The sequence below is a fragment of the Hyperoodon ampullatus genome, assembly GCF_949752795.1.
Source record: "Hyperoodon ampullatus genome assembly, chromosome: 7".
NCBI classification, from domain to species: domain Eukaryota; kingdom Metazoa; phylum Chordata; class Mammalia; order Artiodactyla; family Ziphiidae; genus Hyperoodon; species Hyperoodon ampullatus.
In genome coordinates this window covers 28,557,511-28,659,328 of record NC_136920.1, presented here as the reverse complement: position 1 = coordinate 28,659,328, position 101,818 = coordinate 28,557,511, and the positions used below count along the sequence as shown (strand labels likewise).

Here is a 101,818-nt window from a genome sequence, read left to right as displayed (position 1 = left end):
AATAGGCACATAACGTGCACATACTGGCTGACAATTCTGAATGGATTATTTAGCAGTTCTGTTTTTGTGGCTTATTTTACTTTCTCCAAAGTCTTAAGATAACCTGGGAATAGAGCAGCCTACTCCTGGTGAATTTCAAAGGGAGGGAATAGGTGTTTGCTGTTTGATTTCCAGTGACATCTTGGCATGCCCTGATTTCTATGTATAACATTTGTATTTCTTTTAATTTTGAGGCAGGGTGGTAGAGTGGAAAGACTGGGAGCTGTCAAGAAACGAGAGTTTTGATCCCATTTCTGTTATGTGATTAGCTCGAGCAAATCAGGACCCATTTCCAATACCTATAAAATGAAAGGACTGGACTTGACCTTACAAGCGCCTTTCCAAGTCTGACATTCTGTAGTAAATCTGACTGGATTTAATAACTTAAGTAGACTGCAGTAGGATTGTGCAGAAAGTTCCTGATGTAGAGGAAGATCTGGGTTGAGATCTTCCCTCTGTTGCCTTCTTGCAAGGTTACGTGATGTTGGGCGAATCATCCTTCCTTGGGCTCCGTATTTTCACCCGTAAAATGAGCATACTCCTAACTCACACTTCCTGTGAGGATTAAATTTGATAATGGATATTAGAATGCTTTGTACATGCAGAAGGACTATGAATGACTTTATTAGCAACAAAGGAGAGCATATAACCCTGCCTGTAGGTGCATATCTGTTATCATGACAGATTCGACTGTTGGTGCCCAACCTCCCTTCAGTCAAGCACATTTTACAGGCCTGTAGGGAAGTTTTTCCTCCTGTCCTGTCCCAAGACTGTTATTTTCTTTTCTCATCTCTTCTGTGCTAGAGCTGCAATCTTACTTTTCGTATCTGCTGCCGTTCACTCCACCCCAGTGGTTTCTCCCCATTTCCACCTCTATATCATTTGAAGTAAATGAATGCATGAGTGAACAAATGAGTGGATGACTGAATGGTAGTGGACGATGGGCTATGAAACTCATGTTAAAAGGCACTATCTCATTGAAAACATAATCTAAATAAAGAATTACAATGATGTTTGCAATTGTGTATTTATATTGGGTTTTATATTGTATACCTATTTTAATGGATTGCCTTTTTATTCACAGTATTCAAAGCAACTTCATGGGATGGGGGAGGGGAAAACCTTTAGGCCTAAAAGCCTCTATTAACCTATCAAATGTTCACTGACACTTTCAGAAAAAGCTAGAAGTGTCAGAAATCTGAACAGGCAGAATTTTACTTAAAACTGCCCCTAGTGTGCGTTTCTGTCATACTGTGTTGCCTTCTGAACTAATCTATAGGCCTGATTTGATGGTATGTCACTTAATTTAGTAATCAGATGTGTCTGGAGTTGGTAGCAATAGTCAGATTTCACCATTTTTGTGTTTGTTTTATCTGAACTAAACATTGAGAACCTTTAAGTGCAACTTCTGACTTAAAAGCAACCTTAAAATCGAAGTAACACTTTTTTTTTTTCCTTTCTAATTCTTGTTGCCTCCGCTTTTTAAAGTACTATCTGCGGTAAGCTCAAAGCAGAAATTTGGTCAGGGCTCAGACGGGGAAGAAAATTTAGTAAACTGAATTGGTTTTTTGGACTTTTATTCCCAGAGACTGGTAAGCTCACTTCTGTTGAATATTTAAGTTTTTACTTAAATAAGTAATATGGTACCTGAGTTTTGTTACTTGGTATGAATTACCTTTCAAGACTTCTGAAATTTTTATTAAATGAAATATAACTTCACTTGCTGAACGTCACAGCCAAGTAGGAACTACCAACTTTAATGAAGTTTGCTTTGGGAACTGAAATGTAAAAACCAAAATTTATGAGAAGCCCGCTCACCGCAACGAAGAGTAGCCCCCCGCTCGCCACAACTAGAGAAAGCCCACGTGCAGCAACGAAGACCCAGTGCAGCCAAAAGTAAATAAATAAATTTATTTTTTTAAAGAAAGCATATCCAATAGAGGATTATAAAATTATCAAATAAGTTAATAATTATTGCCCAAGGTCAGTATGCTGACAAAAGTGGTATATTTTTTCATTTCCAGTGGTACAATTTGATCAGTTTTATATTTATTAGGTAACTATAACCTTTTACTTTACTATGTGCGGCAACATAGATATACCTCTCATTCGAAATTTAGTGCTAAAAGCCAGAGTTTGACTGATTTTTGTTTAGGAAGCATTTATGGTCCTCAAATTTTATCCAGTTCTAGAATTGTGGGGAGATGCTGTCATTGTTTTTATAAAGAGGAAAGATATGGATATCTTTTGGTAATTTCTCTGGGTCCAGCAATATGGATATATGAGAGTCCTTGGACATGTAGGACTGGCTGTGTATACCAGTCTGCAGATAGATTTCCAAAAATAATTTCAGATTTCTAACATCATGCTACTTGTTCACCATGTTTACAAAAGGAATTATCAAACATTCAGACAAAATCGTACTAAAAACTAAAAGTTCATATATATATCAGGTAGAACATTAGAAAATATTTTCTTAAGAAATAATCCTTTTTAAGTTTAAAGGTCATATAATTTCTAGGGGAAAAAGTCTTAGAAATAAATGTAGTAGGAACAATTGTAATACACATAATGGCCTTAACAGTCCTTAGTAGCACTTTTCCCCAAGGTAGGTAGGGGTGTACGTGTGTGTTTTCTTATTACAATGCTAAAAAAAAAAAAAAAAAAAAAAAAGCATTTTCCATACTCAATCACGTGGCTTTCTTTTGTCACACGGGAACACTGTTACAGACCATTACAGGTATTTGAAACCATTTTGTCTTCTTCAGTACGCTAGTCAAAGATAGCACATCAGGAAAGATTCCATATCTCTATATTTTAAAGTTTCTACTATATGGTACTACTTATGCCTTTCAGATTGTTTTGTTGATAACCATGATATTTAAAAAAACCCACACAGCTTGAAAATGATACTTAGGAAGATAACAAAATCTGAAGTAGAGGCAGCTTTGTTTTGAGGAAATTTTTCTCAGCTTTACTGGGAAAATACTGGAGACATATGCTTGTGATCAACTTAGGTAAATATGACCTTGTTACTTATAAATTTATATAAGAAAGTGATTCAAGATAACCTTTTATTATAGGTTTTATAGAAATATTTGAAGCTGATATTTAATCACACTTGAATTCAAATTCTAAATTGTGTACCCATTGTGCAAGATTAAGATTGTCTCTTTATAGCCTTCCTACTTTTCCTCTTTTTTCCTTCCTTATTTTTAGCTTTTATTCTGAATCACAATCCTTAGGCTCAACTAGTTGTTGGTCTAGTTTTCTAGAAATGAGTCAAGAGGAGGTAACGTTGCTAAAAAAGAGCAAAACTTAATTCTTCTTTTAATTTTTATGGTAAGTTTTTGCTCACTGTAGCTAGTTTTTGGTTACTCAGCTATAGTTTCCTTTAATGCTGTCTTTGTTTAGCTGATGAAAAAAATGTTCTTGAACACTGAGCACTTTTTTTTTTTTTTTTTTTTTTTTTTTTTTTTTTTTTTTTGCGGTACGCGGGCTTCTCACTGCTGTGGCCTCTCCCGTTGCGGAGCACAGGCTCCGGATGCGCAGGCTCAGCGGCCATGGCGCACGGACCCAGCCGCTCCGCGGCATGTGGGATCCTCCCAGACCGGAGAACGAACCCGTGTCCCCTGCATCGGCAGGCGGACTCTCAATCACTGCGCCACCAGGGAAGCCCTCTGAGCACTTTTTGAAATATATTTATGTGAGAGCAAGACAGTGAGTGGTTAAAGGAATTCCCACACTTATGTTGCTTTTAAGAGACATGAAAGATAAAATATCTCTATCTATCGCCCTCAGGTTTAATTTGGGAAAAATGCATTCATATTTGAAGATTTCTAAAATGTTTAATTTGCTTCTTAAAAATGGATCCCTCATGTTTTCAAATAGTAGCAAAAAAGACCAGGAAAGGACAACAGTTAAGTGTATATATAGTAAATACAGGATGACTTTTCCTTACATTGTTGACATTTATTTTTAAACAGTATTGGCTAAATAACATAAGTAGCTATTTCAAATAAAATCTGAATGAAAGCAGCAGCAGGAGACATGACTTTTTGAGATCCTTTTATTTTTTAAAGGATTGTTTTTTAAAATTTTAAACTACAAAACCGATTCCGTACATTCTGCCATAAATAAAACAAACAATAAGGCAGGACTCTACATAAGCAAACCAAGAACAGCTGTTGTTTTCAGAAAATGTGATAAAATGCTTTACAATCATAAGCCATCCAGTTTTTAAAATAAAACTGTTGAAAACCCACAAGTCTTCAAGTGGTACATACAAGACACCCTTGAAGCGGGAACAAAATGTGGTTCTGCCACTTTGTACTGTTCTCACATTTTTGAAAACCTAATTTTGCTTAGAGCATAGGTCTGTTCCAAATCCTAAAATTCACATAGGTTGGTTGGTTTTTCTCAAGAAGCATATGAATAGAGGCACCAATGACAATACAACTTTGTTTCCAAGAACTTTGTAACAAAGCATTGTCTCTTTTAAACATATGACTTAAGAGGCAAAAGGAATCCTGGATAGGAGTTTTCTTTCAGAGGCAGGTTCTGTGCCTGCTTCACCGAATTCGCTTCTGCTGCCTCGCTCTGTAAATGTCATGAACAGGGGGAACGACAGCTCCCTTTTCCTCATCTTCATCTGAATCCTCGTTGGGCCTTTTGACAGCCTTGGTGAGTACTGCATTACTTTCCACTGGGCCATTGCCTTCTACAGCTAGCTCTGGGGCTCCTCCAGTAATGATCCTCACAGCTTCTTCAACTGCTATTGAAGCGAAACAAAAAGGACTGTTGTTGGAGAATGTTTAAAAGTATGCTACTGTGAAGGAATATGTATGTACTACTTTGGATACTTTATAATTTTGTAGCCTCCTATTAGGAAATTCTGAGATAGTACTACTGATACTATTGAATAATTAAAGACAAAAAAGCTGCTGTTAAAATTAATAAAATTATTTTCATAAGCCAAACCTGATAGTGCATGTTCACATGAATAGAAAAGATAAGCTTTTTATGATGTTTTTCTTAGAAGAATAAGAACATGAACAAGCCTCTCTGTACCAAAGAGAGTCTGGATCCCTCCTAGGTGCCACTGTATTTCTGCAAGATGGCTAGCTGGTTTTGGAAACTTCAGTGCCAAAGAACGACAGTCTCTCCTGCCTCGGAAACAACAGTGTGAATTCCACTCTAGAAATGGAGACTCATCACTTACTATTTGGTATCTTGCATCTTCGGAAAATTTCCATCAGTTCATCCACTTGTACAAAAGGACCCTATTTTGACACAAAGAAAATTTAATCCCCAATAATCTGACAAAATAGCCCTACTTTGAATTTCCCATGATACAAGAGAAAAAGCACACAACTACTATAATTACCCATAGACCAAATATCTATCATGAAAATAGTGAACAAACCTGGAAACAAATAGGAGGAGGGAGAAGTTTCATTAAAACAACTGCTGCAGGTGGTACTGGGAACACTCCACCAGGGACAGGGTGTAAGCCTGGAGCTGTGAAAGAAAGAAAAGTAGGAATCAAATGGGATGGAAGAGTTTCTACACATGTAATGAACTAACGTAAGTAATTTGTACATAAATTACTATGTACAAATAGTCTATGTTGCTTTGTTCTGGACATCTTAAAATGTTTTTAGTGCTTTATATGTTTGACCAAACTCAAGTGGGTGAGACAGGGAAAGCAGTCTCAAACCCATGGCCACTGGGAGGCAGAAAAGTAAACAAGTGACTTTGCATAAGACAACCCAGGGGCTGAGCTAGTCAGTTTTTGTCAAAGATCATGCCTAAGCCTCACAAGTCATTTTTTCAGCAATCCCATTTAAAGTCAGTTATACAGTAACATATTTAATCATAAGGGTCTTGTTCAAATAGAATCCAGAGAGGCTATTACCCATTAGTAAGTATAAACGATACCAAATAACGTCACCAAAGTAAGTTTCCAGCTGTGCAGGTAATCTGTATGTAGCAGCATTTCTGAAAACTGTCTTAAGTATCACTGCCAAAATGGGTTACTGCAATCTGGATCAATGAGGTTTTGTTTTTTTCTTTTTTAAGACATTTTAAACTCCTCTTGGTTCAAAGATTACAGCCAAACCACCTGTCATAGTGACCCTGAGTCTAATTATTAACCTACAATGGAAAGGTCACATTACTTTGCCCCCCACACCTCTCCAGTTAAACCAACAAACAAACTGAGGTCTCAGTACTGGATCTAAAGTCATGGCTTACGTGCTAAATGTCGTGGCTGAAATGGAATCATCTGCTGAGTGTCTGGTTTAGGGTATTCTGGTTTTCTATCCACTTCATCTTTCAGAACAGGCACTATAGAAGGAGCTACAACTGGGTCTGGAATTATAGCTGCTAGCTTAGCACGGGAGACATCCTGAAAATGCAGAACAGAAGAATCCTAAACCTGAAAAAGGGACTTATAGAGTATAACTGTGCAATTCTACAATCTTGAGGATACACTGTGAATAACTGGGTTAAAACCATAGAGAGAATGGAGAAAGATAAGCGAGAACTTCCATGACAGTAAAGGTTGTTAACAAGGAAAGCTAAAGGGCTGTAAAGACCAGTGTTAAGAATCATTAGACTCAGTGTCGCCAGGTGGGACACTCGTAGGATAGATACAAGCTTTTGTAGGTAGTACATACCAGGTAGAGGTGGGGTAATTTGGAAGAAAATCTGCGGTCTTAGATATTTTCCTGATATCTCCCTTCCACTAAAATTGAACATCATCTACCAGTTTCTCTAAGTGAAGAAGCTGGATTAAGTAAGGTGCTGTTTCATGAAACCTAACATAAAGCTTATCATCACTTACATTAGTTCATAAGATTTTGCTAATGAAATGAAAAATTACTCCCAAAATACTGTTATAGGGGAGCAGGAATGTTTGTTGAGCAACCACTGTTTGTCAGTTTTTGCCATTTATTCCCTCTCTGAGGAGGCAAATAGTAACACCTCCATTTTACAGAAGGGGCCGACACTCAAAAGAGGTTCTGCTGTCTCCAGTGTTAGATGGCTAAGAAGCAGAGAGAGGATTTGAGAGCACAGGCCTCTCTGACCTCACACCCATCCAGTCTTCTTTTCAGTGTCCCAGCAATGCCTGCCAGGGCTGAGAGCAACCCTCTGAGATATGTCAAAGGGAGCAACATGCTACCTATTAAAGAGGCCCTATCCCAGAGAAGTTCCTCTGCTACAGGTAACCAGTGTCAATCTGTCTAAAACCAAAAGAGCCTCTTTTGCCACCATCAAGGGATATAAGAGAATTTCATATTTTCAAAATTTGCTCATATGCATTTGGTGGCAAATCTAAATGAGTATGCCTACTGGGAATTACTTTTTTTTCTTTCCCTCTCTCACTTAGGTGTGACACACAAAAGCATAATAATCCTTTCCAAATAAAAGAACAGAAACAAATACAAGATGGAAAATTCATATTCAAGAAGTAGTTCTACTTAGTAAGATCTTTTCATTAACTTCCCTAATTTCCATTTTCATCTTGGCAAAGTTGAAATAGCCTAAAAATTCCACATAATAGTCTTAAAATGTCTTTGGCTTTTCATTAAGAAGTAGTTAAACCAGAAGCAGAACCTGCTGATCCCTGAGCAGTAACCCCTTAGTTCAGAATAGGAACACGGGGCTGGCACACAACTGGAGCTTCCATTAATGAAGAGGTCTGAAGTTTATTTTAATCTGGTTTAGCCAGTGAGACCCAGGCTAAAAGAGGGCAGTGAGGAAATACAGAATGATGGTGAGGAACATCCTAATGCTGGTTGGCTTAAGGGGACCAATCTAGGACTCTTGTGGATATAGATTCCCTTTGGATTTCCATCTTGGCCTTTGTTCACATGACACAGAAAAATCAAGAAATGATAGAACAATGGTTTTCTCAGCAAGGGCTATTTCTAGGAGTGTGTAAACATTAATCTTTCCCTTTGGCCTGAATGAGTTCAGTTTCCATATTTGTTTCCTTATGACTCAGTAGTCCAAACAGAAGAGTTCCATTCCTAGATAAGCTAATTTCCTAAAGGGCCCCACTGAAGGAGCCCTGTTTTAAATAAGATACAAATCCTTCAAGGAACTTTATGGATTCAATAAGCTATAATGTTTCTTCATTATATCTACAAAATATATAGCAGGAATTACTATATATGATCTCCTGTCAAAACACACACATCAGTCTTAAGAGCTATTAGAGAAAAACTAACCTAAGTGAAATTCAGATTTTCTTTTGTTTTTCTTCCTTCACCCACCTCCTCCATCTGCCCACAAGACATAAGATATAAGGCATTAACAATTTCCAGGAAAGAAAGTTTGTTAAATCTCATTTTAATTCTCATTTTGTTCAGTACTGTTGATACTCAATATTTCACAAACCCAAGGAAAATCCCTGAACTTTTTTATATTCTGCAAATCTATTCTAAAGCTAGATTAATTTCTATTTCGGAATTTACTTTAGAGTGAAGTTTATCCATGAACTATTCTGAAACAATAGGAAAGTAAAGACACTACACACATCTTGAGCCCAAGTACATACCTTATACCCAAGCGCTTTTAGTTCACTTGCAGAGCAAGGATATAAATCCATGAACTTGTATCTATCTACCAGTAAAGCTGTTTCTTTGCCTTCATACTCTTCTTTGAATGCTGTAAACCGTCTTTTCTCCACTTTGAGTATACTAGCTAGATCACCAATATTACTTTCAAAAGCTAAAAATCGGGCCCAGATTTCTCTGTAAGAAAATAAATATAATCAATACTTTACTATTCTGGGTTTGAGGCTTACAAAAAATCTTTAAGTTCCCTTCCTCCCTTTTTAAAAAAAATTATACAAATCTCTCTTTTTTTTATTATAAAGATTTCCAAACTTCAGAAAAATAGAGTAGTATAATGAGTACCTATATACCATAACCTAGATTTAATCATTATTAATACTTTGCCATATTTGCTTCATCTTGTTTTTGCTTAAGTATTTGAAAGTAAATTACAGTCATCATAACCCTTCACCCTAAATACTTTCATATTTAAGGCTTTTTTTTTTTTTGAGTTTTTACTTATTTAGCATACCTTCCTATCCTTTGTGGCCAATAAGAGAGACATTTACACTAGAGAGAGTAAACTCTAGGTGTAAGAGTTGAAAAAGGAACCTAGACAGGTTTCCAGTTTCTCCTGAATGATGTGGCTTCACCATTTTGTAGTGGCATGAATTAAAATGTAGAATACATTCTTGGAGCAACACATGAATAAAAATATATTTCGAAATCTAACATGCTCTCTATTTTTTCCCATTAATACGGATCATTGGGGACAAATTTGTGCCTCACCACTTTTCTAACAGCCAAAATTAATTCTCTAAGACTCTACTTAAATGTCAGTAAGGCTCATGCAGCTCAATATCAAAAAAACAAACAACCCAGTCCAAAAATGGGCAGAAGACCTAAATAGACATTTCTCCAAAGAAGATATACAGATTGCCAACAAACACATGAAAGGATGCTCAACATCACTAATCATTAGAAAAATGCAAGTCAAAACTACAGTGAGGGCTTCCCTGGTGGCGCAGTGGTTAAGAATCTGCCTGCCAATGCAGGGGACACAGGTTTGAGCCCTGGTCCAGGAAGATCCCACATGCCGTGCAGCAACTAGGCCCATGCGCCACAACTACTGAGCCCGCGTGCTTCAACTACTGAAGCCTGCACGCCTAGAGCCTGTGCTCCGCAACAAGAAAGGCCACCGTAGTGAGAAGCCTGCGCATCGCAACGAAGAGTACGCACAACTAGAGAAAGCCCACACGCAGCAACAAAGACCCAAAACAGCCAAAAATAAATAAATGAAATAAATTAATTTAAAAAAATCTTTTAAGAAAAAAAGAAAGGCTATTCACACTGTGAAATTTTGGTTCATATAACTCTGTTTAAAAAAAAAATCTACAATGAGGTATCACCTCACACCGGTCAGAATGGCCATCATCAAAAAATCTACAAACAATAAATGCTGGAGACGGTGTGGAGAAAAGGGAACCCTCCTGCACTGTTGGTGGGAATATAAATTGATACAGCCACTATGGAGAACAGTATGGAGGTTCCTTAAAAACTAAAAATAGAACTATTATATGACCCAACAATCCCACTACTGGGCATATACCCTGAGAAAACCATAATTCAAAAAGAGTCATGTACTACAATGTTCACTGCCACACTACTTACAATAGCCAGGACATGGAAGCAACCTAAGTGTCCATCGACAGATGAATGGATAAAGAAGTTGTGGCACATATATACAATGGAATATTAGCCATAAAAAGAAATGAAATTGAGTTATTTGTAGTGAGGTGGATGGACCTAGAGTCTGTCATACAGAGTGAAGTAAGTCAGAAAGAGAAAAACAAATACCGTACGCTAACACATATATATGGAATCTAAAAAAAAAAAACAAACAGGTTCTGATGAACCTAGGGGCAGGATAGGAATAAAGACGCAGACATAGAGAATGGACTTGAGGACGTGGGGACGGGGAAGGGTAAGCTGGAACGAAGCGAGAGAGTGGCATGGACATATATACACTACCAAATGTAAAATAGATAACTAGTGGGAAACAGCTGCATAGCACAGGGATATCAGCTCGGTGCTTTGTGACCACCTAGAGGGGTGAGATAGGGAGGGTGGGAGGGAGACGCAAGAGGGAGGAGATATGGGGATATATGTATAGCTGATTCACTTTGCTATAAAGCAGAAACTAACACACCATTGTAAAGTAATTATACTCCAAAAAAGATGTTAAATAAATAAATGTCAGTAAGCACCTTTGTACTAAAGTAATGCACTGAGTTCCTATTATATACTAGGTGGAGGACTATCACAAAATTCCCATACTGGTAGACATTATTGCTACTTGACAAGAACGTAAGGATTGGCAAGGTGAGGAAATCTGCCCAAGGTGTAGTTGCCTGAGCTGGAATTTGAACCCAAGACTCCAAAGCCTTACTACTTTCACTGTACCACTATACCATGTTGTTCCTCCTGTAAAACCGAAAGAGTCAAAACCATAAATCAGGGATATAATTTGTCAAATTTTCATTTTGTCAGAGTCTTTGCTCTCGAGTAAGAAGTAAAAATTTCAGAACTCTTCTCTAGTTTGTTCATATAAATATCTAGGGATATATAGCAAGGTATATTAAAATATTTAATAATAAATTGCTAAGGCATCTCTCAAAATAATCCTAGTCAGTATGCAAAAATTTTTTTTAACAAATCTTAAACAGGTATGAAAATATGGCAAGGCAGGCATTTGTAAATTAAGCTTCAAGAGAGAAGGGAAATTTCTCCTGGAACGTATACTCACAACAAGCAAATGTTCATCCCATAGACCACAATTCAAATATTAGAACCCGACCAGTAAGTTTTCAAAATGGCTTACCCAGACTTCTCAGGTGGAAGACTTCCAGATGTTAAAACTCGTTCAAACAAAACTCGAGTATTATTGTCCTCTAGGATATTAAAGAAGATTTTAAATATTTTTAAAAATTCAGTTTTATAATTCAACAATGCATTATCTCATTTAATCCTCACAAAAATCCTATGCAGAGAGATCTAACTATTATCACACCCAATATTTATAGATGAGGAAGCTTGAGGTTCAAAAAGATGAAGTGAGTTGATGTGGCTCACAGTTACTGAGTAATAGAGCCATAACTAGAAGCCAGGTCTTTTTACCTCTAGTTTAGCCCTCCTTCTATAGTATAGTGTAGTTGTAATGTCAAACAATTTATAACAGTGTGATATCTGAATTGGGTATCTCATTTTTTTTAAGTAATGAAAATTACATACCTGTTGACATTATAAGCATCAAATTATTGATATTTTTAAAGTACACTGAATGTGGAGGATGACAAGCTCAAATTTAGATATTTGATTTTCTTATTTTGCAGCACCGCACCAGGACTACTCTATATTTAACTACTTTAAATCCTTATATAGGTACCATATCTAGATTGGTAGATAAATATGCAAGTGGAAAATGAATAAGAATGGTCACCAGAGGTGGATTAAAATTTAAGAGTCTCGGGAGGTCTGTAGCTGGAAGTGGAAAATGACACTTCTTGCTAAGCTCTAAGGGATCTATTAAAATTTAAGAATCTAGTAGTAAATTTACTAACACTCTTTCAACTGCATATTTTAAATGGGTGCATTTATGGCATATAAATTATGCCTCAATAAAACTGTTAAAAAAAAATCCAACAGAGTAGTTGGTTTTTACTGCCGCAGGGCAGTTATTCAGTTTTATGTCCATGATATGCAAAGTCAAACCAAGAGGTTACATGTATTGAACCGAAGAAGATGGCACCATATTCATGGCTTTCATCTTCAACTTAACATACTGTACTTAAAGAAATAAGTAAATCTTGCATTTTATTCTTTTAGCTTTATTCCAAGCTTTGCTCCAGACACACTTTTTGCCATTCCACTTAACCTTCCACTGCTTGTTACATGCTGTGTTCTCCTGGAAGAATGCATTTTCCTGTATCTTTAGGAAAACGATTGCTTATCCTTCAAGACCCATCTCATGCTGCCTTCTCTCACCCTCTAGAACAGCGCTATCCAATAATTTAAATTTGCTGCTAGCCACATTTAAAAGAATAAAAACAAACAAAAAACAAAAATAAAAATAAAAGAATAAAAACAGGTGAAATTAATTTTAATATATTTTATTTAACCTAATATATCTAAATTATCATTTCAACATGTAATCAATATGAAAAATTATTAAGATATTTTACATTTCTTTTCTACTATCTCTTTGAAGTCAGTATGTATCTTAACTTACACCACATCTCATTTTGGCCTAGCCACAATTCAAGGGCTCAAAACTTAGTAGTCTAGTGGCTACCATAATTGCATAGCACAGCTCTGGAACTTAGATTACACTCTCCTCTCTGTGCTTCCAAAGTACTTCATTCAGGGCTCTAGTATAGAATTTAGCACATGTTTTTCATGATTGCCACCATCACCTTAAATAGTTAACATTTATTGTATGCTTACCACATTCCATATATAAGTCAAATACATGCAAAAGTTCATTTAATTATCTCAACAGTCCAATGAAAGGTACTCTTATTATAACCATTCTGCAGATGAGAAATCTGAAACACCATTATAGACCTAACCCCAGAATTTATGCCACAATTAAGAATCAAATGATGATGCAATTATGTTTACACATCTGATTTCCCCAGGAGAATATTCTGAGGGTAACAATGGAGTCCTATTCTTGTATTTCCAGACCTTACTAACCAAAACTACTGAATAAATGATGGGTTGATGAATAAACAAACTAAGACACTGATTTTAGAAGATAATAATGCTGTCATCAGAGTTCATCCTCAACTTTAGAGTAAAATATTGTACATCCTAGTAACTATTCTAAAAAATCAAGCAAAACAATATAAAACTGGTAAAGAACATTCATTTCATATAAGAAAATTATATGAAAATTTTCTTTAGCCCCAGCTCAAAAATCTTAAATGCTCCACTGTCTCACTTTTTGGAGTTAAGTCCTTTTCCAGAGAGTAGAATCACTAAGCTGAAATATAAAATCATGTTTAAGTTTTATTCTTTTCTACTGTTTAGGTATACAGAATGCTATATTTTTCTAAAATATCATTAAAATCACTAATATTTACCTGTGATGTCTAATTTACATCTAATTATTTACATGGCACATAATTTCATATTTCTTTCTTAAATCAGTTTTTAAACCAGATCATTTTTAGTCAAGAAATTACATATCCTGGACTGTGGTTAACTAGACTAAATAAGATACATACATATATATACAGATCCTCTAGCCTAGTGCCTGGTATAAGGTAGGAACTCAATAAAAGATGGTCATTATTATTACAACAAAATAGGAAAATAAAGATGCTTATAAACATAATGTTTCCTTTGAAATATCTTCCCCAGTAGCCTCAAAGCAGTTTACTACTTGGGCATCTTTGAGTTTTCGTGGCTAGAGATTTGTGGCTTTACCCTATTACTGTTGGGACTTTGATGCTAAATTAAAGACCATTCTGCAGAATCAAAAGGCATCAACCATTATACAATAAGTATAAATTCATAGTTGACAGGCCACAAATATTTGAGTGCCTATCAAGTGCCTGGTTCTGGTGTGATGACAGAATATAATACATTTGAGAAAGAAAAAAAACCCAGCAACATAATTTCAGAGAATGACATTGATGGTTTAATATTAAGTAACCATTACATATCTAGAATCTACTTACCATTGAGGTGAGAAAGATAGTCAATATAGGCCAGGACATATTCTGGAATGTCTCCATATTTCTTTAGCCCCAGCTCAAAAATCTTAAAGGCAACAGATTTGTCCTAGAAGTAGAGAGGAAAGTACTGATTTCCATGCAGTGTCAGACAAGATAAAGAATATTAAAACTATAACATCTAAATATGACAAGGTATATTAAGAATTAAAATGGAGATTAGGGCTTCCTTGGTGGCACAGTGGTTGAGAGTCCGCCTGCTGATGCAGGGGACACGGGTTCGTGCCCCGGTCTGGGAAGATCCCACATGCCGCGGAGCGGCTGGGCCCGTGAGCCATGGTTGTTGACCCTGCGCGTCCAGAACCTGTGCTCCGCAACGGGAGAAGCCACAAAAGTGAGAGGCCCACATACCGCAAAAAAAAAAAAAAAAAAAAAAAGGAGGTTAAAATTATGTTAAGTAAAAATTACAGAGCTAAAAACCATTCAAGGGGATTCAGATTCAGAAATATGGAGTTTAATAAGGTATAAACTAACAGGCAGAGTAGTCCCCACTCGCTGCAGCTGGAGAAAGCCCACGCGTAGCAAAGAAGACCCAGTGCGGCCAAAAAACCAGATAGATATAAATAATATAAATAGATAAATAAATAAATAATAAAACAATGACAGAAATTACGACTGCCTTTCTTTTAATTAATTTATCTCATATGAAGGAAATTATTTTATCTTTATATTTTATTTGAGGACTTACCTTACTACAGTAATACTCCATGAGTGCTGCAGTAACATAGACATGGTGGCGGGTTCTGGTGTCTTCTCTTGCTTTTTTAAATATCATTCTTCCAGATTTAATACCTTCTGCTCTTCTTGCAAATTTCATATATTGGATATATACCTACACAAAAAAAGTATTTGTTTTCTACAGACTAGGCAAAATGTGAACTGTGTAGCATCCAATACAGGTTACCTTACTTCAGTACTAACACATTTTGCTATATAAGGAAGCAATTTTGAATACTTGAGAAATAAAAAAGATTATAGATAGTGTACTATTTAAATCCACAAGTAAATTTTTTCTGGTATTAAAGACATGTGCAAATTAATATTTTAATTGAGATATCATTCACATAGCACAAAATTCACCCTTTAAATGTATAATTTAACGGTTTTTAGTATATTCACAAGGTTTTGCAATCATCACAATTATCTAATTCCAGAACATGCAAATTAAATCTTAAGGAAGGAATAAAAGTGAAAATACTAGAAAACGCTAGTATTTCTTGATTTATTACTTTAAAAGTCCACTACTCTATTTCCTAAAGACCATATAATGTAACTTTATTGATAAACTATTTGAGTCATTTTATACCTAGCACCTACAGAGGGCCCAACACATGATGAGTATGCAATATTTGTTCAATGAAAAAACATCTCTGGACTGTACATAGGGTGACTATGAGTAGGGTCCTGATTTGCTCAGTTTTGATGATGTCAAACTACATTGCCCAGTTTAGACAGATGAACAGATGGATGAATGAACTATGAGTTCCTTGAGGAAAGGAATTTTACTTATGTGTCATTATACTGCTGGAATATAGCACAGTGCATAGCACAGATCAGTTTGCTAAATGAATTTTAAAATGATGACTAAATGCAAGCAATTAGAGCAGTGGAATCCCATGATAAACAAACAAACAAAGGAGTACAGCTGTAGTTGACTTGAGGCAGAGGGTCTAGAGCCCCACGCATTGGCCCCTCCCCTTCCCCTCCCACCGAAAGGGCTCTGCTGCACTTCTGCAGAAATTCAGGGCTTCGAAAACCACAATTACAGAGTAGAATTCAGGATAAAGTGAGTTCTTGTCCAACTGCTTCCCAGAATGCTGGTTTCTCCTGCCTCCGTTTATTTAAAAAGAAATATTTATTAAGCAACAATTATGTGGTATTCAAGCCATGCTCACAAGGAAGGTGTTAGAGAAAGCCCCACTGTGGCTGGTTCATAGCGCTGCATTTACAAACAACAACAGAAGAAACGAGCAGACAGCAGATCTGCAATTGTCGGGCTGGGAGACAGGGAAGGGGTGATGACAACGGGGTCACATGAGGGAATTTCTGTGGGGTGATTGAAGTGTTTTGTATTTTAATTGTGATGGTTGTCCCATAACTCTATGTTATTGGTCAAGATTCACAGAACTGGGCTTCCCTGGTGGCGCAGTGGTTGAGAGTCCACCTGCCGATGCAGGGGACGCGGGTTCGTGCCCCGGTCCGGGAAGATCCCACATGCCGCGGAGCGGCTGGGCCCGTGAGCCATGGCCGCTGAGCCTGCGTGTCCAGAGCCTGTGCTCCGCGGCGGGAGAGGCCACAGCAGTGAGAGGCCCGCGTAACGCAAAAAAAAAAAAAAACCAACAAAAGATTCATAGAACTAACAATTCAACAAAAACAGTGAATTTTACTTTATGTAAATTAAATTTTTTAAAAATTAAAGCAGACTGCAAAAGTGGGAAAGAGACTTGTAAAGTTACTTACCAAGGTGGGGTCAATATCCTCAATTGCCAGAAGTCTGTTATATATACTGTGAACTTTCTCATACTTCATGCGACTCTAAGGTGGTAGAGAAGAAGTGGCTATAAATATATATTCATAAACAAGCAGCATTTGAGCTCTGAGGAATCCAGAGGCTGCACCCCACAAAGGCACCTGCTTTGAGCATAAATATATAATGAGCTAAGGACTAATAACTGTTCATTCTGCATTATCTCTGTCTTCCAAAAGCAATATGCCTGGCAAAGAAGCAGCCAGAAAAAAAATTCAGTGCTGCAGTAAAAAATCCAATTACAAGAAAGTTCTAAATATTTTAACTCACCTCTTCATAATCTGCATATGCAAAATAAAGAAGCATATTCTTCTTTAATAAAGTGCTTATGGCTCTTTCATATATATTAGCAGCTTCATCACTAAATAATTTGGCATTATTCATATCCTAGGAGAGAAAAAAGAAAGCCCACTTACAATAATTTCAATAACGCTGAAAGAGAATAAAACACACACTCATATGTATATACCTATGGACACATGCATTTCTGGATTCTTAAGAAATCCCAGGGACTTCCCTGGTGGTACAGTGGATAAGACTCTGCGCTCCCAATTCAGGGGGCCCAGGTTCAATCCCTGGTCAGGGAACTAGATCCCACATGCATGTTGCAACTAAGAGTTCGCATGCCACAACTAAGGAACCCTCCTGCTGCAATTAAGAAGCCCACGTGCTGTGACTAAGACCCGGTGCAACCAAATAAATAAATAAATATTAAAAAAGAAAACTCCAAAGACTTTTTCCATTATTTTAACATAAAGAAGAATCATAGAAGTACTCTAAATGATTCATCACTTTAATACATTAAAGAAGAGCCACTATATTTAAATTCTGACTAAGGTAGTCTAATCATATAAGAGGGTCACTAAGATTCATAGTGACATAAGATTAAAATTTTCAATACCTACACTTCATTACCAAAATTCAGTGCTATACTTTTAGCAAATTATTGCTATATCAAAACCATGAAAAGAGCAAAAGGGGGAAACAAATAAATACTCACCCCTTTCTCTGCTAACAGTTTACTGGACTGCTCAAGATACTGGGCAGCTTCATACCAAATATCAGGGTGATGGCCCAGCACAAGCAGGCACTGTTCATAAGCAAACATAACTAAGGGAAGACATTTGCAACATTCAATTAGAATAAATATTATTTACAAAACTATAAATACAAGCGTCACAACTCAATTTTTAGGCTAAGACAAGGCCCTCAGTAATGAATGATAATTGGAAATAAAAAAACTTTAGTGATTTCTGGCATTATCATCCACCCAAACCCCATCCATTCATCATTTATTAAATTAATATTTATTGAGTACCAACTATATGCTAGGGAATATGAAAGACACTGTGAATATATCAGTGAATAAGACTTCCTATACTCAAGAAGTCTGCAGTATAGTGGGAAGATCGATATTAAGAATGCAGTTATGGTAAGTAATAAGTATTATGATGAGGAAAGTAGATTGTACTCTTGAAACTTACAGCAGCAGGACTTAACATAGTTTAGAGACTCAAGAAAGGTTTCACTAAGGAACTGACATCTAAGCGAAACCTGAAGAAGGGATAGAATCTGGTCAGATGAGAGAGTAAGTAGAGGCAGGAAGGACAGGAGTAGATACAAAAATGGTGTAGGCAAAGGAAACAGTACTTGCAAAGGCCTCCAGCTGAGAGAGCAAGGCAAGATTGAGGGATTTTTTTTTTTTAAGTTCCAAATTCTAGTTCTGACAGTGCCAGAGTAGTCTGTATCAGACTAACTCTCCTGGAAAAAAAAAAAAATCATAAACTGAAAAATACAAAAAGCAACTGTTTAAAGGCACTAGAGAATGACCAAAAGAGAAAGAAACTGGAGAGGACTGAGCCCTTAAAAAATTGGAATCATACTAGGTGAGATATATATTTAATATGGCTTTTCCCCTCAAGTGCAAATCCCTATGTGTATAGTTCTGGGATAGCTAGAACTCAAGCCAAATGCTGAAGTATTAATGGCTTGAGGTAAGTAACATGGAGTTCTGGGTTACAAGAACAGCTGGAAATTAAGGGGGGAAGATCCCCCAAAAGAGAGCCACAGAAGGTGGAGGCTGAAAATCTGGGCCTAATGCCCTCAAATCTTCAACTGACTCTAAAACAGACATACACAGGAAAGAATACAAACAGCCTGAGCAGAAAGCAAAGCTGAAAGAGCTGGATAGATATCTCATCAGCTGCCCACTGTAATGGAGACCAAGTCTGGAATCTGAATCCCATCAAGTTAAGAGAGTCTGAGTAAACACCTTGAACTTTCCATTATATCTTGGGAGTAAAGACTATATCCCAGGACTAAGAGATTTACTGTGAGATAAAGGCCACTAACAGAGACTCATCATAACAGTGTAAAACCAAGCCTCCACAAGGTCCAGGAGACCTGCCAGTAATTTAACTCCCTGCTAAAAGAAAACCCAACATTCTTCAGAGGAAGATAACAGAATCTAGTCTTTACTATGTATCATTTACACATCTGTACAATGTCCAAAAATTGTTTTTTAAATGTCTAGACTTGTGACAAAACAAAAAATGTGACCCACAGTCAAGAGGAAAAGAAAGTAACACCACAATGGCTCAGATGTTGGAATTAGCAGACAAGGATTTTATAACTATTGTTATAAAAATGTTCAAGGATATAAAGAAAAAGATGGTAATGGCCATGGAATCTTAACAGAAAAAGGAAAACTATAAAAAACATAAAAATTTCTAGAATGGAAATTTATACAACTGAAAAGTAGAATATTTGAAATGAAGAATTCACTAGATGGGCTCACCAGCATATTGGATATGATAAAGCAAAGGTCAGTGAACATGGAGACAGATCTATAGAAATTACTGAATCTGAAGAACATAAGAGAAAAAAATACTGGGAGTAAAAAAACAGCCTCGGTAACCTATGAGATAATATCAAGTGGCCTAACATATACATAAATGGAGTCCCAGAAGGGTTAGTCTTGTTACCTCTTTTAGTTATAAGAGTCTGATCTTCTGTACGAAGAGGGTTGCTTTTTTCCCACTGTATGTATTTCTTCCACATATCTACCTGCTGAGCTTCTTGAGGAGTATTCTGAGGAGGCACTGAGGGAGCATTGCGGTCCAAACCTTTCATTACTGTCTCATATTCCTAGACAACAAGTATTTAGAATTCTGTGGTAAGCTGAGGAACAACTCAGATGTATGAAATGGAGTTGATCTGTTTGGAATACTTTGTTCAAAATGCCTAGTTTTTCCAAATACTACTTTGTTAATATAACCTAAAAACTATTTAAGAGCAGGAATAAAGATAACAGAAGATTACCTACCCAAGAAGAGGTTCCCAGAACTGGGTGAACAGAACAGCCCTGGGCCCTCTCTGCAGGTGATCTAGGAAGTCAATCTTCAGGACAGAGGAGCTGACAGATCAACATGACTGATGATCTGGTGGCACTGTTACTGCCACCTTTGGAGAAATGATCTGTCTTTAAAAATTTCAATAGTTCATAGTCTAGGCTATTTTCCCTAACTTCTAACAGTGTCAACGAATGGAAAGTTATGTACACAAGACAAAACTCGGTCCCTGAGAGCTATGTCATTAGACCACAGATTATTACAGTATTCGGATATGTATGAGCGGACAGGAGGGATGGATAATAACTACTTGATCAATTCTAGGTAGAACTTTGTCTCTATGACCTCTGTTTCTATATTTTAAAAAATAATTTCTTCCAAACTTGATTTATTCTATTTTGTCCTTTAACATGTCTGTAAAGAGGTATTTTGCTTCAAATAATCATCTGCTCAGGCAACATAATTAATTGTCATTAGTTAAGACTGCTAATGATTGAAAATATTAAGAGTAATACCAGATAGGGAAAGCACCTGTGTAAATAACATACTCACAACAATCACTATAGTAAGTGTCCTGATAGAATTCCATACCTTTGCTACCCGCCTAGCATTCATGTAATCCCTACTCCGATCTTCAATCATTTTTTTAGCTAAATGAATATTGATACCCTAAGGAAAAGAAAAAAAGAAAAATGCATATTATTTGAAAATTAAGTATATTTTAATGTTAGCATAATATAGAATATTCATTTGCTAAATTACTTTAAAGTGTTTAAGAGGTTTTTTGGTTAGTAAAATAAAGGTTTGATCACATTATATGCTTAAGGGATGAAGGAGGATCTGCCTATTTGTTATGAGATGGCAGTAAATTTCCATATGTCAGGAATTTCTAAAGATAGGAAATGATTTGGAAAGGACCAATTATTTCACATAAAATTCTACTAATAAAGAACGATAGGGCTTCCCTGGTGGCGCAGTGGTTGAGAGTCCGCCTGCCGATGCAGGGGACACAGGTTCATGCCCCGGTCTGGGAAGATCCCACATGCCGCGGAACGGCTGGGCCCGTGAGCCATGGCCGCTGAGCCTGCGCGTCCGGAGCCTGTGCTCCGCAATGGGAGAGGCCACAACAGTGAGAGGCCCACGTACCGCAAAAAAAAAAAAAAAAAAAGAATGATATACAGGACTTCCCTGGTGGCGCAGTGCTAAGAATCCATCCACCTGCCAATGCAGGGCACATGGGTTCGAGCCCTGGTCTGGGAAGATCTCACGTGCTGCAGAGCAACTAAGCCCGTGCACCACAACTACTGAGCCCGCGTGCCACAACTACTGAGGCCTGTGCGCCTGGTGTCCGTGCTATGCAACAAGAGGAGCCTGCGCATCGCAACGAAGAGTAGCCCCCACTCACTGCAACCAGAGAAAGCCCGTGCGCAGCCATGGAGACCCAGTGCAGCCAAAAATAAATATATAAATAAAATAAATTTTAAAAAATAAAAAATAAATAAATGCAGAGGTAGCAAGGAGACATAAACATTATCATTCATGCCTAGTAGTTCTCAAAGAGTAGTCCAAAGATTCCTGTTCCCCAAGACCCTTTCAGAGGATCCATGAGATCAAAACAATTTTCAAACAATACTAAGACATGATTTGCCTCTCTCACAAACATACAGTGGAGTTTTTCAGAAGCTACGTGACATTCAACAGCATAGCAGATAGAATTTAGAAGCAGATATGAAAATCTAACTGTCTTCTATTAAGCTAAATACCAAAGAGATTTGCAAAAATATGAAATAATGCCACTCTTCTCACCGAATTTTTTCTTATTTTGGAAAATACAGTTTGTTTTAATACTATTTATGTTAAAATATAAGGAGTCTACTACTGCAAACTTTAAATGAATTAATAAATATCTTGAAACTTTCTCAGTTTTAATTCCAATATGCTAAATATTCATAGGTAAAAGCCACATTAAAATTAAAAGTTCTTTGCAGTCTTTAATACTTTTTAAACTCCCAAGACCAAAATGTTTGAGAACCACTGCTCATGCCTATGAGGGAACAGTTTCAATACCCTACATAGTTCTTCCAAGTCACAGTGGATATGTGAGGAACTTCCTTTTAAAGATAGAGCTTACTTGGCATGTATGTTTACATAATGGGCTTATTAGTTCAGTTTGTTAAATCATTTGCTTATGAGACAAAGATCTTGGACCACAGCCCTACATCTCACAATTACAAGGCAATAATCACACCACTGTAACTAGGTGAAAGAGGGGCATTGCAACTCATCATTACTACTAGAAAAGCAGTTCTAAAAAGGAACTGTTTCATAAGAGATCAGTGGCAACGTGTGTGTATATGACTGTGTGGATATGGTTTAGCACTGATTAAAAATGGTTTGGTAAGAATTATAATTCTCCCAGAGTATTCTCAAAAATAACTCAACAGTAAAATGAGACTCTCAAAACATTAGGAATGGTTCTTTCATTACAATCAATATAAAACAAACGTATGCAGCACTGATATCCAGGAACCTGATATTAGAAAGGCTAACCTCCACAAATCCACAGTGCATAAAAATTTAAATGGCTTGGTCATAATAATAAGTTACTGTGGCCTAATTTACCTCTTCATACTTGTTATAGTCTCTCCACAGTTGTTCAATGTTGATCATGGGATTAACACAACCTCGTTGATAAACTCTTCGAACAGCTGTTATTCTCTGATTTTCTGCATAAGATCCAACAGCTTCCCTGGCATTGGATAAGAAATGCCATCAATTATATTATAGCTAAATCAACTGTTCACACAGAAAATAAAACTATAAAAATACTTACACGCCTTTTAAGAAATTGATGTAATCCACCCAAATCTAAGAAATAAAATAAAATGTTAGAATCTTTCTTAGTAGTTTCAAATTTTTGAAATGTATGTATTAAAAAAAATTTAACTCTACCTGATAAGACATAATTTCCATTCCAATTTTATCCAGTGCAAAGTCATATGCTTGAGCCATTTTTTCTCTGAAATAAACATGTTTTTTAGAAAAATTGCATGTTATTAAAATGTATCTACAGCTAAAACATAATCATGATTTCTGATCATATGGTCAGAACAGCATTTAAACTGCTTATACAAACAAAATGTAAAGACATCTTTGCAAGTATATAAACAAAATATAAAAACTAAGCTCTTTTGTGTTTAGCTTGTCAATGTCATTAATTTATGTACTTTGTTTCTTTTACCTACTATTTGTAAGCTTATCAAAGATAGAGGCCATGTTTTATTTATGTTTATATCATTTATTAATTTTTTAACTTTTTTTTTGATGTGGACCATTTTTAAAGTCCTTATTAAATTTGTTACAATATTGCTTCTGTTTTATGTTTTGGTTTTTTGGCCACGCATGTGGGATCTTAGCTCCCCAACCAGGGATCAAACCCACACCCCCGGCATCGGAAGGCAAAGTCTTAACCACTGGACCGCCAGGGAAGTCCCCTCTTTATAGCCTTTAAATTGCCTAATCTTACATGTAGAAGATTCAAATATGGAAATATCTGGTTCTTTGATTAAGAAGGTAAGTTATGTCTGAAGATCTATTAGCTCTGACATAAAATTTAGGGAGAAAGAACTTCTTCAGTGTAAGACAATAAACAATAATGAAGAAAAAAAAAAACAAAGGTAGAATTCTGGTTAAAGAAATAATCTGCCTATTTGTTATATACAAAAACAGCATTTGAGAAGGTCCATTATTTAGATTCAACAAAGATAGATAGGTGGGGGTAAGTCCTAGTGAGGAGGTCAACTATACAACAATACCATTGTCAAAGATGCCTTGGAATACTTAAGTATCATATTACAATGTAACCTGCCAGGAGTGGTGCCATGACAAGTAATAAGATGCTTTTTATTAAGTTTGTCAACAAGCCTGTCAACAAAGTGCTTTGGAGTTGCAAATGTACAGTGTTTCAATATAGAAGAGGGGCTTGGATGATTCAATTCTCCAGAATAAATCTAATGCCAGTGGCTTTCTTTGAAGCATTTTTTTCCATGGTTTACTGACTTCTCAGAGAATCCCGACTTTTCAAATCCTTAAGTTTCTTCACCCTCTGGAGTTAAGAAGTGTGAGTTTCTATGGGATTGACTGTGTGCCTGGGGATGACCTGCATTCTTAAGCTCCTGATTTAACTTACTTGTAACTTGGTAGTTTACCCTTGGTTTCTCGGACATATGAAAGATAACACTTCCATAAGTCAATGTGCAAAACCTTCATAAGGCATCTCTGAAATAGCTGTAAATACAATAAAATATTATCAGAATCCAGTTAAATAAATTTCACATGTACATAGTTAAAATGAAACATTAAAGAAACAAATTCAGCTCCTTTCATGAATTTATCCTCTTACAAATAGATGTCAAATAACAACTCCCTCTATTTTTAGATAATCAAAATCATTCTCATAATTTTGGTCAGCAGAGTCTAATTATTTTCTTTTCCAAAATTTTATTTTATTTTTTAAAATTTATTTATTTTATTTATTTATTTTTGTGTTGGGTCTTCAGGCTTTCTCTAGTTGCAGTGAGCGGGGCTACTCTTCGTTGCCGTGCGCGGGCTTCTCATTGCGGTAGCTTCTCTTGCTGCAGAGCACAGACTCTAGGCACACAGGCTTCAGTAGTTGTGGCTCACGGGCTGTAGAGCGCAGGCTCAGTAGTTGTGGCACACAGGATTAGGTGCTCCGCGGCATGTGGGATCTTCCCGGACCAGAGCTCGAACACGTGTTCCCTTCATTGGCAGGAGGATTCTTAACCACAGCGCCACCAGGGAAGTCCCCCAAGATTTTATTATGAAGATTTTAAAGCATACAAAAGGGCTGAATAAATACAATGAACTCCTATATAATCACTAGCTAGATTCAACAATTGTTAACATTTTACTGTATTTGTCTTATATATGTTAAGTCCTAAATTAAACTTCAGCATACATTCAAAATATTTAAGAGGACTCACCTTTTCGACCTTGTCATAATTTTTAGCTTTAATCTGCAGAGAAACAGAGAAAAATATAGAATTAACACCATTCTTTTTAGAGTACTATCACTATCTCTGAGTGTTTGATTAAGCGTGTAAATTCACTTCTACACTTTCTTATTTAATTCTGCCTTTTGCAAATAACAAATAGAAGTTTGAACCCAATATGGATAATATGCATTGTAAATATGCCTTATATAAATTAATTCTATATGGAAAAATTTTTATAAGCTCATTTATGTTGAACTTTTGTGAATTTAAAATTTTATAGAACAGTTACAAGATGAATAAAGAAATATAAACAAGGCATACTTGAATAGGGCTTTAAGTATCTAATGAAGACAAACTTAAAGCTTTATTTTCCCTGAATAGCTACTACTAGAACAATCTGAGTAGGGTAGCAAAAAAGATTTGTGAATTTTGACTACACATAAATTTTAATCACTCAGTCAATCTACTATACTCCAGGCGCTGTGCTAGGCACTGGGGCTACCACAGTGAACAAAACATGCATAGTCTGCCTATGTCCTCATAGAGCTTACAATATTACAGGGAAAACAAGTGTCAAGATGGGGGAACTACAGGGTGCTATGGGAGCATTTAGGAGGAGCATAAAACTCAGACTTATGGGGTTGCAAAAGATTTCCTGGAAGAAGTGAAGATGTGAAGAATGAGGTGTGAGGTCAGAATGGCTATCATCAAAAAGTCTACAAACAATAAATGCTGGAGACGATGTGGAGAAAAGGGAACCCTCCTACACTGCTGGTGGGAATGTAAATTGGTGCAGCCACTATGGAGAACAGTATGGAGGTTCCCTTAAAAATTAAAAATAAGAGCTACCATATGATCCAGCAATCCCACTCCTGAGCATGTATCTGGAAAAGACGAAAACTCTAATTTGAAAAGGTACATGCACCTTAATGTTCACAGCAGCACTATTTACAATAGTCAAGACATAGAAGCAACCCAAGTGTCTATCAAGAAACAAATGGCTTAAGAAGATGTGGTATATATATATACAATGGTATATTACTCAGTCATAAAAAAGAATGAGATATTGCCATTTGCAGCAACATGGATGAACCTAGAGAATATACTAAGTGAAGTAAGTCAGAGAAAGACAGATATTATATATCACTTATATGTAGAATCTAAAAAATAATACAAATGAATCTATATACAAAACAGAAACAGACTCAGAGACATAGAAAACAGACTTATAATTACCAAAGGGGAAAGGGAAGGGGAGAGGGATAAATCAGGAGTATGGGATTAACAGATACAAATTACTATACATAAAATAGATAAGCAATAAGGATTTACTGTATAGCACAGGGAACTATATTCAATATCTTGTAATAACCTATTATGGAAAATAATGTGAAATGTATATATGTATACACACACACACACACACACACACACACACACACTTTGCTGTATGCTTGAAACTAACACAATATTGTAAATCAATTCTATTTTAATTAAAAACAGAGTTGTTAGACTGGTAAAGAAAGGGAGGAGTTATTCCAGGCAGAAGGAGTGGCATGTGCGAAGACAAGGGCTAAATAAATACTATTAGAATTCCCTTTCTTTGAGTATTTTCATCATATGGTAGGTGGGGTTAGATATTCAGTTGTGATATATCAGCAAATCTTTGTATCAGCTTGATAGGTGAATAATTTGACTGGTTAGAGAAACCTTGGCTTGTGGTCCTTTTCAATCAGTAGTATAGATAAATCTTCCGACTGCTTTCTGGCTTAAGGTGAGGCAGATCAGAACTCTGGTGACAGGCTCTTTTTCTTTTGCTGATTACTTGCTCTTTCTCTCTGGAACTTGTAAGATTTCACCCTTGATCTTCAGAGTTCATAAACTGTAACAGGATTTGCTTAAATATAGGTCTCTGCTCTTTGAGGCAGTTTAGTCAAGGCTCTGGAGTCAAATCTCTTGGGTTCACTTTTTGACTATACACTTAACCATTTTTCCTCTTCTGAATTAGGGGGGATAATAGTACCTATTTTGTAGGGCTGTTGTAAGGACTCAACGAGTTAATAAATGTAAAGCCCTTAGAACACTGCCTAGCAGAGTGAGAACTTAGTAATTGACATTTATTATTATTACCATGAATTCTGCCAAGGACTCAGCATGCCCTTTGAAGCTAGTCATGTCTTTCAGCTCAAGACTTTTCCTCTTTTTTAAATTATTGCCTCTCTTCAATCTGTTCCTTTTTTTCCTTATTGAACTCCTATTATACACATTAGGTCTACTTCTCCTATCCTCAAAATCTGTTATTTTTACCCTTCCTTTGCCTTTTGGCTCTAAGTTTAAAAATACTCCTTCCACTAGATTCTCCAGGCCACAAATTTAAGTCTCCATGTTATCATTTTCCTCCAGTTGACCTATTGCTGTAGTTGGTTCAAAAATAATGGCTTTTGGCACCAGAGGTTTTTTTGTTTTATTTTTTTAAATACTGCACTTTCAATCTCACTGTGCTCCTATTATTTTGTTCAAGTTATTGTCTCTCTCCTCCAGCAGCTCTATTTTGTTGGGGGCCTGTCCCAACAGCTTGTTTATATTCCTTTCTTGTTGCTGGCTCCTTAGATATGCAGTTATTTCTTCCATCTATTCCCTGAGCTCAGAGTTGGCAGTCCCAGTGTTGTAGTTGACCCTTCTCTACCACGAGAGCTGTGTAGCAGGTTTAAACAGCAAGTTGGCTGTTGGTAGTCTTCTGACAAAAAAACAGAGAGAAATCTTTGCTCAAGAGTAGGGAGGACTCAGCCTGCCAGTTCGGCTCCTTTTTGGTTTCCTGGAGGCCAGGCTGATGTCAACATTCCTCTGGGGCAGAAAGACAGTGGAAGGGTGCCAAGTATTTCTGAGTCAGTTTCTTATTCCTTGTCCTAGGTGCTCCACCAGCCCTGTTCTTCGAGACTGCAATAGAATCTGAGGTTTCCTTGCATCCAGGTGCTTGGCTCAGTAAATAGTTGAGTTGAGAGTCGGAGTGAAGTAAGACAAATCCGAGTCACCAGATTCCCAAGTGTAGATGACAGATTATATACAGTTCTTACAATTGGCCAGGAAAACCGAAACTATTCTTTGGGAAAATTGGTAAAGAATATGAATAGGCAATTCCCAGAAAAGAAAATGTAAATGGTTAAAAATAATAAGTGTTAAAAATAACACTGTTGGTGGGAATGTAAACTTGTGTAACCGCTGTAGAAAACAGTATGGAGTTTTCTCAAAACACTAAAAATAGAATCATCATATGACTCAGATATTCCACTCCTGGAAAAAACTAAAAACACTAATTTGAAAATATACATGCACCCCAATGTTCATAGCAGCATTATTTATAATTGCCAAGATATGTATGCAACCTAAGTGTCCATCAACAGAATGGATAAAGAAGATGTGGTAAATATATACAATGGAATACCATTCAGTCATGAAAAGGAACAAAATTTTGCCATTTACAGCAACATGGATGGACTTGGAGGGCATTATACTAAGTGAAATAAGACAGAGAAAGACAAATACTGTATGATATCACTTATATGTGGAATCTAAAAAATACAACAAACCAGTGAATATAACAAAAAAGAAGCAGACTCACAGATATAGAGAACAAACTAGTGGTTACCAGTGAGGAGAGGGAAGAGGGGGAGGGGCAATATAGGGGTAGGGGATTAAGAGGTACAAACTATTAGGTACAAAATAAGCTACAAGGATATAGTTACAACATGGGGAATATAGCCAATATTTTATAATAATTATAAATGGAGTATAATCTTAAAAATTGTGAATCACTATATTGTACACCTGTAACTTATATAACATTGTAAGCAACTATACTTCAATAAAAATAAAAATAAATGCCTCTATTTAAAGCCCATTATATATATATATATATATATACACACACACACAATTTTGCAAAGATTACTAGAACTTGCTCACATCTTATCTATTACATTAAAAGCAATGTCATGTAAGTTTAAATAACAGGGGTCTTAAAAAATTATCTTTAAGGAATTCCCTGGTGGTCCAGTCATTAGGACTCCGCTTCCACTGCAGGGGGCGTGGGTTCCATCCCTGGTCAGGGAACTAAGATCCCTCAGGCCGCATGGTGTGGCCAAAAACAAACAAACAAAAAATTATCTTTAGTCTTTGGTTCTCTAACTTGCAAACAATCATCTCAGGTGATTGTTAAAAATGTAGATTTCTGGTTTTTTTAAACAGGAATCCGAAGTTATCCTAATGCGAAAAAGTTTTTAAGTGGTTGGAAATATACCAAAAAATGAAAAATGTATATGTTAGTGTGATGGAATAATTGTTTTTTCCAAAGCTTCTAATAACACGGTATATTATTTTTGTAATTAAAAAAATCATTCCAAGAAAAAATTTAGGATAATTTTAATATTTATCCTTCGATATATCTATTCATCATCAAAATTTGTCATACAACTGCAATATTACTTTTTTGACTAATCATTTGAATTTTACCAAAATATGAAAAGTTGTGGTGGAGAAAAAGGACTAAACTTTAAAAAATTGTCAGGTGGGAATTCCCTGGCAGTCCAGTGGTTAGGACCCCTTGTTCTCACTGGGTTTGATCCTTGGTCAGGGAACAAGGGTCCCACCAGCCACGTGGCCAGGCCAAAAAAATAGGAAAAAATAAAAAATAAAATTGTCAACTTCTTAAATTTTCATTTTATAAAGGGGGAAGATAGTTGGAATTCTAGCAAGATTAATTTAACTTTAAATTTAATTAAATTCAAATGAGTGGTTATTTGGGGGAGAGTGAAAACAAGTATAACACTGAACAAACACAGATCTGTTCCTAACTTTTGAACACTTCCTATTTCTAGTTGTTTGTTAACTTCCACAATTACTTCCCAGGCATTAACTAAACATTGTCTTTTGAAACTAAAACTATCCTCTGGGCAGTTATTGGAACTAATGATCGTTTACAGTAGATTATTTAATTTTTAAAAGTAAACATTGTCAGAAAAGTCTAAAAAATCCTTCATTTAACTGTGGTAATGTTCATTTATAACACAGTTTAGATTAGCTATACCTTTTACCTGGAACATTTTTATATGAAGATCTAAAGAAGCCACAATATTTCACTGCTCAAAAATAAGATTTTCATAACTGATGTTAAGAACATATTTTAATATTTCATTGAACAATTTATAAAATGTCAGTATAAATGTCTATAAAGCTAGCATTATTCTTATCAGAGAAATAAACCCCTATATGTCAACAGCATTTTGGCTGATTTCCTCAAATTCATTTTTTTTTATGATATAGCTTGGGGAAAAACACCCCACCAAATCCCATAACATCAGAACTTTCTAATGTTATTTTTTAAATTATCAAGTATAAGAATAATTAATAAGCAACTGTATAATTTATTTTGAATGGTTCAAAAACACATTTGACAAGTGAACCCAACTGGCAAGATGACTCTAGAGAGGAAAGTAAATTAGCAAACCAATCTAAAGAAAAAGTAAGTCTCTATATATTTTGTTTAGGTTTTCATATAATAACCATTTGGGGCAAGTCCATACTTGTGTTTTAAGACACTACTGGTCCACACAGCAGAGGCAGAGCTAGGCCCCATCTCAAGTGAGTTAACATGGCAGTTGCTTAGGACAAATGTGATGAATAACTGAATTAATCATAATCCCACATTCTTAATTTGTCCCCTACGTCTTTTCTACTCTAAAGCACAGCACATGCGCTTTCGTGGAATTTAGGACAACCAATTTAAATTAAGTTTGAGCTGCAGAAGCTGCCTGATTCTGCTTCTCTTATTATCCAAAAAGCTCAGCTCCAATCCTGAAACCTGAAAGCAAATGGAATCCTAAATACAAACCCCATCTTCCATTAATTTACTCTTTTTCACTACTCTTTTCTGTTTTCAATCCGCTATGCCTTGGAAACAATGTCTTAGAAAATTACAAAATGTAAGCAGATTTAACGAACTTGGGAAACATTGAGGAATGAACTCTAAGATCAAACAACAGATTTTTAAGTTGCCAGAGAAGCTGCAGACCATTTTCCTTTCCACACAGTCCCAATTTTAAAGTAAGGATATCAGGAAAGGAGTATCTGCCAGTAAATTCATTTTTATTCAACAAATAATTGTGTGCCTATGTGGCAGGCTCTTTTCTATCTCTAGAGATACAGTGGTGGATTAAACTAAGTTTTACAGTTCATGGAGTTATATTTTAGTGAGGGAGTCAGATAAATAAACTAGGTAGTTTAAAATGTTTGCTTACCTGTGCTTCCTAATTTTTCCTATAATATATTGTACTATTTCCATAATTTTCCTATTAAATGTAGTTACAAATGTATGCCTACATACACATACACGGATTTACATTTAACAGATTGGCCAAAACCATGTTGTTCTCCCATAAATTTCCAGTTCCTCAAGGTACTTAAAATGTGCACAGAAATAACATTTGTTAAATATTAAGTGTAAAGTATAGACCACTTATAGTCTCAGTATGATTGACATTAAAATGTGCTAAGCAAAAATATGATTATCTTCAGTTTTGGATTAAATTTATGTTCATTTTGATTCTTTGTACTAACCAAATTAGGTATTAATTAATCTTCCACTTTTCTGAGCCAACTAAAAAGTATTTGTAGCATGTTTAGGATTTACCAAGTAGATATGGGAATATGGACCTGAACTCTATTAAAGAGCTTATAATCTAGTTAGAATCATAAAATTATTGGAAAGAACACAGGACTAAATTTAAATTATTTTCTACTTGTGCCATGTCTTATAAAATCCAGAGGAATAGGCGTTCCATGCAAATTAGAGTTACCAAGGAAAAGTTTTATTGTTCAGATGGAATCCTGGCCATTAATGAGAAAAAGTTTCTGTAAATCCGTGAAATAACACGAGTTTCTGTAGAATAGTGAAAACATTCACACAAGAAAGAATAGGTGTTAGGAAAATAGGTTGGCTAATTGTGGTGGAGGTCCATTACAGGGGGCCTAAAAAGCCAAGCAGAGTTTAAATCTGATACACGAAAATTGGCTATCACAAAATAAGGAAAGTACAGAAACTATGGCTCATCTGTGTGTGGGCAGGGGCGGTTTGAGGGGGTAAAGGTAGGAAAGAAGACAGAGGTGGCTTTCAGTGCCATGGAATGAGGCAAGCAGCCACTAGCTGAGAGAATAGCTAAGAGGCAGTTGCTATCATCCTTAAGTGGGATAACAGTGCCCTGGGCTTGGGAGAGGGAGAACAGGGAGAGCAAAACAGTAATATAGAGTGAAAAACAATAGAGTAATTTTTTCATGGGAACGAAAATGGAAAATGTTATAGTAGTTGCTGTACAATAAAGTTTACTTTTTATTACATTTGCGATGACCATAAATAATTCAGGTAGAAACTGTTTACAGTTAGGAGATAAGGTATTGGTTTTCAAATAAGACAGTGGGATTAAAGATGTATATTTGAGTCACTTGTTTAAAAAAAATTTATATATACCTAGAGCATGTAATACCTAAGGCATTAAGTATATTCTCTGAAGAAGAGAATATACAGACAAGCAAAGATTAATTTCTCAAAAATTATCCATTATTCAGGCAGAGAAAAGGAAAAGAACTCCAAAGAGTACTTGAGAGAAGAGAAAAAGGATAAAAATCACATCAGAGAAGTCAAAGGAGACCATTATAAGAAAAAGACTTGGTGGATGGTGGGATATGCCACAGGTCAAAAGGAATTCTGGGTATAGGAAAGATCCATGGATCTGAAAATAAGAAAATTATTGCTTATCTATTACAAATTTAAATTTAAAAGCTGAAACAATTCAATTTCTTAGAAGTTGAAATCAATGATGAAATACTGCTAATACCAACAGCATTTATTAAATACTTAAAGTATGTAAGCACTACTCTAAGAGTTTATATGTATTAACTCATTCAATCCTTAGAACAACACTCAAGTAAAGTACTATTATTATTTACTACTTAAAGATGACAAAACTGAGGAAGGTTTAGTAAGTTGCCCAATATTGCACAACTGAGCTCTTAGCTATTACACTACATTGCTCTTTAGCAACATATAGGTATGAGGATGTTCACTGAAAGAGTACTTGTGGTAGAGAAAAGTCTGGAAACTTAAAAGACCAAAGGCAGACTGACTAAATAAATTATGCTTTGTCTAAACAATGGAATGGATTATGCATATATATCTAAAACTTTAAACATAATGATGTATATTTATAATACTGAATGGAAATATGTCCACAATATATTTTTAAAAGGAAGTGGAATTTTAAAAATGGGCACACATTTGGTATGTTTATCCAATCTACTTATCCTCCTCATCCCACCCCCTCTGTGTCTCTATCTAGAGTGCAAGAGACATAAACTCAGGAGAAATGCACGCAAAACTGTTAGCCAAAACTGTTATCACTGCGAGAATAGAGAATTTTTCTGTCTCAGTTATTTCTGTGACAGATTTTATTTCTATAACACAATTTCACAGCAGCAAAGAGAACTGGGTTTTTGTTTTTTTAAAAGAAAAGAAAGAAAATCATAGCTGACTTGGGTCAGTAAATTCCTCTTCTGAATAATTCGTTGGTATTTTTCTCTGGTTATAAACATCTCCATTTAAAACTCATTCTTAGGGACTTCCCTGGTGGCGCAGTGGTTGGGAGTCTGCCTGTCAATGCAGGAGACATGGGTTCGAGCCCTGGCCCGGGAGGATCCCACATGCTGTGGAGCGGCTGGGCCCCTGTGCCACAACTGCTGAGCAGCCCCCGCTTGCCACAACTAGAGAAAGCCCGCACACAGCAACGAGGACCCAGTGCAGCCAAAAATAAATAAATTAAAAAAAAAAAAAAAAAAAAAAAACTCATTCTTAAATGCTCTCAAATCCTCAGCCAGGCCTACCAAGCTGAAAAAGTTATTAAGTAATTGCTAGCAAATCAGGCAAAATTAATTTCAACCAAGAATGTCAAAGGTAAAACTTTGACCTAAATTTGATTTTGTCCCAATTTATAGGGCATCTGTCAACAATCCTCACTTGACATTTATAGACTCAGCCTATTTCACTTAATGTCTAAACTCTTTGCTCCCAGTAAACACACTTTGTAAACACCAGGCCAAATCATTACTTTTCAAAAATAATCTGCAAACTCTGAATAAGAAAAACAGAGCAGGATATTTCACTTTTTGAGAAGTGAGTAGTTTGATCTAAAGTATCAAAACATCATTCATCTTCATGGCTCCATTGGTTTTGCTACTCTAGCCCCCCTACACCACCTCCCCCATGCGACCTCAACATTGATGTATGACATAGATTTTCTTTCTAAATGGTAAACTAAAATTGAGAATGAGAAATGTGTACAATCGTTTGAGATCCTTGAGCTACCAGAAATGTCAGAGAACCAAGTTTATTAGCCACTGATCTCGAAAATGGAATCAGTTCTGTACTGCACAACCAGGGAAGTGCTCGAATAGGTGTGCTGATTCACTTCCCTCAAAAGCCTAATATCAGTTTATTTCTTTCACATCCATTTATAGTCTTCTCTAGCCTGCTACCTTAATTTTTAGCTTTTATGAATTGTTCTCTTAACAAAATAAAAATCCTTCCAGGCAAACTTAAAATATTATTCAATAGTATAATTTCTCTAAGATTACTACGTGAACTTTATACATTGCCTTAGAAAGTATCTCACTCTACTCTCATTTTGCGGAGTTAATCTCCCATTAGTATAGTCACACAACTTTTTAACATGTGGTGAAAATTTTTAGAGTAGAAAACCATTTACGATTCTTTCATCTTTCACAATACTTCTCACTGCATACATATTGAGAGTTGCTATTTTAAAAAAGTTAACAATTGAATTATCATTGGGCAAAAGCCTTATTTTAATCACTCCTCTGATCATTCTAGTTTCATAAATCAAGATAATCTCTTTCCCATTTTGATAGATTCCTATCAGAATATCAATTTGCTTGCCTAATTTTCAGTGGCATCAACTGGCATAAGTTTTTCTATGCATTTCTTTGTTACCAATTCTGTGTACACTTTAATACTGCTGAATCAACATGTATACTAGATACATAGTATCATGGGTAATGCTTTATCTCTAGTTTTTCTTAAAATCACTTTTCAAAAACAGGATTAAACTTCTACAATGAAGTGGATATAAATCCAGTGGATTATATTTCTCTACTTTTTGAGCAACTTGCCTACTCTTCCAGTATTTCCCTATCAACATAGACTTATGAATGATGATTTATTTCTTCATTCTATGAAAATTACACTACATTCATTCCTGAGACTAAAATATTATGGTTTTTTCAATGTTGCTTTTCAAATACTCTTAATTTTATTTTATTTATTTATTTATTTATTTTTTATTTTGGCTGTGCCAGGTCTTAGTTGCAGCATGCATGTGGGACCTAGTTCTCTGACCAGGGATCGAACCCCGGTCCCCTGCATTGGGAGCACGGAGTCTTACCCACTGGACCACCAGAGGAGTCCAATACTCTTAATTTGAGTTCAGAAATTATAATTACATTCTGTAACTCTGCCTTTGATGCCCTTTTTATTTTATCCAAGAAATTAAAACCTACACCTGTATTTTATGATCCAATTCCAGTTTTCTCAATCTTCTAAGCATAGTTTATTTCTATTTTGTTAACGAAATAACCTAATTTCAGGTTCCCTTTAAAAAAATATTAAATAATCTCCTAATCATCTTTCTCACCAAAATTGTATATTTATTTAATCTTTTTTCTCTCTACTCTTGTGCAAACTATACATTGGCCATTTTTACTGAAATTCTGAAGGAATTAAAAAATATCATGACCTGAAATTTTTGAAAGATGATGTCAGAAACCTTTGATAGTGAAATATCAAGTCTAAAAGATAAATGTAAAGAAGTTATAAATGTATAAAGATATTTAAGTAAAATTGTGTTTACGTTAGTTTCTCATAAAGCAAAAACTGGAAACTATATGAACGCACAACAATAAAGGACTGGTTAAAAAGCATATATGTAGGGCTTCCCTGGTGGTGCAGTGGTTAAGAATCCGCCTGCCAGTGCAGGCAACATGGGTTAAATCCCTGGTCTGGGAAGATCCCACATGATGCGGAGCAGCTAAGCCCGTGCGCCACAACTACTGAGCCTGCGCTCTAGAGCCGGCGTGCCACAACTACTGAAGCCCACGTGCCTAGAGCCCGTGCTCCGTAACAAGAGAAGCCACCTCAAGGAGAAGCCCACGCACCGCAACAAAGGGTAGCCCCATCTCGCCGCAACTAGAGAAAGCCCACGCACAGCAAAGAAGACAGAGCACAGCCAAAAAAAAAAAAATTAAAAAAAACATATATCTAAAATGAACTACTTTGGCATATTTAAAAGTGATTTTGTATAATAAACAACACAAAAGTATGCTATCATGGAAAAAACTTAAATTACAAAAAAATTTTAAGATTTTATAGATAGCTACATCTAGAAAGGCTAAGTGGTGAAGGTGGGAATACGGATGTTTCTTCTCTTTATGCTTACATTTTTCTAATTTTTCTGCAATAAACATATATTACTCTTTCAAATAATATTTTCCTTTATCAGTGCAAATGTAAAAATGTAAAACTTGTAAGTTTTATAGAAACTCATTATAAGTTCTGTAATTCTTGCTAAAACATAACTATAAAAACCTCACTTCAGTAAAAAGATTTAAAAAGAATGCTAAGAATTATACTGTCATACAATTCACAATGAAATAACAATGGATAGGGACTGATTAAAACTCTAATATGTACTTTGAAAACAGATTTCACATGGTTTAGATAATTCCATGCAAACATCCAAATCAATTTTTTCATTAATTCTTTTGAATGAAAACATGGTTTTCATTTCCCATGTAACACTGCTTTAAATACCTACTTAAAAGATGAGAAGTTGGAATTTTGAAAGTGGAAGTTTAAATAGGTAGACATAGCTAACAAATTATCTTCATGAAAAGCAAAGAAAAAATTCAGGTAAAAAATATTAAACTCCAGAAGAATCAGTAAGACTGAGACATGAATCTTCTTCCTCTATGGTAGACATGCTCCAAAACTGAAACTTTGGCTCTATTTTAATGGGTTAAGTCCTACTTTGAAATGTTAAGTACTACCTCCAGAATGTTTATTAAATAATCTAATAGACACTTAAATTTTAAAACTTTTTTCCTAACTTTGTAAGTTCCTAAGTACATTTATTTAAAGGCTTATCAAGAAAGCATGCACTATGTTCTCTGGAATTTGTTTTATATAGTTTGAAATGTTTGGTTTATATTTCACATTTTATCTCCTCCAGATATACGTTTGTGATGACATTTTCCAAAGTGGTATCACCTAAAGTAAAGGCGCCATGGCTCACGGGCCCAGCCGCTCTGCGGCATGTGGGATCTTCCCGGACCGGGACACGGACCCGTGTCCCCTGCATCAGCAGGCGGACTCTCAACCACTGCACCACCAGGGAAGCCCCATGCTCATTCTTAATAATGGATCCTAATATACAGGTCTGATTTTGTCCAGGCTTTCTGTAACAGGTTAGTGGGGATGTCAGATTATCGAAAGCTGTGACATGTAAAAAATAACAGGAAAATAAAAAATTTCCTAATACTGCTTCTCAAAGAAGTCGAGCTCCTAACAGCCCTTTCCCAATCACTCCCTAAACCTAAGGGAAGACAGGACAGGGATAAGACCATTGCTCTATCCTCCTCCCCACATTCCCTCATCATCTCACAATATGCACACAATACTCTACGGATGGACTTTCAAATTGCTACAGTTGAGATACACTGCTGGATAGGAGGGCATAAATGTTCAAAAACCAGATTTTATGAAGTATTTACCTGACCACTGAGAAAACTAGTTTAAAAATATTTAATGTTAAATAAGTAGTACAAATATAATCCTTACACATAAGACTCACTTCAAAGGGAGCTATCATTCTTGAAAGATGGCTTCATGATTGTGATGCCTACTGTTTTCAGTGACACTGAATAGCTCAAGAAAATCTGTACTGTGAATCAAGATTTTCCTTAAAAATTATAGGCAAATCAACTTAAGGGAAAAAATATATAACTAGTAACAGAAATATACACTTATAAAATCTACTTAAAACTATTATTATTACATATGGGTATTCAAGTCTCCTCATATCTTTCTAATGCTGAGTTGCAAGAATATAAAAAGTTCAAGACATGTATGAGAAAAATAATTTGCAAACGTAATACTTAAGTGGGAAATTATAGAACTATAATTTATATAGTTCTATTTCATATAGAACTATATGAAAATCTAAGCACAAAACATTTGAAAGAAAATTATTTAAAGCAAGTCATGAACACCAAAGTAACAAATGAAAGTATTGGTCTTTCACCTCAGAGAGCATATTTATCATTCCTTCCAGTATGATACTGAGAAAAACAACATAAACAATAAAGATAACATACTATTTAAATGTTATATCAAAATTACCTGAACTTATAAATAGCAAATCATGCTAAAGTTAAGTTTCCCTTAAGTCCCCTAACGTATAATGTTCCTGCAAATAAGAAAAAACAAAACAGAAAAATGGAGTAAGGAGATCAAGTCTCAGAAAAAGAAATCTAAAGGGACTTTAAATGTATAAAAACAGGTTTAATCTCATACATAAGAGAAATGTAAGTCACAGCCATACTGATATTATAATTGTTTACCTATGAACACTGGCAAAAATTTTAAAGTATAATAATATACTGAATTAACAAGTTGTGAGGAAGTGTACTTTCAATATCAAGGATTATTAATGGGATTTCAAATTATTACCTCTGCGGAAGGCAATTTGGTTAAAAAAAAATCCCTCATACTCTTTGATCCAGCAATTCCTCATCTAGGAATAACCTAGATATATTTACAGATGGAAATGACATGTACACATATATTCAATGCAGTAATGTTTGTAATAAAACAAGTTTGGGAGGAACCTAAATGTCCTTCAGCAGAAGACAGATTAAACAAAATAAGGAATAAGTACTTGTAAAAAAAGAATACACACTCTCTAAAATTTACTTTGTTAAGCAAAAAAGAAAAAAAGCAAGGTGTAAAACAAAACCTAAGAGGCAACTGTTCATGTAAAAGGAGAGGAAAAAAATAAGCTGAACATTTTTCACTGGGGAGGGGAATTAGGACAGATAGATGAAAAACTTTTCCCTGTAGGTCCCTTTCATATCTTGGGTTTTTGAACCATATTTTAAAATACACAAATATGTATTTTAAAACTCTTTAGATAATATATAACGTTTTGGGGCTTCTCTCATGTTTAAACATATTTCTGTATTTAACCATCAATTCTTAAAAAAATTCCAAATACTCTAAAAATGTATACAAGTAACAACATGTATTATGCATACAGATATTAAGATGTATAATATTATTAAACTATTTAACTCACAGTATTTTTTAAGGCAAAGGATTTTTGCAACATCTAAATACCTAGTAGAATTTAAGCATTTGTAAAAGGAACAATCAACCATAACACAAACTGATAAAACAAAGTACAGAAGTACTACCATAAAATTTTAACTTAATTTTCAAACCTAAAAATGGATGTTAACTAATGGAACAAGACATTGATGTCACTCAAGATTACTTAAAATGTTTTATAAAGTATTTATAACATTTAATAATAAGATTATTAAAGTAATATAAATGGGTAAAAATCTGAAAGTCAACATTTACTTTAACAAACTGTTGCATTCTGGGAAGACTGGACAGCTACATGTAAAAGAATGAAATTAGAACACTCCCTAACACCATACACAAAAATAAACTCAAAATGGATTAGAGACCTAAATTAAGACCGGACACTATAAAACTCTTAGAGGAGAACATAGGAAGGACACTCTTTGACAGAAATCACAGCAAGATCTTTTTTGATCCACCTCCTACAGTAATGGAAATAAAAACAAAAATAAACAAATGGAACCTAATGAAACTTCAAAGCTTTTGCACAGCAAAGGAAACCATAAACAAGACCAAAAGACAACCCTCAGAATGGGAGAAAATAGTTGCAAACGAATCAATGGACAAAGGATTAATCTCCAAAATATATAAACAGCTCATGCAGCTCAATATTAAAAAAACAAACAACCCAATCCAAAAATGGGCAAAAGACCTAAATAGACATTTCTCCAAAGAAGACATACAGATGGCCAAGAAGCACATGAAAAGCTGCTCAACATCACTAATTATTAGAGAAATGCAAATCAAAACTACAATGAGGTATCACCTCACACCAGTTAGAATGGGCATCATCAGAAACTCTACAAACAACAAATGCTGGAGAGGGTGTGGAGAAAAGGGAACCCTCTTGCACTGTTGGTGGGAATGTAAATTGATACAGCCACTATGGAGAACAGTATGGAGGTTCCTTAAAAAACTAAAAATAGAATTACCATATGACCCAGAAATCCCACTACTGGGTATATACCCTGAGAAAACCATAATTCAAAAAGACATATGCACCCCAGTGTTCACTGCAGCACTATTAACAATAGCCAGGTCATGGAAGCAACCTAAATGCCCACCAACAGACGAATGGATAAAGAAGATGTGGTACATATATACAATGGAATATTACTGAGCCATAAAAAGGAACGAAATTGGGTCATTTGTAGAGACGTGGATGGATCTAGAGACTGTCATATAGAGTGAAGTAAGTCAGAAAGAGAAAAACAAATACCATGTATTAATGCATATATGTGGAACCTAGAAAAATGGTACAGATGAACCGGTTTGCAGGGCAGAAATTGAGACACAGGTGTAGAGAACAAACATATGGACATCAAGGGGGAAAACGGCAGGGGGGTGGGGGTGGTGGTGTGATGAATTGGGCGATTGGGATTGACATGTATACACTGATGTGTATAAAACTGATGACTAATAAGGACCTGCTGTATAAAAAAATAAAATTAAATTAAAAATACAAAAGAACTGTTGCATGCCACAATCTTTATAAACTTCTGGCACTAAACCAATCAAATAAGATTTACCAACTTATAAATAAAAATAAAATTCATAATCATTTTCCTAAAAAAAATGAAGGTAAAAATATAACATGAATTACAATTCTAACAAAAGTCCTTTCATCTATGAGAACTTTCATTAGAAAAGAATGACTTTGGAGGGAGAATCTTATTAAGAAAAATATTGAGTAATCCAGTGGATACTACCGAAACAAGAATATTCTTTATATACATATATATATATCATTTCTTTTAGTTTGAGGAAGTTGTATACTATAATGGGAAATGTCAAAAAATATATATGTGGCTTCTTGCTTTCCAAGATGGCCCACACTCTGTGGAGTGTGTTTCTCTAAATAAACCCACTTCTTACCTATCAAAAAAAATACATATTTAACTTTGACAATGTTATTTTATTGACCTCGCCTATAATGTCTTTCTTCACCCCCATAAAGATTTTTCTCCTGTGTATAGAACTTTTGACAGGTTTGTTTAAGTAAACTGAAGAGGCAATTCCATTGTCTTCTGGCTTCTACTGTTGCTCTTGGGAAGTTGTCAACCTAACTGCCATATGTTTGAAGACCATTTGTCCTTTTGTTTCCAGCTGCTTTTGAGACGGGTTTGGTTCTCATTGTTTTTCTGTAGCTTCATTGTGTCTACATGGGTTTTCTTTTTTTAATCCTGTTTGGGCTTCATTAAGCATCCTGAATCTGCTGAATTCTTTTAATCACCCTAAAAAAATTCTTAGAATTTATCTCTTCAAATTGTGCTTCTGCCCAATCTCTCTCCTCTACTTCTGGAACTTCAGTTAAGACACATTTTCACTCTACCCTTTGTGGCCTTAATCCTTTCATATTTCCTATGTCATTGTTTCTTTAAACTCCAATCTGGATTTCTACAATTCTCCAATTCTCTCTTCACCTGTGTCTAATCTGCTATTAACCTAATTCCATCTTAATTCTAGTCTTTGAAGTCTTTGCAGATCTGTTTCTGCTGTATCAGTTTTTTTTACCTGATTAGTTTTTAACAAGCAAACTCCTTTTCCTTGGAAAATATTCGTGGATATTCTTCTGTGGCTTAGGATCAAGGTGCATTCCTCCAGAAAAAGTCTGAGAAAGATTATCAGGCACCTAGTAGCATAATTCAGGTTGAGGCCACCTTACATGCATGGTTCAAAAATTTTTTGAACCACCCAAGTGATGTTTATTTGGAACACAAATCCATGCAAGTGCCAACTTGTTGAAACATCCCAGGACTTCCCCATTCTGCTCTGCTCAAGACCACACCAACTTTCCTCAGTCTTCTAGGGTTAATAAGGCAGCACAGATTTATTTCTGGTTCACTGTCATCCTGAGTATTACCTACACACAGCTTTAGAGGAAGAGGGTGTCCTGTTGGGCAAGCCTTGGGCTTTGACTTTTGCTACATGAACTCCTATAAGCATTTGAAATTGAAGCTCAAGTTCTCCCAGTTTGACAAAGGCTCTCAGGGTAAAAACAGTTTAGGAACTCAGCTTATCTCCCAGCATTCCTATTTTTGTTTGTGTGTGTGTTTGTTTTCCAGTTAGGTTTTGGCTTGGTAATTCTTTACTACGCTGTCAGTTCTTCAAGATGTTTTAAAATTCTGCCCAGCAGCCCTTGTTTTCAGTGAGACCATTTATCTGAGTAACCAAGCTCACCATATCACCCAAATCTTCTTCAATATATTTTATTAACATCTGGCTTCAAAAAAATTAGGAAAAAATTCTGTATGCAAACTATCTTGAAAAGCAACTAAAAACTTAAAAATCCAATGTTATTTGAAACACTAAATTTCAAAGGTTAAGAAAATTACAGGGGCTTCCCTGGTGGTGCAGTGGTTGAGTCCGCCTGCCGATGTAGGGGACATGGGTTCGTGCCCCGGTCCGGGAGGATCCCACATGCCGCGGAGCGGCTAGGCCCGTGAGCCATGGCCGCTGGGCCTGTGCATCCAGAGCCTGTGCTCCGCAACAGGAGAGGCCACAACAGTGAGAGGCCCGCGTACCGCAAAAAAAAAAAAAGAAAAAAAAAGAAAATTACAGAATTCAATAAACCAAATATATTTCCTCTAATGTATTGGAGAATTCCCAAGTAAGTGTAATTCAGTTCTCTGAAATACTTTATAAACCAGCAATTTGAGTTTACCCATAATGTTTGCCATGCCAAAGTAAGTGAAGTTTGGGTGAAAGTTACAAAAACAAAAAGTAAAATGATAAATAACATTTAACACAGAAGTACTGTTTTTAAGGACAAAAGCTGGAGTAATTCATCTTTTATACTTGCTTTTTAAAAAATAAATCTATATAAAGTTTATGGATTAAGTTAAAACAGGAACTTTCTATATTTTTAAATATCTAGATGTCTTAAAGAATTTCCACTCATCAATTGGATGTTGGCATTGTGCACATATATATTAGTCCAAGTGAAAATGGGTGGTTAGGAATTGAAATGTTTATGCTTTACTAATCTGACAAAAAACCTGTGAAATTTGATAAATCAAGTTGTGAAAACTCCTGTTTTTACCTCATACATACACATACAAATGTCTCAGAAGTTTTACTTCAATATATACACCTAAATCTTTCTTGTAACCAGTCAGGCATTTATTTTCTATACCAGGTTTTAAAGTTTTATCTGAAAGCATTTCAGAATTACAAACAAGCAATTTTTTTAAAGGTACTTCAAAATGCTAGGTAAATTAGTAATGCCCTTTTGTAATTCTTTAAAATTGGATAATTCTTTAGTATATGTGCTGCCGAAGCGAGCACTAAAATTGGATAATTCTTTAAAAACCTTTCTTTTAGGTCATACATCAAGACAGAATAATTCTAAATGTCAATGATGCTTATTCTAAAATACTTAAATGGCTGAGGGTATTAGACAATTCAAAAGGATAGTTTCTTTGTAGTTTTAGAAAAACTGTAGAGACATTTTTAAAACCTATGTTAACAGTAAAGATATTGCCCACGTATAACTTGATGAAAAATAATACACTGTTATAGATGTCACACTCTAATTCTTAGAAATTAAAATTCAAGTTGCAAAATAATGATAAATTCAGTTTTATTTCCCATTGTGCATTTTTCACCCAACAAATAATTAGACTGCCACTATGTGCCAAGCATTGCTGTAGATTCCTGAAACATATCAATGTACAAAATACAAACTATAATAAGTAAACTGTTCAGTATACTAGAAGATAAGCACTATAGGTGAAAAAAATAGAGGAAAGGATGAGTTCTGAGGTGTTGGGAGTAGGGGTGGCAATTTAAAATACGGGCAAGAGCAGATCTCACTGAGAAGATAACACTTTTACAAAAATTTGAAGAAAGCAAGGGATTTTGCCAAGCAGCTATCTGGGTAAGTATCTTTAGAGCAGATAAAATAGCTAATGTAAAGAAAAGCCTTGAGGTGGGAATGTGTCTAGAGTATTTAAGGAGGCCAGAGTGACTGAAGAAGAGACTTTACTATGTGAATTATTTATCATGCAGCTATCAAGCACAAGATTTTATACTTAAGTGGGTATCCTAGTATTCACTCCGTACACTTATTTTCTAATAATTATTCATCCTATCTGAATTTATGACTAAGAAATAACTGATTCTTAAACATATAAAAATGTTACTTTACAGATATAAATTCATTAAAAATGAATCATTAAAAAAAACTATATTCAATTTCTACTTGAAATAGGACCCTGGTTATTGTTTTTGAAGATTCCAATCAAGAGCCAGAACTCGCTAATTCAGCGATCAAAGTTACATTATAATTTCTCAACTACTTACTGCTATAAAAACATTGTTTCATATAATACCAATGTCTTTCTAAAATATACAATATTATCATTATTACACCAATACAATTCTTATTAATACTTCCCTCCTCATATTAATTTAACATACTGCCATAGATAGGCAATCTACCCTCCCTAATAGATTTTTGGACTTCATGAAAATTTGAAAATTTAGAGAATGAAATTTACAAACTTTTTCATCAAAAAGAGAAGTTTGAAACCCAGTTCTTGTGCTTTCACTAAATTTTAGTCAGTTTTTAAGTATTCCGAAAATATTCACAAGACATCAGAACATGAGTTTCAGGTTTTATTCAAAACCAAGTTTCAATCCTCAATACTATAATCAATAAAAGTGTAAGTGGTATTTAAAAAGTTTTGTCCCTTTGGTGTAACTGTCTCTTTTAGTACACACTTGCATATTAACTTATGTATTTAACCAAATAAAAGGATAGTGTCCTATACATTTCTTCATTAATAAAATTCATGTAACAGATGAGCAATCTTCTTTGTGTATGTGCAGAAGTCAATCTGGGAACTATGTTATTGGATAAACTAGACATACTGACAATGTGGTATCCTGGGACTGGCATTTAGTAAAAACAGATTTTATTCATGGCAAAAATTTTTCTAGGAACCAACTTTTTCAAAATAACTACTCAAGTCTAACCTACCAATAAAACATAACTAATTTTCTCCCTTTGAAAAGGCTTTGTTCCTCCTCCAAAATGAATACTCTGGTCAATTAATATCATTTTCCTCAAACTATATGAAGGCTATTATAGAGAATAAAAGGTTTCATAGCTTCTTAACTCTATTACTTTCTTAAGACTCAAATACAAAGTAAAAATTAGTGAAACCAAGAGAATTTCTAACCAACATGCAATTTTCTTTGAAAATTGTAAAGGAAACCTCCCCTCATTTAACTTCTAAATTTCTGTAGGCATTTGAGTTTTAAAAAAGGCCCACAATTATAAATATCACAACTTATGGTTTTCCTAGAGCAAAATTACATTCACATAATTCTAGCCATCATGAAATTTCAGATGTTCATACTTTTTCTCCAGCTCTATTTTCCTAACAGCTTAGCTGCAATTCTAGATTAACTATTGAGCTAGTGTTTTTGTAATTAAGAACATTTTTATGAAATAGTCACAAGTCATCTGTTTACAATACTGCGAAGGGCTAGAAGCAAAACTTAGCTTTAAAACTATCAAGCTGGGGCTCCCCTGGTGGCGCAGCGGTTGAGAGTCGGCCTGCCGATGCAGCGGACACGGGTTCGTGCCCCGGTCCAGGAAGATCCCACATGCCACGGAGCGGCTGGGCCCGTGAGCCATGGCCGCTGAGCCTGTGCGTCCGGAGCCTGTGCTCCGCAACGGGAGAGGCCACAGCAGTGAGAGGCCTGCGTACCACAAAAAAAAAAAAAAAAAAAAAAAAAAAAAAAAACTATCAAGCTGTTTCAACTTCTTAAACAGAGCGTGTTTTTTCTCCCTTTCATTGAGACCTCAGCACTAGTGCTTCTCTTTGCCAGGGATTGTGTGTGTAATTTCATACTTCCATTTAGAAAGTCGTGTTCCTCATAAAAAGTAACGAAATTGTTATTTGTAATGAGGTGGATGGACCTAGAGTCTGTCATACAGAGTGAATGAAGTCAGAAAGAGAAAAACAAATACTGTATGCTAATGCAAATATACGGAATCTAAAAAAATGGTACTGAAGAACCTAGTGGCAGGGCAGGAATAAAGATGCACACATAGAGAGTGGACTTGAGGACACGGGGAGGGGAAAGGGTAAGCTGGGACGAAGGGAGAGAGTGGCATGGACTTACATATACTACCAAATGTAAAATAGATAGCTAGTGGGAAGCAGCCGCGTAGCACAGGGAGATCAGCTCGGTGCTTTGTGACCGCCTGGAGGGGTGGGATAGGGAGTGTGGGAGGGAGACACAAGAGGGAGGAGATATGGGGATATATGTATACGTATAGCTGACTCACTTTGTTGTACAGCAGAAACTAACACACCATTGTAAAGCAATTATGCTCCAGTAAAGATATGTTAAAAAAAAAAAGTCTTCTTCTTCTAGAGGATTTCCCTGACCTAACATACACTCCCCATGTTTTCTCAGAGCACCTACCACCCAGTATTATAATTGTCTCCTACACAAAACTGTAAATTTGTTCACTAATGTGTCCATAGCATCTAAGTGTCTAGCATGCATTTACTCAGTAGATACTTTAAAGTTAATTCCATCTTCCCGATATATAAAATGAAAGAACCTGAAAGAAGGCGTTTTCATGTATGTTTTTACCCGAAGCCACATAAAAATTTATGAAAATATATAGATGGTGTGGGGCCTGAAAATATACCAGATGACTATTTTCAGAATCCATAAATCCAACAGTCAATTGTGATACAGAAAAACAGTGTAACACTTCAGGCAATTTTATCTGAATATAATCCAGGCAAATATATCAATAGGCATCTGTAAGTCTTCATTCTACCTACTGTTTTCGATATGTTTAAGGACTCCACATGTAAAATTACTTGCCAAAAGGACTTGCTAACAGAATTCTGCATATTTTAATCTGCACAGAATCTCCTAAAACTTAAAGTACAGCTTATACTTTTCTTCCTATCCAAAAAGTATCATCCTATCCAAAAAGAATAAGCATTACAGAATACATGAAATTTCTAGTTCTTCAATTGTGGGAAACTTAGAACTGCTAAATTCTCTTATAAGGTAAGTAATTTAAATTTTGATATAACATTGTAATGGTTTATTTAGAATCAATTGAACTGTATCAGGAAGATGCATGAAGATATTTCAGTCTTCAGTGACATAGTCTGGGGAGGTACTCAAAAAGTAGGTCTTGAATTTCTAAGTCTGATAAACCACAAGGTTCAAATAACTGGAAATGCTGATCTTCAATAAATGTGATTTTCCCATTAACTATAGGAATTAACACCCTCTTTCACGTTTTCTTAAAAAGGAAGCTAGATATTGTGCTCCCTGCCTTTAATCTTTAATTTTATTTTTTCATGAAGTTTTGCTTCATAACTTCAAACATTTTAAACATCTCCCCTCCAAAAAAAAAAAAAAAATCACAATAAAGTACAGACTGTCCTATCAGAAAACTTATTTTGCAAGACTTCTATGGAAAGAAAAGTATAGAGATAACCGTTCAGTAAGCAGATTGAAAGGTAACATACTTTACCTAAATTCTGGCCTTGATTTGAGAAAATTCCATCCTAATAAAACTCCTAATTGCTAAATCAGAAACGAAGGTAAAATTTCTTGTTCTCACATTAATGCTGAATGTAAATAAATATTTAGAGCTATAAAAAATACATTCTTAGAAATTTCTTAAAGGGTCAGAATTGCTAAGATTTGCCACTTTTGTGTTCAGAATTCCTTTCTACTATTTGAAATTTGAACCAAGCATAGTGCAGGAAAGTTTAAAAACCGTGAAGGGTAAAAACAGAATTTTGCAAAGTAGAATTTTAGAACTAAGATTTTATACAAACCCTAAGATGCAGTTATGTGTTAGTTATTGTACTATACCATCTTCCAAAATATTCGTAGCAATTTTATGTGGTTTTGAGTAGTTATACATTTTTCAAATGTACTCCCAAATCCTAATAGCTAAATAAGAATGCAAGAAACACTTGAGCAAAGAAAAAAGGAGTCAGTTATGAACCTACTATTTAGCTATTTCTACAACTGTGTTTTAGGTCCTTTAGGCTGTTAGTACAGTGGTTAGTGAGTAGGAGCCCAGACCTAGGAATTAGATTATCTGAGTATAAAGCCCCCAGCTTTCCTATTTACTTCCCAGTAGCTTAAACTTTAGTAGTTATCTTAGGAAAGCTATTTAAGAACTCTAGATCTCAGAAAAGCTGAACATTTGAAAAAAATGGGATAATACTTACCTACTTCAAAAGGTAAACTGTGATTAGTCAGACATCCCATGTAAAGTACTAAACACAGTGCCCAAAATATATTAAAGGCCTAATTATTTTTGGCTATTACTGTTTAGGCAAGTAATCAGAATAAAGAAAAAAATCACTATCAATAACAACTGAAAATCAACAATGGATTTTTTTTTTTTTTTTGGTATGCGGGGCTCTCCCGTTGCGGATCACAGGGTCCGGACGCGCAGGCTCAGCGGCCATGGCTCACAGGCCCAGCCGCTCCACGACATGTGGGATCTTCCCGGACCGGGGCACGAACCCGTGTCCCCTGCATCGACAGGCGAACTCTCAACCACTGCACCACCGGGGAAGCCCAACAATGGATTTTTTAAATGCACTCTTTATTTCTAAAAATCTATTCTAGAAAATATTTCACCTCCAAAGATATCCTCACACACTTTTTCCTCAAATAACGTGCACATAGAATATTTTTTTCCATGAAATTTAGTTTTGTAGATCTACACTTAAAATGTGATATAATTGAAAAACACCTGCTTATTTCTAAGAACAAGTACAATCCTATGCATATTTTGGGTAAGATCCTCAAAACTTTTAACTCACTGCAAATATACTTAAATTTAGAATAAAATAAGTTGCCTCTTAGTAATAAAAATATTAAAAATTCCCACCCCACTCTCTAATATCAGGATAGTTATGAAGACAGCTCTTGTCTATAATCGATACTGGGATGTTTCCATCTTATGTCATAATTTACAAATTATTGGAAACAACACTTGAATTCACATTAGTTTTCCTACTGGGAAGGGGAAGGAACAAGAGTGAGAAATAATATGAAATCTCTGTGTTAAATTTAAGTAAAAGGCACAGCAGAAGGATGATTATAAGAAGATAAAATACAAGTGATTTCACCCATCATAGAAATAAGGCATTTTAGAAAGAATATGAGGCCGTTGGAAAAATATAAACATGGCTGGGTATGAAATTATATTAGAACACTGTTCCTTTTCAGTGGGATAATGGTATTGTGGTTATGTAGGACAATATTCTTTGTATAGAGAAAGATAAACATGTATGGCAAAACATAACATTGAATCAAGGAAGAAGGTGTATAGGTATTTACTGTAATACTTCTTCTTTTGACTTTTGTTTCAGAATTTTCAAAATAAAAAATTGGGAAGGCAAAAAAGAGAGAAAAATTAATGGCTTCCCTAAGGTCACATTGATTCAATGGAAGAGCTAAAAGCAGTAAATCCTAGGTCACCAGATTCCAAATTCTGTGTCATTGCTATTCCTCCACACTATCCTTTGTAGAGTAAAATTTACAAATTCCTTGCATTTCTTTAAATAAATTAACAATTATTTAAACATCCCTTCCACATTAGCAAAAATTATCAGGCCACTGTCTTAGTAATAATGGGGAGAATTCTGACCGTGCCATTGAGACACACGGCAAATAACTACCCCAACTATTAAATCACAGACACATATATAAATAAGTTCTTTCAACTTGGAATGTCTGTTCTTTAAGCGTAAATCTCATCAACTATTCTGTGAACTCTGGGAAACTTAAATGCACAACTGAACAGCTTACTTTGGGGAAAATACCACTTCCATGCTTTAGGCACCCTTTAATTGCTGATAGAGAAATTATTTCCTTTGAAGTGTTAACTTTCTAATTTGTACCTCAAACAACTGAGAATTTAAATGAGTACTTGAAAAATATAGCATTTTCAAACACAAATATTTATCCAGATGATCTTTTTGACTCACTTTTTAATCTGTTTTAAAATCAAAGATCTCATGACTTTTAAAACACGTATTAATTCTTACTTGAAATAATTTGCCATTTGGTCAACTAAGTAAATCAACAGATTTATTTCCCATAGCCTACAATGATTGTTATGAAAATATACAACCAGTTAAGTTTCTGTATGAGTTGGGGAGCAAATTTTTTAATCTTCCCCTTATGATTTGTGAGAGAACTTAAAAGCATTACTGACAGAATATATGATTTTATATTTGGAAAACTTGCTATAATCATAAAATGCACAAATCTTGTAAATCATCCTCTTTTCTAACTATTAGTAAGCTGTTCAAAAGAAAAAAAATGAGGGCAAGGAGAAGCTAGTACTTGACAACAAGTTTTCAAATACAAATAAGCTTGAACTTTAAGTACGTATTTATATTCAACAATAAATACACTGAAAAACCCCAGATAATGTCAGAAAAACATCACTGATTCAGGCAAAAATTGTAATAGATTCAAAGTTGAGTGGGCAGTTGTTGAGAAACAGGATTTCTACAGAGTCTCAAAATATCTCCCCACTATTTTATTAGTTACAAAAGTAAAAACAGTAACTACACAGTGGAGAAAATGGTCAACGCTGATATCATCAATAAGTGGTAAATGAATGTCACGTGTCTCTGAAGAGGACACACAACCATTTGTAGCTTTTCAGCTATACTGTATATAACCTGAATCTAATGAGGAAATATCAAATTTAAGACTGAGGAACTGTTCAACATCCAAGGAGACTAGAAAGGAATGACAACTATATACAATGATCTTGGATTAGATTCTGATTTAAAAGAAAACTGCTCTAAAGGGCATTATTAGATCAATAATTAAAGAAGAAAACGGACTGCAGATTAAAATTCTATTAATGTAAAATTTCCTGGGTTTCATAAGTTTCTTTACGTACGAGAATATCTTTGTTATTAGCAAATATACTGACGTCATGATGTATGCAACCCAATCTCCTATGGTTCACGAAAAACAGAACTGATAGTTTATGTCAGATGTTAAAAACTGGTCAATCAGGTTAAGTGATGGACATATAATTTGAATCTTTAATCTAAAAGAATGATAATCTAAATAATGAATATATTTTAAGCATTTTCTCACCTATTAACATTCTAATTAATAGAACCACAAAACCTTAAAAAAATCACTTATTACACAATAGTTAAAACTGGTAATCAAAGGAAATGGTGGATGAAAGAGTTAAAATAAATGTATAGATAATACAGGAAACCAAGTTATTTTGTTGGCAATCTTCCCCAAATACTTTTAAGCTCTTCTATGACAATCCACACTTTCACCAGCTGTTCTGTTAAGGTAATGTCATTTTTGACATTTAAGTTTTATGAAATTTGGATATTACTTGAGTACTTTTATAAATATCATTGGTGGCAAAATTCTGTTATAGCTGGAAAGAGCCAACTCTCTTGAGAATAGACATTAACTAGAAATACTAAAAATACCATTAAAAAATAACATTTCATTTAAAAACTATCAAAAGCCATTAAGGGGGCTTTCCTGGTGGCACAGTGGTTGAGAGTCCGCCTGCCGATGCAGGGGACACAGGTTCATGCCCCGGTCCAGGAAGATCCCACATGCCGCGGAGCGGCTAGGCCCGTGAGCCATGGCCGCTGAGCCTGTGCGCCCGGAGCCTGTGCTCCACAACAGGAGAGGCCACAACAGTGAGAGGCCCGTGTACCGCAAAAAAAAAAAAAAGCCACTAAGGAAAAAAATTTTTTAAATAAAGGGACATGAGTTAAACGCACTCATCTGTGTAATGAAAAATTTAGAAATGAATCGAAACTGAACTGCAGGAATAGCTAGAAATAATGAATGGTTCTCTGTGACAACAATCCATTTTCACCCCTCCCAAAAGAATTAGAAAGTCTTTTATATTACAAAGACTCAAGTACTAATTAAATGAATGGATGTTAGCTAATAATCTGAAAATATGAAGATGTGGTATTCATATGTTTAAAAATTCTCAGGAGTAAGGATGAGTCAGCTATCAAAAAAAGCTGTGGTAATCTTTTTTTGGGGGGCCATGCTGCACGGCATGTGGGATCCTAGTTCCCAGACCAAGGATCGAACCTCCAGGGATCAAACCCTGGAGGTGCCCCCTGCAGTGGAAGCGGGGAGCTTTAACCATTGGACCCCGACAGGGAAGTCCCTGCAATAATCTTTTTAAGCCACTGCTTAAGTGGCCCTCTCTTAACACATGAGACATCCTTACAAGTTGATTCTTAGAATTTGGCACTTAGGTGATTATATTGTGTTTAAAATAAAAAGTTTATGGAGTCAGAAAATCAGGCTTCAAACCCAGGAATAAAATTAAGTGCAAATAAATAAACAAACAAACAAATAAATAAATAAAACTGACCAAATTCAATAACGCAACCCTAAACCTGACTGCAGATTTAATAGTCACCACACTGTCAAAAATACTACCAAGCAAATTGTAGATACCTCTAAAGATTACTTCTTGATTGACTATATACTGATTGATAAACCACAACATGGTATAGTCAAAAGAACAATCACTTTATACTCCAGACAAGTATAGGGAGTATTCTGCCAGGTATGAAATATACTCATGGCAATAAGATTCAATTATTGCCCTCTAAAGAAAGCCTCAATTACCAAAACTGGCTACCAGAAACACCTAAAAATAACAGATCCTACATGTCCATCCTTTGGAGATTGAGTCAGCAATGCAGGAATAATAATTACAAAGCCTGAATGTTTTAAAAGCTTCCCAGGTGATCGTCAAGTTATGTTATTTGCAAACTTTGGCTCTAAGGGATAACAAGCTCTTGACTTATTTTACACATGTATAAAACAGGGGGCTAAGCTACTTCATCTTTCAGCTCTAAATCTGATTTAAACCTAATATCCATTTTGGCTTTAAATATGTAATACATACATAGCCATAGTCTGTTGAATTAAAAAATTTTCAAGAAAGCCATCATCATGAAATAGTCAGCACTTTTTTCCTTCAAATTGAATATGAAAAAGTTACAGAAATTGTCATCAATATAAGACCATTTCCCTTGTTATTATATGAGGTGATGGATGTTAACTAAACACTGTGGTAATCATTTCGCAATACTACATATATCAAATCATTATGTTGTACATCTTAAACTTATGCTGCATGTCAATTGTATCTCAATAAACTGAAAGAGAAAAAAAAAAAAAGACCGTTTCCCATATACAGGAATCTTTAGACAAAGACTTATAATGTTAGCTGTATATGCCAGAGCTAAAACTTTGTATTTAAAAAAAAGGTTGTAACTGAACATGTTCTGTAACATGAATAAAAAAGTATTAGGAAGATTAAAAGTAGCTTTGGGACTTTATCTTTGGACGTTTTTACATTTCAAAGTAAGTATTCCAAAACAACATTTCAGTACTGTCCTTGACATCAGACTCTGTTTTCAGAAGTATCACTTAACATTTCCAAACAGAAAGTTTTTCTTTGGAGGTTTCCTAGCATACAAAATGGTAAAACTTACCCCAGGTTATGCTTTCCTGAGCTTTAGAAAAGCCGTTTAGTTTCTCAACAGGTTGTATTCAAAGCAAATATTCACCATTTTGTTGAATTTGCTGCAGATTCTGAATATGTGGGGGAAAATTTTATACAGAATTTATTATGCCATTATACTAACCGACTACTTGTTTTCTGCTCCAAAGTTGCTAAGAGTAAAAATGTTTAGTAATAAAAGTTAAAGTTTAAAAAGGAAGTTATGTACAAGCAAACAAATGCATTCTTGTCCACATTTAGGAGTACAGCTTTTCATAGACATCACTAGTATTATTTCAGACATCTTCATTTCTTGGAAATGCCTTGTGCCAGACTCATTCATTTAAAAGGAACAGCTGTTTGCAAGTTGAAAGCACACACTAACCCATTAGAAAATGCTTGAGCCTTTATGAGGCCTTTTTGTCTTTTAAGAGAAAGTCAATTAATTGCCACCAGGTTCCCTTATGCTCAAAGTTAGGACCAAAACCACAGAGCATCCTAAAAAAGGCTTTTCATGTTAGGGTTAGTTCTGTTTCCAAATATGGAACTCCACAGTATTATAAAAGGCTTAGGGGAGTTTGTGTTTATTCATGGATGCCACATGTTGGAGCCTACCTTTAATGAGTATCTCTTGGGATGGTGAGGGGGTTGTATAGCAGATTAATCCCCCAAGACCTTACTGACTACAACCCCTGGTAATTTAAAACACTAAGTACTTGGTATTGTATATTACTGTTATTCCATAAATGCCCAAGAAATTTAGGCTAAACTACTACCCACAGGGAAACCTCAAACTGCATGATCCAATAGCCCTTTATGTTTCACAACAAATTTTGGAATGTATATACTTAAAAAAAAAAATCTGGTTAGAGATGGCTTTTCCAGATTTTCAGAATATACCATAACTCTTATTAGATACACAAAAACAGAATATAAAAAAGCCTGGCTAAAAATTTTAAGAGTCTTTGAAGAGGGGGAAAAAAATGAACCTTCCCCCCCAGTATTCTTATAAGTGACTCAATGATTATAAATTTGTTTTATAAAGAAATATAAAAATGATCAGGTTGATTAGTACAAGATTTTGCCTGAAAATAAAGGGCTACACTTCACATAAAATAACAAATTACCTAGAAGACATAAAGAATTAAAAAACAAGATTTTTTTTTTAGAGAAATTTTGTTATCTGAATTAACGTCTTTTTGCAAATAGTTTTATTTTGCAAAGCCTGGGGTGAAAAGAAAAGGCTCCAAGGAAAAAAATGTATAGATCATGTTAGTGGAAGTGACAAAACCTAAACATCTATGCTACAATAATGGAAGGGAAAATGAATGGGATTAGATATTTCAGTAAGACCTAAAATAGAAGTTTACTACTTAAAACAGTAAATGTAAATATTTCCTTTGTTTTAAAAATAGTATGTAATTATCCATATCACTTTCAGATATTTGATTACTCACTTCAGTGTTTGCAAAATTTGTTTTCTTTTATACCCCTACACTACATTTATACATGCATTTAAGAAACTATAGATTAAAAAGCATATTGTATTTTAGAGAACAATCTGAATAATCACACAGACATGGACCAACATTTATTACAAACAGGAAAAGAGCAGATCTATAAGAAAAGAGTACAGATTTTTTAAAAAAAAAGATTGCAAGCTGAAGTATAGAAAAGAAATCTATATAATTAAAATTTTTTTCCTGCATTTAAAAATCACATTGCTCAATATATACAAAACATAATACAGTAGTTTAAACTGCTACTTAGAGGAATTAAAACAGTATTGACAGTGGAGAAGTTTATTTCAATTTAGGTCACCCATGTTCCATCCTGAGTTCAGTTCGATTTTCCAAGAAGAAAGGTATTTTTAAAAGTCATTTTTCCCAAGTAGAAAGGTTATTTTGAAAAACTGAAATATGTATGTCACAACTCAGTATTTATAAGAAAAGGATTCACATTAAAAAGTTTTTAATAAAAGGCAATCAATTCTCTACATACTTTTATTAAAGAATTACAGCTTTCACAGACAGCAAGATACATTGTTGCTATTACCAGCAGCATTACCTTCTTCATTTCTCCTTCAGCTAACAATAAAAAAAATCATCCTTTCATAAGAAAATTTCTTATGAATGTGGCCCAATTCAAAACAACTTACTTCTAACACTAAGTTATTTGTAGCTTACATGCTGTCACATTGATTATCTAGCTACATGAAGAGCTACAGAAACCAAAAGGGGAAAAGCAACTTAAAAAATGTAGCAAAACTATAAATTTTCTCAATTTGCTAATATTTAGTGACCCTTCTGACCACTCTAAAAAGGAGTTCTTTAAAGAGCACTTAGGCTCTAAAGGGGTATTTCACTTAACTCTATAGTGTTTAAAAACTCCCATTTCTTAAACTCTAAAATATACTGTACTGCAGATTTAAGACATCTGTATATGAACTAGAGATGTATTAAAATGTTTTCTTTACTAAAACCAAGCAGCAGCAAAACTATTTTCATATCATAACAATTTAGACTCTATACTGCATCACTTTAAGAAGAGCCATACAATTGTTTGCTCTTATGATATGGCTAGTAGCATTTTGGAATTCAAGAAGAAAGCAAAGAATTTCAAGCAGTTGAGGCGAAATGTGATCTCCTATATAATATATACAACATTAAAGTAATTTGGCTTAATTTTGAAATTATGTATGTGTTAGAAATATACAGATGTTGGTCCTAAAGGAATTTTACCTTCAGTAAGCAACAAAAATAAAAGTGGGTAATGAATTAAGGATGACATTTTAAAGTTCAAATTTTACACAAGTAGCTTTTTAGCAAGTATTGCTAAATGCTCAGAAATGAGAAAAGGTGATATACTGGCAAATATTAAAAATATCAGACTGGGGCTTCCCTGGTGGCGCAGTGGTTGAGAGTCCGCCTGCCGATGCAGGGGACACGGGTTTGTGCCCCGGTCCGGGAAGATCCCACATGCCGTGGAGCGGCTGGGCCCGTGAGCCATGGCCACTGAGCCTGCGCTCCGCAACGGGAGAGGTCACAGCAGTGAGAGGCCCGTGTACCGCAAAAAAAAAAAAAAAAAATCAGACTGGTGTCATTAACTTCTTTACTAAAAATTATTTATAATATGCTCCCATTTGCAATTGATGTTTCAGGTTTAAAAGTAACCCCCCTACTCCCCAAACCCCTAAAACACACCTCCTTCCTTTGCCACTTCGTTCATAAGTAGGATTTACAAGAAATTTCTCTGGGGAAGAAAATTATCTCATTTTTAAAGATGTATGTATTTTCTATTAGAAAAGAACTAAATGTATTTGGACTCACACACACTGGTTTAACTGAACATAAACAATTTTCCCACCATGAAGTACTGAGTTACAACAAATGTATTAACAAAACTTTATTTTGAGGGTGCATACAGGATGTTATGTAAACACTGTCAGTATTATCTTTAAAGACATTCTTATTATTACTTCAGATTTTAATGTATTATAAATATGTGTCTTCTCCAGAAATATTAAAGGCCACATTGGGTGATACGGCCAAAGAAAACTTTAGCCCCTCACAGGCTAAACAAAGTACAATTGTGAAAATAAAGAGCAAATTAAGAAAGAGGAAAACATAGCTCAGGATATGCATTTTTAAAATTTGCATTCAATTTAACATCTTAATTCCTAAACCAGAAATATAAAATACACATATATATTCTTTACCATTTTTTTCTCAAAAGGTGTTTTATACATACATTCATATTTGTGTGTGTATCGCGTGTGAAACTGCAAACATTACCAACTAAATCAATCAGGCAACTGCTAACAGCTCTGAAATACGACATGAAATGAGCCAGTTATTTAGACAACTTTCAGCCCTCTGGAATAACATCTGGTCTCAGAATTTTTTTTTAGAATGCAGTTTGTATTTTTAGCTAGGAACTGGGAGAAACAGACTCACTGTGCTTATACTTACAGAATGGGGTATCTAACAGCCAATTTCAGTTTCACTTACGCTATAATGAAATGCATGAATAATACCTGAATATTTGAGAAACTGAAAGAAACTTCTAAAACTCAGAACGTACCATTTCATTATACAAAAACTATCATGTACCAATTATGTTAATTTCTGATGAGTCTGCATATAAGCTAATATGTAAAGTCAAACTGGAATGAAGACCAAGTACAGGTGATCCTGGCTTCAGCACACTTCAGACAGGCCTATTCACTCACCTGGTGAATTCCACGCCAGTCTACTCTGATGATTAGATATACTAAAGGAAGGAAATGGTCCCAAAAGATAAGTGATAAAACCTTAAGGATATGGTCTTGGTCCAAAACCACAACCAGACTCCACATAAGGTACAATCTCTCTCACACATACAAACACACAAACACACATACCACATACACAACCACACAGAAAAAATTTAACACACACACAATGTTCCTGCTATTGTCCAGTAATTCTCCGCCTCCCAAAGTAATACAATATAAACTACAGCACAAATACAGTGAGTACACTGTAGCCTCAATTTAAATCTGCTGTTGGTTGGGTCCATTTCTGAGGGACACATCACAGGTGACACTGTGCTGTGTTGAAGTCAGTACTGCTGATGACTAAAGCCCTTTGATAGGTCCAAACCAGACCCACACGTTATCAAATTTCAGCTACTGTGGAATATGTTATGACGAGGCTGCAGTGTACTTGATTATGTTGAGAATTTATATTACAGAATTAATACTCAAATAAGAATACTTCTTAAGTCATAAAAAGAAATGAATATCATTTTCAGCTTAATGTGGATATCAACTATTCCCATCTTACCCCTTACATCTCATTAATATATCACCTGAAAAATGACTACTTGGTGCCAACTGTTATCGATACAGTCACACTTTATTATCATCTGGATTGCTAATTCCGGTCTTCAAAAATGAACATTTCTCTTCTAATCATAACCAAGAATGGGGCCTTTACTCTTTAAAATAAACATGCCTGACTTCAAATTTCAAGAGTTAGAAAGAAAAAAAAACAAAAACAAAGTATCATTGGGTAAATTATGATTACATAGGTTTGAGTTCATATTAGCTTATTCCTGTATAATGTAAACTTTATCCTATAGAAAAACGTTTCTTTAAATTATTGAAGTGCTTACATTTATTGACAAACCATGCATTTTCACAAAATTAAAATCGAAAATAATTTTTCACCTAAAGGTTTCATTTAACCAGAGACACTCAAAATACCCTATGAAACTAAGTTAATATTTCTGTATTTTCTTATAATACCGTTCATATTAGTTTGTAAATAGGAATAAAAAGAAAAATGAGTTCTAAATAAATGACACAGGAGGCAATAAATTGACACATGACAAGTAAATAAAAGGCTAAAGCACTCCAATACCATTGAAACTGTTTTAATGTTGTTGCAACTCCAAAATGCAACAATCATCAGCTTGTAAAGACCCAAATTTCAAAAATTCATTTTAATTACTCCTTCATACCTATTTTACAAAATAAAGGCAAGAGACATTTTAAATCCTCCTTGTCCTAGTTGTGCTATCTATGTTCCTAATTTGTTTTCTATCACTATAGTGTATGTTGCAATTCCCATCAAAAGCTATATAAGAAAAAATAAAATAAAATATTAACCTCTGCTTCAATGTACAGTTTCCAGAATCTGCCAGAACTGGGGAACTGGGCAACAAGGCGTTCATAAGTCTTCCGTGCTTTGTCTATAGGTTGATTCTAAAATTGAAAACCAATAAACAGCATTTACAATGTTAGGATTATAAATGTATTATTTACTGCAGAACCAAGTAGTGTGATTGGACCCATAGAGAAGGAAATGTAATCCTATATCACTAAACCTGTGCCTCTCGAATGAGAATGCTCCAAGCGTCAAGGTCATAGGGATTCTCTTCTAATTTCTTTTCGGCTTTCTTCACTTTCTCTGGGACATACTCAGCTGCCTAGGGAGAAAAAAAACAATGAACTGAAGTTACTGTTTTAAAAATCTCAGACCTAATTTAATTCAAGCACAACATATCAGCCCCCAGATGCAGTATCACAGTACAAGGCATAAAAATGTCCTCTTATAAAAGAGGTCCTGTGTTTCCTATAACCTATATATACTATCTTATCATAAATCTCTTGCATAATAACAAAATCAAGTGAGCATATACTTTTTAAAAACATTTTTAAAACTTAAAAAAACCCATCTTTTACATGAAATAATATAGAGCAGCAGTTCTCAAACTTTGTAGTCTCAGGACCCCTTTTATATCCTTGAGTATACCAAAGAGCTTTTGTTCATGTGGGTTATTTCAGCATTTACCATATTAGAAATTAAAACTGAGAAAAATGTTAGATATTTATTCATATACAAATAACAATAAAATTATTTACATGTTAACATAACATTTCAATGAAAAATAACTATTTAAAAATTCAGCGAGATTATGTTACATATATTAGCAAATCTATATAATGTCAGACTTCAAAATGCAGCTGGATTTTCTTATCTGCTTCTGCACTCAACCTTCTGCAATATCAACTCATGTAAAAATTCCACTGTAGATTCATGAGATTAACAGTGAAAAAGGCAAATAATGTCTTAAATCTATTATGAAACAGTATGAACTCACAGGTCCTCTGAAAGTCTTGGGAACCCACAGGGTCCCTGGACCAACACTGAGAAACACTGCTATACAGAATTCATCCTGAGCCACAAAGAAAAAGCATGAAATGACACGGAAATTTTATTTTTGACGTGAAAGTTTTAAAAGCATGATTTACAAAGTGTATATACAACATAATGAAAACTATAAAAGAAATCCCTAATAAAACAGATTGAAAAGATTGTACTAAAATATTTAGTAGTCATGTCTGGGTGATAGGTGGTAGAAGTACAGGTGACTTCCCCCCCCTTCTTTTAATATTTTCTAAACTCTTTAATAAGGTAGTTTTATTTTTCTTATAGAAATATAATCTTAAAAAATTAATACCTAAAAGAGTAGCTAGGACCTGAGGCATAAATACAAGTATTACTTCTCAAATTGTTGTTCAGAATACTACTGTGTGCCACAAAAAGAAAGTGATACTCAAAAAATTCAGATAAATGTTAATCTGTACTAAGTTTGGTTTTACCTTTTTTGTAGGACTTCTTGAAATCCACAGTATGGCAATAAATATCAGTAACATTCAAGAGGGGATAGAGAGGGAAGCATTGCTCCTAATACCTTTCTTTTTCCTTTTTTTTTTTTCCCCCTTAGTGGCAATTAATATTTCACCAAGCAATTCTGTCAAAATAGCAGTTGGGAAAAAAATTTTCAAGTCATGTGTCTAGGGGAAAAAAATTACCTGGAAGAAGTATACTTTTCTTTGGAATAAATCAGTTTCCACCACTGATAAGTATACATTTATTTAGAAAGAAAACCATGTTTTAAAAGACTAATATAATTGTGTATCAAAATTAGGATATTCAACTAATACACAAGAGCTTTGTAAGTAGCTTGCTTAAACTACTTTAGTTTAGAAACTAAAACTAGAAAAGTTTAATAAAGGAGGACCACTGGTCCCACCCACATATTAGAACATAAAATGACAAATAAAGAGTACTGCAATGGTGATAAATCACCAGATCAGGATGGTTCAAAAAGAGGATATATGGAAAATCAGCAAATAATAAAGGTGGCATTTCAAATCGGAATGTTGGGTTATTCAATGCATGGTGTTAGAATAACTGTATCTATCAAAATAAAGTTGAATTCCTATTTTACCCTTTCTACCAAATTAATTTCAGATAGATCAAAGATTTAAACATTAAAAACAAAAACACAAGAACCATTGGAAAATATACTGAAATGTATCTTTGCCCAGGAAGGCTCTTTAAAAGCCTCTGAAAAGAGTAAACTGAATTCATAAAGTTTATTTACATTTGTGCATGGGAAAAGTATCACAATGACAGTGAAAAACGAACTTAAAAAATATCCCCAACACACATGGCAAAGTATTAAATTTATTAATATAAAGTCCAGTCACTAAAAGATCAGAAACTCAAAAAGAAAATGGGCAAAGTATTCGAACAGTTCATAGAAAAAGAACAATGAACTTGAAACATTCGAAAGCAATACAAATGTAAGCCACAAGATAGAGATCAAGGGTGTTTCTGGGTTTTTTTAAAGATTTTTTTTATATGGACCATTTTCTTTTTAACATCTTTACTGCACTATAATTGCTTTACAATGTTGTGTTAGTTTCTGCTGTATAATCAGCTATATGTATACATATATCCCCATATCCCCTCCCTCTTGCGTCTCCCTCCCATCCTCCCTATCCCATCCCTCTAGGTGGTCACTCTCCCTGTGCGATGCAGCTGCTTCCCACTAGCTATCTATTTTACATTTGGTAGTGTATATATGTCAATGCTACTCACTTCATATGTGGACCATTTTTAAAGTCTTTATTGAATTTGTTACAATATTGCTTCTGTTTTATGTTTTGGTTTTTGGGCCACACATGTGGGACCTTAGCACCCCGACCAGGGATTGAACCTGCACCCCCTGCATTGGAAGGCTAAGTTTTAAGCACCCACAAAGGTGTTTTATAATTAACATTGCACTGGCAAGGATATATATCAATAGAAACAGACATTCTCGAATTGTTGGCAGGAACAAGCTGTAATATTGATCAAAATTTAACATGAATATCTGACCCTGAATTCCAGTTCTGACAACTTACCCTACTCTACACGTACACAAAGATGTACACAGGAGAGTAATCAGCTACATGGCTGTTCGTTGTTGTGTAAGACTAGGAATAATTTAAATAATCATGTGTAAAAGAACTGGCTAAATAAATTATGGAATCTGTAGTCACTAAAAGGAACAAAGCAATGCAGCTCTATAAACAGCAACATGGAACAATCTCCATAATAGCCAGTTAAAAAAATAGGAGCAGATGGGGAAACACACACACCACATACAAGCGTACTCCACACACTGTATATTCTTCTGCTGTTTGAATTTTTACTGTTCACCTGAGAAAATATTTGTTCAGTGCCTAGTGTGTGCCGGACATTGTTGAATGGGCACTTGGGATACAACAAAATAAAGATTTCTTTCAAACGGTTTACTTCTTGACAAACTTTAAAAATACTTTAAAATAAACTAGGATTCATAAGATATCAACTCTAATATGTTAACGGTAAAATAATAAGTAAATGTGATACTGGAACTTTAAATCAGGAATTAAAAACCAGCTAAATTAATCAATGCTAACAATTAGTGTTTCAAAGCAGTCTGGTGGGAGGCCAAATCACTCAAATCCACTTGCTGAAAATTAACCTACCAAAATTAGACAGTGTATGCCATAATCTGCAAAAGAACAGAGAAATTCAGAAGATAGCATCTAATATCTGACCAGCATAATTGCAGCAAGTATAAATGTCTCCTTACAAATTAAAACAAGCCATTCACTTAGTGATTCTCAACCCTGGCAGCACATCAGAATCACCTGGGGTAAAGGGAATTTAAAAAGATGCTCAAGCCGCGCTCTAGATCAATTAAAACAGAATCTCTAGGAAGGGGCCTGGACCATCACTATTTTTAAAAAAACTCTCCAGGAGGTTCTAATGTGCAGCCTCAGTTGAAAATTATGGCTCTCTAGGGATTCCAAACTTTTTGTGTGTGCGCTGCTGAAACTTCCTGCAATCTCGTGAAGCCTATGGGACTTTCTAGGGATAATGTTCTTAAATACACAAAATAAACTATGCAGGATTTCAAAGGAAACCAATTATACTGAAATGTAATTATAAAAATATTTTTAAACAAAGTTTATATTGTAATAAATACTTAACACAACAAAATCTAGTGGCGAGTCTAGTGATGAGTGCCAACAGTACTTTGAATACGTCTGTCCCAGTCACACAGCTATTGCTAACGCTACTAGTGTGGTTTCTTGCCTACATTCGTAATAGAAGGAAAGGCTCAATTTCAGTTAGAGATTAGTGAAAAGTTTTATTTTGCCCATTCAAGTTCAGGGAACCCTGAAAATTCTATCCACAGACACCTGGGGGAAGAGGTTACCAGGGACCCAAGAACCCCATGGAAAGGATGTTGGATCAGATATAAAAAAAAAATCTATTGAGCATCTACTATGTTAGGCATTGTCACTCCTCGCTAAGCAACTGATAACCCCATTTCATAATAAAAAATATAACTAAATTTTACATGAATCTGCCCAAAGTCCAGTTAGAATCTGGCAGAACTATGGCTCAGCTCTTCACAGAATCTCTTATAACCCTAAATGTTTTCCTCTGGACAAGGATGTAGTTAAATGTTCATAAAACAATCTATCTAGATAATTCTCAATCAACTGAATTAATTAACAACAGAAGGTAACCAAAATGGCCAAGAGTATCCTCTGGTAGTTAAAGGCCATATTTAATTCTCACAATAAAAAGTTGTTCATCACCACAGCTATGAGCCAATTGGGTAACCAAAAGCATAACATTTTTGTTTTGTGGCCTGGTTACCACACTGCTGTAAAGCAAATGAAAACTGAACAGTTTTCTAGTATCCACAAGGAGACTGAGCGTCCAAAAGGAATGGACTTGTAATATTATTTCCTGAATCTGTTGTCAGATCAGAGAAATAGGTCACTTTAAGAAAACTTGCTGCAAGTTTCCAGTGCCCATTTGTAATGGAATGAGGTCAGAACTCTCCTTAGTTATAGCAAAAGAAGAGCCGTCTGTCTCATGCTTACATGTCCCAAAAACATTACTATAGAGAAACTCTATCAAAATCCAGCTTTTGTCTTTGGAATATCTGTAATCCCATTATCATTCTTCAGGGGAATGATAATGGGGAGTAGGATGGGCCCCAAATCAAATGAGCAAAACAAAAGCTGGACTAGTTCAGTTCCCAAGGCATGCACATTTAATGATACTAGTAGGACAGTGGGAACTTCTTTGATTTGCACAATTTTAAAAACCAGAAAAATAACACAACTGTAAGGAGTATACACATACACACCAACATATACTATTTCAAATGGGTACAAAAATCAGAAAAAATTTTCAAGTAGACTTTTTTTTTTGTATAAGGCGAAAATGTTGCTGAGGAACTACCTCCAGTACCTGATCTATGCACTGTTTTTCTAGTCGTAGTGTACTGCTAAAATATCAACTTTTCTATGTGAATAATAACCCGTGTACAACTGGCTTAAAGTATGGAGATAGGATACTTATACATGTTTGACCTTTTTTACTTTTAATAATGGCTTTACTGAGACATAATCACATTCCATACAATTCACTTTTTTTTTTTTTTTTTTTGTCGTACGCGGGCCTCTCACTGTTGTTGTTGCGGAGCACAGGCTCCAGACGCGCAGGCTCAGCGGCCATGGCTCACGGGCCCAGCCGCTCCGCGGCATGTGGGATCTTCCCGGACCGGGGCACGAACCCGTGTCCCCTGCATCGGCAGGCAGACTCTCAACCACTGCGCCACCAGGGAAGCCCACAATTCACCCATTTAAAGTGTAAAATTCAATGGCTTAAATTTAGTATATTCACCATCATAATAAATTTTAAAACATTTTTATCACCCTAAATAAAACCCGGTACCCATTAACAGGCAATCCCATTTCCCAATCCCCCTAGCCCTAGGCAACCACCAATCTACTTTGTTTCTATAGATGTGCAGGTATTTCATGTAAATGATATCATACAATGTGTTTTGTTTCTGACTTTAACTTTGCATGTTTGGAAGGTTCATGTTTTATCATATATCAGTGCTCTCCTTTCTATTGTTAAGTATTCCATTGCATGGATATCCCACATTTTATTTATTAATCAGTTGATGGACATTTGGATTATTTCCAGTTTTTGAGTGGAATTCGTTTTGTGTTTTCTTTTTACTTAGGTATATACCTAGAAGTGAAATTGCTAGGTCAAAAAGCAAACCTCTGCGTAACATTTTGAAGAACTGTCAGACTGTTTTCCAAAGCGACTGAACCATTTTACAGTCCCACCAGTGTGAGGGCTCCAATTTCTCTACATCCCCACCAACACTTGTTATTATCCATCTTTTTGATGATTATAACCATCCGAGCAGGTAAAGTGGTAACTCATTGTGGTTTTGATCTTTATTTCCCTGGTGACTAATGAAATTCAGCACTTCTCATGTTCTTATTGGCTTTTGTATATATTTAGAGAAGGGTCTTTTCAGATTGCTTGCCCATTTTTAATTCTTTTTTGTTATTGCATTGCAAGAGTCCTTTACATATTATAGATACTAGTCCTTTATTGGATATACGATATACAAAAAATTTCTCCCATTCAGCTGGTTGTCTTTTTACTTTCTATATTTAACCTTTTGTTTTGTGAAGCTAACTCAGAAATAGAACTTATGACATTGTCTCACAAGCTCCCTGCACTATTTCAACAGTTCTCAAACTTCTTATAAAGAATCGCTTTGCACTCTTAAAAATGGGGAACCAGAGATTTCTTTTAAAATGTGGGGGTTAAATCAACATTATCATACTAAAAATGAAAACTGTAAAAATTTTAATGTGTTAATTCATTTAAAATAAACTTCTGATTTTATTTTAAAATATTTTCCAAAATTAAAATTAGTGAAAAATGGCGCTGTTTTACATTTTTCTGATCTCTTTAATGTCTGGCTGAATAGAAGACACCTGCTTCTGCTTTCAACCTATTGCAATATATTGTTTTTGATGAAGTATAAGACCACAAAACTACAATTATGTAGTTGGAAAAGGGAGCAACATTTTTAATAGCCTTTTCATATAACTGTGGATATGTCATGTAGCCTCTGGGAAACCGAGTTAAGCTGCAAACCACTTTCTTTCTATATGATAGCTTAATTTATATTAGGTGGTTGTTAATGGCGTGGGGTGTGAAGTGACAGACACTATTATATTAATGATTAAATAATTTATAATCTAATTTAATTTCTTCTTTCCATTTCCACGAGGGAAGTAAAACCTGGACAGGAAAAAATGTACTTCTCTTTCTCCAAACAGTTATTTTTGTGGTAAATGGGGGAGGGTGTTATGCTGGAGGTCATATGGAAATTAAGTTAAACTAGGGGTCAGTGAAAATTTAAACCAAGTGATAAACATCAAAAGTATGCAGGGAGGAATGTAGTAAATTAAAGGATGTAAACCTATATTAGCTTTTTGACCAAGATTTTTGCAACAGAACAAGCAGAGAAGAGTCTCAAAACTAGTTTTGTAATGAGTACTTTCCACTATTAAGGATAATGAGTGTCTAAATACAGTAGGAAGAGAAAAATCAGTAAAAATACTATCAAAGGCCTAACCATCCTCAAATAATCTGCAATGTTTTTCTCATTTATTATTATTATTATCTTTTTTTTTTTGCGGTACGCGGGCCTCTCACTGTTATGGCCTCTCCCATTGCCAAGCAGAGGCTCCGGACGCGCAGGCTCAGCGGCCACGGCCCACGGGCCCAGCCGCTCCGCGGCATGTGGGATCTTCCCGGACCGGGGCACGAACCCGTGTCCCCTGCATCGGCAGGGGGACTCAACCACTGCGCCACCAGGGAAGCCCTCTCCATTTATTTTATCAATGTATTCAAAACCAACTTTGAAGGTCCAAGTATCTTCAATCCCTAACCTAAGTGATTTGCAAACTTTCATTTACATAAAAATCACATGTGATACTCATTTCCAATGAAGATTCTCAGCCTCACCTACAGAATCTGTTACATTGAGAGTATGTCTGAAATTGAGGTATAGGCACCTATACTTTTATAAAGCACCTAAGTGAATATGATGCAATGGACCATGGACTCCATTCTGAGAAACACCACCTAATCCATCTGTTCTGTAAATATATTTTTTTCCAAATGTGGTGTTTCCTCAAAAATAAAGTGGAATCAGACCTAAGTCATTCCTTTTGTTGTTAAAACATTAAGAAAACTGAAAATACATACATTCCAACTCTTAAGTCTGTCTTGGTAGTCTTTTTTCAAAGTTAAAATTAGACTAGGGTAGCACTCTGCAAGACTATCTGCAAGTAATAACTGAGTCGATTCATATGCCTAGAGAATTAAGCATTTTATGTGACAGATGACATTAATACTGGATGCCAGCTTAGTCCTATGTTCCTTTACCAGTGCAACAAAACTCTACTAGATGTTTTTTGTGAATGAATCTGAATATGTATCCTGTATATAATCCATTCAAACCTTCCAAAGACTAAAATCTACTAAACATGCAAACAACTCAAAAACTTAAAGAAAAAATAGGCTAATGGTTATTGGTCCAAATAATTATACTTATCATATTTGCTTATTAAATTTGTTTATTCATCCCCCAGGAAACAAACAGCTACAAACTATAAATAAAAACTTAGTATTTTAGAATTTGAAAAATGCAGCTTTAGACCAGGAGTAGCCAAAATATTAATTCACTTGATTAACTAAGTGAAACATCAGAAAACAACAATTAGGACACAGCTTTACCCTTCTGGTTTTATTCAATATTTACTGCTGATTATAACCTATCCATTAATCTAAAAATAGTTTAAACATTTGTTTAACTAAAATCTCTTTTAAAATCAATTCTCACACCATTACCAACTGTTCAGTAAAAACAAAAAGACTCAAATTCACAACTAGGTCTTGTCTAAAGAGGAATAAAGATTTAGAGACAATGGCAGAAAAGCTTAAAACTATGAACTGTTTTTTGCAATCATCCACTGAATAGGTACAAACATCTGAATAGATTTTGCCATTCTGGAAGGTCTATCTAGGATGTAAATTTCTGTATTCCTAATGCTGAGGGAATGCAATCTCTTCTAACACAATCTCCTTCTGTTGTACTTCTCCGGAAAACCAATATTTCTGTAAACACAGATCAATCTCTCTTAGGAATAATTACTGCCAAACAGAGTATTCTATGTAGTCAGTTTCCTCAAGAAATGTTAACAGTAAGATCAATCAAATTTGCCTGCCCCAAACTATTATACTAAGTATCTTAAAATAGGAGGGGGAAAAGTAGGAAAGGCTATTACAGAAAGATTTTGTTAACAACAGATAAGAATAATTGGATCCAAAGAACACACTGTTGTTGTAACATATATTCTTTATAACATATATTCTTGGCCTTTCCCTCCCTCTTCTAACCTCCACACACATCCACTTGGGTTTAAAATTGGCACTATTTCCCTTTAACCCCTACTAGATATTAATGGTTACTCAACAAAATAAATCAGGTTTCAACACTTGAGTGTTTCATCTTTCTTTCCTAATTAGTAAGTATATAATAGAACACATATTTTTCATATTTTCTATATCTTCCTAAAATTATTTTTCACCCAAAGCAAAACAATTATTTATGGCCCTAAATTCCCCTCTTTGTTAAGAACTATTGGCAATTAATTTGTGCTCCTTCAAGTCATGCAATTTTTCCGAAGTAAGGATCATTCTTTTTATACTTTAGGCCTTCCTAATTCTAGGATAGGCTATGAATTGTTTGAAAACTGAAATCTTACTCCTAAAACACGAAAGTGTAGAAACAGAATTTTAGGGACTTAAAGGTTCATGGGAACTGACTTGGCCAAATACATTTCTTTGGCCAAATACATATAACAAAACTTTAGAAACCATTCACTCTTATGCCCCCAAATATTTTACTTTGTATTAATTATTAACAATAATTATAAGCGCCTATATTCCCAAAAGATACAGTTCTTTAAAATTTTGTAACATATAGCATATAGCCTGAATGCAAAAATTTATCCATTTATTTAGTGAACACCTTTAATTATCAAAACAGTGTTTCTAGGTTTTTAAGGTGAAATGGTGAATAACTAAGGCAGCCTTTCAACTCAAAACCCAGTGGAGGAACTCTAACCAATAGCCTATTAAATTCTGTAGAGGTGATGCACAAGGTAAAATGGAGTGAAGAATGAGATCAGAAGTTGAATCAGGCAGTAAAAAAAATGTACACGATAAAAATATAGCCATAATTCCACACGGGAACCAGATGTGCTTTTGTTAGGGGGAAAACCTAACAAAACCTATATGCAGGTGATTTTGTCACCATTAAACTGACAAAAACAGTAAACACGAAGCTCCAGAAGAATACCCACCAAAACTGCAAGGTAATTTAAATAGCCCTCTAAATGTAAAATAGAACTTCCTTACAAGGGTTGAAAAAAAAAAAAATCACAATAAACCTTAGCTGTGATTTTGCTTGTCTACAATCATTTCCCTCTTTCATACAGCACAAATCTAGAGATCCAGTACGAAGAAAGGACCATCTATATTTTTGAATAACAAATTTAAGATATTATCAGGTTTACTGAACAAAACCTTTTTTGAGTTTCAATGCTAACCAGCTAAAAGAAATCTGTTATTCATATCTCACAGGATTCTTTGTCTATCCCACCCTTACCATCTTTCCAAAGCAAATCCAGGATTCAGAGTGGTTTTGATGTTTTTCTTATTATTCTTCAGTTCTGTTTAGTCTTTTTTTTCCTTGTCCATCATCTCATTTTTCCTCTAAATTTTCATTAACTGTTGTCTTACACACCAAGCGAGCTAATGGATTCCTATTTTTGATCATGTCACTCTTTAAGGTATCATTTAATTACCATTTCAGTTAAAGCTGAATAATACAGTATCTGCGATTTGCTTCAAAGTTAATAGAGGTGGGGAGAGTAAGTGAAAGTATGGAGAAAACATGTTTCGCTGTGAGTTGAAGCTCTATGATAGAATTTCTTGCATGTTTGAAATGTATCTTTAAAGAGTTTAAAAGACTATATGAAGATAACTATCTGTTGATCATCAGATGTCGAAACATGTCTTACAGACTGATGGAAAAAATATATAGCATATAGGAGGCACCATAAAGGCTAGGACAAGTTAAGCATTTAAAAAACAAAAAAAGAAAAGAAAAAGAAAAGGCTATAGCTGATTTTAACATAGTAAATACAGAGAAACCCCATGAATCCACAGCTATCCTCAATCTTTTAAAAGGAGGGGAAAAGAAGAAAGGAATTTCATCTTTGAGGAAAAAATATGAGCCATTAAGTAGAGACAGAATAGGATTTTTTTAAAACCACCATTTGCCACTTTCAAGGAAACAACTGATTTATTTAAGGATTATCAATTGATGATAAATAACTAGACAAAAGGTTATTGAGGAACACAGTTATCAACCCACAGATTACTAACTGCAAAGGGGAAAATAATCCTTTACAATGAAGAGATCCAGCAGTCATTACCCTAACCCTGATCAAGTGAGCAAACTTAACCATTACTAACACTGGAACAACCTAGCATGAAGTGCCTTTTGATGTGATGTTATAAAGTATTCTACACAAAAATATTTAACCTGAATATTATTAAAGCTCTGAGTTTAGACATAACCATAATTTTCAGGAAATACAGAAGATGAGGGGACAAGTTAAATGGCACCACACACACACAAATCAAATAAACCCAGACATAAAATGAGAAGTTCTGCAAGAGAACTGTTCTGGATTCTTCAATAGACAATAAATATTCTAGGGGAGAAAAAACAGAGGAACGATTCAAGAGACAAAACCAAATGATGTAAATAACCTAGATTAGATTTTGATTTTTTTTGAATTTTATTTTATTTTTTTACATAGCAGTTTCTTATTAGTTATCCATTTTATACGTATTAGTGTAGATTCTGATTTTTAAAATAATAAAACCCTATGAATCACATTCTTAGGACTTATTTTTAGAAATGATACGGCATTGCTATTAATTTTCTTAGGTGGGAAATGGTATAATGGTTATATAACAGCATTAATGCCTTATACTGTATAAGAGAATGCTGAAATAAGGGGTGCTGAATATGTCACTTACTTTCAAATAAATATATACAAGGAGATAAAGCAAATATGGCAAAACACTCAACAACTGTCGATTCTAGGTGAAGAACTGTACTGCAGTTGTTCACTGCACTTTTCCTTATGTCCTAAACTTTACACATAAAACTTTTGGGTGAAATTTTTTTCTTTAAATTTTTGCCACCTTCTCTCCCACTTAAAACACCACAGTTCTGAAATGAAAGGTCATGGCAACATTTCAGTGTGTTTACAATTTTAGATAAATTTAAAAATTAACAATGAATTCGGGAAGTTTTCAATGAAAACCTCAGTACATTACTCCTCCTCTACTTTCAGGTGACAAAACATGAGCCCAGAAAAAGGGAAGGTATACAAAAACAGACTTGACATAACGATTTTAAGACTTGGCATTCTTGGGCATTCTAACAGTATGTAAAATGTAAATACTGTGAAAATTTCAGGACTGAAATCAGTCGACGAGCAAACACAAAATTCAGTTTAGCCAAACTTTCCCGACATAATAAAATTTACAGTCACCCTATTCAATAGGAACACTCCAATTCTGCCTCATCTCTGTCAACCTCCAAGAACAGCCCCCACGTTAAAAGCTGGGGACTTCAAAAACGAAAACCTAAGTGTATTTCGTTGCTATGGCAATGGGAAATTTCAGGAAATTGAGACTGCAGTCTAGCTAGCCTCCATTTTAAAAACTATTTACCTAAACATACCGGACTTGAATCGAAAAATAAATTGACAGCTTCCATAAAACACCAGTTTCCTCTTTCAAACTCAAAGGTAAATACTATCCTACAAAATTCTGAATAAAGAGCAAAAGAAACAAATCACTTCACTAAAAATCTGAATTTTAAAATACTTAAATGTCACATATCCAGTACTAAAAAACAGATGCTTTTACTTACAGTGGCCCAAACAGACTTCTCATTTCCGATTTATCAAATTCTACAATTATTTGTTTCGTTGGAAAAATGAAAATGAAATGTTGATAGAAGAAAGGGAAGGAGCAGGAGAAAGCCACAAAATTCCCAAATCTTAGCATAACGATGCTCTTACTCCTAAACTGCTTCCTTCTTCATTCGCTCATGCAAGAGTCTATTTCTCCAGATTAGTTTCATCTTAAATTACTTCTCAAACCTTTTTCTGGGTAGAGTATATATCGGAAAGGCGGTGGAGGGAACACTGTCAAGTTTTTCGAAAACAGCGGGTACACGTTAAAATAATCAATTCCTAACCCCTTAACACCAAAATGGTATTAAAGGAAAGACTCTCGCCGGAGAAGTCCCATGAATCTAAATAGGACGAAGTAGCTTCCTGGCTATTGTCTAAATCAAATATTTGTTCATCTTAACGCCTAAGACAGAGAAGCCAAAAAAGTTTTAAATCTCAGTTAGATCTTGCTCCCCATTCCCACCGTACTCCTGTACCCTATCTTTCGGGTTCATTAGACCCTTGATTCCTGCTCAGCGAACATGGCTGGAGAACTCGGACAAACAGAGACAGGGAGAGAAGAGGTCGCCACGAGGCCCCACCACTCTCCTTCCTCACCTGCTCCGTGGCTCCGTCTCCTGACATGGCCTCAGACGACTAGAACGTGCGAACTGGCCCGCGGTGCCAAGCTAGAAAAGAAAAATTAAACTAAAAACCACCCCCAAACAACTAAAATTGCCCCCTGCCCTGCGGAGCCAGACCGCCGACAAGAACCGCCACCGCCCACTCAGATATGAATTAAAATGGCTGCGCCCGGGCCGGCCAAGGAGGGGGGGGTGTGACTTCTGCATTAACTTCCGGGGCAGCGGGCGGAGTTAGGAGCGCAAAATCATCGATTACTCAACCACGCAGAAGCAGAAAGATCCAAGGGGCGGGCCCAATGCAAGTGCGGGACGTCACAGCCTTGGAGTAGAGAGGCTGTTGCTGAACGAGCTGCAACCGGCTGGGAGGCGGGAAACTGTTTTCCACGGAGGCTCGCGCGCCTTTTGGAAGTTAATTATCAAGCTGTGGAGCGCGCCTCTTCACTGTTGAAGCCTGCAAATCGGTTCACTTCAGGCAAGCTGGCCATCTTATGGGGCAATGCTAAGTGTTAAATGCTTCCTATATTTTGGAGATAAGGAATCTATGAAGTTTTCTATGGTCTCAGCTAATGCTCTTCACTCTTTTGCGGTATTAAAGGGACAGATCAAGCCCATGTTAATTTATACCGTCACCGTTTACTCATGTGTCTAAGGTTTGAAGTGAGTAAGGCCCAGGTTTTAAGCTCAGCATCCCACCATGGTTCTTGATAATAGCGCTTCGGCTCTGGAGCCAGCCTGCATTCATTTGAAACCTGGCTTCATCTCTCGCTAGATGGGTAACCGTGGGCAATTAAACATCTCTGTGCCTCAGTTTCCTTGCCTATAATTACGAGTATAATAATACCTGCTTTTTTTTGTTTTTTTGCGGTACGCGGGCCTCTCACTGCCGTGGCCTCTCCCGTTGCAGAGCACAGGCTCCGGACGCGCAGGCTCAGCGGCCATGGCTCACAGGCCTAGCCGCTCCGCGGCATGTGAGATCTTCCCGGACTGGGGCACGAACCCGTGTCCCCTGCATCGGCAGGTGGACTCTCAACCACTGCGCCACCAGGGAAGCCCAATACCTGCTTTTTTTTTTTTTACCGCTTCACGAGGCTTGCAGGATATATGTTCCCCCATCAGGGATGGAACCTGCGCTCTCAGCAGTGTAAGTGTGGAGTCCTAACCACGGGACCGCCAGGGAATTCCCAGTACCTGCAATTTAAATAAGTTATACATGAAAGAGTGCTTGGAACTGTACTTGGCATAGTCCAAGATTAAGTGAGAGCAGGTCTTCTCAAACTCTTTTACGTTCAGGGATCATCATAAGACTTATAACACCCTATCGTCTACAGTGGCCTATGGTCCAAAGTAAACTATTCAGCCTTTCCCATACACTCCTTATTCTTTTCAGTCTCCCATGCCTCTGCTCATATTTCCACCTCTGCCCTTTCCACAGCCTGAATTCTTTTTTTTTTTAACATCTTTATTGGAGTATAATTGCTTTACAATGGTGTGTTAGTTTCTGCTATATAACAAAGTGAATCAGCTATACATAAACATATATCCCCCATATCTCCTACCTCTTTTTTTTTTTTTTTTTTTTTTTTTTGTGGTACGCGGGCCTCTCACCGTTGTGGCCTCTCCCGTTGCGGAGCACAGGCTCCGGACGCGCAGGCTCAGCAGCCATGGCTCACGGGCCCAGCCGCTCCGCGGCATATGGGATCCTCCCAGACCGGGGCACGAACCCGTATCCCCTGCATCGGCAGGCGGACTCTCAACCACTGCGCCACCAGGGAGGCCCCTCTCCTCCCTCTTGTGTGTCCTTCCCACCCTCCCTATCCCACCCCTCTAGGTGGTCACAAAGCACTGAGCTTATCTCCCTGTGCTGTGTGGCTCCTTCCCACTAGCTATCTATTTTACATTTCACAGCCTGAATTCTTACACTTCCAAGAAATCAGACACATGAGCAAAGGGTGTAAATTACAGATGTTTATTGCACCATCCAACAATAGAGGACTAGCTAAACACTGTAATCCCTCCCTCTCATCCTCTGTAGCTCCCTTATCCTATGTTCCAAGACCCCCAGTGGATGCCTGAAACAGGGGATAGTACCAAACCCTATATATACTATTTTTTCCTGTACATACCTATGCTATCATAGTTTAATTTATAAATTATGAACAATAGAAGATTAACAACAGTAATAAAATAGAACAGTTATAACAACAAACTGGTAAAAGTTACGTGAATTGTGCCCATTTGTGCGCATGCGCTTTATCTCTCTCAGAATATCTAATTGTACAAAGTTAATGCTTTTTCCACCTTAACTAAGCACTTACCACGTACTGTGGCCATAACCTTTGTAATTTGAGGTGCAACAGCAAAAGTAGCATGAATTTATTTTTCCTTCTTCACAATTTCACAGGTACAGGATTTGTTCTTACCATGGATCTTAGCAAGCTCAGCACATGATTTTTTTCCTTTCCTTAATAAAGCAAGAACTTTCACATTTTTACTTAAAGAAAGCACTTTACAATTTCTCTTTGGCATATCCAAATTGCCAGCCTCACTACTGTGGCATTTTGGGAACATTACTAAGTAAAATAAGGGTTAACTGAACACAAGCACTGAGATACCTCCACAGTCAAGCTGATAACCAAGATGGCTAAGTGGCACCAGATTTCATCACACTACTCAGAACGATACACAACTTAAAATTTAAGAATTGTTTATTTCTGGAATTTTCCGTTTAATATTTTCAGACCAAGATTGATCGCAGGTAACTGAAACTGTGGATGGTGGGGAGCTGGAGGGCGGGGTGGTGGTGGAGGGCAGCGGAGACTACTGTACATCATAAGACATCTCTACAGTGGAATGTCATGTAGCTAGTAAACTGATGCTAATGTACAGTTACTGACAGACATACATGATGTTGTAAAGTGAAGAAACAGAATACAAAAATAGTGTACATTATATAGGATTTACAGCGTATATATATATATATATATATATATATATAGCTATAGATAGATAGATAGATGTAAATATACACAGTCAATCCTCCATGTCCGTGGGTGCTGCATCCTCAGAGTCAACTAACCATCGCTTGAACATATTTTTTTTAAAAATACAGAAAGTTCCAAAGAGCAAAAATTGAATTTGCTGCTGCTCCCAACCATTTACATAGGATTTACATTGTATTTGCAATGACTTACACAGCATTTACATTGTATTAGGTATTATAGGTAATCTAGAAGGGATTTAAAAGATAGTCATAAGTTAAATGCAAATACTACAACATTTTATACATATAAAGCACTTTGAGCATCCACAGATTTTGTTATCTGTGGGGGCAGGAAGGTGGGTCCTGGAACCAATCCATTGGGGATACCCGTGGATGACTGTGTGTGTATATATAGATACTATATATATACTAATATATAGTACCTCAAAACATTAAAAGTAGCTATCTCTGTGTCACATAATTTTTTCCTTTTTATCTGTTTTCTAAGTTTGTCTTAAATGAACTAGTGTAAGAACATCAGTCTTCAAGAATAGTATTCACATTCTATTCTTCAAAGTTTGACTCAAATGCCAATATCTTTTCCCAATATTTTTAATGAAAAACTTTAAAGAGATAAAAGTTCAAAGAACAATACAATGAATACCTGTATACCCATCATCTTGATCCAATGGCTAACATTTTGGCATGTTTGCTTTTTATGCATGTATTTACATATATAGTTTAGTTTTTTGCAAAATAATTTTCAAGTAAATCACAGACATCGTGACACTTCATCCCAAAATAAATCAGCTTGTGTTTTCTGAGAATATCTCAGAAATTTCCTTTATATCTGCAATACATATCACACATAAGAAAATTAACAATTATTTCCTTGTATAATTTACTATTCAGTCCATATTCAGATTTTCCCAAGTAGCCCAGAAATGTCTTTATAGGAGGTTTTTACAAATCAGGATCCAATCAAATTTCAAGCATTGCATTTAGTTGTTATATCTCTAGTTATTTATCGCCCATCTTTTTATTTTTTATGAATTTTTTAAGAGAGTTCGCCAGTTGTCCCTAGGAATAGTCCATATTCTGGATATATCTGATTGCTTTTTTGTAGTATCATTTAACATGTCCTCTTTCCCATGTTTCCTATAAACTAAAATGTATGCTAAAAGAGTGATTAGATTCAGGTTACACATTTTGGCAAGAATATGTCATAATATAGATATGTTTTTCGTTTTGTATTACACCAGGAGATACATCAAATTACCAGTTTGATTTTAAGTTTGATCACTTGTTTAAGGTGGTGACTATCACATCTCTTTTTTAGGTATATTTCATCCTTAGTAGTTAAGTAGTTGCAGAGTAAGGCTTTGGTACTCTGCCAATTTCCTGTTCCCCAACAAATTTTCACTATGGTTTGGTCATTTACTGATAAATCTTTCCTGAAGTAATAATGAAATATCTGGTGATTAAATAATTCTCTAATTCCTAAATAAATAGAAATTTCTTATGTGAAAAAGAACTCTTCCTCATTAACCTTAAAAAAAACAGGGTAAATGCTTACTTTTTTCCCTATAATGACCAATTTTCAAAGTAAAGGGTTTGATTTAATATATACTTCAAGTAGTGGAAAATGATGTATATTTTTTTGGCCTATTCGCTTTTTAAGTATCATGTGGATTCACGAGTTTTTTAAGATTTTAGTTGTTTCGGTCGATTGCAATTATTATTCTTTTTGAGCCAGTACAGGTCCCTTCCCTGGGTGAATGGATACTATGTCTTTTTGACATGGTAACAATAGTCTCGGACAACTTCCTGGTCTAGTGGCACAAGATGTCCCAGGATCACTTACGTACCTTCCCTATCACAGACTTGGATTCAGTCATTGCTCCAAGGTTACTCTGGTTCCTTCAATTTGGGAATAGAAATTAGAACTAAGATGCCGGCAATAGATGTTCTCTCTGCTACTGGGTGTCATTGCTTCTAGGCCTTTTCAGTGTGCAGCTATATGAAATGTATTTTTCTAATTATGAGTTCATACATGGATTTCCCAGTTCAAATTTAACATGACTGGTTTTTTTCTTTATTGATTTTACATTTGTCTCTCTTTTCTCTTACACTGAAAATCTTGGTTCCTACAAAATATATTTAAAGTTTCTAAATTAAAAATACCAGTACTAAAATATCAAAAACAATACATTTGCTGAGTGAGGTTTAAGATTTCTTTAAAGTTCTTTTTGTCCTTAGATTATGTCACATTAAGGATGGTGTCAGTAAGCCTTGTGCAAAAGTTATTTGAGGGCTTCCCTGGTGGCACAGTGGTTGAGAGTCCGCCTGCCGATGCAGGGGACACGGGTTCATGCCCCGGTCCGGGAAGATCCCACATGCCGCGGAGCAACTGGGCCCGTGAGCCATGGCCGCTGAGCCTGCGCGTCCAGAGCCTGTGCTCCGCAACGGGAGAGGCCACAACAGTGGCCGCGTACCACACACACACAAAAAAAAGTTATTTGAAATAATTCTTCTCTCTCTGAGTTTATGTGAGCAATTCAATATATAGTTAGGTTCAATTGTTTGCATTTGTTTTCAGTTTTAATGTTTGTTTTTCTAAGATGTAATTTTATTTGAAAATATAAAAACCCTATTACATGGCTCAAGAATCAAAACTTCTACAGAGTTATAATCAGAGAAGTTTCACCTCAATCTCTACCCCCTCCACCCACCTAATTCCATTCCCATCTTTTATAGATAAACATTTTTATTGGTTTTCAGTTTAATCTTTCTAGTATTTCTTTTTGCAAAAATTCACAATGCATGCATTTCACCGTACTTCTTACACAAAGGGCACACTATTCTACACTTGCTTTTTTCATTTAGTACATTGTAGAAGTCACTCCCTACCATTAAAGTAGGGAGAAAATGATGAAAATAGAGATTTTCATCATTCTTTTTTTAACATTTGCATAGTACTCCACGGTGTGGATGTACCATGAGTTTACCCAACCCTATTGATGGATATCTGTGTTGTTTCCTATCTTTGGCTATACAAATGCTTCAGCACATAATCTTGTGCATATGTTGTTTTATATTTATGTATATGTATCTTAAGGGTACATTTGTAAAAGTGGGATTGCTGAATCAAAGAGTAAATAGATGTGAAATTCTGTTAGATCTTCCCTTCCATGGGAATTGTGCCACTTTTCACTCCTAAAATCAGTGTATTTATCTTTCCCACTGCTTCTTCAACAAGTGGTATCTCAGTATAGTTTTATTCATATTCCTATTAATTACAAATGAGGCTATGATCTTTTCATATGTATAAGGATCATTTTCTTTTACTCTGAACTGTCTATTCATGTCTTTTGCCCATTTTTCTATTGTATTTTTGGTCTTTATTGTCTTGATTTTTAAGAATCCTCTCATATATATATATATATATATTTTTTTTTTAAGATGTTGGGGGTAGGAGTTTATTAATTAATTAATTTATTTTTGCTGTGTTGGGTCTTCGTTTCTGTGCGAGGGCTTTCTCTAGTTGTGGCAAGCGGAGGCCACTCTTGTTTTTTTTTTTTTTTTTTTTTTTTTTTTTTTGTGGTACGCGGGCCTCTCACTGTTGTGGCCTCTCCCGTTGCGGAGCACAGGCTCCGGATGCACAGGCTCAGCAGCCATGGCTCACGGGCCCAGCCGCTCCGCGGCATATGGGATCCTCCCAGACCGGGGCACGAACCCGTATCCCCTGCATCGGCAGGCGGACTCTCAACCACTGCGCCACCAGGGAAACGGAGGCCACTCTTAATTGCGGTGCGCGGGCCTCTCACTATCGCGGCCTCTCTTGTTGCGGAGCACAGGCTCCAGACGTGCAGGCTGAGTAGTTGTGGCTCACGGGCCTAGTTGCTCCGCGGCATGTGGGATCCTCCCAGACCAGGGCTCGAACCCGTGTCCCCTGCATTAGCAGGCAGATTCTCAACCACTGCACCACCAGGGAAGCCCAAGAATCCTCTCATATTATAGAGATTAACTCTTTGAGTGTTATATATGTTGCAAATATTTCATCCCCATTTCTCATTTATCTTTTTTTTTTTTTTTTTTGCGGCACACGAGCCTTTCACTGTTGTGGCCTCTCCCGTTGCGGAGCACAGGCTCCAGACGTGCAGGCTCAGCGGCCATGGCTCATGGGCCCAGCTGCTCCGCGGCATGTGGGATAATCCCGGACCAGGGCACGAACCCATGTCCCCTGCATCGGCAGGTGGACTCTCAACCACTGCGCCACCAGGGAAGCTCTCATTTATCTTTTTAAAAAAATTTTTTTATTTTTGGCTGCGTTGGGTCTTCGTTGCTGCACTCGGGCTTTCTCTAGCAGTGGTGAGGGGGGGCTACTCTTTGTTGCGATGCACGGGCTTCTCATTGTGGTGGCTTCTCTGGTTGCAGAGCATGGCTCTAGGCGCCTGGGCTCAGTATCAGTAGTTGTGGCTCGCGGGCTCTAGAGCGCACGCTAAGTAGTTGTGGCGCACGGTCTTAGTTGCTCTGTGGCATGTGGGATCTTCCCAGACCAGGGATCAAACCCGTGTCCCCTGCATTGGCACGCGGATTCTTAGCCACTGAGCCACCAGGGAAGACCCCTCATTTATCTTTTAATTGTGCTTATGGGTTTTTTTTTGGGGGGGGTGACAGGAAGTTTTTTTCTTTTTTTGTCATGTAAAATAATTTTTTTGAATTGTTATGTAGTAGAATTTATCAGTCTTCTATTGCTCTGGATTTTGAGACCAAGATAGGTAGCCAAAGGCATATTTCTTCCAGACACTTCATTTTTAATTTATTGAGATATAATGGACATATAACATGTATTAGTTTTAGGTGTACAACATTGTGATTTGATATATATGTATATATTGTGAAATGATCACCACAGTAAGTCTAGGTAACTTTCATCACCACATGCAGTTACAATTATTTTTTTCTTGTGATAAGAACTTTTAAAATCTACTCTCTTAGCAACTTTCAAATACAGTATTGTTAACTATAGTCATCATGTTGTTCATTACATCCCCAGGACTTATTTGTCTTATAACTGGAAGTTTGTACCAAGAGAAATGTTTGTTCTCAAAGTGGGAGAGGCCTTCCCTGGTGGCGCAGTGGTTAAGAATCCACCTGCCAATGCAAGGGACACGGGTTTGATCCCTGGTCCAGGAAGATACCACATGCCGCGGAACAACTAAGCTTGTGCACCACAGCTACTGAGCCTGCGCCCTAGAGCCCGCGAGCCACAACTACTGAAGCCCATGTGCCTAGAGCCTGTGCACCACAACGAAGAGTAGCCCCCGCTCACTGCAACTGGAGAAAGCCTGAGCGCAGTGACGAAGACCCAATGCAGCCAAAAATAAATAAAATAAAATGAAATAAATTTATTAAAAAAAAGTGAAAGAGAGGGACTTCCCTGGTGGCACAGTGGTTAAGAATCCGCCTGCCAATGCAGGGGGCCTGGGTTCGATCCCTGGTCAGGAAACTAGATCCCACATGCATGCCACAACTAAGGAGCCTGCGTGCCACAACTAAGACCCAGGGCAACCAAATAAATATTAAAAAAAATAAAGTGGGAGAGAGAACAGCAAAATTATATATTGGCAGGAATGATACAGTATCAAGTAAAACATAAGAGGTAAAACAGAGGGTTGCTGGAGTAAGATAGGCAGAAGGATTCTGATGTCACACACAAATGGAGGAGGAATTGGCTGGAGAGAGAAGCCTGAACAATTCAACAGAAAAATGAGTACGTGAATAAAGATGCTGGAACATGGTTAAGTGTGTTGTTGAGTCTTTGGGCGTTCCTTTGTGATTACTTCCATTTTCTTGTGAAGTAGGAAGCAAGATCACCAGTTGAAAATAAGTTTTGAGGGTGAGGATTTGGGGGCTTGAGGAGGGAAGAGAAGGTATGAGAAGATAACATGGGAGGACTTCCCTGGTGGTCCAGTGGTAAAGAATCCACCTTACAGTGCAGGGGATGTGGGTTCCATCCCTGGTCGGGGAACTAAGATCCCACATGCCACGGGGCAACTAAGTGCTGCAACTAAGACCCGATGCAGCCAAAAAAAAAAAAAAAAAAAAAAATTAAGGTAATATGGGAGGGGTTGAGGGTGAATTGACTAGGGAAACATAGTAAGATTGAGGGGCAAACCATAGAGTCCAGTTGAGGTTTCTGGTCATGGAATTAAAATGGACCAGTCAGCTTGGTTTTATGTTTTGCTTCAGCCTAGGTTCAGCTGCACAATTTCATATGTGGATTGGCAGGGGATGGGGATGGGGGGAGTGGATGGGGGTAGGGGGTGTTGCATTTAACCAGAGGTGTGGTTTTGTCAAATGAGCGTGAGCGACCAAAAGGGAGAAACATTGAAGTTTCATGCAAGGAGTGTTTGCAATGATTGACCATGGAGATTAAGCTGTGTAAGGAGGAGAAATGAGGGCACCAAGAGGTGAGCAACAGTAGCATCACCAGATTTGAGGACCTGTGGTGGCATTAAAGGGTCTCTAGGATGGGAACTCTCTGGCAGTCCAGTGGTTAGGACTCTGTGCTTTCACTGCCGACATTCAGCACGACCATAAATAAATAAATAAATAGATAGATAGATAAATAAATGAGTAAATAAGTAAGTAAGTAAGTAAGTCTCTAGAAGGACTGAGCTTAAAACATACAAGGTGGGACTTTCCTGGTGGCACAGTGGTTAAGAATCCATCCGCCAATGCAGGGGACACAGGTCCAATCCCTGGTCTGGGAAGATCCCACGTGCTGCAGAGCAACCAAGCCTGTGTGCCATAAGTACTGAAGCCCACTCACCTAGAGCCCGTGCTCCGCAAAAAGAGAAGCCACCACAATGAGAAGCCCGTGCACCACAATGAAGAGTAGCCCCCATTCGCCACAACTAGAGAAAGCCCGCACACAGCAATGAAGAACCAACGCAGCCAAATAAACAATAAATAAATAAATAAAAAGATAGAAGGTGGTGATCAGAGAACTGGAATGCAGAAAAATGAGATTACAGAGGATCTGTAGTTTTCCATAATGACAAGATCTAGGGTGTGACCATAGACGTGAATGGCTGAGGACAAGATCATTGGAGGTGTGCTCAAAAAATCGAAAAGTGTTGGTGTGGGAAGGTTTGTCTAGGCATACACTGAAATGAACAGAGTGGTACTGATGACAGACACCAAGAGCCAGGATCTAAAATCTTTGAGAAATGTAAAGAAAATATTTCCAAATATTAATAACAATATTACTACTGTTCATCACTGTAATGAAGGAAGTCTAAAGTTTTTCTGTTAGAGGTTTTTAGACTTGTTGGTCTCAAGAGCATTATAAACTCTTTTTTTTTTTTTTTGCTATACGTGGGCCTCTCACTGTTGTGGACTCTCCCGTTGCAGAGCACAGGCTCCAGACGCACAGGCTCAACGTCCATGGCTCATGGGGCCAGCCGCTCCGCGGCATGTGGGATCCTCCCAGACCGGGGCACGAACCCGTGTCCCCTGCATCGGCAGGCGAACTCTCAACCACTGCGCCACCAGGGAAGCCCCTATAAACTCTTAAAAATTATTGAGGGCTATATAGAAATTAAAACTGATAAAATATCAACATTTATTTATTAAGTAAATTAAATATAATGATGTCATTACAAGTTAACATAAATAACATACATTCATAAAAAATGACTGCATTTTCCAAAACAAAAAATTAGTGAGAAGAATGGCATTTTGCAAATCTCTTTAATATCTGGTTTAATAGAAACAGTTGGATTCTCAAACTGCTTCTGACTTTAATACACTTACATGTCATTAGCCTCTGGAAAACTCCCCTGCATACTCATCAGAGAACAAGAATGAAAAATGACTTAAACATTATTATGATATATTTTGATCTTGTGGGCACCCTGAAAGATCTAGACACTCCCATAGCAACACACAGTACCTTCTAGGCCTATCTTAATGAAAGCCCCATTTGCTCAGAGCTCCCTTTCAATCTGGATAGTCTCAGCACACACTAGCCTTGATTTAATTTAAATGTTGCTGGTATTTTCACTCTACTGATTTTATATATTTTATCTTATTTTTTATTTTTTTAAGTAAGGAGAGGAATTTATTGGCTCACCATGGAAAATCTGAACAGCCAAATTATGTGAAAAAGCAGGGAAATCTGGATTTCAGGAAGAAGTGGCATCAAGGGCTTAGTCCCAGGATTCTCTCTGTATCATTTTTCTTAGTATGTTGATGTCATTCTTGCTGATGACCAGCTTTCCCTTTGTATGATGGTATTGGAGGCTATGTAAATGCACCACTCAGATGTCCTTGAGCTGGCCCAGTGAGTATGGGCCTGAGAGATGTGCAGCTGCAGTGAGCTTCATTGACCAAGGGTCCCAGCTGCTGAAATGCATTGCCTGTGTTTTCTCTGAAGCTATGCTTTTCATGAGCTGCTCCCAGCCAAGGACTGAGTGTGTTAGGGATACGAAGGCAGGCCCTTTCCTGGAAAACCAGGACCCCTTGATGATTGATTTTGGCTTGAGGACTTTCCAACAGCTTATTAAATCTTTCTTTGGCTGCATGATAGTCTAGGATGCTACTTTCATCTGTCTTTCACCTGGAGTCAGACTTGCATTGTAGTCTGATGATCCTCCCAGCCTTCCCTGGCTCCTTTCCCTTTTCTCTCACTGGTGACTTGCCTAATAAAATCCTTGAACATTTATTTAATCCTGTTTTAGTTTCTGCTTCTTGGAGGACTAGACTAACAGACTCCTTCAAGAGAGCCTGCTGTGGGGGAGGAAGGTTGACTGAAAGGCCTAGCTGTACCCCTTGTTTTTAGAAATTTTAAATATTGATCCTGGCAGCCTCTAGTCACCTCAGGCTGCCTGTCTGAGTGATCCAGCTTTCTGTCCAAGGTATCCATTATTATTTTTATTTGTGCTTGGTTACAAAGTGACATAAATTTTTAATGGTCTGCTCTTAACCCTATTTTTTTCACATAAATCCTCTTAGTTTAAGCATGCAGCTTTTCAGAAGGCCAAGTCTTTTTAGAAAAGTACACATTACGTTATAGCAGAAATATGTGTATGTGCATATATCCTTATCCCTCCCCTCTTTATTTCACAGTTTTGCACTTCGCATTTATCATTTGTATTATAGGTAATCCAGAGATCTCTCCACATTAATACACAGAGATCTTCACTCACTTTTACAATTGCATAGCACTCTATAGTATGGATGTACCATAGTTTGTTCAACTTGTTCCCTACTGATAGGCAGGAGGGTTGTTCTGATCTTTTGCTATTACAAATAATGCTACAATGAATAAAAATGTGCACATATTGTTTCTGTTTGTAGAGGTATCTTCAGCATAGATTCTAAGAAATGGGATTGTTGAGTCAAAGGGTAAATACATTTGTCGTTTTGGTAGACATTTCTTTTCTTTTTTTTTTTTATTGGAGTAGAGTTGCTTTACAATGTTGTGTTAGTTTCTGCTGTATAACGAAGTGAATCAGCTATATGTATACATATATCCCCTCCCTCTTGAGCCTCCCTCCCACCCCACCCCCATCCCACCCATCTAGGTCATCACAGAGCACTGAGCTGAGCTCCCTGTGCTATACCGCAGGTTCCCACTAGCTATCTGTTTTACACATGGCAGTGTATATATATCAATCCTAATCTCCCAGTTCATCCCACCACCACCCTTCCCCTCCCCGCGTCCACACGTCTGTTCTCAACGTCTGTGTCCTGTTCCTGCCCTGCAAATAGGTTCATCTGTACCATTTTTCTAGATTCCACAGATATTTGTTTTTATTTTATTTTATTTATTTATTTTTGGCTGTGTTGGGTCTTCGTTTCTGTGCGTGGGCTTTCTTCTACTTGCACTCTTCATCGCCGTGCGCGGGCCTCTCACTGTCTCAGCCTCTCGTTGCGGAGCACAAGCTCCAGATGCGCAGGCTCAGCCCTCCACAGATATTTCTAATGTTACCTTGTACCATTTTCCACTCTTACTGCCATATCTGAGTGCTCATTTCCCCACAGTCCTGCCATAGAGTATGTTGTCAAACCTTTGTATTTATGCCAATCTGATAAGTGAGATGTGGTATCACAGTAAAGATTTGTTTTGCATTACTTTTATTATATGTGGAGTTGAGAAAATTTTCTTATGTTAAAGACCATGTGTGCTTTCCTGTGAACTCTATTCCTGGCATTTGCCCATTATTCTATTGGGTGCTCATTCCTTTCTTTTCGATTTCTAGGAGCTCTTAATGTAGACGGGAGATCAGTGTTCTGTGATATAAGTTGCACGTACTTGCCCTCTACCAGGCATTCTTACACGATACCTTAACAGATCAACTGAGCCAGAAACTATCTCCACTTCTAAAATCCTTATAACACTTCTCCATATTGCCTTGTGTTATATTTGCATTCATATTTTCTCTCTTCTGCTAGATTATATCTACTCTCTAGTAGAGTACTTTTGAATGAATTGAGAAGCAGTCCATCAAAGTTTTGTTTTAGCTATTGCTTGAAATGTGTAAATCAACTAGAGCTTGGGAATTTGTCCTGTATGATAGTTGTTGTTTAACACTTTTAGATTTACTTAGTTCAAACATTTCATTAACTCCCAACATCATTTTAGAGCTAAAAATAATTCTGATACCAAAATTGTACATATTTGGTGCTTATAACAAATCCTAAGGTCAATTTTACTGGTAAACAAAATAGGAAAAATAAAAAACCAAAATTAGCAGAAAAAAAAAAAAGGAAAACAAACAAAAACAAATTGAAAACAGCATGGAGCTTAAAAGAAAATATAAAATACTGGATAGTTAGATTTATCCATAAGCATAAATTAACATTAGCAAATCTGTTAATGAATATTGTCATATTAACAATTGAAAAAAGAAAATCATTATCTGATATTTGTTAAAAATTATTTGATAAAATTCCACACACATTAATGATTTGAGAAAAGGAAAGTCTCTAACAAACTAGGAGTAGAAGAACATTTCCATATTAAAGAATATTTCCCAGAAATCTACAGCAAATCATTTAAAATTACAGATATGCCACTTAATGCCAAATAAAGTATAAATGTTGGAACGTAAGACAAATCTGTTGATATTTTCATAAATATGATTTTCTACCTAGAATATATAAGTAAATCAATTGATAAATTATTAGAAATAATAATAAAATCCAGTAAGGTGGCCCAATAAAAGATCAACTTACAAAAATTAATAGTTTCCTATACTCCATCAGTAATGGATTAGAAGATGTCATAGGGAATTCCCTGGCAGTCCAATGGTTAGGACTCTGTGCTTCCACTGCAGGGAGCACCTGTTCAATCTCTGGCGGGGGGACTAAGGTCCTGAAAGACATGTGGCAGCCAAAAAATGTCATAAATGAAAAGACATACTGACAATAGCAAGAAGAACCATAAAACATCCAGAAACACCTATGACCTCCCACTTGCCAAATTCAGTGTTCAGCCTTCTGTCCTTTTCATCTTATTTGGTCTATCAGCAATATTTGACAAAGCTGATCACTCCTTTCTTTCGGACATTTTCACCACTTGACATTCAGGGTACAAGTTTCTTCGTTTTGCCACAACCTCATTGGCCACAATTATGTAAATATAATACTATTGATACATATGTTGTAATACTTTATTACTATGAATTTTGCCACTTGCAATGTTTCCATGAATCCCCCAGGTGGCAGACAATTTCCACTTGATTAAACATACTTGGTGGGAATTCCGGGCTTCCACTGCAAGGGTCACAGTTTCGATCCCTGGTCCCCTGGTCAGGGAACCAAGATCCCGCATGCCACGAGGTCCGGCCAAAACAAACAAACAAACAAACATACTTGGTAAGAACATTACTTCCTTATTACAAATCAGTTAAAAATACTAATCAGAATTCTAGAGTATAGTCCAAGCATACCTACCAGATGATTAAGGAACTAATTTCTTATAACTTACATAAGAATTTTACTAGAAACATTAATGTCAACTGTTAAATTGCTGAGAGATCATTGTAATTAGGCACTCTGATAAATATATATTCCAACTGATCCATCATCTTAAACACTTACAAATGTATCTGCTGGCTATGAAAGCTAATACTGGTCCTTTGTTTGGGATCTGAAAAACTCAAGCATCACTGATAATAAAGCAAAAGCTCTGTTAAGCAGCTGATTAGATTTTTAAAAATTCCTTGGAGATTTCTACAGTTATTTCTAATTTTAAACTCATATCTGTTAAAGTTGGTCATAAAAGGCTAGGCATATGTTATACTTGATATAATATACCCACTTGCTACAAATACATTAATCATACCCCACTTCCTCACCCTCAAAGCTATATTTTCTTAATGTTTCAGTCTGCTTTTTATATTTTGATCTATTTTACAAAAAGTTTAACAGGCACATGATTACAGCTATGTAGAGGGATGGGCAAATATTTTAAAAGCTTGTGTGAGAAGGACACAAATATATCTGGAATTTTATTTTTTAAAGTACATGTAACACTTGCAAGTAATGAATTCTTCATGTGCATGATAAAACTGACTGGAATGACTACTGACTCATCTTAAATTAGAATGTTAATTAATCTCATCTTTTACACACTTCCTAAATTTAATCTGACTCTACTGCTTGAGTTTAAAATGATTTCAAAAGTAAAACAGCTGGAGATATTCAGTTTGAAAAAACATATAGGGCTTCCCTGGTGGTGCAGTGGTTGAGAGTCCGCCTGCCGATGCAGGGGACAAAGGTTTGTGCCCCGGTCCGGGAGGATCCCGCATGCTGCGGAGTGGCTGGGCCCATGGGCCATGGCCGCTGAGCCTGTGCGTCTGGAGCCTGTGCTCTGCAACGGGAGAGGCCACAACAGTGAGAGGCCCATGTACCGCAAAAAAATATATATATATAGGTATTGTTAAATAATACTTATTGTTCTAAATATTTTAAAAACTTTCTTAAATTAGTCAAAGCACTAGAAAACAATATGGGCAAAAACTGAGGGGGGGAAAGTAATTATAATCTTACCACTTTGAAAAACAGTTTTTGTTTCACATCATCCCTTTTTGTATTCAATCATATGCATACATTTCTTCCCTTGCCGTAAATATTGGGTATACTGTGCAATTTTGATTTCTGTGGAGGGCTATTTTTTTTTTTTTTTTTTTTTGCGGTACGCGGGCCTCTCACTGTTGTGGCCTCTCCCGTTGCGGAGCACAGGCTCCGGACGCGCAGGCTCAACGGCCATAGCTCACGGGCCCAGCCGCTCCGCAGCATGTGGGATCCTCCCGGACCGGGGCACGAACCCATGTCCCCTGCATCGGCAGACGGACTCTCAACAACTGCGCCACCAGGGAAGCCCTGGAGGGCTATTTTTTGTGTTTAAGAAAGTGGGGCCTGTACTAAGTGATATGACACAGACTTTCTACTGTCTCCTATTGCCTCTTTTTTTTTTTTTTAATTGGAGTATAGTTGATTTACCTATTGCCTCTTAAAAGAAAGAAGCTAAACCTAAATGCTTTTGTCAGGAATGGGCACCTGAATCAGAATCTACCCAATAGATAGACTCCACACTGATGAATTAAACAATACAACCACATGTACCCTACTTGAAAGTTTGAAGCCGAAAGAAGAGGGACACCAGAAGAAAGAGAGAGAAAGACCATGTGGACATTGGTGTGACCAGTCCTAGAACTGTCTGTTATGAAATGGCTTAACAATCTTAAACCATCCATGTCCTTAGAGTTAACCTCCTTTGTCCTTAAGACTGAATGAACTTCTGCTCTTGGCATTCTAAAGTGTGATACAACCACATGCTGATAAATTATCAATTTTTGTCCTCTTTCCCCTTCTTTTTCTGTTCCCTCACCTTTTATGTGAGCTTGTTCACCAAATGATTCATCTGAAATAGAAATAATTTTAAAGAACAGATTTTACCATCTCCAAAAACAACTTGATGTGTAAAAATAATGAGTATTTTAGAACTTTGCTTCCACAGTTTCATTATCCTTTATCCTGGAAATTGTATAAAAGATGTATTCATTTTCTAGGAGAAAAATCTACCATATCCATAAATTTACATTATCTAAAATGCCGTGTCTATTTTGAGGACATGAATTTGGCCCACAAAAGATTCTCAGCAAAGTATGTATGGTTCGTAATCTTCGGTGCAATAATACTCTGCACAATAGTACAATACTACCACTCTACTCTGAGTGGTGATTTTTCATCCAAGGACTCTTCTAAATTCCTTTCATGAGGCAACAAATACTTAGACTCTATGATGGTCATTTCATTGTTTACTGGTAATAGTACACAGAAGGATGGAATGTGCTATCCCTGGCACAAAGGGTTCTGCTGGAAGTTTAGAGAGAATAAAATGTCTTCATCCTTCAGTGACTACAGAGAAAACACTTGTGGAGAAGAGAGAAAGCAAAGTTCCAAGAAGTATGTATTTATTATCTCTGTGCTGGTTAGTTGGAACTCGTTGTCAATGAGGTCATAGTTTTGATCCCAATGTGGCCCATTTATCCTTCCTTAATCAGAGCATGCACCCCTAGCTCCAGCCAAGTGCTTGACAAATGTCTCTCTCTCTTTTTTAAATTTACTTATTTATTTTATTTTATTTATTTTTGGCTGCGTTGGGTCTGTTGCTCGCGCGGGCTTTTTCTCTAGTTGCGGTGAGCGGGAGCTACTCTTCCTTGCGGTGCGTGAGCTTCTCATTGCGGTGGCTTCTCTTGTTGCACAACACAGGCTCTAGGCGTCTGGGCTTCAGGAGTTGTGGCTTGCAAGCTCTAGAGCGCAGGCTCAGTAGTTGTGGCGCACGGGCTTAGTTGCTCCGCGGCATGTAGGATCTTCCCGGGCCAGGGCTCGAACCCGTGTCCCCTGCTTTGGCAGGTGGATTCTTAACTACTGCACCACCAGGGAAGTCCCCAAATGTCTCTTTTTGATCCAAATTGTGCCTGAAAAGAGAATAACATAATTTGTGTAAATCCACCAGTATAGTTGGAAAAGAATAATTTAAAATGCTTTTCCAATCAACTGGAATAATAAAATTATCATTTTCATCTAGACACTAGTTATTAGTCATTTAGAAAGGCACTTCCTATATATACAGACAATTCCTAAATGATTGTAAATGAACAATTAATTGATCCATCTAATGGAGATGGGATTTCCTAAATGTGTTTCATTGTGTACCAATCAATGTACAGATAGAGCCTTATTTATTATATTAAAAAAATTTATAACTGGAAGTTTGTACCTTTTGACCATCTTCACCTATTTCACATCCCCTCACCTCTGGAAAATGCCAGTCTGTTCCACGAGTTCTTTGTTGTTTTTTTTTTTTTTTTAGATTCCACATGTAAGTGATGAGATCATATGGTATTTGTCTCTCTCTGTCTGACTTACTTCATTTAGCATAATGCCCTGGAAGTCCATCCATGTTGTCGCAATGGCAGAATTTCCCTCTTTTTTTATGGCTGATTAATATTCCTCAATATGCCACATCTTCTTCATCCATTCATCCATTGATGGACACTTGGGTTGTTTCCATGTCTTGGCAACTGTAAATAACGCTGCATTGAACATGGGGGTGCTGATATCTTTTTGAGTTAGTGTTTTTGTTTCCTTCAAATAAATACCCACTTTGAATAAAAAGTTAAATTGCTGGATCATTTGGTAGTTCTTTGAAAAACTTTTTAGGAACTTCCATACTATTTTTCACGGTGGCTGCACCAATCTACATTCCTACCAACAGTACACAAAGATTCCGTTTTCTCCATATCCTTGCCAACACTTGTTATCTCTTGTCTTTTGATAATAGCCATTCTAACAGGTGTGAGATGGTATCTCATTGTGGTTTTGATTTGCATTTCCTCTACGATTAGTGATGTTGACCACCTTTTCATGTATCTGTTGGCCATCTGTATGTCTTCTTCGGAAAAATGTATTTCATTCTTATCTTCTGCCTATTTTTTAATCTGATTTTTTTTTGCTTCTGAGTTGTATGAGTTCTTTATATATTTTGGATATTAACCCCTTATCAAATATATAATTTTTGAATATTTTTTTCTATTCTGTAAATTGCCTTTTCATTTTGTTGATGGTTTCCTTTGCTATGCAGAAGCTTTTAAGTTTGATGTAGTTCCATTTGTTTATTTTTGCTTTTGTTGCCAATAGAGTCTTATTAAAATGAAGGAAGCAGGGGCTTCCCTGATGGCGCAGTGGTTGAGAGTCCGCCTACCAATGCAGGGGACACAGGTTCGTGCCCCAGTCCGGGAAGATCCCACATGCCGCGGAGCGGCTAGGCCCGTGAGCCATGGCCGCTGAGCCTGAGCGTCCAGAGCCTGTGCTCCGCAACGGGAGAGGCCACAACAGTGAGAGGCCCGCGTACCGCAAAAAAAAAGAAGGAAGGAAGCAAAGGGTTTTAAAAGATTAGAAATCTGAGCACTCTAGTTTCACATCAAAATCATTTGTTTGAACCACACCAAATCAAATGGTAGCAGAGGAAGAAATAATGATGAATTTTACTCCTTTGGCTACCGTGGCCACATAATTATTGGTAAAATAATTTAGTACCATCTGTGTATCAGAAAGGATATGACATATCCCTTACACCTATCTTTGAACTACAGCTATGTGAAAATTGATTGATGATGATTGCTATAGTACTATTCAACAGTAAGGTGAAGGCAAAATGTGGGGTTTTTCGGTAAAATACTTAATCATGCAATGAATTTTCTCCTAAAGCGAAATTCTAAAAAAAAAAAAAGTCCACTATAGGGGCCAAACTAAAAATTACATAATTTAAAAAATTGACATATAGTTGATTTACAGTATTGTGTTATTTCAGGTGTACAACATAATGATTCCTTTTTTGTAGATTATATTCTATTATAGGTTATTACAAGATATTGGGTATAATTCCCTGTGCTCTACAGTATATTTTTGTTGCTTACCTATTTTATGTATAGTAGTTTGTATCTGTTAATCCCATACTCCTAATTTGTCCCTCCTCACCTCCCTCTCCCCTTTGTAACCATGAGTTTGTTTTCTATGTCTGTGAGTCTGTTTCTGTTTTGTATATAGATTCATTTGTATTATTGTTTAGATTCCACATGTAAGTAATATCATATAGTATTTTTCTTTCTCTAACTTATTTCACTAAGCACAATATTCTCTAGGTCCATCCATGTGCTGCAAATGGCAATATTTCATTCTTTTCTATGGCTGAGTAATATTTTATATATATATACCACAACATATGTATACCACATCTTCTTAAACCAATTGTCTGTTCATGGGCACTTGGGTTGCTTCTATGTCTTGCCTATTATAAATACTGCTGCTATGAACACTATTTATTTGGGTGCACGTATCTTTTTGAATTAGAGTTTTTGTTTTTTCTGGATATATACCCAGGAGTGGAATTGCTGGATCATTTGGTATTCTATTTTTATTTTTTTAAGGAAACTCCATACTGTTTTTCATAGTGGCTGCACCAATTTACATTCCCACCAGCAGTGTACAGGGGTTCCCTTTTCTCCACATCCTCTCCAGCATTTGTTGTTTGTAGACTTTTTGATTATGGCCATTCTGACCAGTGTGAGGTGATACCTGACTGTGGTTTTGATTTGCAAAAAATGCACAATTTTCATAAGTGACAAAAAACAAGCAAACCTAACCAGCTCTAGCAGAAGTTCCTCATTTTTGGATCAAATTTTTGTATAAGTGTATAATGAAATACAGGAAGCTAGGTATAATGTGTCACTGTATGAGTCTCACCTATAAAATAATTTGCCTTGACATTTCTGGAATCTAAGTCTTGTGATGGGTGAAAATTTGGGGGACAGTTTCTTCTGTCCTCTTACTTCTACTTGCATCAGGGACAATTACTATGGCTCTTTTTAGAAAGAGAAATACTTGTTTCTTCCTCCTGTATCATGGAAGTTCCATATGCCCAATCCTCTACATGTCTGAAGATATCAGAATCGTTTAAATGCCTCATATTTAAATATTTAATCCACAAACTTTTATGGAGGTCCTATTCTATGCTTTGAATCTACGGCATACTGTATTTCAAAGATAAGTAGGATACAGATTTTGCCTTCCAGAAACTCAGTATGTATTAAAATGTACAACTACTAAATTACCTTAAAAAGTATAAATAAATTCTAGACTTCAGTAAAGGTATTTAAACATTAGAATGCAACTATGAAAATGATGGCAGGAAGGTCACTGACTATGTTAGACTTATTAAATATGAAGCTGTCATTTTCCCCCAATTGATGTATAGTTTCAAAACAATTACAGTCAAAATATAAGCAGGGTTTTTTGAGACCCATACAAGTACAAACAGCTGACTTTTGACCAAGTGTCTAGGTAATCCAACAGAGAAAGTATAGCTTTTTCAGCACATGGTATTAGAACAATTGGACATCCATGTGCAAAAACCTATCTCACCTACTAGAGAATGGACTTGAGGATATGGGGTGGGGGAAGGGTAAGCTGTGACAAAGTGAAGGAGTGTCATGGACATATGTACACTACCAAACGTAAAATAGATAGCTAGTGGGAAGCAGCCGCATAGTACAGGGAGATCAGCTCGGTGCTTTGTGACCACCTGGATGGGTGGGATAGGGAGGGTGGGAGGGAGGGAGATGCAAGAGGGAGGAGATATGGGAACATATGTATATGTATAACTGATTCACTTTGTTATAAAGCAGAAACTAACACACCACTGTAAAGCAATTATACTCCAATAAAGATGTAAAAAAAAAAAACCTGTCTCAACTTATACCTCATACCTTATATAAAATTAATTCAAAATGGATGACAGACCTAAGTAAAACTATATAACTTTTAGGAAGAAACAAAGGAGAAAAACTTTTTTTTACCTTGGATTAGGCAAAGAGTTTTCCAGATATGATGCCAAAAGCATATTTAATCCATAAAAGAAAATACTGATAAATTGGACTTTTTCAAAATTAAAAAGGTTTGGTCTTTGGAAGACATCATTAAGAGAATAAAAAGACAAGCTGCAGACTTTGGTAAAATGTTTACAAAGCACATATCTGACAAAAGAGTTGTATCCAGATACAAAGAACTCTTGAAACCTAATACGGAAACAGCACAACTAAAAAATGAGCAAAACATTTGAACAGCCACTTGATGAAAAAATAAAAGCAGAAGACAAACAAGCACATGAAAAGATGCTCAATTTCATTAGTCATTAAGGAAAGGCAAATTGAAACTGATAGGTTATGACTACAAACCTGTTAGTAGTGGATGGCAAGACAACAACACCTCACAATACCAGGTGCTGATGAGGATGCAAAGCAGCTGCAACTCTTAAACATTGCTTGTGGAAATGCAAAATTGTGCAGACAGTTTTTAAAACAGTTTGTCAGTCTCTAATAATGTTAAATGTGTACTTACTGTGTGACCCCAAAATTCCACTCCTAAGTATCAATATTTATCCCAAGACAAATAGAAATTGTCTTCACACAAAACAATATATAAATGTTTATGGCAACTTTATCCATAATCTCTAAAGACTGGGGATAAACCAAATGTCCATGAACTGGTGTTGAATTAATGAACTATGGCACATCTATATAAAGAAATACTATTCAACAATTTTGAGGAACATCTATTGATAAACAAAATAGTATGGATGAATCCCAAATGCGTTATGTTTAGTGAAAGAAGCCAGATTCAAAAGACTACATACTGATTGATTCCATTTATATGATATCCTGGAAAAGGAAAAACTATAGGGATAGAGATGGAGACCAAATCAGCGGTTAATTTCACCAGGCAATAATGACAATTCTAAACTTGTATGATCTTCCTTCTTTGTCTCTTTTGCTGAATACTTCTTATCTCCCAAATTTAGAATGCTCCAGGACTCAGTTCTTAGAACTCTCCTAACAATCTTTTCCTTGGTGGTCACATTTAGGTTCCAGGGATTCAAATACCAGCTATATGCTAACTCCCAATTTTATTTCTTCAGCCAGTACTTCTATTCTGCACTCCAGACGTCTTAAACCAGTTGCCTATGTGATACTTCCATATGGGAATCTAATGGTATCTCAAATTTATGTCCAAAACCAAGCTTCTGATCTTACTTGCCAAAGCTGCTCTTCTCCTAGGCTTTACCATCTCAGAAAATGGCAACTACATCTTTCTATTTGCTTAGGCCAAAAGCAATGCAGTCATCGTGCATCCTAGTAGACTAATTTCACTCTGCTTTCTATTCATCACTCCTACAGGCTACACGACTCTGGAATTCATGTTCAAGGAAAGTAAAAGGAACAATGTCTACTTGGAGAAATGGTTGATTTCAAGCTGGGGCAAGGAAAGACAAAGTAAGTTTGGAATATCTCATTGTATCAGAAAATTAGGAAGCTCTGAAAAACTGATGGGGACACAGGAGTCAAATTGAGGGGGGTCCCACTGGTCAAATAGTGGTCAAGTTCAGCGTCAAAATAAATAATAGTAGGAATTGACTAACAGAAAAGAACCTATCAGTCCATGTTATTACAGAACAAAAAAATCACCATTTTATAACCCCCATAGTAATAATTGATTCATACAAGAATCATCAAAATATATTAAAACTATTGTGTAAAAGACTGTTGGGGAACAGAATATTCATAGTCTCAAAGTATCACTCTACAGAATACTTCCTAATTACAAAGGGAAAAGATATCTTTATACTAGAGAAATTCAGGAGGAACTTAGTGAAATGAACAAAGTTAACACCAATAATGAAGCAAACTAACCCCCTCAGGGGTTAAGACCCCCTCAGGTTTGATCATTCTCTAGAAGGACTCACAGAGCTCAAAAAGCTGTGATTCTCACAGTTATGGTTTATGATAGCAAAAGGATAGAGATTCAAATCAGCAGAGTGAAAAGGAGCATGGAGCCAAATCTAGGAGGAACCAGGAGTAAGGTTTCTGGTTGTCCTCTCTCAGTCACACGGAAAGCGCTTAATTCTCTCAACAAGCATGTGTGACAATATGTGTGAAGCGTTGCCAACCAAAGAAGCTGACCCAAGCCTCAGCGTCCAAGGTTTTACTGAGAGTCAGTCACAGAGGCACGCAGCATATGAAAACAGGTACTCACCATAAATCAAATTGTTAGCATAAATTATCTGATCAAAATGATACGGATTGCCCAAGGTCAAAGGCATTCAAAAAACACTCTTTCCAGGCAGGATATTCCAAGGGCTCAGAGGTTACCTTCCAGGAGCCGGTCAGGGTCCAGTCCTTTCTTTGGAAGGTGCGGAGTTTGAGCAATCAAGCCTGCTGAGTTAACTCTTTATGGCATACCACCTGATAGGAAAAGGGCACAAATCAACAATGTGGTATCCCGCTAAGTTTTTAACCTAGATCTAGTCGTGAGGATATCCAGACTGACTGACATTTGGCAAAACAACTGTTCTGACTTTTTTAAAATGTCAGTGTTTTGAAAGACAAAAAACAAACAAAAATGATGGGAACTATTCTAGATTAAAGGAGACCAGAGAGACATCACAACTAAGCACAATATGTGATCGTTCACTGGATGTCCTTGATCAAAACAAGAGAAAATGAAACAAAACAAACCAACAAGCAAAAAACAGGTATAAGAGACATTATTGGGACAATTGCGAACATTTGAATATACACTGTTCAGTAGATAGTAATATGGTATCCATGTGAAATTTCACGAATGTGACAAAGACTCTGCTTTGACCTAACTTGAGTCAGGTTCCTCTGAGTTCTCTTTCTGACTATGCCCCTGACTTGGGTTCTGTCCTTGGCCCATTTAGTACAGTTTTAGCAAGAATCCTGCTGGGTCAGTTTTTGGAAAATTTCCCATGCTTGGTATCTGACCACTCCTGACATCTGATCAAGTTCCTCATCCCTCATCTTCTATATCTTATCACCCTAGCCTGCCTTCAGCAAGAATCTTGTCAAATGGTTTAGCCAGAATCTCCCTACACTTGATGTTTCCTCTTAGTAATTTTCTATCCACAGACCTTCACCCTGCTCCTTCCTTATAAATTCCCACTTGCCTTTGTTAGTTGAGCTCAATCTCTCCTCCACACTACAAAACCCCATTGTGGTAGTTCTCTCTGAATAAAGTCTGCTTTGCCACCTTTAACAAGTGTCATGGATAATTTTTTTTCTTTAACAAGTATAATAATTATATTATGATTATGCAGGAGAATATTCTCATTCTTAGGAGATAGTCTGAAATATTTAGGAGTAAGGTGTCATGATGTATGCCCCTAACTTGTAAATAGCTTAGTGAAATGATTATAATTATATATGTATATGTGTGCACATACATACATATATACATATACATATATGTATGCATGCTAATATATATGTGTATATGTGGGGGGAAAGACACAGCAAGAAAAAGAAAAAAGTATATGTGACAAAATGTTGACAAATCTGGGATGAGTATTCAATTTATACTTCTTACAAGTCTTCTGGTTTTTAAATTTTACAAAATAAAAAGTTGGAAAAAATAATTCTATAAACCTTGGGGGTAGGAAGGAAAAAGTGTTAGGGAAAGAATTTTGCCAGGAAGGTGACTGTAGCTTTTGGGTTTCTCCCCTTGATATTAATTTATTTATTTTATTGTGGTAAAAAATATGTAACATTAACCATCCTAACCACTTTTAAGTATACAGTTCAATAGTGTTAAGTATATTGACTAAGATTTCTTCTAGGATTCTTTCATCTTGTAAAACTGAAACTTTACATCCATTAAACAAACACTAATTTCCCCCTTCCCTTTTCCCCAGCCCTTGCCAACCACCTTTCTACTTTCTGTTTCTATGATTTTAGATACCTCATATAAGTGGAATCATATAGTATTTCTGTGACTGGCTTGTTTCACTTAGCATATTGTCCTTGAGGTTCATCCATGTTGTTGCATATTGTCGGATTGCCTTCTTTTTAAAGGTTGGATAATATTCAATTGTATGTATATACCACATTTTTTTTTTTTTTGGTACGCGGGCCTCTCACTGTTGTGGCCTCTCCCGTTGCGGAGCACAGGCTCCAGACGCGCAGGCTCAGCAGCCATGGCTCACAGGCCCAGCCACTCCGTGGCATGTGGGATCTTCACGGACCGGGGCACGAACCCGTGTCCCCTGCATCAGCAGGTGGACTCTCAACCACTGCGCCACCAGGGAAGCCCTACCACATTTTTTTAATGCATCCATCCATTGATGGACATTTGGGTTATTTCCACCTCTTGACTACTGTGAATAATGCCACAATGAACATAGGTGTACAAATATCACTTCCAGATCCTGCTTTCAATTCTTTTGAATATATACCCAGAAGTAGGAGTGCTAGATTATGTGGTAATTCTATTTTTAATTTTTTGGGAAACCTCCATAGTTTTCTGTAATGGCTACACCATTTTACATCCTCACCAACAGTACACAAGGGTTCCAATTCCTCCACATCCTCACCAGTACTTGTTATTTGTTGTTCTTTTCATAGCAGTTATCCTAAAAGATGTGATGGGATACTTCATTTTGGTTTTGATTTGCATGTATCTTATGATCAGAAATAAGTATCGTTTCATATGTTTGTTGGCCACTTGTATATCTTCTTTGGAGAAATGTCTTTTCAAGTCCTTTGCCCGTTTTTTTTTTTTTTTTTTTTTTGCTGTACGTGGGCCTCTCACTGTTGTGGCCTCTCCCGTTGTGGAGCACAGGCTCCGGACGCGCAGGCTCAGCGGCCATGGCTCACGGGCCCAGCCGCTCTGCGGCATGTGGGATCTTCCCGGACCGGGGCACGAACCCGTGTTCCCTGCATCAGAAGGCGGACTCTCAACCACTGCGCCACCAGGGAAGCCCTGCCCATTTTTTAATTGGGTTGTTTTTGTTGTCATTGAGTTGTAAGAGTTCTTTATATATTCTGGATATTAACCTCTTATTAGATATATGATTTGCAAATATTTTCTCCCTTTTCTATAGGTTGATTTTTCACTCTGTTGATTGTTTCCTTTGAGGCACAGAAGTTTTGAATTTTGACATAGTTCCATTTGTCTATTTTTGCTTTTGTTACCTATGTTTTTTGATGCCATATCCAAGAAATAATTGTCAAATCCAATGTCCTGAAGCTTTTTCCCTATGTTTTCTTTGAGGAGTTTTACAGTGTTAGGTCTTACATTTAGGTCTTTAATCCATTTTGAGTTAATTTTTGTATATAGTGTAAAATAAGGGTCCAACTTCATTATTTTGCATTGCATATTCAGTTAGCTATTGGTTTTTAAACTTCTTTTTACTGCATGACTGACTGAGGGCATTATAGTGGTCTTTTCTTTTTTGGTGTTTCACTTTAACTTGATAGGAAAAGTTATCTCAGTTTGATTACATAAAAGCTATGTGTGAATTTTCTCTGTAGATATATTTGAATACATAAGCAATAAGTACATTCTTATACATTTTATAAATGTGTGAAAGGAAAAAAATCTGAGGAATTCTAATGGTGCTTAGCAATCAGTAATATAGAAAAGTCAGTTAGATAGAAAGAGCAATAACAACAGGAAGAAAGTAATGTATTAGTTAATTTTCTTTGCAAAACTTAAACTGTAATAAGAGGGATCTTGCTTAGAAAAGCAACATTGAAAACAAACTCATATGCACACATTGTGCTAAGTATTTCTCTGGAAAAAAACAGAGGAATGTCTTAGGTAATATGGTAGTGGAAGATGGGACAAAACAAGAGGCATGTGGATTAATTGAATTAGTGTCCTGTTGAATTTAAGAATACAGTGTCCTACACATGCACAAACGTAGATCAGTAGTAGATTTAGGGGAGCTCTATAAGACTGCACCTGTTGGAGTCCTCAGTGAATCCAGTCCTTGTTTAAGGCTTCCAGTTGGAGCTGGCAGTTGTTGTAGGGA

General features: G+C 36.1%; 1 protein-coding gene across 1 annotated transcript; it reads right to left on the bottom strand.

The window, feature by feature from the left end:
* Positions 1-4,111: 4,111 nt before the first annotated feature.
* Positions 4,112-73,988, bottom strand: CSTF3 (cleavage stimulation factor subunit 3). The gene is made up of 22 exons (XM_079707947.1): positions 73,840-73,988; positions 61,047-61,121; positions 60,270-60,371; positions 60,052-60,147; positions 25,282-25,314; positions 24,468-24,565; positions 23,231-23,297; positions 23,112-23,146; positions 22,901-23,027; positions 20,870-20,947; positions 19,913-20,075; positions 17,929-18,038; positions 17,199-17,315; positions 16,862-16,936; positions 15,090-15,233; positions 14,348-14,450; positions 11,485-11,554; positions 8,606-8,801; positions 6,295-6,448; positions 5,465-5,559; positions 5,261-5,321; positions 4,112-4,813 (listed from the first exon to the last, which is right to left on the bottom strand). The coding sequence occupies exons 1-22, from the start codon at positions 73,864-73,866 to the stop codon at positions 4,611-4,613; spliced, it is 2,229 nt and encodes a 742-aa protein (XP_079564073.1). The 5' UTR covers positions 73,867-73,988; the 3' UTR covers positions 4,112-4,610.
* Between the last annotated feature and the right edge of the window lie 27,830 nt (positions 73,989-101,818).

Excerpts from the sequence above, each read along its gene's own strand:
- CSTF3 (XM_079707947.1), bottom strand. The coding sequence starts at position 73,866 with ATGTCAGGAGACGGAGCCACGGAGCAG. Across the intron at positions 23,298-24,467 it reads GGTAAACTACCAAGTTACAA|AGAAAAAATGGCTCAAGCAT; the intron begins GTAAGTTAAATC and ends TGTTTATTTCAG. Across the intron at positions 23,028-23,111 it reads ATCAATTTCTTAAAAGGCGT|GGAAGCTGTTGGATCTTATG; the intron begins GTAAGTATTTTT and ends ATCCAATGCCAG.